The 139,386-nt window shown below is 39.3% G+C and overlaps 2 protein-coding genes across 2 annotated transcripts; one reads left to right on the top strand and one right to left on the bottom strand.

Annotated features, from left to right (window-relative positions):
* Window positions 1–50,301: 50,301 nt before the first annotated feature.
* Window positions 50,302–73,572, bottom strand: NTS (neurotensin). The gene is made up of 4 exons (XM_038756776.1): window positions 73,410–73,572; window positions 71,201–71,262; window positions 61,283–61,507; window positions 50,302–50,668 (listed from the first exon to the last, which is right to left on the bottom strand). The coding sequence occupies exons 1-4, from the start codon at window positions 73,477–73,479 to the stop codon at window positions 50,519–50,521; spliced, it is 507 nt and encodes a 168-aa protein (XP_038612704.1). The 5' UTR covers window positions 73,480–73,572; the 3' UTR covers window positions 50,302–50,518.
* A 22,356-nt stretch (window positions 73,573–95,928) lies between these two features.
* Window positions 95,929–126,583, top strand: RASSF9 (Ras association domain family member 9). The gene is made up of 2 exons (XM_038756699.1): window positions 95,929–96,016; window positions 124,855–126,583. The coding sequence occupies exons 1-2, from the start codon at window positions 95,970–95,972 to the stop codon at window positions 126,101–126,103; spliced, it is 1,296 nt and encodes a 431-aa protein (XP_038612627.1). The 5' UTR covers window positions 95,929–95,969; the 3' UTR covers window positions 126,104–126,583.
* The last annotated feature ends 12,803 nt before the right edge of the window (window positions 126,584–139,386 follow it).

Raw genomic sequence — 139,386 nt, 5'->3', positions numbered from 1 at the left:
GGTTATAAAAATGATAACAAGGCTTCATGCCAAGTTATCTTTTTTGAGCTATTGTTCCAGAATTTCCTTTCTCTGTTATTTTGTACTCAGCAATGAAAAATGTTTGTTAAATATTTTGTCACTTAAAATAATTTATTTTATACAATTTTTCCAAGATATTTATTTGCTTTTTCATTAACTGCGTATCCCGTTTGTGGAGAACCTAAATCTAACTCTCATTATGTGCTTTTGCCAGGATTCATGGGAAGCAAAATGTATGATTTTTTTGGTCAGCTTTGAAGTTAAATCATCAAAATGGGATACACTTCTCACTAAATTGTGAGTTTTTTAAAATAAGCAACTGCAATTCCAAATCTTTCCCCATGTAAACAAGCAACTATACATGTGGGAGAGTGCACAGTGAAGGGATTCTCTGCATTTTAGCAAAAATAGGACATGTTATCTCTGCTTCTCTCCTAGGAATGTCTAGCAAATTACACCATACATCAAAAATGATACTCTATGGGAGTCTTTCATGGTAGTTGACTGGGGCAGAGTGAAAACTAGGATACTACTGCATATAGACACACACCCTGTGACTCAAAAGAAGGCAAATGAAACCTGAGTTGCAACTGATCATTTTTATTCATCATTGTAATGGAGCAATCTTGAGCTACAGGGGGACTTTCTGTATTGAGTGTGAACTTCATTGATATTAGATATTGATATTCTTAAGTCCTCTTGCTCCTAACCAAACTCAATTTTATTATTTTAATGAGGTCCTTATGTGGCAATAAATGGCAGGTAAGCCCAATCTTATATCCTCTATTGCCATCTATTTGTAATTGAAGTGTCTGTCTCTTCTGATAGATTATACCCACTCAAGACTTGCAAAGATTTTATTCAAAAGAACTATCTCAACTATGATCACTTCTAGTCCCCTTCTGCTCTAGTTTTCAAAACTCTATCACTAGACCACTTAATTTAAAATTGTGTTTCTGTGTAACCCAGTCCATGAGCCCTAGCCTCCTTCTGATAGCCACATTTCATGTACTTAGATAGCCTACTAAAATCCATCCCCTGCATATATCTCTTCCAGAAAAGCAGTGCAGCATAATTTAAAATGGGTTGACTGGTTACATTTAATAATTTTATCTTCCGTTAAATTTTAAATATGGTCTATAGGAGTATGAATAAAATGTTCAATAACAGTAATAATAATACCAAAAATAATGGCATTTGAGTCCTTACCATGTGCCACGTATTGTATAAAGCCCTGGGGTAGATACAAGAAATGACATCTGTATCTATCTGTAGAAGCAGCATGGCTTAGTGGGTGGAACATGGGGCTGCGAGTCAGAAGGACCTGGGATTTAATTCTAGCTCCACCATATGTCTGTTGTTTGACCTTGGACAAGTCACTTAGTTTCTCTGTGCCTCAGTTACCTCATCTCTCAAATGGGGATAAGAGTATGAGCCCCATGTTGGACAGGGACTCTGTCCAACCTGATTAACTTTTATCTACCTCAGCACTTAGAACACTGCTTTGCATATAGTAAAGGCTTAACAAGTATCATTTTTATTATTATAATTAATATCAGTACAAAAGACCCACATTTCAAATGCATATTGAACACCACTGGCTTCTGATGCTCTACTGGCCTTTACCTTTGTGTCTAGTACTTGATTCACTTTTCATCTGCCTGACTGGAAGACAGCTGGTTTACTTCATTTGGGATTTAATTGGTTTTTCAGGAATTGTCAGGTCAGTGTATTGCCTAAGTGGCCCTCATTGCCAAGAACTGCCTTTGGTTCCATTTTACTGATAAGCATTGTGCCTACTGAGGGTTTCTCTTAAGCATTTTGCAAAGGTTGCTAGTCTCCCGTCCCAAAGGGCTGAAAGAAACTGTGATCTATATGTGAATTCACATCCATAGGACCATCACTGGAATTAAGCGGTACCTGATTATTGGGTTTAGAACATTTAATTGCATTCATAGAAGCCATAGAATGCCCTGCCAAGCCATCCCATCTGACAAGCTAATCTTTGGCACTAAGTAAATTCCCCAAGCAGAAATCTTTGCTTATAGAGGTCTCTCCACTTATTGAAGGCACTTTTATTTCAGAACAAATTTGTTTCAGGACAACTTTCAACTGGTGAGATCTTACTAAGTAAAAAACCCAGAAGAGCATGTCTTTACGGCCAAAATTCATATTTCTAAGGAGTGGAAATCTTATACTCAATGCAAGAGATACTTGATTATATTCTAATTAAAATAACTAGAACGAACAATGCCATTCAGATAAGTTCATTTCTCAAGTCCTGCTTTAGGTTATGGTTTGTAGTTGGTGTTCATGCAAAAATCCTATACATGGAAATACATTTTAGTTTTGTTTTTCTATTGATTTTTAATGGAAGAAAAAATACTTCTTTTCCCTTACTAGCAATAAATATTCTGTTACATTTGATCCTGTACTTGCTTTTACAGTGTGTTTTATACTTCTGTAAATAGGTGAACAAATCTCTTCCTTCGACCTGACTTCTTCTTTTTGACGTCAGTGGAATCATAGTCCAAGATTCTTAAACACACAAAGAACATTCACTTTTGAAGTTGAAATGAACTCAAAATATGTAGAGATGCTAACATTTAGAGTTCTCCTGGAACTAAAAACAATTTACGGACAATTAAGCTCAAATGCTAAATGAGAATTTATAGGAATCAAATTATTAACTAAGCCTTGCTTAAATAACTTTGTAAAATACAGTTGTTAGAATGCCATCAATTTGCATTAATGAATGAAATCCACAGACAATCCCAAAAAGTTGTTTTATCTAATCATTTTCAAACATATCCTACCAAGTATTTTACCAGGGAGGATAAAATGAAATCAGATGTATCTCTTGCCTACTTACCTAGAGCATAATGATCATGAATTTGCTATGCAGCAGACATGAGAAAGACAAAGAAAATGTTTGTTAATTCCAAATTGAATAACCTTAGAATAACTGAAAGGTGATGTTAAAGTGCTATATCTTTTCTCCATACCCTCTAGGGAAGAACAACAACTTTGTTCAATAACTCATATAATATTTCTTATCCAATATCAAACAATTTTGCTTTTTGGTAATTTAGGATAAATCCCATTTTCCCTTCATTAAATCTATAGATCTGTTCTTCACCACACACTATATAGTCATCTTAAAATATATAAACAGAATGATTAGGATGCCTTTCCTTTTTCTCTTTACAGCGTTAGTTAATTTCAGTTTTTTTATTCCTTCACATCCTGTTTTCCAACCAATGGTCATCTTGGGTGTTTTTTTTTTTTTTTAGCATACCTGCTCTTTCTCCAAATTCCCTTGATAATAATAATAATAATAATGGCATTTGTTAGGCACTTACTATGTGCAAAGCACTATTCTAAGCACTGGGGAGGTTACAAGGTGATCAGGTTGTCCCACGGGGGGCTCACAGTCTTAATCCCCATTTTACAGATGAGGTAACAGGCCCAGAGAAGTTGAGTGACTTGCCCAAAGTCACACAGCTGACAACTGGCAGAGGTGGGGTTTGAACCCACGACCTCTGACTCCAAAGCCTGTGCTCTTTCCATTGAGCCACGCTGCTTCTCTTCTTGATGTTGTGGATCTTATTACTGAATATGTTGTGGATCTTATTACTGAATATGTTGAAAGACTTTGTTGTTTTTTTTAAGAACTTTAAGCTTATTCATCTTAGGTCTTCCATTCCCAGAGATACATTGGTGACATGTACAATCTAAATCATGGTCCCATTTTTGATGTATTTACCCCAAACCAATATTTCTTATGTTGTGCTCTTGCCTTTTGGTTTTACTTCCCAAATGTATTACGTATGCTTTCCTATTTAATAGAATTTAGAAGTTTCAGGATTGATTACTATCCCTCCAGATCTATATCATCAACCTTTGAAGTCCATATATCTCTTTGCATAAATCATTCCTACATGATTGGAACAAGATTAGAGTCATATTATGAATATTGTACTAATAATTAACATGTGCTTCTAATACGAGAAACATACGAAACTGAAAAAGACTGGAATTTCCAAAATAGCTAACTAAATGTATTTAGCAGTGCTTTTATTAATAATAACAATAATAATAATAATAACAGTATTTGTTAAGCACTTAGTATGCTCCAAGCACTGTTCTAAACACTGGGGTAGATACAAGCTAATCAGATTGTCCCACATGGTGCTCAGAGTTTTAATCCGCATTTTACAGATGAGGAAACTGAGGCATAGAGAAGTGAAGTGACTTGCCCAGGGTCACACAGCTGACAAATGGCAGAGCCAGGATTAGAACCCAGGTTCTTTCACTCCCAAGTCCGTGCTCTTGCCACATTTAGTTACTAGCCTATCTAGTTCAGCCAATTTCCGTAGACCAAGGTATTTACGGAAGAACAAGAGAAATAAAGCAGTATTTTCTTCAAGTTCATGAACTTTGCCAAATGGAAATGAGAATTATAGCTTTCTTAAATCTCTACTCTCAGCAGAAGTAAAAGCTTCCTAGCTGAATAATTCTTTGAGAAAGGAAAGGTGTTCTAAGTTCTGTAAACTCCAAATTTTAATTTCAGCTCTCCTGGCTATTCAAACCCCAATTTGCCAGATCTTAATAATGTTGTAAAGTCTGTAATCCAATAGGTTTATAACAAGATTTGATTTACGATGTTATTTAGCATCTAGGAACCTAATTTTCTAGTCAGTTATAAAGTGTGCATTATACAAATACACACATGCGCGCACACACACACACACACAACATAAGTTATTTTTTAATATATTGGCCATCATCATTGATTTTAAGGGACACTATGGGCCTGGGTATTAGAGAACCTGGGTTTGAATCCTGGCTCTGCCGTTTGTCTGCTGTTTGACCTTGGACAAGTCACTCAGCTTCTCTGTGCTTCAGTTACCTCTTTTGTAAAAATGGGTATTAAGGTGGTAAGCCCAGTGTAGGACATAGATTGTGTCTAGCATGGTTATCTTGTGTCTACCCCAGCCGGACACAGAGTGAGTGCTTAATAAATACAACAAAAAAATAAATCTGGCATTTTATAGTTCAAAAGATGACCAAAATTGAATTGAACAAAATATTGTCACAAAGGAATTGAATAAATTCTGTTTTCATTCTAAGTCTGAAATCACATGTGGTCATGTTAATTATATAATCATGCGGTTGGGTGTTATTTAGTCCAAAACTCTTCCTTCAGGTAATATCAGAACTATTCAGAAAGAGGCCTATTTATTACTTTCGCATTTAAAGAGCTCCAGGAAAACCTTATGTAATTGGACTTGCTCAACCCACTGCATTGTCTCACAACTATCTAAATTCCTCTTGCAGAATGTTTCATCTACTTCTTCATGTTTATTGTTTAAAAAAGTTTAAAATGCTGCCTGTGAATGTGTGTGTAAGTACTACTATTGGTTCTCCAATGGGCAAGCCACTTAACTTCTATGTGCCTCAGTTACCTCATCTGTAAAATGGGGATGAAGACTGGATGGGACAACCTGATGACCTTGTATTTACCCCAGCACTTTGAACAGTGCTTGGCAGATAGTAAGTTCTCAACAAATATAATAATAATAATAATAACAATAAAAAGTTGCTTAGTTGCTTAGACTAATTTTTCAATTTCCAATGAAATGGCAATTATCATTTGTATTTGTACTCTGACTATTCAGTAGCCAACAAAAATGGAATGCTATTATATTTCTAGATTTTTACCAATGAAAATGGAATATATTGAGACTATCAACAAAATTAGACATAATTGAAATTTTACACAAGTCTATGCGTGAGCCAATTCTGGTCTAAAGCATTTTTTTCACTTTTTTTTTTCAAATTTAAATACTTGATATTAATGAACTACATTTACGAAAGTACAGTTTAAACTTCAGACCACAATCTGTATTGAAAAAGGTTATTTTCTTGCCATTAATATGAATGTTAATGAATACTCCTGGTGTATTCCCTGATTTTTTTTTTAATACAATATGCTTTATAACTAAGTCCTTAAAATGATTTCCTCAATGAGCTAGATTTTCACTCTTCCTTAGTCACTTTCTAGTACAGTAAGTCAGGCACTTAAGGAAGAGGATTAACCATTTCAGTGCACTAGGGTGTCATTTAGGTGCGTTGGAAATAAATGGAGTAGATATAAATAGTTCTTTAGTTGCCTGGAAGGGGTAATAAGTTTACCTAAGTGCTTAATTTGCTACAGTACCAGGGACTAACTTCAGGACTGGAGAGGCCAATATAAAATGTCTATGTTTTGACCTTCAAGCCTGCATTGGGGTAATTGGCTGTCTATACATTATATCTATTTGTATTCTTTATACTGCGTATACTGTGAAAAGTATTCTTCAGTATGGTGCTAACTGAATGTGTTGTTTTTAAATCCATAAAAATGGAAAACGCTGTTATTATTCACCAGTATTATCCTGTCTTAGAATCAAATTAATGATTTTAAAGGTACCTTATTTTTCATACTGGAAAAATATGAAAATGAACATACTGTAATTAAAGCAAGAAGCATACTTTGTGACTTCCATTTCGCTTAATGGATAACTAGTCTTGTAATACCAATTTTGAAAACAAAACTCAGATGATTAACAAGCTAGGAAATATGACAAGAGTTTTTGTCTGAATTACAGGAAAATGCCACATTGATAATCATGCAAACTCTTAAGTGAACTCAATAGATAACAATGACAATTAATTACACCCAAATGAAGTCTCACAAAATGAGTGAATCACCTGTTACTGTTGGTTCCATTAGGTGAAACTTTGTTCTGTGTGTTCTTTGGGAGGTAATTTAAAATTTTCTGTTTTCAACTTTAAAACTGAATTTCTCATCAGTACATTTTGTCATATACTCACTGGTGATAGTATAGAAAAGAAAAGCAAGTACCAGTACAAAAACACTGAGGCATTGCTTTTGAGATTAACGCTTTCAGGAAAGTACCATGGCTAGTTGATTTTCAATTATCTCAACACTTGCATCTTTGCAAATACCACTTTAGAGGTGGCAATTTCAAAATGATACCCAGGATTGTCATGCCACCTTTGCAGAATTTTGAGAGTCCATCATATTAAGTAGCACAGAATTCAATACTGGAAATTATGCTCTTCTGAAGTGATGCCAAAACAATGAGAAAGCAGAAGCAACATAATTAGAAAACATATTTTTAATGGTGAAACATATTTGGAAATAATGTGCTAAAAGTTTGTGTAAATAAAGCTGTTTCAACATCTCTCTCTTCTCTACGAGTAAATCATACCTTTGGGTAGGTACAGTGTATTTCTTTCCGGTGTATTCTGTAATTGGAACTCCTGAAATGTTTCCATGTTAACAATATATGGTAGATATATAGTTAATGCTAATTTCATGCAGGAGTTACGAATCTACTTGAAATAGTTTGTTGTGGGCTATGCCCTTTAGGATATTTTGTTGTTGTTTTCAACTAGCATGTGCTGTTGCATAGCACAACTGTCCCTCAAAGAAGAATTTTTGATTTTTCTCAAAAAAATACTTTTTGATATACCGTACCTTTTGGGTGACAAAAATAAAATTGATTTGTGAAATGAGTAACATAATGCATACTTCTCAAAATCTATAAAAAAATTCCTACCAATAGTCTATCGATCCATCACAATCTTATCATTCAAAACCATCATACTTATTTGAGTTTAGCAACCACATCCTGAAGCAAAGTTACTCTCCTAGCACTGAAGCTACGATCAACTCAGTGCAACAGTGCTGGGTGGCGGTTTTGAAGAGAATGGCTGACAGTAGGATAATGCAAGCAGCGGCTGAACAGTGAGTTAATGGGGCAAAATGATTCACGTACACAATATGACATCCCAGCTGAAAGATGGGAGACAACTGTGATAGATAGACAAGTGCGGCACCCTGAAATCGAAAGGTATGACAGAAAGAGATGAGAAGAAGCTTCAAAAGGATCATGAGGAAAAGAAACAAATGCAAATGTCGCCCTAAGCTGTGGGTTCATAGAGCATAGTGTGATAATGGCTCTTCATTAAACACTGTCCTTTACAACCAAATATGCTCTCACATCCAAAATGATGACCGCTGTATCCACGCAGATGTGCTCTATCAGAAAAAGTTTGCCTAATTCTTCAATAATGTTCTATTTAAACCAGTGAATGGAAACATATTAAATAACTGCCTTTTCTTTGCTATTTCACTAGATTGTAAGCTCCCGGAGGGGAGAGATCATGTCTATCAACTCTATTATACTTGACCTATACTCTGTAAGTGCTCAATGAATACAAATGATTAATTATTCCCTCATGCTGTTATGCAAAACAAGCCTCTCTTAGAGTTTACTTAGTATTGGAACTGAGACCAAGCAGGTGCTTGACATCTTTGACAGTTGTTTCTGAACTGTATTTTGTGACTGCGAGCCTGTTGTTGGGTAGGGACTGTCTCTGTCTGTTGCCGAATTGTACTTTCCAAGCATTTAGTACAGTGCTCTGCACATAGTAAGCGCTCAATTAATACGACTGAATGAATGGTATACTTTTCTGGACACAGAAGAGATGCTATTATACATAAAATATAAAGCATGTCTTATAAACTAAAGAAAGCAACTTTAATTTGTCCAATTAATTAAATTTGTCTTCTCATCACCTGGATCATTTTAAAAGCCATGTATTTTATACTGTCTGTTTTCACCCACCTACTATTTAAAGGAGTCTGTCTCCCCCTCTAAACTGTAAGCTTGTTGCAGGCGGGGAACGTGCCTGTTTATTGTTATATTATACTCTCCCACGTGCTTAGTACAGTGCTCTGCACACAGTAAGCGCCAATAAATACAACTGGCCGGCTGACTGACATGTTCTTGAAGGTAAAAGCATTTGCATATATTTTATAAAGTCTGTGGTTTATAAACCTCCAGGAGGACCCTAAAGTAGACCAGCTCTGTGCAGAGATGGGCATCCTTCACATACTCTCAAATCCTCTGGGAAAAGCAATCTAATTAATGCCCTCTTCTCACTGGATATATGTATATATATATATGTATATATCTGTATATATGTATATATGGTTGTACATATTTATTACTCTATTTATTTATTTATTTATTTTACTTGTACATTTCTATCCTATTTATTTTATTTTGTTGGTATGTGTGGTTCTGTTCTCTGTCTCCCCCTTTTAGACTGTGAGCCCACTGTTGGGTAGGGACTGTCTCTATGTTTTGCCAATTTGTACTTCCCAAGCGCTTAGTACAGTGCTCTGCACATAGTAAGTGCTCAATAAATACGATTGATTGATTGATTGATTGGAGGATTGCTATTCCTGCAGTTCCAGCAGAAATGCTTGTCCCTCCTCCGTTATATTGTTGGCCACCCAAGAACCCTGCCAGACTCCCTATTGTGGCTTGGCATTCCCAAGCCAGTCGAGACCTTAATAGGACCCTAGATGTCCCACAAACATGCTGGAGTGTTTTGTTATTTTTTGGAGAAACTTTATTGAGGGTCAGGGGTATCTTCAGAATTTTCCAGCTGTACTTAATCAAAGAACTGGATTGGATTCCAGAAGCAAGCATGTGAGACGATACAAACCTGAACCACGCCAAACCTGGGGTATTCCCCATGGCCTCTGCTCTTGAGATTTCTAGGTCCAGAGATGGAAGAAGCATGCATCTTTGGAATTGTAGTCTAAAGAAATGTTGAGTTAGGCAGTTTAAAGGCATTCCTATACAAGCCTGCACACATCAGCTACTCTCTTCTCGTCCCCTCCCTGGCTTCTTCCATTCAATCGTATTTATTGAGCACTTACTGTATGCAGAGCACTGTACTAAGCGCTTGGAAAGTACAATTCAGCAACAAAGAAAGACAACCCCTACCCGCAACAGGCTCACAGTCTAGAAAGAGTCATAATCATGGTAAGATTATTGATAATAATGATAATGACCTTTGTAAAGAGTTTACCATGGAACAAGAACTTACTACATGTTAAGAGAAACAGCATGGCCTAATGGCTAGAGCATGGATGTGAGAGTCAGAAGGACCTGGGTTCTATAATAATAATAATAATGACATTTATGAAGCGCTTACTATGTGCAAAGCACTGTTCTAAGCCCTGGGGGGGTACAAGGTAATCAGGTTATCCCATGGGGGGCTCACAGGCTTCATCCCCATTTTACAGATTAGGGAACTGAGGCCAATAGAAGTGAAGTGACTTGCTCAAAGTCACACAGCTGACAATTGGCAGAGCCGGGATTTGAACCCCTGACTCCAAAGCCCGGGCTATTTCCACTGAGCCATGCTGCTAATCCTGGCCTTGCTATTTGCCTGCTGAGTGCCCTTGGGCCCGTTGTTGGGTAGAGACCATTGCTCTGTGTTGCCAACTTGTGCTTCCCAAGCGCTTAGTACAGTGCCCTGCACACAGTAAGTACTCAATAAACACGATTGAATGAATGAATGAATGAAAAAGAGGATAAGATATCTGTGCTCTCTTATCCTTAAACTCTCAGTCCCAGGTGCGAAAGGGACTGTACCTGATTTGAGACTGTGACCCCCATGTGGGACCGGGACTGGGTCCAACCAGATTTGCTTGTGTCCACCCCAGTGCTTAGTACAGTGCCTGGCACATAGTAAATGCTTAATAATAATCAATGTCATTATCATTACTAATATTATCTGTTCTAAGGGCAGGATACAGAGTACTCAGGTCAGACACAGTCCCTGACTCACTCAGGCCCCACAGTCTAAGGAGGAGGGAAAACGGGTATTGAATCCCAATTTTAGAGATGAGGAAACTCAGGCACAATTAAGTGACTTGCCTAAGGTCACCCAGAAGACAATCCTACTCACCATCGTAAGAGTGATTGAGGTGTGCACTGTGCATGGAGAACCCACACGGGGATGTAGTAGATAATGGTTGAATTCAGCCGAGTAAACTGTGAAGTATCGTCAAAGAAAATGATATCAACAATGAAATCCTATCTGTGTGTGAGGACTGGTTTGAAATTCTTCTGCTTGACCTACACTAAATTGTGGTACTTCATAATGACAGCTGTGTTCTTTTTTAAGCACTTATTATGTACCACCTGTTGGGGCAGATAAACACAATCAAATAATAATGATAATTACAGTATTTGTTCAGCACTTAACTAGGTGCCAGGCACTGTACTCAATGCTGGGGTGGACACAAGCAAATTGGGTTGGAAGCAGTTCCAAATCAGTCTCAAATCAGGCACATTCCCTTTCCCACCTGGGGCTTAAAGTTTAAGGAAGAGAGAGCACAGATATCTTACATCCCCACACCCCATCCCCCTTTTCTTTAATAGATGAGAAAAAACTGTGGCCCAGAGAAATTAAGCCAGAGTAGCAGCACGGCTCAGTGGAAAGAGTGTGGGCTTGGGAGTTAGAGGTCATGGGTTCTAATCCCGGCTCTGCCGCTTATCAGCTATGTGACTTTGGGCAAGTCACTTCACTTCTCTGGGCTTCAGTTACCTCATCTGTAAAATGGGGATTAAGATTGTGAGCCCCATGTGGGACAACCTGATTATCTTGTATCTTCCCCAGTGCTTAGAACAGTGCTTGGCACATAGTAAGCACTTAACAAATACCAAAATTATTATTATTAAGAGATTTTTCCACGAGTCACATAGCAGACAAGACACGGAGCTGGGATTCAAAAGCATATTGCTTGACTCCCAGTCCTTGCCATTTCCACTGAGCAATTTCCCCATGTTTTCTAACTTTACTGAAGCCTCTGAAGTGCTTATTGCAGTGCTATGTACACAAAATAAGTGCTCAATAAGTACTACTATAAAGTAGTATTTTTTAATATTTATTTTTAGCTTTAGAGAAGCAGCATGGCTTAGTGGAAAGAGCACAGGCCTGGAGTTAGAGGACCTGAGTTTTAGCCCTTGCTCTACCATGTGTCTGCTGTGTGACTTTGGGCAAGTCACTTAACTTCTCTGTGACTCAGTTCCTTCATCTGCAAAATGGGAATTCAATACCTAGTCTCCTTCCTACTTGAACTGTGAGGCTCACGTATCTACTCTAGCACTTACTATAGTGCTTGGCACATAATATGAGCATAACAAATACCACAATTATTATTATCATTATTATTATTATTATTACTACTCATCGATCCATTCCTTTTTACTCCCCCAAGCACTTGATAAAGTGCTCGGCACACAGTGGACCCTCAAGTACTAATGAATAAATGAAAGAACATAAAGGTTATACTTTTCTGCACAGTCTCATTTGTCACTTAATAGCATATTTTACTATCTTCAAGTGTGCCTCTTCTCCTGATCTTCTAGACCTGTTCCCTCTTGGAGATCAATCAGGCTGGTCTGCTTACTGCCACTTTCTATCTCTAAACTGCTAATGTCACATTCTACCAACTCTATTGTACTGTACTCTCCTAAACACTGGGTGCAGTGCTCCACAAAAGTAAGTGCTCAGTAAATAGCATTGATTGATCAATTAATCAACAAAGTAATAGTATTTATTGAGTATTTATTGTGTGCAGAGCCCTGGGAGAGTACAGTAGTAGAGTGGGGACGTGTTCCCTCCCCACATTCATTCGTTCATTCATTCATTCTATCATATTTATTGAGCACTTACTGTGTGCAGAGTACTGTACTAAGCGCTTGGGAAGTGCAAGTTGGCAACATATAGAGATGGTCCCTACCCAAAGGTGGGCTCACAGTCTAGAATGGGCTAACAATCTAGAGGAAGCTATGTACTTTTAATAAGCCTTTGAAAGAGTGAAGAGTGATTGTCTATCAGATAATGAAGAGTCAGAATGGGGGCAAAGGGGGTGGCGGAATTGATTGACTGATTATTGGAGATTTGTGCTTCACCATATTTTAAAACTGTTTTTCTGGTTCTCTCTCCTATCACTGTCCAACTTCAGCTCACAATGCAACTACTTAATTCTGCTGTATGATTCAGTCTTTTCCTATGTTCCACCCAGCAAAACTGTGTGGAAATGAAAACTGCTTCAGTGCTAATCACTCACTGTTGATGATCCTCTCCTGACCTTTGATATGAATGACCTGTCTTTGAAAGGGGATTTTTTTTCTTTTTAAAACTATATTTTAAAATAATTCAATTCCTTCCTTTTTTTAGGTATGCAGCACTTTAACTTATTACTTGTTACAGGTTTGGGAAAACTGATGAAGAGAACATTGGTATTTTGAGAATTTATGGTAGGACTTCAACTATTTTCACATTCAGGAATTTAAAGTACTTGTTTGGGTATTAAAGATTCTTAAGAGATCATGATGTTTGTAAAAGCAGAAGCAATGACATCCCACACTTCCCAAACTTTTTATTCACTCTCTCTAGCCAGTAGGAAAGTCTGATCCCTTTGCACTTAAAATATAAAAAATAAGTTGAAAATAATTTCATTATTTTGTCATTTAGTTTCATAGGAATGAATATAGTCATTTAGGTAATAAACTTCACCAGGGTGGGATACTTTTCTTTTGTAAGTGGACATTTCCAATTAATATCAATAAATTTTGAATTAATTTCTTCATATATCAAATTCTATAGAAATTATGAGAATTTATCAAATATCCATAGTCAGTAAGAACAAGAGAAGCTAAGCTTGACTATATGGTTTTGATATTTAACACAAGTTTTCCAAGACTTTTGGTATTTTAAAATAGATTTATTACAACTTTGACCACGTTTTTCCTGTGATGAATACTTGTTAATTGAAAAAACTCTAAACTTAGCAAAAAAATTGCATTTTCCTAGAAAAAAACCTTTTTTTAGTATAATAAATGGCATGAATATGATTTTTCTAGCTCTTGTAAGGAAACAACATTTTGAGAGTTCGGGGTCCTACTTTAAATTCAGCTTTAACATTTAGTCGGAATTCATTAAACATTTAAATGACACTGTAAGTCTCATTCTCAATGCATACTTGCTTTGGGTGTTAATGTGTGTCACTTTCTATATGTTCTGTAAATTTCTAGCCTCCACTTTCCTCTCCTTTTGAAGTATCATCTGTTTTCATAATTAATCAAATAATAGTATTATTTGTATTACTGTAGGCAGAGCACTGTATTAAGAATTTGGGTTGGTCCAATAGAATTAGTGGATGCGATTCTGCACTCAAGAAATTGATAATCTAACAGGCAAAAGGAAGTATTATTTCTTTGGAAATGTGACTAAATCCAGCTAAATTAGCCTAAATAAACTTCTACCTTCAAGTATTGTCACTGTCAGGTTGTTTAACAGGAATGAGAAAAGTGTTAGTTTTGACACTCTACAGCATCACGGACAATATTGCATATTGCCAACATGATTAGCATGGAAATGCCATTAAATAATAGTTTCTATTGTGTCCTAAAGAACACCAGGTGGGAGGTAATTCACTATCGTTATTAGAATTCTCTGCAGAGACAGTGCACAAAAAAATGTGTTTTACAAATAGTCAAGATGGGTCTATTTGTGAGAGATACAATTGTTCCAGGAATTCTGAATACTTACTTTTCACAAATTATCTTTGAAGGACATTATTCTCTACACAAAGATGTTATTTTGTAAGACAATGTCCCTCAGAAGTATAAAAAAATCTAAAATATGAACACTGCTTTTCTTAGTTCAACTTTACCAAACTAAGGTCGAGTGATAATGTGTCTCTAAGTTGTTTAAATCTTACAAGGAAGACACAGCATGATTTGGACAATAACAAGAAAGACTAAGTTATATGAGCTTAACACTTCCTCACTGAGATCTCTAGAAGGACTTGATCATGTCCCTCCACACATTATATGAATGAGAAAATGATCCCTTAACCACTTGTCTGTAAATTTCTCTCTAGTGTGTAAGCTTTCTGTGAGCAGAGATCATGTCTACCAGCTCTATTGTACTGTACTCCCCCAAGCATGTTCTGTACAGTAAGTCCTTAATAAATTCCATCCATTGTGTACAGTGTAAATTGTTCCCTGGATTGTTCAAAATGTGGTGCATATCCAGTGTTGAAAGTAAAAGCACTTTCTAATTAGAATCAATCAATCAATCAATCAATCATATTTATTGAGCACTTACTATGTGCAGAGCACTGTATTAAGCGCTTGGGAAGTACAAATTGGCAATATATAGAGACAGTCCCTACCCAACATTGGGCTCACAGTCTAAAAGGGGGAGACAGAGAACAAAACCAAACATACCAACAAAATAAAATAAATATATAAAAAAATCTAAAATATGAACACTGCTTTTCTTAGTTCAACTTTACCAAACTAAGGTTGAGTGATAATGTGTCTCTAAGTTGTTTAAATCTTACAGGGAAGACATAACATGATTTGGACAATAACAAGAAAGACTAAGTTATATGAGATTAACACTTCCTGGCTTCCGCTATCCTCACCATCCTGCAGATGAGTGAACTTTCAGAATTGGTGTAAGGGGAGAGTAGGGGGTTCAGTGAAGAGCATTATTTCATTGGGGCTGTAGCAGACTGGTTGGCCAGTTATCCATTGAAAAAGACTCCAAATGCATATTCCAGAGCCTTGGATAGAGTGAAATGAGAGGGATAGGGCTGTGGCTGGAACCATCAATCATTTGGGGACTTCTTATATTCAAGTTCTGGCTGCCTCTAGCTGACTTTTAGACTGTGAGCCCCCTGTTGGGTAGGGACTGTCTCTATATGTTGCCAACTTGTACTTCCCAAGCGCTTAGTACAGTGCTCTGCACACAGTAAGGGCTCAATAAATACGATTGATTGATTGATTGACTTCCAGCACTGGGTATATCAACCATGTGTCCTATGTGGATGATTGAGACATTGCAATTTTAATTCTGCAGAGGATGCTCTGATTCATCATTTGATCACCTTGAATTTACTGAGGGCTGACTGTGAGCACTTAGGAGAATACAATACAACAGAGTTAGCAGGAAGGTTTCCTGCCCACAAGGAGTTGTTTGTTTGTTTTTACTTTCTGGAGACTCATTTTGTTCTCCATAGTTGCCAGGAAATAATTCAACTCCATCAAGTACAAATTTTATGAAAAGTATGTTCCAAATAGAAATAAGTTCTCCACTTAGAGCCACCATTCAGCACCAAGATTATTTTGTTCACCCCTCATTACAGTAGCTATTCTCAGTAGGGATATGTGCCTGGAACTTTCCAAGAGCACAGTAAGAGACTATATCTGATTGATGATGTGTCTAGTATTTCTGTACTCGCCACTAATAGCATAGTAGTGGATAAGAATGATAAAATAAGAATGTGAGAGAAAAAAAGCATAGAATATTTCCTGGTGACCTCAAGAAAAAATTAATGCAAACTTTTGAGTCTTTGCATTGTTTATTTTTTTTCAGAAGTTTGGATATAAAACTCCACTTTATTCTGTAAAATTTAATAGATTCATAAAGTGTTTATCATAAAATGAGTATGGACCCTCCCTTTCAAGGCAGAGAAAGCAGTTTGGACAAGAAAGAAAATCCTTCCAGAGAAGATTCCAGAATCTCAAGGTCAGAAACTATTCTACTGCAGTTTAAGACTTTTTTTTCATCATTGAAACATATATGATGATTATTTACCATGTTATATGGTCTATTGTATCTATGCCTAGAACGTTATTTTCCCTCTTCCATTAATTCATTTCTTCCCCAAAATATTATTCTGAATTTGTCTTAATTTAACTACATTGCATTTATTTCTGGCCTGGTAAACCACTAATTTGAGATAATTTCATCCCCAAGGTAGGATTTGGGACTTAATTATTGAGTTTGGAGGCATATCAATCAAATTAATTGGATGATTGCAAAAATGTCAATGCAGTATGTTCTCTGGAGATGCAACCCTTTATCACTAGAGCAGATTAGATTAATTTGACAGAACTTGTCTTTATTAAGTCATGCTGGTTGTCAACTCTTCTAGGCAGTGGCAAAGTAATTTTGTAATTTTTTCTGTGTTTTTATGAGCATATAAGTTTAGAGAGCAAGAGTACTAGTTTTATAGAAAACTGAAACTGTTATATTCAAAAAGAATAGTGAATTTTGGAGGATGTAAATCCAGTCAGTGTAACCTTGAAATACAAAAAAAACAATCAAAGAACCCAATATGGTTTCTAGATCTTGTTTAACAGAGAGCAAACAGCATAAAATTCTGGAGCTAACCTTCTTTCTTCAAAAATAAATATCATTCCAAGTAAATTCAGACTTGCAATGATTTTTTTAAATGCTCTGGTTTGTTTTGAAAGTAGAATACACATTTAAAATGACCTAATAGCTACAGTTCTCAAGAATGAAAATAACATTAGCTTAACATTGAGATTCAATTCAGTAAGAGTTTAAGAAAATTTGAACACAAAAAACAATGATATTAGCAAAGCTGCTTTGCCCTAAGGTATTGTAAATTTTCATTATTTTTCATGGAACACAAGACTGTTGTTCCATATGGCACCTTGGAACACTGCTTTGGTGAATGTTCTGTTTGCAACAATTTCCTATCACATTATATTTGTTACAGCCTCTTTCCTGTTCTGTGTTTCTGTTGTTCTTATTTTATTCCAACACCTTATTGTCATTGTTGATGTGTTAGTGGCAAATCATCATTAAAAACCAACTAAAATCCAACCATCTTCAAATCCTGAAATGCTTAATTGTCCAGCTTTCCTATAACAAAAAATTGCAAAAAGTTAAACTAGAATTCTCTGTTCCCTTTGTGACTTTTTGACTACTTTTGCTTCCATTTGGGCTCAAGCATATCTGTTTCTAAATGACTGAACCTTGTTGCTTTGATTTAAGCCATTTGTCATCGCATCACATTGCTAAGTGTGAATTCGCACTAATTGTTGAATTCACGAAGTTGCTTAAGATCTCTTTTATATCCTCTGGTGGGTGGACATTCAGCAGTTGGGAATCAGTATTAAACAGCTCTTAAAAGCCAGCACCTAGGATTTATGATGGCATTTGCAGAGTATTGAACTGGAAAACTTTTCCAGAGGACAGAAAGCATATTCTAACACTGCTATCCTCAAGGAAAGATGCATAAAATAGATTGCCTGACTCTTTCAGTGATAGAAATGTTTTACAAAATACATTATGTCTAAGCTCTCCATCCATAGTACTATAAAGTAACCTTACATTTTAGTGTACTTCATAGTCATCATCAGTGTCATCAACACAATTTATTGGATGCTTACTCTGTTCAGGACAGTGTACTAGGTACTTGGAAACATGCAATGGAAGGAAGAGATGTGGTTTCTCCCCTAAAATAAAGTGAAATGGAGGAGATGAAAAAGCACAAGTTGCCCAACATATGATAAGTACAAGAATAACAGCATGCTATTTTTAAAAAATGGTATTTAAGTGTTTACTATGTGTCAGGCACTGTACTAAGTGCTGGAGTATATGCAAGATAATCAGGTTGGACGTAGTCCATGTCCCACAGTGGGAATCACCATTTTAATCCCCATTTTACAGATCAGAGAACTGGGGCACAGAGAAGTTAAGTGACTTGCCCAAGGTTAAACAGCAGACAAGTAGAAGAGCCAAGTTTAGAACTCCAGTCTTCTGTCTACCAAGCCCATGCTTTCTCTACTAGGCCATGCTGCTTCAATTGAATCATGCTAAAACAAATAATTATTAAATGAAAATAGGCAATAAATTAATAGATAACGTAACAATGATCATAGTGCTTGTTAAGTGCATATTATGTGGCAAGCACTGTTCCAAGCGCTGGGATAGATTTAAGTGAAACACAGTTCCTGCCCTATATTGAGCCAAACAAATGAAAAAGATTATAACAAAGGCAGCTATTGGAAATTGCAGAAGAATCTTTCATGGAAGAAATGAATTTTAGGAGGTCTTAGAAGGTAAGAAGCGACATAGTTGGAAAATTGGGACGTAGTTGGAAAATTTGAGTATTGTAGATGCGAGCAAGTTCCTGATTGATATTAACTTGGAACAAGTGGAATGCATGAGCTGATTAATAAATACTATTTATTTATTTATTTAGAGCTCAATAAATCCAATTAAATGAATAAATGAGCTGGAGAAAATCAGACAAGATAATGGATAGGTAAAATGGAGACAGTGGATTCATTCATTCATTCAATCGTATTTATTGAGTGCTTACTGTGTGCATGAAGATCTTGTGAATGAATAGTTCGGGGCTTTAGTTTCATGAAAGAGGACATGTTGTGACTGAGGGTTTTGAGGAGGGAGAATTGTGCTCTGAACATTTAAAAAGATGATACATGCAGCTGTATTTAGGATAGATTGGAAAAGAAAGGTACTTAAACCCAAAAGTGCTCCATTTGGAAGTAATGTCAGCTTGAACCAGAGCAGTGATAGTAAGTAAAGGTAATAAGATGTGAGTGGTAGGTAATAAAGGGAAACTCAATGAAATATTACAGAAAAACTGGCAGGATTTAGTTATAGAAAGCTTCTGGGATGGGAAAGTGGGGAAAAAGGTGGGGAGAGCCATGTTGTTGATGAGGAATAGGGTTGCATTCCCTTAAGAGCAAATATGAGGTGTGCAATTTTGACTGCATTTAAGGTTACCCAGGAGACGTCCTGGAAGTAGGAGGAGATAATACATTTGTAAAACAGGTAGAAAGACAGAGCTGTAGATGGATTTGTGATGACAGTTGAAAGCATCTGAGCAGTTGAGTTTCCTGAGAAATGAGTGAAGAGGACTCAGAACTGGCTCTGTAGCACTGTTTGTTAAAAGGTAAGAAACAGAAGAAAATCCAGCAAAATAACTTAGAAAAGGCAGTCAGTCAAAGGTACTGAAAAATACACAGGGAAATACTACTACGGATGAAACTGGGTGTCTAGGAAGAAGTACGGGTCAAGAGTGCTGAAAGCAGAACAGAGGGTCACAGAGCAGAGACCAGAAATTTGTCAGAATGAGGTCTTTGGCAGATTGGAGAGTAGGGTCTCAGTAAAGAGTGAAATCTAGATTACAGGGAATTGAGAAACATGGAAGAGAGGAAATGGAAGCAGCAAGTATATACTGCTGTTAACATCAAAAATTGCTGGAGAATACAAAAGTCTTGCCCTTATGACGGCATCCTTTTAAGATGGATGAATTCTGTCTTGATGTTAATTATAATATACAATGGAATGGGTGTCAGATGAATTCTCATGAGAGGGAAGTCATGCCAGCAATAGAGTCGTGTGGCCATGCATAAGGGAGATAAATAGAACCAAGCTTCAATTTATTAGGTTTGTTTTACTGTTGCTGAATATTCTTCTACCAGTAGCAGCAAAGCAATGTAGAGCCTACTCAAAGTAGCGGAAAATGGAAATATCTAGATGATTAAGTAGAGTGTCAACCAGAGATTCTGAGGCACTAGACCAAAAACTATATAGCGAGACTGAATAGAATTAGGAAATTTCTTGCTCTATGTTTTGTGATGTTCTCTGTGAGAGAATCGCATTCCTCCTTATAACATATTTATTTTTCTCTCTAGTGCTAGGGCAGGAAAAGTTAGCATTTCATTTCTTCACTTTTTTTTTTACTCTCCCACATTAAAAGAAAATCAAGCACAAAATGTAAAGGATATTAAAAATTAACCTTTAAAATGATCATTTGAGTATTTTGAGCTAAAACCATAAATACTTATTTTCTGTTTCCTGGGACTAAGCTTAGATCTAGGTCTAGCTTAATATTTTCAGGCTGCATAAAGTAATAGTTCATGTTCTTCATAAATGATATATAAAGCAAAGAGCTAAACCTAAGCACTTTGACAGATTAGCATGTTAAGTTTTTTACAATGCATATAATGAATATACCTAAAAAGCTTGGCTGAACATAGCTAATGGTCATGTGCTGAACACCTAAGACCACAATAAGTTGAACTAGTGGGAGCAGGAAAAGTCCTCAGCTTTTCCAGTTTAGGAACAGCTAGGACAAGGACTTAAGCAGATCTGAAATGTAATTAAGGAACACTAGCAAAATGGCCCCAGTACCTACACAGGTCTAAAGATAGTTTTTTTATTGCAAGAGAAGCTTTTTCAAGTCCTCTGGCATTTTGTTCTTGAAACACTAAGAGATTGTTTCTTGGGATAAAAGATAAAGGATGTTTTATGAACTTGAAATAGCTTGAAGACTTTCAGTCCCAAATGAAAATGGCTTCAATTATAAGAAAAGCGTTTGGTGTGAAACTAAGTCATGAAGCAAGTTGACTTGCAAACTAAAGGTGAAAACAAAGGTGACATAAAAACAAACATTTTCTTGTGCACTGATACGACATAGTGTCATTATCTAAGGGAAATATAAAACTAGTTTTATCCTTACTTTCAATGAAAATAAAGATTAAACATTAAGTTGTCATGGTCCCTTCCCTGTTTTGACTTTTAAAGATAAAGAGATGCACACAAAACCTAAATAATGGCATACATTGCTATATCATATTATGGCTCAAAGATCTGAAAGACAGATCGGTCATTCAATTACACTGAACACTGAGTGTATAAACTGAACTGAAACATTCTAAATACTCATTTACAAATGAATCAAGGGATCACAAAATGACTTCTTGGCCACAGCTTGATGCTAACCTTCAGAAAAGTGAAGATACACTTATTGAGAGTTACAGAACAACTTCACAACAGAAAATGGAAATCTATCTTAACAAGCATATTCAAAGATTGACCCAACTATAGACTTTACCATTGTGTATAGTGCAGTTGAAAATATTGATGAATTATAAATAATCTTTATACCACCAGGCACACTCAAGCCTGTCCCCTCTGGTGCTTATGGGCTTGCTGTTGGCACAACCTGGTGCTGATTTGGAGTAGACTTCATTAACAGAGCACTTATCAAATGACATTATAATAATAATAATGGTAATTATAGCAATTATAATCAAATTTAAATGCTTATTATGTGCCAAGCACTGTGCTGCAAGGTACATACAAGATAATCCCATCAGATGCAGTCCCTATCCCACAGTATAAATAAAAGGGAAAACAGGTACTGAATCCCCACTTTACAGGAATCAGGCACTGAGAGGTTAAGTGACTTGCCCAAGGATACAAGGCCCACAGGTGGTGGAACAGGGATTAATAATAATAATGGCATTTATTAAGCACTTACTATGTGCAAAGCACTGTTCTAAGTGCTGGGGAGGATACAAGGTGATCAGGTTGTCCCAAAAGGGGCTCACAGTCAATCCTCATTTTACAGATGAGGGAACTGAGGCCCAGAGAAGTTAAGTGACTTGCCTAAAGTCACACAGCTGACCACTGGTGGAGCCGGGATTTGAACCAGTGACCTCTGGCTCCAAAGCCCCGGCTCTTTCCACTGAGCCACGCTGCTTAGGTCCTCTGATGCTCAGGCCTGTGATCTTTCCACTAGGCCATCTTGCTTCTCATCTTCACACCCACTCTCCTCTCAAAATTAGCCTGATTTAAGTTAGCCGCTTCTCAAGTGCAACATACCAGGATGGTCAATCTCCCTCTCCCGTTTAATATTCAGTGCTCATTGTCAGAGAATAAGCTTCACTGAGCCCTTCGAGGTATCCCCCTTCCCCCCTTTCCTGTTTAGGTCACATTTTTTGCCCATCTTTTAAAAAGCAGCTGCCATCTATGGTCATTCTCATTCATTCATTCATTCAATTGGATTTATTGAGCGCTTACTGTGTGCAGAGCACTGTACACATCTCGCACCTGGTACAGGTTAACAGGAACGTACCTTCAGTGCCAAAAGACTGACCTCTTCCAAGGACCTCCTGTGTATGATTCTGACTTGTCAGTTGGTGTTGAGTAAGTCACATAGGTGATTGAACAACTTACACTATATTATCAGTCAAGGGCACTACTCACTGAGCAACTATTACGTGCAGATTATTTTCCTAAGATCTTTGGAGCCTACAAAATAAGGAGAAGATAGAACAGCTGCCATCTGGCAAAGTGAAACTGTACATATGCAAGCAAGGAGAGCAAAACAAACATTGTTAAATTCAGTGTTAAGCAGTATGTCACAGCAGCAGACCAATAGGAGAAGATTACCCTTGTCAGGTCAGCAAGCAGCCATATCAGTAATTTATTTTTGTAACTGTTGGCATGGCTAGATGGCAAACTCTTTGAGGGCAGGGATAAGATCTTCTGTTTCTATTACACTTTCCCAAGGTGTTAGCACAGTGTTCTGCACACTATTGATACTCCAAAAATGTTGTGTTGTAGCACTCAAGAAAGGATTGCTGCAAAAATCCTCCTCAAATAGAGGCTTCAAGACTTCTGAATACAAAGAGACTGATTCATCAAAGCAATGAGCTCTTCTTCCATTGACAAACACATCATCAGCAGACCCTTCACATGCACAAAATGTGAAATAATTTGTCTGCTGTGCATCTCTTTTCAGCCACACTTATCCAGAGTGATAGAATCTTTCCGTTTTTAGCATGTTTTAAATTTGAAATCCATGAAACAAATAGCTGAAAAAACTGAGCCTGGTTCATGCTTCCAGATTTCCAACCATCCTAGAGAAACAGCTAGCGATCCTTTTCTTTATAATCTCCAAACAAGAACTTTCACAACCATCCTAACTAGCATGTTCTTGTGTCTTATTTATATACCCTGGCCCAATATTACGCACATTAGAGTCTTTTTGGTTATACCATCTGCCTCTTCATTTTATGTGGCACATTTCCACCTAACACACTCTTTGACACATGATGATCCAGTATTTATGAAGAATAAAGATTCAGCCTGCTCTTTATTTCAGTGCTATATTTTAACTTTTTAAAAGATAGTGCATAATGTAACCAAATTTAGCACTGAATCCCTGAACAACACTGCCGTTTTTGGCACCCTGAAAGTAGTGACTCAAAGGGGAAGCTATTTCACTCTCATGCTTTTTTAACAACAGATCTGGCTCTACTTGCTTCTAGACTGTGAGCCATTTCACTCTCATGCTTTTTTAATAACAGATCTTGCTCTTCTTGCTTCTAGACTGTGAGCCCATTGTTGGGTAGGAACCATCTCTATGTGTTGCCGATTTGTACTTCCCAAGTGCTTAGTACAGTACTCTGAGCACAGTAAGCACTCAATAAATATGACTGCATGAATTGAATGAATGAAATGCTGGTAGAATGTTTCATTAAGAAATAGCAACTTGATCTACTTCTTCAGAGCAGATAGGAGAATGACAGAAAAATGTTCAGTTTTCTGACCTCTTCAACATGCTACCATTCTACATACTAGCAAATTACCCCAAATTTCATATTGCACTTGAGTGTTGAAAACCAGATTGCTACAAGAAAAATAGTGATCTCATTATCTTTGTGACCTATAGAAAATATTTACCTGGCTTATCAAAAATTGACCTCATGTTCATGTCAGATATTTTGTCCCAAGATACTGACATGCTTAAAAAAAAAAAATCTGAGCTGTCAAAGAGTGTCCTGAAGAATCATGGCAGAAAGTCAAATGGAATAGCAAAAATTCTTATGGATTTTCTATTAAAGATCTTTCTTTTCCCAGTAATCCTTTAGTATACCAGAAAAGTATACCAGGTTTTATAAGGCTGTTTTAATCCAAATTTCCTTCCAAGTCTTTTTGAACCCCTTAGTACATATCATTTATTTTACAAAATAACCTAGTTTTTTGGAAGTTTATTCAATGCGCTGATAAATCCTAGTCCTACTTTTGCAAATTCGATCAATTGAATTCTTCCTAGCTAGGGTCAACCAGGACTGAGAGATATTAGATGGAGGGTTCTAACAAAACATAATAATCAGAAAGTCCACAAAATATTACAATCCTACTCTCCAGAAATGATCTTGATAGAATATTCAAAATATGTCTGGATGGTCAGAGCAATTATCTAAATTTAATTAATGCACGATACACTCCTTTCTGTTCTCCACTGTTTCTACACTTAGGAAATGGTCAGAAATTGTGCAGCTTGGAAAATTATTTTCCTACAACCCAGTATGTTAACTCTGTCTCGTTCTGTTTCTCGGAGAAGGAGCAGGGTCAGAGATACAAGGAGATATCACCCCCGCTACTCACTTGAGAAGATGGGCTAACCTGCCATTGGCCTGATTAACCTTTCATGGAGGTTGCTCAGGTTATTCTATTTCTCTTTCAATATTTGCCATTTTAAAGGCAATTCATCACAGATATTTAAGGAAAGTCATCAGAAAAAGTGTCTATTTCAGTTCTCTGTATTAATTCCCTTATAAAAACACATTCAAGCTTGAATTTTCAAACAGAGTAGGAATTGTTATGATAAGAATTGTGTATTTTTCAGTAAGTACTGACAAGATGCAGAATGCTATGCAGGAAGTAGATACAAGATAATCAGCTAAAACATATCCCTGTCCCACCATCTAAGAGGAAGAAAGAGCAGGAAGATTATTTGATTTTTAAAGATGAAGAAACTGGGGTAGATAGAGTTAAATAACTTTCCCAAGGGCAAACAGGAGACCCCTGAGAGAACTTGAGGGCTAGAACTTGTTAGTATCTGAATATATGCTCCAATTTCATGTTGTTTTCATTTGTAATTGGTTATGTTTTTTCTACTCACCAATTTTCCATTTTATTATCTGTTTTAAATGGCAGTAACATTTCCTTTTCCATTCATTTCTTTTTCTTAATTTTCTATTAATTAGCCTTCTTAAGCTATCTTAGAAACAGTAGCCCAGATTTTTACAAAATTATAAAGCTATTTTTCAAACTGGGGACACAGTGGTCAATCTATCCCTATGTATATATATTATTATTATAGGATTATATATAGGATATGTAATATATACATATAAGATTTGTTAAGCATTTATTATGGACCAGCCATTGTACTAAGCAATGGGATAGATACAAGATGATCAGGTTAGACATAGTCCATGCCCCATGTAGTGCCTACAGTCATAATCTCCATTTTACAGATGAGAAAACAGAGGCACAGAGAAATTAAGTGACTTGTCCAAGGTCACACAGCAGGCAAATGGTGGGACTGGGATTAAAACCCTCGTTCTTCTGACTTTCCTGTGCTTTAATCCAAAAAAGATGTGTAATGCAAAGTGGGAATTAAATACCTGTTCTCTCTCCCCCATCTAATTTAAGCCCTGAAGACAGGGACTGTTTCTTCTCTGAGTGTATTTTATCTACTCTACTGCTTGGAACATATTACTATTATTGTGAATATATGTGTTATGGTATATTTGTAAGTACAAAAGTAAATAATATGTCTGTTATTGGTCTTCCAGGAATATCATCATCATCATCATCAATCGTATTTATTGAGCGCTTACTATGTGCAGAGTACTGTACTAAGCGCTTGGGAAGTACAAATTGGCAACATATAGAGACAGTCCATACCCAACAGTGGGCTCACAGTCTAAAAGTGGGCTCACAGTCTAAAAGTTTTATAGCAATTAATAAATATGAAAACAATGTGGCTGTCTATATGTTGATAGAAGAGACATGAAAGCAAAACAATCTTCCAGTCTGGAAATGCTGAAATACAGATAGCTTTCCCAGTATGTGAAAATAATTTAGCATCACTCAAATGTTTAACAGTAATTAATCAGGCTTCCATGATTAATATAATTTCTTCATCTATCTCTGGCCTATCTACAAGGTAGAAACCTCAATTCAGATTTTAAGCAATCAGTTTTTTATTACTAATCACAATAATCCTAGTACTGATGTGTTGGCTGTTTTTGTTGAAGAGTCCATTTTTCTCATTATCTAAGTTTGAAATTGGCTGATCTTTAATAGCTCAACCTTAAAAGTGGTGCTGTTTTGCTCTAAGAACTAATGGATTTCCTTCTAACATATTAGAACCACTTGCTATAGCCATTGTGTGGATCAGTATCAGAGTTTAATTTTTAATATGTACAGTATATATGCATGTGTAAATGCTACTTATGAAATTCATAATTTGATTTGATTTTTTCTGTATTCTGTTTCACATATGTTTGTAAAAGCAAAGTCTTGCATCTGCAAAGCTCTCCAAAATCCTGTGGAAATGTATTTATTATTTTGCTATACTTGTTTGTAATCTGTTTTCTATTAGGGTCAAAAGTCAGGTGCTGAGGAATTTTGTGACTATTTAACAGTACTGACAGTGGATGTAAATGTTGTGTATAATTTTTATAGATTGTTTGGTGCTCTGATACTTGTAATTGTCTAAACAGGAGAAACTCTAGTATTTAAGGTGTTTTTGAATGAGTTCAGTGGAAAATTCTTAAGAATTAAATTGCGATGAAAGTATCTCCCAAGGTAATGCTGTCCTTACATTTTTAAACATATGCACAAAACATGCAACACTTGAACATTTAAACTTTTCTGAAATAGTCCCTATTTGAAATGAGATTCAAAGGAAGCATTGACGGTTGAAACCACCAACAAAATGGATTAAATGCTATGAAACAGAAAAAAATATACTTCTATTGGAAAAGAACCAATTACAGCAACAAAAGAAATTAGGTCCTGAAAATATCCTCAGATATTTGTGATGTTTTTCTATGGTGATATCTGGATGAGGAGCAGCATCTACTGGCCAAAAATATTTCTTTGACTATTTGTGAAATCTAATAAAGGTGGCTCCTATTGTTTTCCTAACCTTTATTAGCTCATGTTTCACTAGATTACCCATCTTTTTATTGAACATTTAGAGTTATTAGGAAAAAAATATTGAAAAAAGCTGAGCAGCATATTTTTGCAAAGGAAACTTATTCTCTATACTGTAAACTCACTATGGGCAGGGAACGTCTCTGCTAATTCTGTTGTATTGTACTCTCCTAAGCGCTTAGAACAGTGGTCTGCTCATAGGAAGTACTCAATAAATACTACTGATTGAATGATTGACTATAAAGAATCAGCAAACTTGTGGTACAATGGAAATATGTTTGATAACTTCACTGAATTCAAATTGGTACTCTCTGACCATAATTGTGGCATTTGTTAAGCAGTTACTGTGTGCCAAGCACTGTACCAAGTGATTGAATAAAGAGAAGATAATTAGTTTGGACTAGTTTCTGTCCCACATAGGACCCAGAGATTAAAGAGGAAGCAGAAGAAGTGTTTAATGCCCATTTTACAAATGAGGAAATTGAGGTGTAGAAAAGTTAAGTGACTTGCCCATAGTCACACAATATGTAAGTGGCAGAATTGAGATTAGAACTCAGGTCTCCTCACTCTCAGGCCAGTGCTCTTTCCACTAAGCAATATGGCCTCTGTTTCCAATGAAGTTTAAAGCCTAATTCCAACCCCGACAAAATTTGAAGATTAGAGGATGATGGAGAGCCAGCAAAGGACACAGTGAGAAGTAATCAGAAAGGTAGGATGCAAATCAGGAAAATACCATGTAGGTTAAATCAGGTTTTTAGAAGAAAATGTTGGTGAAAAATATCAGTGGAAGTGGTCAAGGAGAGTTGAACATAGTAGAGCCTATTAGACATATGCTAAAAGAGACTCGGTAAAGATAATAAATCCAGATTACAGGGCATTAAGAAGTGAGGTTTTAAAGGGGAAGGTAGTGGACAGATAAGTATGGATCGAGGAATTTGAAGAGGAGTATCCAGTCAATAATTAAAGCTTTTTAAAGGCAGAAGGGAAGTCAAAAAAGAAGCAGAAATTGAAGATTGCATTAAGTAAGAATAGTAGGATATGAGCAAATATTTCAAAACATAAGGAAGCCTCAATGGAGGGGTTAGATTTAAAAGTAGGTGGGAGACATTCTCTGCAGAGGCATTTGGGAAGAGCAAGGAAATCATTGGAGACATGACTGCCAAGGGAGATAGTTTCTCATTTAGAAAAGGAGAGAGACCTTGGAGCAAAGAGCTCCCAGGACCAGGGCTAGGAAAATAAAGAGAAATTCAGACATAGTTGAGTCCAAGATGATGTACACCCTGGCACAAACAGACACAGACAAACCCACAGCCAAATGCTTAGACATTTGTATTTATTTCATTTTGTTAATATGTTTGGTTTTGTTCTCTGTCTCCCCCTTCTAGACTGTGAGCCCACTGTTGGGTAGGGACCGTCTCTATATGTTGCCAACTTGTACTTCCCAAGCTCTTAATACAGTGCTCTGCACACAGTAAGCCCTCAATAAATACGATTGATTGATTGATTTGTAGCCAAAGATGGATGTGTAGACATGCATAAACACACATAGACATATGTATATGAGTGTTTGTGTAGTTCAGGAGTTGAGAACCAAGGCTTACAGGCTTGATCTGGCTTCTCAAGATAACACATTTGTCCTATATAAAAACCTACTCTCTAGTTGAACTGGCTGAACCATGAGAGCAGCACTATGAATCATTACTGAAATTTTGGGGGGCAAAAAATAATTTGTTCACCTGCCCTGGTGAATCAGAAAGGGACCAATCTATCAGCCAATTAAACAATCAAGTAGTTGTATTTACTGGAAGTTTATGTGCTTGAGAAAGTTAAATGCAACAGAGTTGGTAGGCCTGATCCCTGCACATAAAAAGATTACAATCTAAAGAGGGGCATAGACTTTGAAATAGTTTGAGATTGGTGAAATAGAGTATAAGAATACTTACATAAGTGCAATGGGCTGGGGTGAGTATCAAAGAACTTAAGGGGTAAACAGCCAAGTTCATAGTCAATGCGAGAAGAAGGTAGCCAGGGGAAATAAAAGGCTTAGTCTGGAAAGACCTCTTGGAGAAGATGTCATTTTAAGATGGTTTAGAAGGTAAGGAGAGTAGTGGTCTTTCAGAGCTGAAGGGGCAGGCTGTTCCAAGCTCAAGGAAGACATGAGCAAGGGTTTGTGGTGGGATAGATGAGATAGTACTAAGACTCATGGTGATGATGGTATTTGTTAAGTGCTTACTATGTGCCAAGCTCTGTTCTAAGAGCTGGGGTAGATACACAGTAGGTTGTCCTACGTGGGGCTCACAGTCTTAATCCAGATTTTACAGATGAGGTACCTGAGGCACAGAGAAGTTAAGTGACTTGCCCAAAGTCACACAGCTGACAAGTGGCAGAGCCAGGATTAGAACTCACGACTGCTGACTCCCAAGCCCGTGCTCTTTCCATTAAGCCATAGTATTAGCTTACAGTGTTAAGCGCTTAGTACAGTGGTATGCACTTAGTACAGTGCTAAGCGCTTAGTACAGTGCTCTGCACACAGTAAGTGCTCAATAAATACGATCGAATGAATGAATGAATGAAGAGCAGAGTCTGTGCGTTGGGCTTAGTAGAAAATCAGGGAGGTTAGTTAAGTGAGAGAGAGCTAATTGAGGTTCTTAAAGTCAAAGATAAGGAGTTTCTCTTTAATGCAGAGGTATGTGGGCAGCGATTGGAGGTTTTTGAGGAGTGAGAAGATAGGGACCGAACAATTTTTCAGGAAAATGACCCAAGCAACAGAGTGAAATATGGACTGGATAGGGGAATAGAGAGGATGCAGGGAAGTCAGTGAGTAGACTGATGCAGTAGTCAAGGATGGAAATGATGATGCTTGGATCAGCATGACAGCAGTTTGGATGGACAGGAAAGAGTAAATTCCATAGATGTTGTGAAGGTGAACTGAGAAGATTTGGTGACATATTGGATATATAGGTTGAATGAGAAGGATGAGTTAAGTATAATGCCAAGGTTACAGACTTGTGAGACAGAAAGACTAAGGGTATTATGAAAGACATAGGGAGGACAGGGTTTGGGTGGGAGAATTAGATCTGTTTGGACATGTTAAGTTCAAGGTGTCAGTGGAAAATCATGGTAGAGATGTTCTGAAGGCAGGAGGAAACATGAGGCTGCAGAGAAGGAGATCGGGACTGGAGATGTAGATTTGGGAATCATCCATGCAGAGACAGTAGTTGAAGTCACGGGAGCAAATTAATTCTCCAAGGGAGTGTGTATAGGTGGAGAACAGAAGGGAATCCAGAACTGAGCCTTGAGGAATCCCCATAGAAAGAGGGTGGAAGGCAGAGGAGGAGCCTGCAAAAAAATACCCAGCATGATCTAGTAAGAACCTGGGAATCCGAGCACCTGGGTTCTAATTTCAATTACTTGCTTTGTGACACAGAGAAGCTAAGTGACTTGCCCAAAGTCACAAAGCCGACAGTTGGCAGAGTCTGGAATTGAACCCATAACTCTAACTCCAAAGCTCGTGCCCTTTCCACTGAGCCACAGAGTCTTGGAGTCAGAAGGTCATGGGTTCCAATACCGGCTCCACCACTTATCTGCTCTGTGACCTTGGGCAAGTCATTTCACTTCTCTGAGTCTCAGTTGCTTCATCTGGAAAATGGGGATGAAGACTGTGAGCCCACATTGGACAGGGGCTGTAATCAACCCATTTTACTTGTATCCACCCTAGTGTGTAGTACAGTGTCTGGCACATAGTGAGAGCTTAAAAAATGTCACAATAATTAATCAAGCAGAGTGGCCTAGTGGATAGAAATAGGCTTGGGAGTCAGAAAGACTTGAGCTCTAATCCCAGCTCTGACACCTGTCTGCTGTGTGTCCTTAGGCAAGTCACCTAACTTCTCTGTGTCTCAGTTACTTCGTCTGTAAAATGGGAATTAAGAGAGTAAACCCCATGTAAGACAGGGACTGCGTCCAATCTGATTTGCTTGTAATAATAATGATGGCATTTATTAAGTGCTTACTATGTGCAAAGCACTGTTCTAAGCGCTGGGGAATTTACAAGGTAATCAGGTTGTCCCACGTGGGGCTCACAGCCTTAATCCCCATTTTACAGAGGAGGTAACTGAGGCCCAGAGAAGTGAAGTGACTTGCCTAAAGTCACACAGCTGACAAGTGGCAGAGCTGGGATTTGAACCGATGACCTCTGACTTCAAAGCCTGGGATCTTTCCTCTGAGCCACTCTGCTTGTACCCATCCCAGGGCTTAGTAAAGTGTCTGGCACTTAGCAAGTCCTTAAGAAATGCCCAGTTAATATTATTATGTGCAAAGCTCTGTACTAAGCACATGCAAATGTACAATACAATAGAATTAGCAGTCAAGTTGACTGCTCATAACAAGTTTACCATCTAGAGTTTACATCATCACTTTTTCCCATTATCCACCAAATCCCTGTTCCCTCATCCAGTGCTTAGAACAATCCAGTGCTTAGAACAGTGCTTGACACATAGTAAGTGCTTAACAAATACCATAATTATTATTATTATCTACCCAAGCTGCCATGAGCCTGTACCTCTCCTCCTCTAGCCACTAACTCCTACTACTTTTTTTTGTTTTGTTCTGTAAGTAGCGAGGCTTAGTGGAAAGAGCACTGGCTTGGGAGTCAGAGGTTGTGGGTTCTAATCTCAACTCTGCTACATCAGCTGTGTGACTTTGGGCAAATCACTTAACTTCTCTGTGCTCGGTTACCTCATCTATAAAATGGAGATTAAGACTGTAAACCCCACGTAGGGCAACCTGATTACCTAGTATCTACCCCAGCGCTTAGAACAGTACTTGGCACATGGTAAGCACTTAACAAATGCCATCATTATGATTATTACTTTGGGAGCATCTGTCCTCCTCTCATTTATTTTACTGTTTTCCTGTAAATCTCTCCTTTTGTGACTGTCCCTCCCTACACTTTTATTTTCAGACTGCGAGAACCTTGAGGCAGGGATTAGAAGGCGTTGTTGAAAGTCTAAAATAGTCAATAGTAGTTGCCCTTGAAGAAGTTAACGAGGGAGGAATAATAGTATTAGAAAGGCCAGGCTTACTGCACGATAAGGTAAATTTTCAATGGCAAAGGACATTCACAAATTTGGAATTCCAACAGGAATCCTCAGTCTGGATTTTGGATTTCCACCAGGATACCCCAGCTGCACAAGGGTATAAAGCAGAGTGTGGAATATTCCAGCCCTGGGATTTCACAGGTGGAGAGCAATGAAGAGGCAAGGGGGAAAGGCTTAATGAAGTATTAAAGGTGTGACCCTTTATTGTTAAATAGAGAAAAAGCCCAGATGCAGGACAGAGCTAAAGTTAGCAGAGATTGGTAGCCCAGGAGTCAACGGGTTCATCGACGTGATTGTTGTTTCTTCAAGGTGATGGATATTTCAAAACATTTGCTTTAATTACTAATTGCTTTTCTAGATGGCTTTCAGTATATTGTTCCTAGTGATTACTCCAGAAAAATGCTACAAAAATTTAGAGTGGCCAATAGTACTGATTGCGAAATTAAAGGCTAAATTCTTCAGTTCTATATTCCACATTTAGCCACCAGATGATGCTGTAACTCAAAAAATAAAACTTTCTATAACGATAAAAAATTAGCTTTGTCATTTGACATTTGATGATGCTGTAACTCAAAAAATAAAACTTTCTGTAGCTGAAATGATAAAAAAGATTACCTTTGACATTTGAAGTCTATGAAAATAATTAATGGAAATATTAATTAATTACTAGCATGAATACACCAACCTTCCATTCTTTACATGTTACACACTTCAAAGAAATGAGAAAAAAATGTGTAGTCTATTTGATCAGAATGTAGAATATTTTTAAGAAAACTGCAGGAAATATTATGCAATACAAATATTAAGTTTTTATCACCTGTTGAACTCCCCTCTTAGGATCGCATCTGGAGAGTTTCCAGTACCCTACCAGTCTGGGCTATAGGAGGAAGAGTCAAGCAGAGGCATACCCATTCCAATCCTAGCTTGGGCAGTGTGGAAGACAATCTACTACAAGTCAAAACTCATCTGTGCTGGGCAGCAACAGCATAGAAAAGAGTCAAGGGAAGAGACTCAAGTTTACTGCGCAGAAGAAGGTAATGGAAAATGACCTCTGTATTTTCACCAAGAAAACTCTATGGATACACTTCCAGAACAATTGCAGATTGAGGTGGGGTGGTCTGGGAGAGATGGAGTTGTGATGGAGTTGTGATGGGTCAGAGATGACTTGACAGGATAAGACAAGATCTATTGAACATTTGATTTTTTAAATTACTGGGATATTTGCTACATGTGGGAATGTCAATTGCAATCAATGTATTGTAGGATTCTTTACATTTCCAGACTGTGAGCCCGTTGTTGGGTAGGGACCATCTCTATATGTTGCCAACTTGTACTTCCCAAGTGCTTAGTACAGTGCTCTGCACACAGTAAGCACTCATTAAATACAATTGAATGACTATCCATTTTAAAGACATTAAGTCTATAATTCTTAGAATGTATTTGTCCGTGACATCAAGCAAAAATCTTCAGAGAGGACCACATGAAGCAGAATAGGCCATCAAACTCTAATGCCACATCATAATTGATGTTGAATGGTTTGTCCATCATATAGCTTGGGATCTGTGTAAGAGCAGTGTGTATGGAGAAGAAAGGGTGGATTCCAGAGATGCTATAGAGGCAGAAATGACAGGATTTTGTGACAGGCTGAATCTGTGAATTGAGTGAGAGATATGAGTCAAGGATAATGCCAAGGTTACATGCTGGTGAAACAAGGAAGATGGTGATGTTTATAATGACAGGGAAATTATTGGGAAAAGACAATTTGTGTGGGAAGATGAAGAGTTCTGTTTGGAACATGTTTAACTTTGAGGAGTTGCAGGATAACCAAGTAGAGGTGTTTTGAAGGCAGAAGGAAGAAATATGAGTCTGCAGAGAAGGACATAGGGGCTAGAGAGGTAGATTTGGAAATCATCCACGTAGAGATTGTAATTGAAGCCATGGGAGTAAATGAGTGCTCCAAGAGAGTGGGTGTAGGTGAAGACTAGAAAGGGAAGAGCTGAGTCTTGAGGGATTTGCCCAGTTGGGTGGCAGGAGCAGAGAGAGGCTTCCCTGGAGGCCACTCGTTTTGCCTCAATTTTCCTGGATCTGGAAGCCTGGAGCTTGCCTTCTCCTCCCCAGCTTTGCCCCCAGAAAGGAAGAAATCTGCAGCCAGCAAGGAATCTGCTTGATATTTCCCAAGGGATTGTTTGTAAGCAATGCAAGATCTCAAGTAGGCTCCCCTAAATTCTTCACATCCCTTGAAGGGAACACATTCCAACAACTCTCATCCAACCCTTGTCCCTCCAGAAACTACCCATTTAAGTCCGATTTTTATGGAGCTAGATGTTTGATCCTAAGTAAATATGACTCAGCTCAAATTCACCCCCCCCCCCCCCCGCCCCCACCACGGTTGTTTTCCCTAACAAAATGTTCCAATCTTTTCCTGCTTTCCTTCCCACTTTTTTCAGTTTAGATCGGACTTTGTTCTTATCTGCTTCAACAAAAGGTATTGAAATTCTGCCAGGTTCATAAGGGAAGAAAACACCTCCCTCCTCCTCCAAACCTCCATGCCTCCAGTAGCATCTCCTGAAACTGATCTTTTCCTCCTGACTCCATGCCCTGCCCTCTCTCCTCCCGGGAGGCCCGGCCAACCCCAGCGATCATAATCCAGACTGCTTACCTTCCCCCGACCTCCTACAGTTTCTGATGTTCCTTTTCCCAGAGTTTTGGCTTTTGAAAGTTCAACGGGAAAGAGCAAAGGATTGGTAGTCAGAAGACCTTGAAGACTGAGCAAGCCTGCTGCCATGAGAAGCAGTAGTATGATACTACTTCTAGAAATAAACCTTGTTTTTCTATAGTGCTTTCATTCCAAAGCACTCTTATATATATGTTGCCAACTTGTACTTCCCAAGGGCTTAGTACAGTGCTCTGCACACATTAAGTGCTCAATAAATACAATTGAATGAATTAATTAATTAACTCATTTTTTCCACCACAACAACCCTCCAAATTAGGTAGGAATAACACACATTATTATTGTCATTTTGCAGAAGAGGAAACTGCGGTACAGAGAAGTCAAGTGACTTGCCCACACTCACACAGCAGGGGCTGGCATAATTTGGAAGCAGTGTGGCTCAGTGGAAAGAGCACGGGCTTTGGAGTCAGTGGTCGTGGGTTCAAATCCCGGCTCTGCCAATTGTCAGCTGTGTGACCTTGGGCAAGTCACTTCACTTCTCTGGGCCTCAGTTCCCTCATCTGTAAAATGGGGGTTGAATGTGAGCCCCCCGCGGGACAACCTGATCACCTTGTAACTCCCCAGCGCTTAGAACAGTGCTCCGCACATAGTAAGTGCTTAATAAATGCCATCATCATTATTATTATTATTCAACTTCCAGACTGGCTCTCTGCCACTCCATCATGCTTTTTCCCCTTCTGGTTGAGCTCCCCTAAGTCTCTGCCAACTGCTCAAATTCCTTCTGGGTCCTATGTTCACTCTTTCATCCTTCCCAGGCTTCTCCAAAGAGGAATTTTCTTATTTTCTTTCAAAAACTAATCCCTGTAATGGTGCCTCTGACTCCTTTTCCTCTCGCCTTCCCAAAACCACTTACTCCAACCCTTCTTCTTATCTAACACCAACTTCAGCTGTACACTCCAGAGACATTGCTTTCTCTCTTTCAACCCCTATTTTTGGTCTGTCACAAAACTTGATGTTTCTTTCTCCACAAGATTTCCAGCAACCCTCTTCTCCACCTAATCTGCCACCATGACATTCCAGCTACTTTGCACTGACCTCGCTGCTTCCAATATGTTCTCTTTCCAGTCCATACTTCACTCTGCTGCCTGGATCACTTTTCTATAATAATGTTTTACAGAGAAGCAGCGTGGCTCAGTGGAAAGAGCATGGGCTTTGGAGTCAGAGGTCATGGGTTCAAATCCTGGCTCCACCAATTGTCAGCTGTGTGATTTTGGGCAAGTCACCTAACTTCTCTGGACCTCAGTTACCTCATCTGTAAAATGGGAATTAAGACTGTGAGCCCCCCCGTGGGACAACCTGATCACCTTGTAACCTCCCCAGCGCTTAGAACAGTGCTTTGCACAGAGTAAGCGCTTAATAAATGCCATTATTATTATTATTATTATTATTATTATTAAGTGACTTCCAAAGTCACACAGCTTACAAGTAGCAGAGTCTTGTACCTTTTCTAGTCCTTAGTTTAGGTTTTGACATATAGTAAGCACTTAACATTTAGTACTTGAGTACTTATTTGTTCCAAGGAAACATTAAATATTTCTGTGCCTTGACGATTGACTCATTTATTTGAAATGCTATTTTGTTGAATTTTTTATTTTTTAAGAGGATTGTTTTAAGGGTAAGTTCTGTTAGTCTGTTTTTTTTTCTTATTTTTAACACCTTTAAGCAGCTGTATTTCCAAAAATTAACGTATTAATTACTTTAAAATCTATGGCACAAGATCTCATTCATCTGCTGCAGTGATTTATTTTCAGTTTTATGGGTATTGAGGAGAAAAACTTGCATTGTAGCTTTGGAAATGTGAGACTTTATTATTGTGGCTGTGTGTGATCCCCCATGAGAAAGTCTGGGAAATGTTGCCTGCCTATTGGACATTATTAGGATTTTATGAGCCAGAAAAGTCTCTCTCTTTCTCTCTCTCTCCCTCTCAATTCCCTACTCCCTTTCCTGTTCTCAGCTCCTCCCCTAGTCTCTTACCCCTCAGCAATGATCCCGTGTAAGATTAGAATAATCTACAAGGATTTAGTTTTACTCCTACAACCTCTTTTCATCAAGGAAGTGCAAAGAATACATGACAGTGTATGAGGACCAAATTTAAAGAATGTCCAGAAAAAGAAATCCCAAGTCCACTGTTCCATAATGGCACAAAATGGGGAAAAATACTTCCAAACAATTGAAATGTGGATTTAAATTAGGTCTTTTTAATGCTGTTTATGCTGTGTGTGCTGAATATGATTCACTGAGACAGTACAGAAGGATTTATTAACTTGCTGATAGTCTTCTCCCACACACTGCTAGTGGGCCAAAGCCTGCCCTCAGGAAGGCTATTGACCCTAATTCCATCACCAAACACTTAGTGTTCTCCCAAACACTTAGTACAGTGTTTTGCATACAGTAAACAATAAATGCAATAGAATGAACAAATGGATGAACACGACAGTCAAATTAGAATTCATTTTGCTTGTACCTTTGCTTGTATATATGTCCTGTATATATGTATATATGTTTGTACATATTTATTACTCTATTTATTTATTTTACTTGTACATATCTATTCTATTTTATTTTGTTAGTATGTTTGGTTTTGTTCTCTGTCTCCCCCTTTTTAGACTGTGAGCCCACTGCTGGGTAGGGACTGTCTCTATATGTTGCCAACTTGTACTTCCCAAGCACTTAGTACAGTGCTCTGCACACAGTAAGTGCTCAATAAATACGATTGATTGATTGATTGATTGATTGTACCTCTGATTACCCTTTCAATCTCCAAGAACTTAACAAACTTATAAAATGGCTTAATCTTTCTTTTTCATCTTTCTTATGTTTCGTTTTCTCATTCTTCACCGTCTTCTGCGCCCTTTGTAATTTGGCCTCCATGGGTTGCTAGCTTGTAAATCAGAAATGTGGATATGAAGAATATAGTTTTTCCCTGATGTTGAACAACTTACCATATGCGTTATTCTAGCCACCTACCAAGAACAGGGGGACATGAGAGATTTATTTGAAACACAAAAATTGAAAAATAATGAACATGCCCTAAAATCCCCAAAGAACTATGTTCCCACAAAGTCAATGTATCCCTTACTTTGTTTTGGGTAGAGCCGTTATTTTTTTTTCCTACTGTTTTTCCGAAAATATTTTTCAGTCCTTTGACAGCCATATTATTCAAATTTCAGGTAATATGAAGAAATTCACAGCAGAACAAAATTGAATGTCTCTAAAATGTTCTGCTACAGGCAACTTTCCCTTGATAAAAATTAGTGAAGAGCAATATGTGAGTCACAGTCTGCTGTATAGCCAGTAAATGGCAGGCGTGTTTCTACTGGAGAGAAGTGTTAAAGCTCCTTAAATGAACAGGAATCGGTTTTACAAGTACCACACTGTGGGTGTTTTAACACTCATTGAATTTAAATCTATTGCACATGAAGCATTTCTCTTGTAAATGTCAGATGGCTTGTTTTTCATTAGATTGTGTCATGGTAAATGCAGCGATATATTATGTTGCTTCACACCCCACTAGAAATTGCCAATGATAAGAGATTTAAAAAATATTTTTCATTCAAATACTTTACTGTTCCTAAGAACATGTTGAGAATTCAGAAGTCTTGTTTATGATCAGTTGCACACAACTCACATTAATGGATATTATCTCATGCACTGCAAAGGCTTAAAGTATTTCAGATTAAATTAGCCCAAAATTTGACATTCAATGGTTTTTCAAGGCCCTTGGAAGAGTGTTAAGATTTCCATCCCCTTATTTTAAGAAAATGAAAAAGTTGCTATTTTGCATTTTCAGAAATAGGTTTTCAGTACTTTCCAACAAATGAATGCCAAATCCAAATAATTTTGCCTTTGGATTAGGTGTTTATGGTATTAGCCCTTATACATAGGAAGTGACAAAATGTACAACAGTGTGTGTCATCAATTGTGGACGTCTGATTCTGGATCAGAAGATTGAGGGTTCATGTCCCTTCGCGGTGGCAATTTTCTTTTAGACTGTGAGCCCACTGTTGGGTAGGGACTGTCTCTATATGTTGCCAACTTGTACTTCCCAAGCACTTAGTACAGTGCTCTGCACACAGTAAGCGCTCAATAAATACGATTGATGATGATGATTGTTGTTATAGGCTGATGACTACAATTTTCTCCATAGGCTTCTCACCCTGGCCAAGTGTTTAAGCCTCCAGGCCAAGACGCTTCTTTTTAAAGTGGGTCAATTTTCTCTGAATACTACTGGAAAGTTTTGTCTGCACCTAACCTCCCCAGTGCTTAGAACAGTGCTTTGCACATAGTAAGCGCTTAATAAATGCCAGTATTATTATTATTATTATTGCCTAGATATTGGAGATTAGCATAATGGATTAGAGGTAATTTCTGTTTGAGGTGCTGTGTTTTACAATCAACAAAAAATACACATTTTACAAAAACTTGAATTTAAAAAGTGGAAATATAAAATGAAAAGATAATCAGAAAACTGGGAAGCAGGATTTGGTAATAGAACATAGCCTATCAATCAATTAATGGAATTTATTGAGTGCTCACTATGTGCAGTCCACTCTACTAAGCACTTCAGAGAGTACAATACAACAATTAGCAGGCACAATCCCTGCCCATAACAAACTTAGTCTAGAGGGGGAGGTGGTAATTTATAAGTATTGTAAGTAAGTAATTTATAATACATAATTTAAAAATATATACATAAATTCTATGGGGCTGAGGGTGGGGGTGATAATCAAGCTGAGAAGCAGTGTCGCTCAGTGGAAAGAGCCCGGGCTTTGGAGTCAGAGGTCATGGGTTCAAATCCCGGCTCCGCCACTTGTTAGCCGTGTGACTTTGGGCAGGTCACTTAATTTCTCTGTGCCTCAATTCCCTCATCTGTAAAGTGGGGATTAAGACTCTGAGCCCACCATGGGACAACCTGATCACCTTGTAACCTCCCCAGTGCTTAGAACAGTGCTTTGCACATAGTAAGCGCTTAATAAATGCCATTATTATTAAGTGTCCAAATGTCACAGATTCAAGTCCAAACCATACTAACAAATGTATATATTTATATATATACATATATGTGTGTGTGTGTATATATATGTGCATATATATATAGAAAGAGATACCAACCAACCTATACTAATGAAAATACTAAACTCAAAATACTTTTCATATGGTGATTTGTAGACATACTATGATAACTAAGTCTAGATGTCTCATACCCCCTCAAAAAAAAAAAGGAACACAAAAAAACCCAATTATAAAAGCAAACTTCTGAACCAAATGGGAGCCATCTGCTCCTGTGTTTTAGCCTTGAGTAGGTTACCCATCTCCTCAGCACGTCCACAAGATTGAAAGGTAGCTCTTAGGTCTTTTTCCCAGCACTTTTTTTTTATGATATTTGTGAAGCCCTTACTATATGACAGGCACTTTGCTAAGCACTGAAGTAGGCACAAGATAATCAATTTGGATGCAGTTCCTGTCTCACCTAGGGCTCACAGTCCTAATGCCATTTTACCTCTTACAGATGAGGTAACCGAGACATAGATAAATTAAATGATTTGCAGAAAGTCACACAGCAGACAAGTAGCTGAACTTGGATTAGCTCCTCTGTCTTCTAGGACCACGCTCTTTAGTAGGCACAAGATAATCAATTTGGATACGGTTCCTGTCTCACATAGGGCTCACAGTCCTAATGCCATTTTAACTCTTACAGATGAGGTAACTGATATAGAGAAATTAAATGATTTGCACAAGGTCACACAGCAGACAAGTAGCTGAACTTGGATTAGCTCCTCTGTCTTCTAGGACCATGCTCTTTAGTATTGTGTGTTTGTTTGTTTTGCTTTTATGGCATTTGTTAAGCACTTACCATGTGTCAGGCACCATTCTAAGTGCTAGAGTAGATACAAGCTAATCATGTTGGACACAGCCCAAATCCCACATGGGGCTCACAGCCTTAATATCTATTTACAGATGAGGTAACCAAGGCACAGAGAAATGAGGTGACTAATCCTGCCTCCACCACTTGTCAGCTGTGGGACTGTGGGCAAGTCATTTAGCTTCTCTGCGCCTCAGTGACCTTATCTGTAATATGGGGATTAATCAATCAATCAATCAGTTGTATTTATTGAGCGCTTACTGCGTGCAGAGCACTGTACTAAGCACTTGGGAAGTACAAGTTGGCAACATATAGAGACAGTCCCTACCCAACAGTGGGCTCACAGTCTAGAAGGGGGAGACAGAAAACAAAACCAAACATACTAACAAAATAAAATAAATAGAATAGATACGTACAAGTAAAATAAATAAATAGAGTAATAAATATGTACAAACATATATACATATATACAGGTGCTGTGGGGAAGGGAAGGAGGTAAGATGGGGGAATGAAGAGGGGGACGAGGTGGAGAGGAAGGAAGGGGCTCAGTCTGGGAAGGCCTCCTGGAGGAGGTGAGCTCTCAGTAGGGCCTTGAAGGGAGGAAGAGAGCTAGCTTGGCGGATGGGCAGAGGGAGGGTATTCCAGGCCCAGGAGATGACGTTGGCTGGGGGCCAATGGCGGGACAGGCAAGAATGAGGCACAGTGAGGAGATTAGTGGCAGAGGAGCGGAGGGTGAGGGCTGGACTGTCGAAGGAGAGAAGAAAGGTGAGGTAGGAAGGGGCGAGGTGATGGACAGCCTTGAAGCCGATTAAGACTGTGAGCCCCACATGGGACAACCTGATCAACCTGTATCTACCCCAGCACTTAGAACAGTGCTCCCCCTTCTTGACTGTGAGCCCACTATTGGGTAGGGACTGTGCTTTGTACAGTGCTCTGCACACAGTAAGTGCTCAATAAATATGATTGAATGAATTGAATGAATGCTTGGCACATAGTAAGTGCTTAACAAATACCATCATTATTATCATTATTATTATTATTGCCCACGGTCACAGAGTAGACAAGTGGTAGAGGTAGGATTAGAACCCAGGTTCTTCTGACTGCCAAGTCCATACTCTATCCACCATCCTGCAGTCACCATGAGGAAGGAAGTCCAAGAAATGTCTCCAGAGCTCAAGCCAACCAAGGGTCAGCTTCACAGAGCCATTTTTAGGAACAGCTGTCATCAGTCATTTAGTGGGTATGTAGACCAATCTAGAGGGAGGCAAGACATAATAAGCTTAGAATAAACACACTCTCATCTTTACTGACCTGTTATTGTTTTTACAGATCTTCCGTTTGCTGCATCTTAAAAGCCAGACTGAAAATATTTTTGCCTTTAATAAATGTGTAGGTGTTCATTTCATCTTTTTTTTTAAATAGTCGCTGGTTTTCTCTCCTGAAGACTCAGACAGAGATGAACGTGAGTTCCTATGTGAGAGGAACTGACATCTAGTGGAAAGGCTGCTGGCAAATTAGCTTGCTCTTCTGAACCCAGGGAGAAAATGGGCGAATAACAGGAAGATTTTTCAAGATGACTGCTCATCCCTGACTCATTGTTTTCTCCAGTTCTCGTGTTTGTTATGAAACTACTCAACACAAGCCTGGTAATAAGAGCCCTTCTGAACGATTCACCTACTCCTCATTGTTGTTACTAGTAGGTATCTGGTCAAAGTTAGCCCATCAGTTAATTGATCAATAATATTTACTGAGCCTTCACTCTGTGAAGAGCACTATACTAAGCTCTTGAAAGTATTCAATAGTGTTAGGTAGACATGATCTCTGCCCTAAAGAAGCTTACAATTTGGAAACCTAGCAACATTTAATTTCAACCTGCCAATCGAAGAATCATCTAATTTCATATGTATATGCGCATGTACATATGTAGCCTGAGGTGTACTCTAAACCACCCAATTATGCAATGATAGAATTTATGAAAATTGTGTTGACAGCAAAATCAGATCATTCAGGCCAAAAAAAATCCACTTTGGCTTAAATTGCCCTGACATGCTCTCTTTGTTGTTAAAATTAAGGAGATATTTGCCCAGGATCTCCTATACAATGTGTAGAATATTGATGTGCTTGCCTTATTTAGCTTATGAAGCAGCGTGGCTCAGTGGGAAAGAGCCCGGGCGTTGGAGCCAGAGGTCATGGGTTCGAATCCCGGCTCCGCCACGTCTGCTGTGTGACCTTGGGCAAGTCACTTCACTTCTCTGGGCCTCAGTTCCCCCATCTGTAAAATGGGGATTACGACTGTGAGCCCCACGTGGGACAACTTGATCACCTTGTATCTCCCCCCAGCGCTTAGAACAGTGCTCTGCACATAGTAAGCACTTAACAAATGCCATCATCATTATTATTATTATTATTATGAGAAGCAGAGTGGCTTAGTAGAAAGAGCATGGGCTTGGGAGTCAGAGGTCGTGGGTTCTAATCCCGGCTCCGCCACTCACCAGCTGTGTGACTTTGGGCAGGTCACTTAACCTCTCTGTGCCTCAGTTACTTCATCTGTAAAATGGGGATTAAGACTGTGAGCCCCACGCAGGACAACCTGATTATCTTGTATCCCCCCAAGGTCTTAGAACAGTCCTTGGCACATAGTAAGTGCTTAACAGATACCATTATTATTATTATTATTATTGAACATTATTGTGATATTTTCCAATGCTTATTCTGAACCAAGCACTGTAATATGCATTGAGGTAGATACAATATAAGCAGATGGGACAGAACAGGTATCTTATCCCTATTTTTACAGATGAATCTGAGGCACAGGGAAGATAAGTGACTTAACAAAGGTCACAAAGCGGGTGGGTGGCAGAACCAAAATTAGAACACAAGTCTCTTGACCTTCAGGTCCTTGCTCTTTCCTTGAGGCTATGCTGCTTCAGAAGAAAAGTGGATAAGGTGGTTAAGGTGGTTTTCTAGACTGTGAGCCCACTGTTGGGTAGGGACTGTGAGCCAACTTGTACTTCCCAAGCGCTTAGTACAGTGCTCTTCACACAGTAAGCGCTCGATAAATACGATTGATTGATTGATTGATTTTGATACTCAACAGCTTACTCAAATCTTGACTCTATAAGGAGTGAAGAGCAAAGTAAAAAATAACACGTATTTTCCAGTCTACAGTTGGCATTGGTATACGTACCATATGTGATGCTTTCTAGAACAGGCTTTTTGCTTTGGTACTAATGTGTTTTCTAGTCAGGGAATGAATTGCCGCGGTTGGATTGCCAAGCATTAGACCCAGGACTGTTCCTACCATTCCCCTAGGAAATCCCGAGGCTCAGTTCGTGGTCTGCTTTGACTGAGCAGCGGGGTTAAGGGGGCTGCCAGGAGGTGGGAAGGAGTGGAGTAATACATCTTGCAGCAGTACGACTCACGAATTATTAAATATCGAGAAAAGTTTGTTTTGTGGATGCTAAGATTGTTAGACGCTGTATAACTCTGAGTGATAAAGGAGATGAAAATGACTCCCTCAATCGCTGTTTTGGTTATTCTTATTATGTTTATCTTCCTTGGGCCATATGATCATAGCTTTCTGTATTCAATCTTTCTTCTTGGGCCCATTAGCACCTTCCCACTCCCCCTTTTAGATTGTGAGTTCCCTGAGAGCCAGACATGAAATCTTCTTCATTCTTTACTGTGTTCAACCCCAGCACTTTGTACAGTGCATTGCACACAATAGACAACAAAATAATTGCCATACAAGTCCTTATAAGATTTTAAAGACCTCTATGGATAAATTAAACATACTCTCTAAAGCCTAATATCTAGGGAGAAATGAACATGTTTACACTTTAGATCTAGATGGGAGAAAATAAATGCAGGTTTAGAAAAATAAGATTGTGAAACCATTTTGAAGTATTATTAGCACTGCATGAGTAGAAGTGCTTTTCAACACTACTTATTTTTTCTATTTTTGAAATAAATAATTGGTTTGATTAACAAGTGTAAGGTTAGGAGTCTTTGTGTGTATTTTAACTTGGTGCTGAAAGGAAGGAATAGTGCATCAGTGTGATCTCCACTTTTACAATGTGGTTAATATTTTCTTTAGTAAAGTAAATTTTCTTTCAAAGGCACTTTTGTCATTAAATACAATGCACCATACATGTGTTATGTTTGTTATGCAAATAAATGAAATGAATAGAATTTAATATTGTTGCATGCATCATTTGCAGATTTAAAAAAGGAGAGCTGAAATTTTACTAACTTCAATATGATAATTGTAAGAATAAATTTTGAATCTGAATGTTAAGGAATAATGTGCAAATTCATAAATTCATACAGACACAATGCAAGGCAATTAAAAGTAGATATACCTGTGAAATAATAGAGCAAACACATTTCTGTGTGATCTATTGAAGTCATCAGCTCTTTTTTTCCGGTCAATTACATGCAAAGGAAATGGGAAAAGCACCATGTAATACTGTCTTCCCTCCTGACACTCTACGTAATAATAATAATAATAATAATAATAACAACAATAAGAATAATAATGATAACATTTGTTAAGTGCTTACTATGTGCAAAGCACTGTTCTAAGTGCTGGGAGTATACAAGGTGATCAGGTTGTCTCACATGGGGCTCACAATCTTAATCCCCATTTTACAGATGAGGCTCAGAGAAGTTAAGTGACTTGCCCAAGGTCACACAGTAGATATGTGGCAGAGTGGGATTCGAACCCATGACCTCTGACTCCCAAGTCTGGGCTCTTTCCACTGAGCCATGATGCTTCTCTACATACCATGCTGGGAATAAAAGCTGCTCACATAAGCTCTCAGGCCATGAGCTGGTCTCTAGACTATAAAATCAATGTGGGCAGGGAATGTATCTACTTTGTTGTACTCTTCCAAGCACTTAGTAAAGTGCTCTGCACACAATAACTGCTTAATTCATTCATTCATTCAATCGTATTTACTGAGCGCTTCCTGTGTGCAGAGTACTGTACTAAGTGCTTGGGAAGTACAAGTTGGCAACCTATAGAGACGGTCCCTACCCAACAGGGGGCTCACAGTCTAGAAATAAATTAATTAATTAATTAATACCATTGATTGATTTTGATTCCACAGCTTCCAAGAAAAGCACGGTGATAACCTTTCCTCCCGCCACCAAAAGTCCCAGATCTCGGCATGCTCTCTGCACTCCAGGATGGGGATAAAAACTACTCCCACACAATCTCAGACCTCTCCACCCCTGCCAGAGAAAGCACCGCTTAAGTCCGCCTTCCTTCCCGCCATCGAGGATTCCTGCTCCTGGCTTTCTCTAACGTGCTCACAGATTCCTCCATCTCTGCTTAGTCTTGGAGGCTGTTCTGTCAGTTTTGCTTTTGTTGTTTGCTTTTTAAAGTCTCATCACTCCTGTTGTAACTATCTCCAGTCCCTTCTTCCCACTCAACCTTTTAATCTGTGAGTCCCAGGAGGGCCTGGGACCAAGTTCAATTCTCCCAGGGCTTAGTTCAGTGCACTTAATAAATACTATTCCTACTACTACTATAGATCTAAGTGCATAGGCAACCTACAAGTCAGAGGGAGTAGGGGAAATGAAAATTCAGTAGAGGAAAGCCTCTTGGAGGAGATGTGATTTGAAAAGTGTTTTGAAGGTGGGGAAAGAAGTGGTCTCTTGGATATGAAAGAGGTGGGAGTTTCACAGGGAGGACACGGGCAAGGAGTCAGCAGCAAAGAATAATAATAATAATATTGGTATTTGTTAAGCGCTTTCTATGTGCCAAGCACTGTTCTAAGCACTGGAGGGGGGGAATGCAAGGTAATCAAGTTTGTCCTACGTGGGGCTCACAGCCTTAATCCCCATTTTAACAGATGAGAGAACTGAGGCACAGAGAAGTGAAGTGATCTTGCCCAAAGTCACACAGCTGACAAGTGGCAGAGCTGGGATTGGAACCCATGACCTCTGACTCCCAAGCCTGGGCTCTTACCACTGAGCCATGCTGCAAAGACAAAATTGAGGTTGGCGATAGAGGAGTGAAGCATGTGGACTTGGTTGTAGTTGAAAATCATGGAGGTAGGATAAGAGGGGGTGAGCAAATTGAGTGCTTTAAAGTCGATGGTAAGGAGTTTCTGTTTGATGTAGATGTGGATTAGAAGCTCCTGAGGAATGGAGACATTTGGACTAGACAATTTTTAGAAAATGATCTGGGTAGCAGAGTGAAGTAATACCTGCAATGGGGAGAAACAAAAGTCAGGGAGGTCAGCAGGGAAGCTGATGCCATAGTTAAGGCAGGATATGATAAGTTCTTGGATCAGTGTAGTAGCAGTTTGCATGAAGAAGAAAGGGAGGAATTTTGTGATGTGAAGGTAGAGTCCATAGGATTTGGTGACAGATAGAATATGAAGGTTAAATAAGAGAGATGAGTTGAAGATAATGCCAAGGTTACAGGCTGGTGGGACAGAGAACCTAGTGGTGTTGTCTGCAGTAGTGAGAAGATGATGAGTTAACGTTTGGATATGTTGTTTGAGATGTTGGAGGGACATCCAGGTAGAGTTGTCCTGGAGTCAGGAGGAAATATGAGACTGGGGAGAAGGAGAGAAGTCAGGGCTAGAGAGATAGAATTGGGAATCATCTTCCAGAAATTGTAGTTGAAGCCATGGGAGTGAATGAGTTCTCCTACCACTCAAATCTGGCCTAGGCATGGTGAATATTCAGCAGGCAGATTTGCCCAGCATGGCTCAGTGGAAAAAGCATGGGCTTTGGAGTCAGAAGTCATGGGTTCAAATCCCGGCTCCCCCACTTGTCAGCTGTGTGACTTTGGGCAAGTCACTTCACTTCTCTGTGTTTCATTTCCCTCATCTGTAAAATGAGGATTAAGACTATGAGCCTCCCGTGGGACAACCTGATCACTTTGTAACCTCCCCAGTTCTTAGAACAGTGCTTTGCACATAGTAAGTGCTTAATAAATGCCATTATTATTGTTATTATTATCATTATTATTATTATTATCCTGCCAGGGGAATAATAAGGGGAAGGGATGAGGGAATATATTGTAAACCCGCATTTTAATTGGAATAATCCAAAAACACAAAAGTTATCTGGAATCCATTCATTATTAAGCGGGATGTAGATTAGCAAACTGTGATTCCCATGTGAACATTTATGGGGTGTGGATTGTGTTCAATCTGCTTATGCTGTGTCAACCCCTTGTTTTGTCTTATGCTGTTATCATCTTTGACCCATAGCGACTCCATGGACACATTTCTCCCAGAACGCCCCACCTCCATCTGCAATCGTTCTGGTAGTGTATCCATAGAGTTTTCTTGGTAAAAATATGGAAGCAGTTGACCATTGCCTTCTTCCGTGCAATAAACTTGAGTCTCCAGCCTCGACTCTCATTATGGGCAGGGACTGTACCTATTTGTTGTTGCACTGTACTCTCCCAAGTGCTTAGTACAGTGCTTCACAGAAAGTAAGCGCTAAATAAATACGATTGAATGAATGAATGCCGCTGCTGCCAGCATAGATGAGCATTTAGTGAATTGTTCCCAAGTGCTTAGTACAGTGTTCTGCACATAGTAAGCGCTCAATAAATACTATTGATTGATTGTTGAGCTCATGTTAAATGCATAACAAAAATCATAGTTATTATTACCCTGAGGTCCCTCATGCTGATAGTAGTCTATGGAATTAGTGTTTGATAACTTGAAAGTCTAAAGTGGTATGAGTTAATGAATTCATTCATTCAATAATATTTATTGAGCGCTCACTGTGTGCAGAGTACTGAACTAAACGCTTGGTCTTGACATTAGAGTTCCAGAAGTGGCACCTTAGTGAGACTAGTGGGAAGAAAGCTTCATTCATTCAATATTTATTGAGCACTTACTGTGTGCAAAGCACTTGGAAGAGTACAATATAACAATAAGCAGATCTAAAACCCTTTGTTCCTTTAGTGTGGTATCTGTAACTGAGTGTCCCATGAATTTCAGAGTCAAATAAGGAAACTTCTGTCAGATTTCCTTTCAAAAATACAAGTGGGGAATCATGGCCTACAACCAAATCAAGTGCTCAATTTAGGTATTACTATTCATCTTTTATAATGTGAACCCTCCACATCCAACTGAGCCACTCAGAGGAAAGTAGCACAAGGCAGATTCAAATCTCCAAAGCATTAATCATACAAAAGAGTAAAGAGCTATATGTCAAACAATGTTTAAATGACAGTCTATCCTTTGCTATCTATGGTTCTGGAAGTACATTTTCTCTCCTTGACTACTGGCTATGTTTTTTTCAGAATGTAGAAGGAACAGCTCTTTCCTAAAAAATGAACAAGAATTAACACATTTGTCAGTAACCTTCAAATTCTCATTCCCACCTCATATCCTGATAGCTATTGCTGCTATTACTAATGTTAATAATAATTACAATAATATTTGGCACGTGCATATTATGTGCCAAGCACTGTTCTAAATACAAGATAATCACGTTGGACACAGTCCCTGTCCCACAGTAGGCTCAGAGTCCTAGTGTGAGGGAGGACTCTTGGAAATACACACATTTGATATATAAATATATCAGGCAGGGTTGAAACACTCCTTTTCAAGGCCATTCAAAAATGATGTGCTTCACTTATTAACTTATTCACTCAATGCTCTACCTGAGGAAGAAATAGATGGGGCTTCAGAATGACACTTGGTGAAATTTACTGTATCATATGAGCTTCTTGTGAGTGGGGAACATACCTACCAACTCTGTTGTATTCTAGCCAGTTTTTGGGTAGGGATTGTCTCTGCTGCTGAAATGTATTTTCCAAGCACTTAGTACATTGCCCTGCACACAGTAAGCTCTCAGTAAATATGATTGAATGAATGAATACTCTCCCAACCATTTAGTATAGTGCTCTGCACACAGTAATCTCTCAGTAAATGTCATTGATTAATTGATGTAAAATATGTTTGATTTAGATAATCCAAAGTGTTTGGCAAAAATCATAAAGCACAAACTAATGCTATCATTTTGTAAACCCCAGTTTGGCACACAAGACATCATGCTTGGAAATTAGATTTATTATAATTTTTAGACCAATATCTTTGATTTGGAAAATGACATTCAAAAAAACCACATTTGCAGTAAAAGACAAAATTAGGTAGTCCTGTTCATGACCTGCTATATATTTCTCACATAAACCAGATTTTATATTTAATCAAAAGAACCATTAAGCACAATTACTAATAAACTAAAATATGCCTTTTGCTTGCTCAGTCAGTAATAAGAGCTTCTTTTAAGTATGTAAGGTCTTCTGGCTTTATTTGAATGTAGTTGTCGTTTCAGAATGTAAGGAGATTTTCTCTTCACAATGTCCTCTTTCTCGTGGTTTGAATTTCTAGGATCCAGTACATCCTCCTGCAGTAACTGAAAGAAACAGATGGAGTGTTAGTGGGATTTTTGTTTCCTTCAACTGAAATTTTCAATGTGCCAAAGCATATTTAATGATGACCCACATTACACATGTTTCAGAAAACTTTGAATAGGTTAATTGAAATAATCATCTAAAGCAGTACTATATTCATGAGAGACCAGAGTAGTACCATGTTTATCTCCCAACTCTATTGCACTGCACTCTCTCAGGTTCTTAGTTCACTGCTCTGCACACATGAAGTGTTCAATAAATACCACTTATTGATTGATTGATGGGGAGGTTCTGGCTCTAGGTCGTCATCATTTTGAAGTATTCCAGTTTGAAACATGCTGTAGGGCAAAGTCCAGGCTGTCCAACTCTGTTGTACTGTCCTCCACTAAGTACTTAGCACGGTGCACTGCACACAGTAAGCATACAATAAATATACAAAATAGACTCCACTTTTCTTGGAAGGAGTCTGGGAACGAACTAATTTCTAGAAGGTAACGGCTGATTACAATTCATTGCTTTTATCCCATTTAGAATCCATCAAACAATGGTATTTAGTAAGCACTTATTATGTGCATAACACTATACTATGCACTTGGGAGAGGACTAGCAGAAACAAGCTTAAACTTAAAGTGGCTGCAGACATTATCCAGCAAACCAGAGATAGTTATGGGATGTGTATCATTGGGAGGATATTCCCAGGGTGAAGTTAATAAAAATTGGTGGCATGGCCCTAGAAGAAGAGGCAATAGTGTAATAATACAGAGAGTGCGGTGCAATAGAGTTGGGAGATAAACATGGTACTACTCTGGTCTCTCATGAATGTAGTACTGCTTTAGATTATTGTCTCAATTAACCGATTCCAAGTTTTCTGAAACATGTGTAATGTGGGTCATCATGAAATATGTTTTGGCACATTGGCCAAGTGATCCAGAGCCTGAATATTTTCTGGTTGGTCCAATCCTGTCTGTGGAACATTCATTTGATTCACTGTTTCCTGGCCCAATTAGCCAGGATTACATACCAGTGAGCTCAAAGAGTGCTCTGTAATTCTGTGGAAAAACTCATGAAATTTAACACCTTTTCTGTGAATTCAGGATGGTGGAATATCCCTGCAGAATAAATATAATTCAAACCCCTGAATCTTCAGCAATTACTCTATTGGATGGATTCATTCAGATCCTTCTGTTATCCAGGAATGGTTCCCTTATGTGGATTGGACATCTTATGAATTGGCTGGAAATATATATTTACTACAATACCCATCTAGTTATAAAATATACAAAATCAGATTAGACTATTAATATCCAACTTTTTCCTAATATATTGCATTTAGATTTCTAAGTGAAATGCTTTCTGCTGAAACTGAGGAGCCCAAACTACTGAAGCTAATAAGGTCCAAAATATTTTCCAAACTCCAGAATCCCTGGACTGGCTTCAACATCTTTTCATGTAAGTAAAAACAGTGGGATTTTAAAACTCTATCTCACAGTGGCTACTTAGATGAGACATATATTGGCAGAAATGTTGCCAGTTCACACATATCTAAAGGGCCTTTGAAGTAGGTGTCAGCTCTCAGGCATTAGTTCTGTAATGGCCTTCGATGTTAAATAAAATGTGCTCAGATTGCAATGTATAAGAAAATGAAAGAAATTAAATGATTAGCCTTTTAAGATAAAGCACAAAGATCAAATAAAATATAAAAGAATTAAGGTTCAGATGAAGTTCCGCAGGAGTTGTGGTTCATGACAACAGTATTGCAGGATGAAATATGATGGGATTAATATTATTTAAAATGTGCTATCGACTTTCCCTAATGTAAAAGACATTTTTTGAAGTCAGCTCTTTCCGGGGCATGAGACATACCCATTTAATGGCGATTTCCTTTCTACAGAATTTAATGTTCTTGGTAGTCTTATGGGATGAGAGTTCATTGCTTTATAATTGCACAGAAAGTTTAAGTTTTTCATTGATTATATTTTTAATTTGGGGGAATTAGCAAATTGATATGCAGTCATAATTCATTTAAAAAGTGAATAAATATCAGTGATGATGGGACAGAGAAATATGATGAGAAGCAGCATGGTGTAGTAAATACAGCACGGGCCTCAGAGTCAAGGTCATGGGTTCGAAACCCGGCTCCACCACCTGTCTAGTGTGTGACCTTGGGCAAGTCACTTCACTTCTTAGCGCTATATGTTTGAGTGGAAAAAAATGTCCTTTAAAAAGTGTTCTGATGATATTCAATTGCAACATCAATAAGGGAAACAGCTGAATTTTCTGCTTCTATAGTACCTTCCATAAGGTAGGTCTAAAATCGTCCTCTGGTCATAATGGATCTTCAAATATCAGTGAGTATTACATGTTTGATTCAAGAATATAGTTAAGAAACTATTATCATTTAAAATTTCATATAATAAGGCTATTGAAAGTTTGCAGTAACTTTTGGTTACCTATTGTCATTATGCATGGAGCAATGAACTTAATGTAAATTATCATCCATGTTGAGAAATGATCTTTCATTAAATCCTATCACTAAGGAATTTGTTTCAACCTGCAGCTTTTCATTTGAAAATAGAAAAAGGAGTTACTTTCAGAAAATCTGGTTCCCTAATCTTTAGTTTCTGGGTGTAAGGTCTATAATTACTAGTGCCATAATTTGAATGTCATCATCATTTTATTTTAAAATTTCAATAACAGTTAAATGTCAAGAGCTTTCATCTTTTGAGCATTTGTTTGCTCCTGTTTCTTTTACGTTCTTCTTCATCTTTTTGGCATTTCTCAGAAAAAAAGCATGCAGGGTTTTTTTTCCCATATCTCAATATTTTGCAATATCAAGCATATGAATTTTATTTCTAGTGAAATTCACTAGAAGTTTGGATTTTTTTTAAAAAGTTTCTAGAACCAGTTCACTTAGGTTAAAATAGTTTGATGGCTTTTCTTACAAGTGAAATGAACATCGGGCAATTCAACTTTTCTCCTTGGAAGTTTCATTGTATTATGTGTTAATGTAAAAATCAGAAGCCTTATTTTGCCCGTCCTAAGTACTCCCAAGTATTGAGGAGCAGCGTGTCTCAGTGGAGAAGAGCACGCGCTTTGGAGTCAGAGGTCATGGGTTCGAATCCCGGCTCTGCCACATGTCTGCTGTGTGACCTTGGGCAAGTCACTTAACTTCTCTGAGCCTCAGTTCCCTCATCTGTAAAATGGGGATTAAGACTGTGAGCCCCACGTGGGACAACCTGATCACCTTGTATCCCCCCAGCGCTTAGAACAGTGCTCTGCACATAGTAAGTGCTTAACAAATGCCATTATTATTATTATTATTATTTTTATTATTATTATTATTACTCTGGACAGTAGTTAATAGGAAATGCTAATTAACAACAGCACATCCAGAGCAATTCATTCATTCATTCATTCAATCGTATTTATTGAGCGCTTTCTGTGTGCAGAGCACTGTACTAAGCGCTTGCACTGTACTAAGCAATATGAGCTAGTCAGTCAACAAGAACACAAAACATTTCCAAAAAATGTTGATTTAAAAATTAATTTTTCCCTGATAGAACTTTCAAGGAAATGGACTCCTTTATTTGAAATATCACCCTCTAGTACTTATATTAGTACAATAGTACTAATTGATATTAGTTTTTCAATATTTCAATACAATAGTACTACATAGCAGCAAACGGACATGAAGTTGGCCCGTAAGCGGCGGGGAGCCAGGAGGAGCAGAAGTCCTTTGTTGCAGCTTTCGCACCCAGGACCCCAGCGCGTAGCCCGGTGAGTGGGCCTGGGATGGGAGGGAGGTCTCGGGGAAGGATGGGTGCTCAATAAATGGAGAAGTACCGTGGCTCAGTGGAAAGAGCCCGGGCTGGAGAGTCAGAGGTTGTGGGTTCTAATCCCGGCTCTGCCCCTTATCAGCTGTGTCTCCTTGGGCAAGTCACTTAGCTGCTCTGGGCCCTAGTACAGTGAAAGCGCTTAGTACAGTGCTGTGCATACAGTGAGCGCTCAATAAATAGCAAAGCAGAGTGGGTCAGTGGAAAGAGCCCGAGCTGCGGAGTCAGAGGTCGTGGGTTCTAATCCTGGCTCTGCCCCTTATCAGCTCTGTGTCCTTGGGCAAGTCACTTAGCTGCTCTGGCCTTCAGTACAGTATAAGCGCTTAGTACAGTGCTCTGCTCATAGTAAGCGCTGGCTTAGTGGCGAGAGCCTGGGCTGAAGAGTCAGAGGTCATGGGTTCTAATCCTGGCTCTGCCCTTATCAGATGTGTATCCTTGGGCCAGTCACTTAGCTGCTCTGGGCCTTAGTACAGTGCAAGCACTTAGTACAGTGCTCTGCACACAGTAGGCACTCAATAAATAGAGAAGCAGCATGGCTCAGTGGAAAGAGCCTGAGCTGCAGAGTCAGAGATCGTGGGTTCTAATCCTGCCTCTGCCCCCTATTAGCTGTGTGTCCTTGGGCAAGTCACTTAGCTGCTCTGGGCCTTAGTACAGTGCAAGCGCATAGCACAGTGCTGTGCACACAGTGAGTGCTCAGTAAATAGCAAAGTAGAGTGGGTCAGTGGAAAGAGCTCGGGCTGGAGAGTCAGAGGTCATGGGTTCTAATCCCAGCTCTGCCCCTTATCAGCTGTGTCTCCTTGGGCCAGTCACTTAGCTGCTCTGGGCCTTAGTACAGTGCAAGTGTTTAGTACAGTGCTCTGCACACAGTAAGCACTCAATAAATAGAGAAGCAGCATGGCTCAGTGGAAAGAGCCTGAGCTGGGGAGTCAGAGGTCTTGGGTTCTAATCCTGGCTCTGCCCCTTATTAGCTGTGTGTCCTTGGGCCAGTCACTTAGCTGCTCTGGGCCTTAGTACAGTGCAAGCGCTCAGTACAGTGCTCTGCACACAGTGATCGCTCAATAAATAGGGAAGCAGCGTGGCTCAGTGACGAGAGCCCGGGCTGAGGAGTCAGAGGTCACGGGTTCTAATCCCGGCTCTGCTGCTTAGCGGCTGTGTCTCCTTGGGCCAGTCACTTAGCTGCTCTGGGCCTTAGTACAGTGCAAGCGCTCAGTATAGTACTCTGCACACAGTGATGGCTCAATAAATAGAGAAGCAGCGGGGCCCAGTGGCGAGAGCCCGGGATGAGGAGTCAGAGGTTGTGGGTTCTAATCTCACCCCTGCCCCTTAGCAGCTGTATGTCAGCCAGTCACTTAGCTGCTCTGAGGCTTAGTACAGTGCAAGCGCTTAGTACAGTGCTCTGCACACAGTAAGCGCTGACTTAGTGGCAAGAGCCCAGGTTGAGGAGTCAGAGGTCGTGGGTTCTAATCCCAGCTCTGCTCCTTAGCGGCTGTGTGTCCTTGGGCCAGTCACTTAGCTGCTCTGGGCTTTAGTACAGTGCAAGCGCTTAGTACAGTGCTCAGCACACAGTGAGCGCTCAATAAATAGAGAAGCAGAGTGGCTCAGTGGAAAGAGCCCAGGCTGGGGAGTCAGAGGTCGTGGGTTCTAATCCCGCCTCTGCCCCTTATTAGCTGTGTCTCCTTGGGCCAGTCACTTAGCTGCTCTGGCCTTTAGTACAGCTTAAGCGTTTAGTACAGTGCTCTGCTCATAGTAAGTGCTGGCTTAGTGGCGACAGCCTGGGCTGAGGAGTCAGAGGTCGTGGGTTCTAATCCCAGGTCTGCCCCTAAGCGGCTGTGTGTCATTGGGCCAGTCACTTAGCTGCTCTGGGCCTTAGTAGAGTGCAAGCGCTTAGTACAGTGCTCAGCACACAGTGAGCGCTCAATAAATAGAGAAGCAGAGTAGCTCAGTGGAAAGAGCCTGGGCTGAGGAGTCAGAGTTCGTGGTTTCTAATCCCGCCTCTACCCCTTATCAGCTGTGTGTTCTTGGGCAAGTCACTTAGCTGCTGTGGCCTTCAGTATAGTACAAGTGCTTAGCGCAGTGCTCTGCTCATAGTAAGCGCTGCCTTAGTGGCAACAGCCTGGGATGGGGAGTCAGAAGTTGTGGGTTCTAATCCCGCCTCTGCCCCTTATCAGCTGTGTGTCCTTGGGCCAGTCACTTAGCTGCTCTGGGCCTTAGTAGTACAGTGCAAGCGCTTAGTACAGTGCTCTGCACACAGTGATCGCTCAATAAATAGAGAAGTAGCATGGCTCAATGGAAAGAGCCCAGAATGGAGAGTCAGAGGTCGTGGGTTCTAATCCCGCCTCTGCCCCTTATTGGCTGTGTGTCCTTGGGCCAGTCACTTAGCTGCTCTGGACCTTAGTACAGTGCAAGTGCTTAGTACAGTGCTGTGCACACAATGAGCACTCAATAACTGTCTCTATATGTTGCCAATTTGTACTTCCCAAGTGCTTAGTACAGTGCTCTGCACATAGTAAGCGCTCAATAAATACGATTGATGATGATGATGATGAATAAATAGAGAAGCAGTGTTGCTCCGTGGTGAGAGCCGGGGCTGAGAAGTCAGAGGTCGTGTGTTCTAATCCTGCCTCTGCCCCTTATCGGCTGTGTGTCCTTGGAACAGTCACTTAACTGCTCTGGGCTTTAGTACAGTACAAGCGCTTACTACAGTGCTCTGCTCTTAGTAAGCCCTGGCTTTTAGTGGCGAGAGCCCGAGCTGGGGAGTCAGAAGCTGTGGGTTCTAATTCCGCCTCTGCCCCTTATCAGCTGTGTGTCCTTGGGCCAGTCACTTAGCTGCTCTGGGCCTTGGTATAGTGCAAGCGCTTAGTACAGTGCTCTGCACACGGTAAGCACTCAACAAATAGAGAAGCAGTGGGGCTCAGTGGCAAGAGCCCAAGCTGGGGAGTCAGAGGTTGTGGGTTCTAATCCCAGCTCTGCCCCTTATCGGCTGTGTGTCCTTGGGCCAGTCACTTAGCTGCTCTGAGCCTTAGTACAGTGCAAGCGCTTAGTACAGTGTTCTGCACACAGTAAGCGCTGGCTTAGTGGCAAGAGCCAGGGCTGGGGAGTCAGAGGTCGTGGGTTCTAATCCTGGCACTGCCTCTTATTAGCTGTGTGTCCTCAGGCAAGTCAGTTAGCTGCTCTGGGCCTTAGTACAGTGCAAGCGCTTAGTCCACTGCTCTGCACACAGTAAACGCTCAATAAATACGATTGAATGAATGAATGAATACTAACGATGGCTTTTATTAAGCGCTTACTATATGCAAACCACTGGTCTAAGTGTGGAGGAGTTACAAGGTGATCAGGTTGTCCCCCGGGGGGGCTCACAGTCTTCATCCCCGTTTTACAGATGAGGGAACTGAGGCACAGGGAAGTGAAGTGACTTGCCCAGAGTCACACAGCTGACAGATGGCAGAGCCGGGATTTGAACCCATGACCTCTGACTCCAAAGCCCGGGCTCTTTCCACTGAGCCACGCTGCTTCAGATGAAAGGGCCTCATGGCCTCATCTGTAAAATGGGGATGAAGACTGGGAGCCCCACGTGGAACAGCCTGATCACCTTGTATCCCAGCGCTTTGAACAGTACTTTGAACATAGTAAGCGCTTAACAAATGCCATCATTATTATTATTATCCACCCCCCAGCCCCCCCATCAATCAGTCCTATCTACTGAGCACTTCCCAGGTGTGGAGCACTGGACTGAGCGCTGGGAAAGCTCGCCCTGCCACATCTCTCCCGCCGCAAAACTGAAAGAAGAAAATCAATCTTCTTCAAAGGTGGGCGGAGGAAGGGAAACATTAGATGGGCACTTCACCTTGTAACCTCCCCAGCACTTAGAACAGTGCTTTGCACATAGTAAGCGCTTAATAAAGGCCATCATTATTATTATTATTTAGCAGTGTCAGGGTGTTGGCTTGTTAGCCCGTTGTTGGGTGGGGACTGTCTCTATATGTTGACAATTTGTACTTCCCAAGCGCTTAGTACAGTGCTCTGCACACAGTAAGCACTCAACCTCCTCCAGGAGGCCTTCCCAGACTGAGCCCCCTTTTTCTTCTTCTCCCCCCCCGCCCTACCTACTTCCCCTCCCCACAGCACTTGCATATATTTATACAGATTTATTACTCTTTATTTTACTTGTACATATTGACTATTCTCTAGCTAGCTATAATTCTATTTGTTCTGACGATGTTGACACCTGTCTAAATGTTTTGTTTTGTTGTCTGTCTCCCCCTTCTATTTTGTGAGCCCGTTGTTGGGTAGGGACCGTCTCTATATGTTGCCAAGTTGTACTTCCCAAGCGCTTAGTACAGTGCTCTGCACACAGTAAGGGCTCCATAAATATGATGGAATGAATGAATGAATGAATGCAAGATCAATCTTCTTGGAATGATACGAATTTAGAGCTTTTTTTTTTACAATTCTCATGAAAATACAAATGCCCAGTGAATAAACTGACCCTAGATTCCATTAATCAGCATAGTTCCGAATTTTGAGGGCCAAACCATAACATTTCCCAAGACTTTCTGTACAGATGCTGCGGAATTGAAACTTCGTAACAGCCGCTCTTGCTCACTTTAAGGCTTTAGTTTTCTCACATAGGTTGTAGCGTGCCCGGCTCTTGCTAGAGAAGCAGCGTGGCTCAGTGGAAAGAGCACGGGCTTTGGAGTCAGAGGTCATGGGTTCGAATTCCGACTCCACCACATGACTGCTGTGTGACCTTGGGCGAGTCACTTAACTTCTCTGAGACTCAATTACCTCATCTGTAAAATGGGGATTAAGATTGTGAGCCCCATGTGGGGCAACTTGATCACCTTGTATCAATCAATCAATCGTATTTATTGAGCGCTTACTGTGTGCAGAGCACTGTACTAAGCGCTTAAATATACAGAACAGTGCTCTGCACATAATAAGCGCTTAACAAATGCCATCATTATTAGCATTATTATTCCACACCATTCTGGAATATATAGTATGAATGTCCTACAAATACAGAAGACTTCCTGCATTTATCTAGACTGTGAGCCCACTGTTGGGTAGGGACTGTCTCTATATGTTGCAACTTGTACTTACCAAGCACTTAGTACAGTGCTCTGCACACAGTAAGTGCTCAATAAATATGATTGATTGATTATCAAAACTCTGGAATCCTCAATAAAGGGTGAATAGGGAAGCCTATTGTTGGGTAGGGATTGTCTCCATTTAATAATAATAATAATAATAATAATGGCATTTATTAAGCGCTTACTATGTGCAAGGCACTGTTCTAAGCGCTGGGGAGGTTACAAGGTGACCAAGTGGTCCCAAGGGGGCTCCCAGTCTTCATCCCCATTTTACAGATGAGGTAACTGAGGCCCAGAGCAGTGAAGTGACTTGCCCAAAGTCACACAGCTGACAAGTGGCAGAGGAGGGATTTGAACCCGTGACCTCTGACTTCAAAGCCCGGGCTCTTTCCACTGAGCCACGCTGGTTCCCCATTTGTTGCTGAATTGTACTTTCCGAGCACTTAGTACAATGTTCTGCACACAGTAAGTGATCAATAAATACAATTCAGTGAATGAATGAAAGAAGCAGAAATTGGGCATGCCCTGGTTTTCAACAGAAAATAACATGGCCAGCCAGGCAATGAAAAAATAAAGCTATTAAAAGTTTGAAAGCTACAAAGTGGTCTAAATACTGACCATACTTAAAACATTTAAAACTTACTCAACTGATTATTAAAAGATATTCAATTCTTTATATTCAACAAGGAGTCTACTATAAGAAGAATGATTATTATTTCTATTTGTATCGAAAACATTAAGTAACTCTGTAAATATGTCTTATTTCGATTCTGAACAATTTGGTTCCTAGAAATTAAAACACAAAATGAAATATATGAACTGATATGATCATTAAAATGACACGAATTATCAGACATTTGCAAAATAATTAAGACGAAAATTACATATAAAATGGCATATTTAAAAGCATATCTTCATATGTTATGATGTGTTATAGGAAAATGTTTTAAATACATTTATTAAATTGAAATAATTATTCATTCAACGTTGGTTCATACTTCCTAGGCTCCAGGGAACGGTTTAGACTATTGAGTGTCACTGGGATTCTGAGTCACGTATGATCATCAATAAATCCTGGCTAAATTCTTACGGTGCGTTAAAGAAGTCAGCTGGTTTGATTTGGTTTGACACTCAAATTCTCTACTCCCCGAGAGCGATATCAGATTGATAAACTAACTAATAAGCCAAATTTAGTTTTTATTGGTAGTTGAGATCCACAATCACTTGAAATACATTTTGCAGAGTTTAGATGTGATTGACGTTTTTATGTGTCTGATTTTTCCAAATCTAATTGGTCTTTCTGTTTTTAATTTGTTCATTTCTAGTTTACCAAACATTACTTTATGGTTCTAAGGAAAAAAATACGAGTCCTAAGTGCATAGGATCTCTTGAACATCAAAAAACAACAACACTCTTCTTAAACATTTCTATGAGTGAGTTTAAAAGCATATGGATTAAATTTATCTTCTATACATGCTGTTTTAAAATTTTTGAGGAAAACCCTTCTGGTAAACTCCAAATATTTGAAAAACTGACTTAGAATGTCACAGATTTCCCGATCTCAACACATTTCTCAGCATGGTGGTTCAGTCATTTGCAATATTTGTAATTTTTCCCATAAATCTAATTATCAGGAAAAAAAACACAATACGGCTAAGAACAACATAACAATAAATTATATTTTTTGCTTTACCTCCCAGTGCTGAAAGGCTCTGCTGTGGCAGATTTTTTGCAGCTGATATACGGTTAACATTGCTTCCAAGCTAAATCCATCTAAAGCAGTGGGAAATTGCCTTCTTGTAATAAGTTCTTCTTCACCGGTCTCTCCTGTTTCTTCGGCTTGGCTGTTTAAGTTATTGATAAGACTGCAAACATTTAGCAGGGTCATTTTCCAGTAAGGAAGCCTTGCTTTGCTAATCTGAAAGATATAAAAGAATGCACAAAACTGAAGATTTGTTTTGGAAGATATATTTTGGCAATAGACATATGTCTAAACACTAAAATTGGTTGATCAATGTCTATTAATCATATCTGATTCAATTTTTTTTAAGCATTGATGCCACTTAGTTACTCAAATGCCAAATTGCCATATACAAGCAAGCCTCTCCGCTGTTATTTAACTAGGGAAGCAAATGAAACCCTGGGAGGTATTAAGAATCAAAAATTAAAAAAAAATGATTAAGAAAGAACAGCGATCTTAAATTTGTAATCATCCTAGAAGTGAGAATAAGTGCATAATAGTATGCCCACAAATCAGTTGTGACCATTAAATGAAAAGAAATTAAGCAATTTTAGTATTCCCCCATTAAGGTTTCGTGCCAAAAAGATTAAATTTGGCAGCTTTAGCTGTCTGTTTCTTTTAGCAGATGATGAAGTGGTATAACTAGAAAAGAAAATGACTGAATGGAAATAACATAAGAAATTCAAATATGGGGAAAACTATAAAGAAATTCAAAATTTGGAATACTTGTTCCTTCCATTAGAACATTCAAGCTCAACTACAAAAGGATCAAGCTGAAACTGATGAAGGGAAGGACTTCGTGGCCATGACTAGTTTGGGAAATTAAAGAAACATTTCCACGCAGGTCATTTAGGGCTGCCAAATTCTACCCTTGAGAAGGAAAGATCCCATCAGCTATACTGCATTGTACAGAGGTGGGAATTTTATCATTCAAATTTAAGGTAATTATTTAACATATAATGGTAGAATCTATAAAACCAGCTCATTATGGGCAGGGAATGTGCCTGCTAATTCTGTTGTATTGTACTCTCCCAAGTGCTTAGTATGGTGCTCTGCACATCGTGAACACTCATTTATTGATTGATTGGGGTAGAACAACCTTACGTCCTTATTGATTTTGTTTAACCAAATAACCCATGCACTGAGGAAATCATCTGACTCCTCTGATTTACTTTTTGGTAGTCCAGGGCTATCTCTACTCACTCTATTGGACTTTCCTGAATGCATAGTACAGAGCTGTGCAGAAAATAGGTGCTCAATAAATAATATTGTTTGATTGATTTAAAACAATCCTGTTGTTAGTGTCTCCTTCAACAAAGAATGCGGAATAACTATTCGATAGATCTATTTTCACTTCTACTGTCCAAAGAAATTCTGTTTTCTAACAACATGCCCTTTATTAGGAGGAATTTTTAGTAAGTTTGTGTTTTTTGAATCTTGGTGATTATTTCAGATGACAGTAATAATAATTATGGTATTTGTTAAGCGTTTACTATGTGCCAAGCACAGTTCTAAGTGCTGGGGTAAGTACATGGTAAACAGGTTGTCCCACGTGGGGCTCACAGTCTTAATCCTCAATTTACACATGAGGTAACTGAGGCACAGAGAAGTTAAGTAACTTGCCCAAAGTCACACAGCTGATAAATGGTAGAACCGGAATTAGAACCCATGACCTCTAACTCCCAAACCCATGCTCTTTTCACTAAGCCACGCTGATTCCATATACAATTGGAGGTAAATAAAAAACGTGTACCACCCTAACAAAGTAGATTTAATTTCTTCCCTTCCACCTGAAACAAGAAGAAAAGGCTCATCTGGTGTTTTATTCATATGATATTAGTAGGCTGTCCTCATATTTGAAAGATGGGAGTTATTCACAAGGAATTTAATCTTTTTGAGGAATGTCTAAATTAATTACTAACAGCTGCACCAAAAGAAACAAAAAATAGACTTTAATTTTGGTCTAATTTGGCATAATTTAAAAATATTTTGGACTGTTACAGTCATCTGCCTAAAATCATGTGATAATTCTATCATTCTAAAATATAAATATAATTTTACCCAAACATAAATTAAGAACGTTTAGTGTATTTTCTGATGGAATGTTGCCAAACGGAAATATTTTACTGCTTCAAAGCAAATGGGAGGATACCATCTGTCACTATTAGTAAAGATTACACTGCTCATGAGTGATGAGCTCAATTCTCCCTTGCAAGGCCCTCAAGGGTGCAGGGTTGTAACACTATATTGCACCAATGCAATCGCAAGAGCTATTAAGGATGAGAAAGCACCTTCCACTTTTTTTTTCCTCATTTAAAAGTGGGTATACACTTGATTCAATTTTTTTATTGTATTTGTTAAGCACTTAGTATGTGCCAAGCACTGTACTAAACACTGGGGTAGATACAAAACAGTTTTTGGGAAAGGCAGTCTGCCCTGTGCCCTATAACTCTTTTCTCCTCTTCACTCTCTACCAACTTGGCCTTTGAATCCCATTAGATAGGTAAGCTGCACATGATGGAAGTCAGTCAGTTGTATTTATTGAGTGCTCACTGTTTGCAGAACACTGTACTAAGCACTTGGAAAAATACAATATAACAATAAATGGACACATTCCCTGCTCACAATGAGCTTACAGTCTAGAGGGGAAGGCAGGCATTAATATTAATAAAATACAGATATGTACATAAGTGCTGTGGGGCTGGAAGTGAGGATGAATGAAAGAAGCATGCCACGGAGACGCAGAAGGAAGTGGGGAAAGAAGAAGGGAGGACTTAGGAAAGGCCTCTTGAAGGAGATGTGCCTTCAATAAGGCTTTGAAGTGGGGGAGCGTAATTGTAGGTTATAAGTAGCATGGCTCAGTGATTGAGGCACGGGATTGGGAATCAGAGGGACCTGGGTTCTAACACCACCTCTACCACGTTTTTGCTATGTGACCTTGGGCAGATAAGTCACTTAACTTCTCTGGGCCTCTCTAAAATGGGAATTAAGAGTGTGAGCCCCATAAGGGACAGGGAATGTGTCCAACCTGTTTAACCTGTGTCCTCTCCACTGCTTAGAGCAGTGCTTGGCGTTCATTCAGCCATATTCATTGAGCACTTTCTGTATGCAGAGCACTGTACTAAACACTTGGAAGAGTACAATACAACAATACAACAATAAACAGACACATCCCCTGATCAAGTACACCATGATCCCAGCTGCACAACCTACGTGGGCCCCTGCCCCAAGTGTGGTCTGCAGACTAATGGAGTGTGGATGTGCAGTAAGAATTGTGTCATGTTATAGCAAGCACCCCAAATAAGCTTTAAATAACAAATAATGCCTAGACCATAGGTTTCCAAACTTAGATGGAAAATCCATTAATAGATAATTGAAAATGGAACTTCAATAATAATGGCATCCATCTTGGTTGCTGGTTTGAAGGCAATGTGTATTGATGCTGATATGCACAGATGTTTCTTCTGACACTGCATCGTACTTTATGAATATATATGTGAAGAACATTCTCTAAGCAAAATGAATAATGAAAATTCTTGTTTTGAAAGACCTGAGTGTAAATACTGAAGTTCATCCTCTAGAACTTCATCCCTGTTGTGGACAGGGAATGTCTGTTATATTGTTGTGTTTTACCTCCCAAGCGTTTAGTATAGTGCCATGCACTAAATACTCAATAAACATGACTGATTAATTGACTTTGGTGTTAATCTTTCCTGGATCCTTTCAATTACCCTTTCATCACTGTCATTATAATCTCAGAAAGAGGCAATGTTCTCTGATTGTTTCAACCATAGGACAAAAATATTGATGCACTGTAGGAGCAGAACTCATTTAATAGTAGGTCAGCCCTGGCTCTAAAAATTTGCCTTTAATGCCAAAAATGAAACCTGAAGCCTTTTTTCTCAAATGTCATAGTTTCTGTATAGTCATGACCTGAAAAGTAGGTCAAGAATGTCAATTACTGAAGTTACTCAGAATGTTTGAAAGAAAAAAAGCCTTTAAAATTAAACATCAGTCACTGTGAAGAACTGTGCATAAAAAAACACATCAAATGAATCAATCTATTTCTGTAAATCAGTCCTAATCCAGAGATACACATTCACCAGCCACTTGTGATGAAATTCAATTTAATTTCTTGTAGATAAGAAGTTGAAACATGAATATGATTGTGTGAGTCGGATCCATAGCATCTTGATTTAAAGAAGTAACGAATGTACCATCTCTGGATATTGAAAATAAATCATGCAGATGAGTTCTCAAAGATCATCACATGAACCTGATTAATTGTTCATGATCATAGCTTTCTGAGTTAAATTTTGACCTGAATATTTGGAATTTAAATATGTAAATCTGGAATAACATTTCTAGGAAGTGGCCATGGCCCTGAATATTTGGAACTTTGAGTACGTATGGAATGGTGGGCATATGTAGAAAGAAATATTTTGAGGAGCATGAATTAGAGTGCAACAATTAGATTCATTGTGGCCATGATAAGTCTCCCGTTCAGTAGACAAAAATGCATTTTCTCTATTAAATCTCAAAACCAGATTTTCTAATATATTACAATCCATCTGGATTTCATACAAATCACCATTTGAGGGGGGATGAGCATAATGCAAATCTGCTTTCCCTATCATAGTCATAAATTCTTCCACTCCCGTCACTTATTTAATTTGATTCTCTTTTCAAAGTTGGAGTGGTTGATAAACTGGCCCTGGGCATCATTCTTTCTTGCTAATATCCCTGTTACAGGGATAGTTGCTTAGGGAGATGGGGGAGTTGGATCATCTCTAGTCCAAGGGTAGCGTAGCAATTAGTTCAAGATACCCTTCAGGTTTGGAATTGTTGCCAATCCGTGGTAACCTGGAATTGGAGGGGATCTCTCCCTACATCCTACCAATCCATCCTAATCAGATCAGGATTTCCATGTGGAAAGCCTGCCTCCCCTACATGCAAAGATTGGGAACCACCTCAGGGGTCTGCTGGGATGGGGGACAATGTGGGACAACTAGTAATGCTTGAAGCCTGGAGCAAATCTCCTGTTCCCTGTCTCCTTGGCCAATACAGGGCTTAATCTAGTGGGAAGCCTGGGGTCATTGGCCCCATCGACTCTTCGCTCACCACCACCCTGCCTAGGTCAGATTGAGTCCATAATCATGATAGTTTGACTCCAACTTCCTTCTTATTACTCATTTTGTTTGATGTACCCACTAGGAAAAATCCAAAGCAGGGTACATTTCATCAGCCTGTGGTTGACACAGCATTTCAAAACCTTTGTTATATGAAATATGTATTTTTCAGGAACCTTCTTGATCAATTCTTTGCTCTTTTCTAGAGCACCTGTCAACTTCATCCAAACTCTTCCACTTCCTAAAAATTCCCTCTCCCAGGAGTCATTCCTAAATAAAATTTTACCTTTCTGCTTATGGCATTTCATTGATCTCTGTAGCACTTAGGAATATATCTGTTTACTTGGTCCATTGAATTAATCTTCTCTCTCATTCTTTGGTCTATTATATAACACACTGATCCAAGTACTTATTAATCCCATCTTAACTACTGCATCGGCCTCCTCACTGACCCCATTGCCTACTCTCTCTCCCCACTCCAGTCCATACGTCACTCCATTGCCTGGATAGTTTTTCTAAAATAAGTTCAGTCCCTGTTTCCCTTCTGCTCCTTGTGGGCGGGGATTGTGTCTAGCTTTTCTTGATTGTATTCTCTTCTTCCAAGAGTTTAGTACAGTGTTCTGCATACAGTAAGCACTCAATCACTACTATTGATTGATTGATTGATTATACTGAGTAGCTTCCACTTCATGTCTGTTTGCCCTTCAAGAATGGGACTGTGTCTTTTGCTACAGGGTTCCAAGTGGGCCTTCATTAAATGCCATTGATAATGATATCCCCCAATTGTAAATCAGCTAAAATTGTAAAAACAATGGTGACTAAAATATGTTTGTTCATGAAAAAAAACTTCTCTTGACATTACTGAGAAGTAAAATCAAATTATAAATATTGGTGTAGCTGTACGTATTCCTTGAAACATATTTGCCTACTAAATAAGTATCTTTCACAGCCCACTAGACTGTGAGCTCATTGTTGGCAGGGATTGTCACTCTTTATTGCTGTATTGAACTTTCCCAAGCACTTAGTAGAGTGCTCTACACACAGTTAGCACTCAATAAATGCGATTGATTTAATGAATAAATTTAAAAAACTTCATTGGTGCTGTTCAATTCTAAATTGGTTTGCACTTTTCTTGCAAATTGAAATAGTTTATTTTAAGGAGGTAAATCAAAGAAATTGCTGTTCCTGTCTTATAAAAGCCTCCCATCATCTGATTCACACTAGAATCCAAATGCCTCTCAATAACTTTGCTTAAGCAAATGTTGATATGGATTTAACCCAATAACCTAGAAAACTATTTGAAAAATTTTGACATAGAACTATGGCAATAATTGTAGTATTTGTTAAGTGCATACTACGTCAGTAACACTTTTCTAAGCTCAGGGGTAGATACGAGACAATTAGGTCAAGCACAGTACCTGTTCTCTATGGGGTTTGTAGACTAAGTAGATGGGAAGACAGGTATTTAATTCCCATTTCACAGATGAAGTAACCGAGGCCCAGATAATTAAGTGACTTGTCCAAAGACACATAGCAGGCATATGTTGGAGAAAGTTTAGAACCCAGGTTCCTTTTTTTATAGCATTTGTTAAGTGCTTACTATGTGCCAGGCATTGTACTAATCTTGTGCTGGGGTAAATACAAGATAATCAGGTTGGACACAGTCCGTGTCCCAAACGCGGTTTACAGTATTAATCCCTATTTTACAGATGAAGTAATTGAGGCCCAGAGAAGTTACATGACTTGCCCAAGGTCACACAGCAGAAAGGTGGCAGAGCTGGGATTGGAAACCAAGTCCTTTTGACTCTTCAGCCCATGTTCTTTCCACTAGGCCATGCTGTTTTTCCATAATATCTTACAGTTCTCCCTACCATCTGGAAATTGCTATGCAAGGCCAGTTTTTTCACATTAGTCTGTTTTGGAAAAAGTGTCCTTAGAAAGCTGGATTTCAAAACTCCTAGTCCTAGAGAGACAGTGTATTGAAAGAGTCATGTGATTACGCCAGGTGAAATTTTCATGGATGCCTTGCAAAAAGGCCTAGTTAAAATTGTAATATTGATGAAAAATTCCACTTAAAAAACTTCCTCTTTTTGTCCTCGATTAACTGTTTCATCAAATTTCTTGTTTGTTGATGTTGATGCATTTTAGCATCCAGTCTCCCCACCATTGTGCTCCATGGCTTGGATGAAGTTTCTGTGTTTCTAGGACCTGGAGGGGAATGTAAGAGCTCTGTTGCAAGTAGGGGATATCAAGGACCCCCAGGAGAAGTATGTTAGGGCAAACTCAGCACAGATCCACTAAATGGCACCTATGACATCATCACATTGTGTTTTCCCTTCCCCACCCTGTGTGACATCACACGCATCAAAAATATCTGGTGTTCCCGATTGCTAGCAATGGTCACCCCAGGACTTGGGTTTTGCAGATATTACCTCCAGACTGAATAGAATTGGTAGACCTTGCAATTTGGCTAGAACAGATATGTTGTGGTTCCCTAGTTTGCAAAATAGGAATCCTTAAAATCATAACCTGTCAGTGGACCATGAGAGGATTCTCTCCTTTCATTTTGGTTCAAGAGAGCACTATCTCTGTGATCTTAGTCATAGAGTTCCCCTTGCCTCCCTCTCTTTTCCTTGGAATTCTCCCCTCCCATCAGGATTATAGCTAGAAGAAGATTAGAGCAGCCAGCAGGAGCTGTTGCAAATCGTGCAAAGTGCACTCTCCTGGCCTCAAGGCAGTTGACCACTGTTTTTTCTCTGTTGTTAAAATTTCTTTTCAGGGACTTTCCTCCCAGAAACTTTTAACTCAAAAAATAAGACTGAAAATAACTAGGGCAGTTCACGGCTGCCCAGAAGCAATTAAGTGAAGTTTAATTGATTCTCAGTTGATGATTTTCCAGGGTTCTGCTGGAGGAAGAGACTACTTTTCTCTGTGAATCTTACAGAAGGAGAGCAGAAGAAAGGAGGGAAAGAGAAGGACAAAGGCAGAAAGACAGAAACAAAAATGGAGGCAGAGAGGTGTGGGGGGAAAAGGGCTAGAAGGCATGGTGCTTTGAGGACAGCTAAATTAGCTTTTCTTCCAATGATCAGGGACAGATGAGGCCTAGTGGATAAAACGTGGGCCTGGAAATCAGGAGGACCTGGGTTCTAATCTCCGCTCCATCACTTATTTGCTGTGTGACCTTGGGAAAGTCACTTCACTTCTCTGTGTCTCAGTTGAGTCTCTTTCTTTCATCTGTAAAATGGGGATTAAGACTGTGAACCCTAAGTGGAACAGGGACCAAGTCCAGCCTGATTAACTTGTATCTTCCCCAGTATTTAGTACAGTGTCAAGCACTTTCTATGTACACTTAGAAAGTGTGTAACAAAAACCATTAAAAAAATAGCTGGATATGAATGACTGCTGAAAGGAACAAACAGAAGTATTTACTATCACTATTACTCCTACTACTACCTGTGCTTTTTGTTAAGCATATACTCTGCAAGCACTGGGGTAGAGATCAGTTAATCAGATTGGACATAGTCCCTGTCCTACTTAAGGCTCACAGTTTAAGTAGGAGTGAAAGCAGGCATTGACTCCCCATTTTACCAATGAAGAAACTGAGGCAAGTAGAAATTGTCATGTGCGCAAGGTCACACAGCAGGAAGTGGTAGATTCAGAATTAGAACTCAGGTCCTAACTCCCAGGCCTGTGCTCTTTTCACTGAGCATGCTACTTCCCAAGTATTAAATATATTATATTCTTCCGAAGGTGTTTTCTAAAACAAGAGGCAACTTGGAACTCAGAAGTAAAGCTGTTCCTGGCTTCATAAACACAAAGAACATACATCTGTATATATGTAAGTCAAATAGACTTTCTCTTTGTTATATCAAAGAAGTTTTGACATCATTATTTTAGTGATGTGCCACAGCAGGAGACTGTGGACTGTTTAGGTGAATCAGTGATATTATCCTGTACCAGATAGAGTGGATGTGAGCTTCACATACCTGAAGGCCAGAAGGGTTCTCCAGAACAGGGACAGGCTGTAGCCATTGGCCATATTAATCAATCGATCAGTGATATTTTTTGAACGCTTGCTATATGTAGAGCACTGTACTAAGTGCTTGAGAAAACGCAATACAACAGAGTTGGCAGAGACGGCCCCACCCGGCATCTCCAAACAGGGAATATTCTAGGATATTCTCAGATTTCATGAAAAGAACCAAAATGCTACAGAATGATTGTCACTAATTATATTAGTTAACTTGCATAGTTAATATCAAGTTTCATATCAAAATCACATAAAGCAATATATTCTCCTTCCCTTACAGGTCCGTTAGCTTTTCCTTCTAAATTAATTTGAGGTCCATATAGCTTTCATCAGACACAAGATGATTAGGAATGTATTCTCCTTAAATATGCATACACCTCATAAAATAGAAAGTTATATTTAATTAAAATAGTCACAATTATGAGTGATAGGCACTTTACTTCTTCTGTAAAAAAAAAAAATGACCTTGAATGAGTCATTTAACTTATCTGTGCCTCAGTTCTCTCATCTGCAAAATGGGATTCAACACATATTCTCCCTCTTACATAGACTGTGAGCCTCATGTAGGACCTGATTATCTTGTATCTACTCAAGGGCTCAGTACAGTGTTAGCCACATAATACATGCCCAGCAAGTGCCACAACAAATATAATTATTATATGATGACTTCAAATGCTCTACAACAGTTGACTGAAAAAGAGAGAAAAATACCTTCGATGTATACATATTGGTCAATAAATCTGCTTCTAACGCTTTCATTTCCTCTTCGGAATCTACGTGAAAATAAAAACATATGTTTGGCATATCATCACATAGAAAGCCATTACATTTTAGTATATAGCTTTTAGATTCATTGTGAAAAGAATATTTTGATATAATGGTCTTATAAGATGTAAGACATACCAAGTTACCTGTATGGGAAAAGAAATTATAGGTTTCTTTTCTGATAATAGCCATATTGTCCGATAAAACTGCTGATCAATATGTGGTGATTCAACAAATTGATTACAGCTTGATTTGTAACTGTTTCACTAAATGATTTCACTAATCTATGAATTTCCAGACCGTTTTCCAATATTTCTGAAAAGTAAGGGAGCTTTTCTGCAATCCTGGCAGTGTTTAATCATTACCCAGCATGCTATTAGCAACACTGTAATAGCTTCTTTAAAATTAGTTTTTCATGTAGAATGAGATGCTAAGAGTTGTTTCAGGGAAAAAAAAAGAACCATAAGGTGGATATTTATCTGGGAATTTGAACACATTTAAAGAATAGTGTAAAAAAATACATGAAATATTATAACACCCTCTGAAGTAATGTGATCCAACATTGAACAAAATAAAATGTTAAAAATGTGCACATTTAAAATTGAAATTATAATTAGAGTATGATCATTCAAGTGACATAATAAAGACCATTCAAACTAACAAGTAATACATTTGAAATTAATTTCTACATTAAGATATCGGCTCCTGCTTTTCACTAATGACTATATAAAAGAAAGAAAACATAAATGTACCTATATTGCTCATTTGAATAAATAAATGTGATCTATAACAGAAACATAGAAATAACTTGTTTCTCACAAATTACAATCTAATTGAACAGAATAGAACTTAGCTGTAAACCTTTTATTAACACAATTTACTACTAGTAGGACTGAGATTTTGCTAGAAAACCTGTACTACTAGTCCTTAAGGAATTATTTATTTTTCTAAAGAAAGGAAAGCGTTAAAGTGTCTAAGAGACTTGAATGATTGAAGTTAATAGATGAAACTTCAGCTGATAGCATGGCTTAAGACTCAGTAGTGAAGTGTTGAATTAATAAACAGGCTTTTAAAAATATGGATTAAAGGAGCCCTCATTGTGTATGTATATATGAAAGAATATCATGTTTTAATATTACATCCAAGATGTTTTGAATTATCCCTTTAAAAACCTTACTGGTTTACACTTAAAGGTTTCATTTATTAAATTTTCTAAATATTCCAGGAATTCAGTGCCTAAATATTAGCACTGCACATAGTAAGCGCTCAATAAATACGATTGATTGATATTAGCCTTATTTTAATAATTGCCTTACATGGTCAAAAACATTGATGAGTAGTATACTCAGGAAAATATTTCTTTGCTTTTCTTTCAACATTGCTTACACTTTTAAAATTCTATCTTTATCTAAAAACAAAAATAGAACTTATTACTCTATTGAATTCTGAGGGCAATCCATGTGGAGACATAGAGAGAGGTATTTGCATTTCTTTTTCTAATAGACTGGTCTGATGTTTTAGCCATACAATCTCTCTTCTGAGAGGAATGACTTTTCTTTAAATTAAAATTCACAAACTGGAGATATTTTCAATTTTATATATGAATCAACCTTTCTATGCTTCTAAATTTTAAATAACATTTCATAATACCGTAAGTTTCACTCTTTCCCTCATGTTTGCAGAAACATGTTTTTTTTTTTTCCTTATATGATGATTGGTACTTATTTGAAAATATTTCTAGCTGGGAATAAGGATGGCAGCTAGTGAAAGCAATCAGCTGAGTGTATAAAAGGAAGATTCTGAAATGAAACAGTCTAATGATGGGTCCCTGTTTCATGAGCTCTCTATTTCAGAAGCTATGCTCTAATCTTATTTTCTTAGTTCTAATCCTAAAGGAGGATGTGCTGTATTTCATTTGCACAGCCTCTTTCAGACTTTGCAAATTTACAATTACGAAATCTCTCCATTTGAGATTCCACATAGATGGAGAAAAAAATCACCACACTGCATTAAAAATCTCACTAGAACGAGTTAACAAGAAAACCACCCTGGATATTTCTCTCTGCAAATGTAAATAATAAAGATAGAAATATTGCTGGCAAGGACAAAATATCTCTCCTCCCTTAAAGGAGTTATAAAGAGCTGCTGAGTTTACCTGAGCACAGACTCCAAGAGGTGAAAGCCAGAAGCATCATGCATGCCAGTTGAATTTTCATTGTGGTCATCTTTTTTCTGCCTCCTAGAGAGTAAAGTCCATATATTTTTGAAAGAAGAGCCGAGTGTTTCTATCTCTTCCTGTTGCCTTCCACTGACTTCGTGAGTGACTGAACCATGAATGGAGCTCTGGACCATTCCCTAACTATATAAGCAGTTGGATGATGTCACAAGTGTACAGTGATTATCTGTCGTGAAATACCCTCCCTCGATTCCTCCTTCTCTTCACACTTCCCCCACCCCTTCACATAGTCCCCCGTCCTCCTCTTCTCCCTCCTCCTCCTCTACATCTGAACCTCAAGTGAAAGTGACGCTATTCACTAATTGTGTTCCGCACTACTCCAGATTTCTGACGCACACAGAGAGCCATTCAGAAATATTTCCATGCTAAGGGAATTTGGGATTGGGGGCTGATTTATTCATCCTGCATTTTCCTCTGTAATTGTCCCTTCTAAAAAGTTTTCAGTTCTATCCATATGTGGGATAACTCTCTCAACTTCTGATCCGAAGACTCTGGTTTTGGAGGAGACTGGGCTACAATGTGAAGTATTTTTCATGTCAGTGAATTTTTCTTGGGAAAAATCTAGTCGTAGGGATGGGCAATCATACCTGATGCTCCAGTGCTCTCGGTGTATAAAGATTTCCCATTGACAAATTTTAGCAGCAGGCTTGGGGAAGCAGGAGGAAGGTGAGAAATGGACAGATTCAGAGATGGAACAAAATAGGCAGGAGGCAGAGGAAGTAGGAGGGAAGGAGAGGGAGAAATGTCAGTCAGTCTGTCAGTCATATTTATTGAGGGCTTACTGTGTGCAAAGCACTGTACTAAGCATTTGGGAGAGTATAATGTAGGAGACTCATTTCCTGCCCACAACAAGCTTACAGTCTAGAAGGAAATAAGGAAAATGAATCTGTACTAAACAGGTATTTTGTGTCTTCAAATGGGTGGATTTCTGTTTTTCAGGTTCTTATTCCTTCTATGGGCCACTAAAATAGAGGCCATATTCACAGCTTTTTCCTGAGAAATACTTTTTTGCAAGATAGAAATATCTTCATTAGGTGTATCTGAGGGGGAGCTAGAATACTAATGGTTTTACTTGTATCTTAACGGCACTGGCATAATCAGACTCCCAGAGAAGCTACTGAGAAGGTACAGTTTCTTGCAATTGATACTAGAATGGGCTGGAACAGACAAAACCAATTTATACTGGGTTTAATTCTTCCGTGTGCTGCTGGGTTGGCTTGGATTCTTTGTAATTACCTGCTGCCCCTTGTCTGAAGCCATATACCTGAATTTGGGAGACTATCTGATTGCCTTCAGGTGGCAAAAAGTGGTAAAGGAAAAATATAGAAATTCTCTTTTAACTTGGGGAGATCAAGGATGCTGGAGGTAGCTTGGATGTGGACTAATGGTTTGTGCATCTGCCAATGTTGATTTTGTTTGCACAGCTCCATCTTTAATAATAATAATGATGATGGCATTTCTTAAGCACTTACTATGTGCCAAACACTGTTCTAAGAACTAATGCTAGTTGTATGTTAAGAGGCTTTTCCTATTGCAACTGGGGGCAAAATTAATATTTTCTATTGAATCTTCTTTCCCCAAATAGGGTCTTTAATAATAATAATAATAATAATGGTATTTGTTAAGCACTTACTATGTGCAAAGCACCGTTCTAAGCACTGGGGGCATAGAAGGTGATCGAGTTGTCTCACGTGGAGCTCACAATCTTAATCCCCATTTTACAGATGAGGTAACTGAGGCACAGAGAAGTTAAGTGACTTGTCCAAAGTCATACAGCTGACAAATGGCAGAGCCGGGATTTGAACCCATGACCTCTGACTCCAAAGCCCATGCTCTTTCCACTGAGCAATGCTGCTTCTCTTTACTGGCCAGACCTGCTCATTGGATGGCACATATCATGGTACTTATGGAACATTATATCTTTGGGGTAAACTAATAGTAACTTCATTCATTCACTTGCATTTATTGAGAGCTTACTATATGCAGAGCACTGTACTAAGCACTTGGGAGAGTACACTATAACAATAAACGGACATTTTCTCTTGTCCACAATGAGCTTTCAGTATAGAGTGGGAGACAGACATTGCTATAAATAAATACATTACGGATATGCACATAATAATAATAATAATAATAATGGCATTTATTAAGTGCTTAGCATGTGCAAAGCACTGTTCTAAGCACTGGAGAGGTTACAAGGTGATCAGGTTGCCCCATGTAGGGCTCACAGTCTTAATCCCCATTTTACAGATGAGGTAATTGAGGCACACAGAAGTTAAGTGACTTGCCCGAAGTCACACAGCTGACAATTGGCAGAGCCTGGATTTGAACCCATGACCTCTGACTCTAAAGCCCATGCTCTTTCCACTGAGCCTGGGGCTTGGAGGGGGAATGAAGAAAGGGTGCAAGTCAGGTCAGTAAAAACAATAATACTTGTGCGTTATGTTAAGTGCTTTACTCTGTGTCAAGCACTGTTCTAAGCACTGGGGTAGATACCAGGTAATCAGCTTTGACATAGTCCCTGTCCTACAGGAGGTTCCCAATCTAAGTAGGCAGAAGAACAGGTATTGCATCCCCATTTTACAGAGGAGGATACTGAGACACAGATAAATTTAGTGACTTGTCCAAGGTCACACAGCAGACAAGTGACAGTGCTAGAATTAAAACTCAGATCCTCTGACTCCCAGTGCTTTGCACATAGTAAGCGCTTAACAAATGCCATTATTATTATTATTATTATTATTTTACTTTAGGCCATACTGCTTCTCAATTGTACTTCTGTTCAGTTGTATCATTCTTTCATTCAGTTGTATTTATCGAGTGCTTACTGCATGCAGAGCACTGTACTAAGTGCTTGGAAAGTATAATTCGGCAACAGAGACAATCACTACCCAGCAACGGGCTCGCAGTCTCAGCATGTATCCCAAATCCTTCCTTGACTCCTCTTTTGCCTTATAATAATAATAATGGCATTTGTTAAACGCTTACTATGTGCAAAGCACTGTTCTAAGAGCTGGGGGGAATACAAGGTGATCAGGTTGTCCCACGCGGGGCTCACAGTCTTCATCTCCATTTTACAGATGAAGGAACTGAGGCCCAGAGAAGTGAAGTGACTTGTCCAAAGTTACACAGCTGACAATTGGCAGAGCCGGGACTTGAACCCATGACCTCTGACTCCCAACCCCGGGCTCTTTCCACTGAGCCACGCTGCTTCTCCTTTGTAGGTTCATCCTTTGGGTTGGTCCTAGACATTCCTGCTAATCCTCCTTCTTTCCTCAATTCTTGAATTCCTTCCTTTCCTATTCACATTATGAAATTGGAAATGAACTTCTCTTAAGGTGACATCCAATATGCACAACTTCTACCAAGATTTCTTCTAAATGAGAGGTATTTCTGAGTTCTAATGGCAAACTTTCACTGTCTGAATTCCTAGAAAAAAAATCGGCATGTGATTGGAAGTGAACTTGCCTCCTCCCGTAGTCAAAGGCTGTCATTTGTGGGTTGCGTAGCAAAGAAGAAATATGTATTTTAAAGTTATAATAATAATAATAATAATAATGGCATTTGTTAAGCGCTTACTATGTGCAGAGCACTGTTCTAAGCGCTGGGGGTGGATACAAGGTGATCAAGTTGTCCCACATGGGGCTCACGGTCTTAATCCCCATTCTACAGATGAGGTAACTGAGGCTAAGAGAAGTTAAGTGACTTGCCCAAGGTCACACAGCAGACATGTGGCAGAGCGGAGATTCGAACCCATGACCTCTGACTCCAAAGCCCGTGCTCTTCTCCCCTGAGCCACGCTGCTCCAGCTTGGGACTTGGGACTTTCTTGTAGCCAAAAAATATTTGGGGATTTCATTGATATAGTAATATTTGGGACCAGTTAAAGAAGAAGTAATTTTACTTGTCTAAAAAATATTTATTTTTAAAACATGAAGTTTGATTCTAAAATACAGCACAGACATTTCTCTTCCTCTTTTTGACGAAAAATACTTCATGTCTAAAATTTAACACATTTGCTTTAATGAGCAGTGAAAATGCATTTATTACATAAAGGAAAGGACCTCAACATCAAAATATTTTATTGATTACCACTTTCTCCTGGGAACAGATAAGGAATAAAATATGAAAAGTAATGCAGCAGATTATATTTAAAGCCGGCATGGGTTTAGTCTACGAAGATCTCTAATCTAAGCACTTCTGCAATATTATCTTTGCTTCCATTAGAGGGCAGGATGGAAGTTTCAAAAATATTCTCTCTTCCTGTAACTAATACAGAGGTTGGATGCATTTTGATACTCATGTGTTGTGAAGTAATCGTATTTGAGTATTTTGCAAAACAAAAAAAAGGGTATGTAGTTGCTAACACAGTTTAAATTCATACATTTATCTATCCCTGGGTTTTTTTACGTTTCCAAAAATGCAAATATGTTTCCCATTATCTTCTCTTGAATGTATTTTTTCCACTGTGGAAAGCATACCATATGCTTTGTGTACAAAATGCCACTACGAGTTCTAATGTACTGCAGGGGTGTATTTATGATTTCTCATTGCTTAAGGAAGGAAAGAAATAAAAGAAAATAGGATGGTGAAACTAAGCATTCTGTTCTGACAGGAAAGTATTTTAAATTGCTAATGAAGCTTTACTCAGTTTTACTAGCTACACTAGCAGTTAGCAGTTTAGCGATTTGCAATATGATTCTACCCATATACAGAATGATAATATAGGAAAGAACCACAAATAGATTCATTAGATGTTGTTGAAAAGAAAAGAAAAAGGGCACAATCCTGTTTATACATCCAACATGAAGCTGATACATATATCAGCTACTATGCTATTATTTAGGTTTATATATATAAATATATACATATATTTATATATATATATAATCTAAATCTAAATCTAAATATATACATATATATATACATATATATATATATATATATATATAAATCTAAATAGTAGCACAGTATGCAGAAACTGCAATATTCCTGTCTTGCTATATAGCATCAGCATGTCTCTATTGGGAATTGGGGTCCAATTTCAAGTTTTCCCATGTAAGCAAAATGTGGATAATTGTACGAGACATACAAAGAAACAACAGAAATGGTTTAGGCTGAATAGCATAACCTATGAGGAATACCAAAAGTAACTGGGATTAATCCACTATAGAGGGAAAGTTGAAGAAGATTTTCAAAGCATCTTCGATGATATAAAGGGATTTTGTGGTGGTGACTGACATGTAATGTTCCACTCAAATTCTATAGTTTCACTGCTTTAGTAGAAACAGAATAGAACTGGGTTAGCAGGAGGGATATAGATGGAATACTAGAAGGAATTCTTTTTCTTAACTAATAAGGATTGTAAACTTCTAAAATACTCGGGAAGTTGTTTTAAAACAACAGATGCTAATTATATACAATACAATCTTTTTAAAAAATTATTTTATAATGAAGATGTTTTTGCTATAGGTAAGCTTATTTTATAGGGTTGGGTGGGGGTTGGTGGAGGGTGGGGCGGTGGTGTGTTACCAGTCCTGGCAGGTAGAAGGTCAATTTCACCCTACAATTATCTGTTCTTTCGGATGCCATCTGGAAGTCAGAGCAATAAAATGCTTTCAGAGCCTCCTGAACAAATATCTGTTTGCTCAACTGGAATCCCTTCTCTTCCACTTGATAAGACAGCATGCAATATTTACACCCTAAGCTGTCCTGAGTATAATAGCGATAATGAAAATTATATTGGGGAAATTTAATTGGAAAGTTGGTGTTTTGTCTTTGAAATTGAATTTTGGGGGCATTTATGTAATTAAGAATCACATTTTAATAATGATGGCATTTGTTAAGCACTTACTATGTGAGAGAATTATCTCTTACTTTCATACCAGAACAGTAGCGTGAGAATGTTCAATTTTATCTGTTCACAATGAATAGTGACTATCAAATTGCCAATGAAAATGGTAATAAAAGTTTTGTTAGGATTGGATGATTTGGAGTTAAGAAAAGTATTTTGTGCCTCATTTTTATTTTTTCAGGCTTTTAAGATTCCTGTAATCCAGCTTCTCTCTCTTTAAAAAAAAATATGGTACTTATTAAGAGCTTACTATGTGCCTGACACGGTACCAAGAGCTGGGTAAATAACAAGATAATCAGGTAGGTTACAATCCATATCCCATATGAGAATGTCTTAATTACCATTTTACAGATGAGGTAACAGAAGCACAGAGAAGCTAAGTGACTTGCCCAGGGTCACACAGCAGACAAGTGGCGGAGGCGGGATTAGAACTCATGTTGTTCTGGCTCCCAGGCTTTATCTATTAGGCCATGAAATTTCTCCTACTGGAATCTGCTAAAGGACAATGCCGGAGGGAAGGGATGCTGAGGCCTCCTGCTCCTCACCCACACAACAGAGGCCTAGGATAGCATGAGAAGGAAGGATCTCTGACCACCCCAAGCCCCCTCTGCAAGTCAGGGACTAAGGCCAAACCAAGGGGGGGACCAAGCCCACTCTCAGTCCCCCCCTTCAAGCCAGAGACTTATGACGGAGCAAAGGAAAGGGTCACCCTCCTCCCTTCCCCACCCACTAGAGCCCTGGGACTGTCCCGGATGCAATCAATCAATTGATCGTATTTATTGTGTCCTTAGTAATACTAATAATAATTGTGGTATTTTTTAAGCATTTACTATGTGCCAAGCTCTGTACTAAGCGCTGGGGTAGATAGGAGATAAGCAGATTGGACACAGTCCTGTCCCACATAGGGCTCCCAGTCTCAACCCCCATTTTACAGATGAGGTGACTGGAGCACAGAGAAGTGACTTGCCCAAGGTAGCACAGCAGATCAATCAATCAATCAATCATATTTATTGAGCGCTTATTGTGTGCAGAGCACTGTACTAAGCTCTTGGGAAGTACAAGTTGGCAACATACAGAGACAGTCCCTACCCAACAGTGGGCTCACGGTCTAGAAGGGGGAGACAGAGAACAAAACCAAACATATTAACAAAATAAAATAAATAGAATAGATATGTACAAGTAAAATAAACAAAAGGAGTAATAAATATGTACAAACATATATACATATATACAGGTGCTGTGGGAGGGGAAGGAGGTAAGACGGGGGGGATGGAGAGGGGAACGAGGGGGAGAGGAAGGAGGGGGCTCAGTCTGGGAAGGCCTCCTGGAGGAGGTGAGCAGATAAGTGGCAGGGCGGGGATTAGGTCCTTCTGACTTCCAGCCCTGTGGTCTCTCCACTAGGCCACGCAGAGCACTGTGCTAAGCGCTTGGAAGAGTACAGTATAATAATATTACAGACATATTCCCTGCCCCTAGCAGGCTCACAGTCTAGAGAAAGAGATCCTGGCCCCCTGCCACACCCCCTCAGTGAACTGGGGGCCTAGCGCTGCATCAGGGGAGGGGACCACCCTGGCCCCCGGAGTGCACTGAGCAGAAAACAGCATGTTAACATTAGCTGCTGATTCACAACTAAGGACTTGTTAGGGCTCGTAAATTCACTCTGGATAGCTACTACACTGACAGGCTAATATTTCCCCATTAGCAGCTAATGACGTGTTAACATGTGCCCATTCACCCTGGGGATTTCCCTAGCCTGGGAGCTGCTGGGAGAGTCCCCATCTACTAGAGGAATTAGAGGTCCCTGGGCTCTCTGGATCAGCCCCTATCCCATGTCTCCCAGTCCCTTCATTCTGGTCTTCCCACCCCACTCATTCCCCTCCCTACTCCTTATCCCACTCCATCCCTGTTATCCTATCCCAGGGCCTTCCCTCATCCCCCTCCCCCAACACCAGCCCCTGCTGGCTCCCTCCCAATCGGATCTTTCCTTTCCCTCTCTGTCTCTACACCCAGCACGGTTACCCCACAGCCTCAACCGTGTGTGGCCTTTGGGACCGCTGCTACATCGTGGGAAAGCTTCCCTTTATCCTTGACCTATTCATGACATAGTCACCGCTCTGCCTCTCCATGACTGAGACCTGACTTACCCCAGATGACACTGTCTTCCCTGCTGCTGTTGCAGTGGGATGATAAATGATGATGATGGTATTTGTTAAGTGCTTGCTATTTTACTATTTGCCAAGCACTGTTCTAAAGCACTGGGGTAGATACAGGTAATCAGGTTGCCCCACATGAGGCTCACAGTCTCAATCCTCATTTTACAGATGAGGTTATTGAGGCACAGAGAAGTTAAATGGCTTGCCCAAGGTCACACAGTAGACAAGTGGCAGAGCTGGGATTAGAACCTACGTCATCTGACTCCTAAACCCATGCTCTTTCCACTAAGCCATGCTGCTTCTCCAAGTGGGAGATGGGAAGGAATCAACTTCTCCCACTCCCCAAAACTCACTGGGAAAAGTAAAAGGGTGAGCTTCTTTCTCACTCCCTAATGCCACTTTCACACCATTCGTTCATTCAGCTGTATTTATTGAGCGTTTTTTTGTGTGCAGGGCACAAGAGAAGAGGAAAGGAGGGCTTATTCAGGGAAGGCCTCCTGGTGAAGAGTTGCCTTCAATAAGATGTTGAAGATGGGGAGAATAATTGCAGGTCAGATATAAGGAGGGAGGGCATCCCAGGCCAGAGGCAGGATGTGGGGGTAGGTCGGTTGTGAGATAGACGAGATCGAGGTACAGTGAGAAGGTTAGCATTAGAGGAGTTAAGTGTGCTGGCTGGGTTGTAGTAGGAGAGTAATAATAGTAATAATTATGATATTTGTTAAGCGCTTACTATGTGCTAGGCATTGTACATGAGAAGCAGTGTGGCTCAGTGGAAAGAGCCCGGGTTTGGGAGTCAGAGGTTGTGGGTTCTAATCCCAACTCCACCACTTGTCAGCTGTGTGACTTTGGGCAAGTCACTTCACTTCTCAGGGCCTCAGTTCCCTCATCTGGAAAATGGGGATTGAGACTGTGAGCCCCACGTGTGACAACCTGATTACCCTGTCCCTACTCCAGCGCTTAGAACAGTGCTCGGCACATAGTAAGAGCTTAACAAATACCATCATTATTATTATTATTATTACTAAGAACAGTGAGGTGAGGTAAGAGGGGTCAAGGTGACCAAGTGCTTTAAAGACAATGGAGGGAAGTTTCTGCTTGATGTAGAGGGGGATAGGGAACCACTGGGGTTTCTTGAGGAGTGGGGAAACATGGTCTGAACATTTTTGTAGAAAACTGATCCGGGCAGCAGAGTGATGTCAGGACTGGAATGGGGAGAGACAGGAGGCAGGGAGGTCAGCAAGGAAGCTAATACAGTAATCAAGGTGGGCTAGGATTCCCAATGCTCTTTCCAGCTGTTACAGATGTTTAACTCCCTCCGCAAGCCTCCTGTCGCCACATCCTTCAGTGACCTGGCCACATACTTTATTGACAAAATTGAAATCATCAGAGGTGATCTCCCTAACATTTTCCCTGTTCCACTCCAGTTCCTCCCTCTCCTGCACTCTCTTTGATTCTCCCAATATTCCCAGCAATATCTCAAGGATATATCTCTTGCCTCCTCTCAAAATCTACCCTCTCTGCCTGTGCCTCTCACCCCATCCCTTTGTACATTTCCATCTTCTTCCCTCCCTGACTGGCATCTTCAACTTTTAATTTTTCCAATGCCATCTGTTCAAACACATTCATGTATCCACTAACCAAAAGAAAAAAAAAATCCTCCCCTAATCCCTGAGCTCCTCACAGTTATCACCCCATCTTCCTTCTACAAATCCTCTCCAAACTCCTGAGTTGTTTACACCCTCAGTCTCCTTTTTCTTTCATCCAATTCTCTCCTTGATCCCTTCCAAACTGATTTCCACCCCCCTTCACTTGTAAGGAACAGCCATCTCGAAGATCACCAATGACCTTCTTCTTGCCAAATTTAATGGCCTCTATCATCTAATCCTCTTAGACCTCTCAGCTGCCTTCAACACTGTGTACTACCCACTTCTTGAAATGTTATCCAACCTCGGCTTCACTGACACTCTCCTACCCTGGTTCTCCTTCTTTCTCTTGGACTGGTCCTTCTCAGTTTCTTTTGCAGGCTCTTCCCTCTGCCTCTCACCCTCTGAGAGTGGGGGTCCCTCAAGGCTTGATTCTGGGTCCCATTCTATCCTCCATCTACACCCATTCCCTGAGAACTCATGAGCTCTCACGGCTTTAACTATCACATTTACACAGATGAAGATCCGCCCTTCCCTCTCCATCCAAACCGCTACCTTACTGGTTCAATCTCTCATCCTATCCCGACTGGATTACTGCATCAGCCTCCTTTCTGATCTCCCATCCTCCTGTCTCTCTTTGCTTCAGTCTATACTTCACTCTGCTGCCTGGATTATTTTTGTACAGAAATGCTCTGGGAATATCACTCCCCTCCTCAAAAATCTCCAGTGGTTGCCTGTCAACCTATGAATCAGGCAAAAACTCCTCACTCTCAGCTTCAAGGCTCTCCATCATATCACCCCCTCCTACCTCACCTCCCTTCTCTCCTTCTACAGCCCAGCCCGCAGCCCGGCCCACATCCTTTCCCTGGCCTGGAATGCTCTCCCTCCACACATCTGCCAAACTAGCTTTCTTTCTCCCTTCAAAGCCCTACTGAGAGCTCACCTCCTCCAAGAGGCCTTCCCTCACTGAGCCCCCCTTTTCCTCTCCTCCTCCCCTCCCCATCGCCCTCCCACCCCTTCCCCCTCCCCAAAGCACTTGTATATATTTGTACATATTTATTAATTTATTTATTTTACTTGTACATATTTACTACTCTATTTTATTAATGATGTGCATATAGATATAATTCCATTTATTCTGATGGGTTTGACACCTGTCTACTTGTTTTATTTTGTTGTCAGTCTCCCCCTTCTAGACTTTGAGCCCATTTTTGGGTAGGGACCGTCTCTCTATGTTGCTGACTTCCCAAACACTTAGTACAGTGCTCTCCACACAGTAAGCACTCAATAAATACAACTGAATGAATGATTCCCCAATTTATTTCTCCAGCCCTGACATCTCTCCTTCTCTGCAGTTAACATTCTCTGTTGCTTTCACAACACCTCTTAACATGTCCAAAACAGAACTTATTTTGTCATCTAAACTCTATCCTCCCCTGACTTTCCCTTCAATGTAGACAATATCACTGGCCTCCCTATTTCACAAGTCCAAACCTTGATGTTATCCTCAACCCATCTCTCTCATACAAGCCACATATAGAATCTGTCACCAAATCCTGTCACTTCAACCCCCTTAGCTATTTGCTTACTATGTGGAATGATGTTTGGTTTCACATTTTCTTTGTACACTAGGTAAGTAATAAGTAATAGGTAATAGATTAGTAATAGTGATGTGGGATTCAGTGTTGTGTAGACATACTATTAAACTTCACTTTAGTTATGTAAATTGATAGAAAAAGTTTAATACAGATGAATATGGCAAATAAAGAAAATTGATCATAAAATAATACAAGCAAGGATCAAAATGCATTTTCAAAATAGGGATTTAAATGCAGTGAAACATTTTGTTCAAACAAAAGCTAAGAGCAAATCATGTGAGTGAAACATACATGGGGGTTATCTTGCAAGGCATCGGTCCTCTCCAAAATCGTCCAACTCTTCTGAAGTGACACCTCCACTAAGAAAACTTCTCCGATTTAATCTATCATCTTCCTCCTAGTCGGTAGGGAATGAATGCCTTTACTAAGTCTGTGGTATTGTACTCACCCAGCACTTACTACAGAGCTATGTACTCAGTAAGCACTCAATAAAAAATTATGATTGATTGATTCGCATCTTCTATCCCCAATTTGGCACTTCTTCATCATCTAAACACTTGGATCCTCTTTTTCTCCCTGGCTCTCCATAACACTTACATAGATTTCTTCACATTCAATTGCTCTTTCCTACCTGTAATTAATCTGTCTTTCCCGTTCTCAAGCACTTAGTATATACACCCTATAATAATAATAATAATGGTATTTGTTCAGTGCTTACTATGTGCAAAACACTGTTCTAAGCGGTGGGGAGGTTACAAAGTGATCGGGTTGTCCCACGGGGGGCTCACAGTTTTAATCCCCATTTTGCAGATGAGGGAACTGAGGCTCAGAGAAGTTAAGTGACTTGCCCAAAGTCACACAGCTGACAGTTGGCGGAGCTGGGATTTGAACGCATTACCTCTGATTCCAAAGCCCGTGCTGTTTCCACTGAGCCACACTGCTTCTCTAATCAATTTTCTTGATTTGCCATATTGCTCTGTATTAATTTTTTTTCTGTCATCACTAGATACCAATAACTACTACTGATGGATTGATTGAATTTCTGGCATCTTTCATATTATTCACATTATTTCTGACTTGCCACGTGATTGTCATGGAGTTTATAAAATGATTAATTGATGTTTTATATTTTTCATGATATACTCAAGTTTTATAATTTCAGCATTATGTTTTTCTCCCTATTAGCTTTGAAAACTAAATATTGCATTTGTCCCTTTATAACATTAGAGTTCTGTTTCACTTTTCCATGTATTCTCCGAGGGGGCTGGTAATGGTCTTGTGATAATTTATGCAAAAACAATATCCTCAAATATCCCAGGGCCCATTGAAACCTTCAGATTTAAGGGAAAAAAAATTACTTGAATCATTTAATAGAATTCTAAAAGAATTATTTTATGTAACAAGACAGATGTTCCTGTATGCACCGGATGGATTGATTTGTGAACTATATATATATATATAATTTATATTCTATTATAAATTTAATAGAACTGCCCATGAGTTTATTCATTTTGAAGCTGCACTGTTTATACCAAAATTCTTATTTAGTTGCCTCACCTCTTCCTAATTTACACATAATAACATCCACAGCAACTAAACAAAAAGCTCTGGAATTACATTTAGAACAATTATCTTTCAGCCAGCTCTTTGAATAATACCTTCTACGCAGCTATAAACCTCAAACACCTATTACGGCTTGAGGTCTGGTGCACCCACTGAAACTGATTATATCAGTTTCCAAAGGCTAGTCATATAATCACTTAAGAATACTCAGGGGGTAAGAATATGGAATTTTTTACCACCTAAATTTGTACAAGCATTAAATATCAGCAGGTTCTACAGGGGTTTGGGTAAATATTTGGAGAGGAGTTCATAATAGGTTACTAGAGAGGAAATTGAGATATGTAGAGCAAAATGGTTAGGGATCTAAGATTAATACATCCCTAAACATTTGAATGGATTTTAGGAATCAACCATGAATTGTATGTTTCCTCCCAGCATCTCATTCATTCATTCAGTTGTATTTATTGAGCACTTACTGTGTGCAGAGCACTGTACTAAGTGCTTGGGAAGTACAAGCTGGCAACATATAGAGACGGTCCCAACAATGGGCTCACAGTCTGTCAAAGACAGAGTAGTGGACTGAATGGACCACAAAAGTTTCAACGGCGATATTTATGTACTTACCACCTCAGAAGAGCATCCAGCTGTTCTTTCTTAGGGAGTCTTGGATGCTGAAGTGAAATTGGAGCAAGGAAATGTTAACAGACATGACCATCACAACTAAAGGCAGTCTTTGTGAGGGTGTAGTGTGTTGGGACTATGGCTGCCACTGGGACCTTTTCAGCCACACATTTGAGGGAGGATTTCACTGTCCGTGCAATCTTCGAGTAAGTGCAGTTCATATGGTCAGAAATTCTGTAATGCAGAGGTTGTGTTAATAAAAAACCTCCAGTTAAGGAGATTTTTCTGGGATAGTTTGATGAGTCACCTCCTCCAGGAGGCCTTCCCAGACTGAGCCCCTTCCTTCCTCTCCCCCTCGTCCCCCTCTCCATCCCCCCTTCTTACCTCCTTCCCTTCCCCTCAGCACCTGTATATATGTATATATGTTTGTACATATTTATTACTCTATTTATTTATTTTACCTGTACATATCTATTCTATTTATTTTATTTTGTTAGTATGTTTGGTTTTGTTCTCTGTCTTCCCCTTTTAGACTGTGAGCCCACTGTTGGGTAGGGACTGTCTCTATATGTTGCCAGTTTGTACTTCCCAAGCGCTTAGTACAGTGCTCTGCACATAGTAAGCGCTCAATAAATATGATTGATGATGATGATGATGAGTCCTCCCATTAGAAATGACTAATGAGCCTCTACCATAAGACTTCACTCAAAGCTCTGCATGATTCTTAAGCCGTTGGATACTCACTCCAGCCCCACAGCACTTAGGTAATAATAACAATAATAATGGCATTTATTAAGCGCTTACTATGTGCAATGCACTGTTCTAAGCGCTGGGGAGGTTACAAGGTGATCAGGTTGTCCCACGCGGGGCTCACAGTCTTCATCCCCATTTTACAGATGAGGTAACTGAGGCACAGAGAAGTTCAATGACTTGCCCAAAGTCACACAGCTGACAATTGGCAGAGCAGGGATTTGAACCCATGACCTCTGACTCCAAAGCCTGTGCTCTTTCCAATGAGCTACACTGCTTCTCTGAGCAGTGGACGTACACAACCTCTACTATTTACCTTAACTCTAACTTATTTTAATTTCTGTCTTCCCCTGTAGACTGTGAGCTCCTAGTGGTCAAAGAGCATGGGCCAGTTAGACAGAGGACCTGGATTCTAAACCCAACTCTGTTCATGGCTGCGTGACCAAGGGCAAGTCATTCATTCATTCAATTGTATTTATTGAGCACTTACTGTGTGCAGAGCATTCTACTGAGCACTTGGGAGAGTACATTATGACAATGAACAGATACATTCCTAGCCCACAATGAGCTTACAGTCTAGAGGGACCTCTCTGTGCCTCAGTTATCTCATCTGTAAAGTAGGAATTAAATCCTACTCCCTCCTACTTAGACTATGAGCCCCAATGGGACAGGGACTGTATCTAGCCTGATTAACCTGTATCTACCCCAGCGCTTAGAACAGGACTTGACACATAGTAAATTCTTATCAAATGCCATCACAATACTACTTGGATTGTGAGCCAGCCCTAAGTGGGGCAGAGACTCTCTTCAACCTGATTAACTTGTATTGTATCAACCCAATGCTTACAGCAATACGTGACACTAAGTGCTTAAGAAATGCCACAATAACAATGATGAGCCCCAGTAGAAATTAAAAACAGATTCTTAGTTTTCCTTATATGCTGGAAGCTGCTAAACCTGGTCATCCACCGTACAGCTAAAAAGTCCACATAAGGTGCCATCTTAGAGCAACTCATCTCCTGTTCCATATTCTTGACATTTAATTTATGGCTAAAACAATGTATCTGTGATTCATATGGGTGAGTTCTGTGCTGAAGCTCCGCCCTCCTGACCCATTTAATACACACTGGTTCTTCTGAAACTTGTAGTATCAGGGCTTAGAGCTTTGTGAGATATTAACCTTATTCTGAAAAGTTAACATATGCCCCACCTGCAGTACAACCTTAACATTCACAGGGTCAGAAATCACACATACTAGACACACAATTTGAAAGACATTTACTTAGCTTGTGCATATTGAGCAAATACTACTGCAACAAATGGAATTAGTTATAATAATAATAATAATGGCATTTATTAAGTGCTTACTATGTGCAAAGCACTGTTCTAAGTGCTGGGGAGGTTACAAGGTGATCAGGTTGTCCCATGGTGGGGCTCACAGTCTTAATCCCCGTTTTCCAGATGAGGCAACTGAGGCACAGAGAAGCAAAGTGACTTGCCCAAAGTCACACAGCTGACAAGTGGTGGAGCTGGGATTTGAACCTGTGAGTTCTGACTCCAAAGCCCATGCCCTTTCCACTGAGTCACACTGCTGGAAATCTGTACCAAGTCTTCCACGTTGTGATTTGGATAATGCTGACCACATACTAGTTAGAACCTCAAAAATATCTATTAAGTAAGTTTGGGGCATGCTTTCTGTGTCAGTAAATGAATCTAGAGAAAAGTCAGAATTATTGAATATATTATTATACCAAAAATGAATTACTGGTTTGGACAATTGAAATAACGATTTTAATTTTAAGATTGTATCACAGGCCATTAGGGTTTCCTGATCTAGGCTTATATTAAATAAACATGATTTCCTGACAACTAGATTTATAGCTGGTGATGCCTATCTCAAATCTTCTACTTTTCTTAATATGCATCTATGTGATTTGCATGTACCTACATAGCATATCCTCATCACAAACCCCTAGCCTCCTACATTTCTCTGGGTGAAACCGCTGTGGCTGCCTTTCTCTTTTTTTGTCTCTCTTTCTCTCCTTTTTTTGGAGCATGAAACATTTGTGCTTATGTATGTACAGTTATAGAGTTGGCTAGATACGATGAGGACATTTCACTCTTTCAGTGCTGACAAGATTCTAGACAGAATTTTTCGGGTCAAACCTTAGCTACCTTAATACTACTGTGGACTCAGACCAAAACACAGCATAGCATATATATTTTCAGCGTGACTGCAGAAGCTTTGAGAGATTAACAGACTTCATTTGGTGATGATGGGAAATTAAGGTACATACCAACCTTCTAAATGACTTGTGAAGCCTGTACCTATTAAAGAAGACACATGCAGCTTCTTGAGAAGTTTTACTAGTTCTCTCATAAACCATTCTTAACATCAAATGCAGGATAGGGTTACTAATAACGACACTTTAGATTGCAGTTAGCTCCACAAATTAAGGCAACACTCACAGCAACCCAGTTTTCCTAGACAGTGCATGAGAATGGCTCAAAAAGATGTTTATATGGTGAATTGTAAAGGTGGTCACAGGCATGGAGAAGGCAGGATAAGTGAGTTAGCTCCTCACTCCTACTTACAGTCTCTGCAATGGCCTCAGGTTCCCCAAGGCTGGAGGTGGATTTCCCCTTGCAGAAATCCAGTAGGAATGGTGTGATTGCAGTATGGAAGACAAAGGGAATGCACTGGGAAAAAACAAGGGGAAAAGTAGAATGTGTGGGGCACACAAACACAGTGGGAAAATACTGTAGCAAATGATGGGGACCAAAGTGCAGAGACAAATCCCTCCTATTTATTTCTGGCCAAGTAGAGGAACAGAGAAGCATAGTGGCCTAATGGATAGAGCTTGGGAGGTAGAAAAGCCAGGGTACAGATCCTGGCTCTGCCTCTTCTCTGCTATGTGACCTTGGGAAAGTCACTTCACTTCTCAGTTTCTCTGTTACCGCTTCTAGACTGTGAGCCCGCTGTTGGGTAGGGACCGTCTCTATATGTTGCCAACTTGTACTTCCCAAGAGCTTAGTACAGTGCTCTGCACACAGTAAGCGCTCAATAAATATGACTGAATGAATGAATAAATGAATGAATGTCAAGGACTGTGTCCAAGCTGGGAAAGCCCCGTGTGGGCAGGGATTGTCTCGCTTTATTGCTGAATTATACTTTCCAAGCACTTATTCAGTACTCTGCACACAGTAAGCACTGAATAAATATGATTTATTGAATGAATGAATGTAACTCCCCAGGTGTTTAGTACAGTGCCTGGCACATAGTCAATCATATTTATTGAGTGCTTACTATGGGCAGAGCACTGTACTAAGTTCCTGGGGGAGTACAATATAACAATATAACAGATACATTACCTGACCACAATGAGCTTACAGTCTAGACAGGGAGACAGAAATGGATACAGAGAAGCAGCATGGCTCAGTGGCTTTGGAGTCGGAGGTTATGGGTTCAAATCCTGACTCCGCCAATTGTCAGCTGTGTGACTTTAGGCAAGTCACTTAACTTCTCTAGGCCTCTGTTCCCTCTTCTGTAAAATGGGGATTAAGACTGTGAGCCCCACGTTGGACAACCTGATCACCTTTATCCCCCCAGCCCTTAGAACAGTGCTTTGCACATAGTAAGTGCTTAACAAATACCATTATTATTATTATTATTATATAAGCAAATGAATCACAGATAATATGTAAGTTCTGTGAGGCTGGGAAGGGACATGAATAAAGGAAGCATGTCATGGTGACAGAGAAGAGAGTGGGACGAGGGGAAATGAAGGCTTAGTCATGGAAGGCCTCTTGGAGGAGATGTGCCATCAATAAGGCTTTAAAGGTCGAAGAGAGTACTTGTCGGTCAGATATGAGGAGGGAGGGCATCCTGGGCCAGAAACAGGTCGTGGACCAGAGGTCAGCAGCGAGATAGATGAAATCGAGGTACATTAAGAAGGTTAGCATTAGAGAAGCCAAATGTCTAGGCTGGCTTGTAGTAGGAAAGTGGAGAAGTGAGGTAGGAGGGGGCAGTGAATGAGTGCTTTCAATCCAATGGTGAAGAGTTTCTGTTTGACGTGGAGGTGGAGGGAGGTTCTTGAGGAGTGGAGAAATGTTAACTGAATGTTTTTGTAGAAAAATGATCTGGTCAGCAGTGTGAAGTATGTACTGGTGTGGGGCGAGGCAGGAGGCTGGAAGGTAAGCAGGGAGGCTGATACAGTAATCAAGGTGGGATAGAGTGATTAGATTAAAATGGTAGCAGTTTAGATGGAGAGGATAGGGTGGATTTTAGTGATGTTCTGAAGGTCAAACAGACGGGATTTAGTTATGGATGGAATATGTGGATTTAATGAGAAAGATGAGTTCATTCATTCATTCAGTCGTATTTATTGAGCGCTTACTGTGTGCAGAGCACTGTACCAAGTGCTTGGGAAGTACAAGTTGGCAACATAAGGATAGCACCAAGATTATGGGCTTGTGAGAAAGGAAGGAAGGAAGGTGGTGCCATCTACTATGATAGGAATTCAGGGGAAGGAGAAGACAACACCCTGAGTCACCTACTGATCCCCTTTACTGCTGTCTGACTTGTTGGACTCTGACGCTTGTCTTCTCAATGCAGAAGCAGCGTGGCACAGTGGCTAGAGCACATGCTTGGGAGTCAGAAGGTCATGGGTTCTAATCCTGGTTCTGCCACTTGTCTGCTGTGTGACCTTGGGCAAGTTCCTTTTCTTCTCCATGCCTTATTTACCTCATTTGAAAAATGAGGATTAAGACAGTGAGCCCCACCTGGGACGGGGACTGTGTCCAACTCAATTTGATTGTACCAACCCCGGCGCTTAGATCAGTGCCTGGTACAGAGTAAATGATTAACAAATATCATAATTGAGGAACAGCATACAATAGTGGAGAGAACACAGACTTGGGAGTCGTGGGTTCAAATCTCAGATCTGCCACTTTTCTGCTGTGTGACCTTGGGCAAATCACTTCACTTCTACGGGCCTCAGTTACGTCATCTGTAAAATGGGGATTGAGACCGTGAGCCCCTCCTGGGACAGGGACTGTGTCCAACTTGATTTGCTTGTGTCCATCCCAACACTTAGTACAGTCTCTGACACATAGTAAGAGTTTAACAAATACCATAATTATTATCATTATTACTAGTGCTAGTACTAAGTCATTATCTACTGTTGAATTGAAGGGCTTTAATTCCTCAATTAAAGTCAATTAGGGATGCTTCAAAGGGAAGGAGAGGGAAATGCACAAGTCAGTGTAAACTTTGCAGAATTATCTCACTGGAAAAGAGTGCCACAAAACCGGTATTGAAAGTCAATGGTGTTTTCATGAAAATGGGCTAAAACAGCATTGTATTAAATAGGGGATGACTGCATATGCATTCATATAGGATCTTCATGAATTCGTAGAAGCTATTACTTTGCTGTGGCACTAAATTATTCAACTTTGTATTTTGCTAGTCGTTGCTCTCTAAAAAAATCAATCAATCAATGGTATTTATTGAGCACTTGCTTGGGACAGTACAATACAACAGAATTGGTATAAGCATATGAGGTGGGAGGATGGGAAGACTTGATTGAACCAAGGTTAAACAGTTTTAGTTAATATTCTACAACTATTATAATGAATATCTACAACAAAATATGAATATACAAAGACTGGTTTTTTAAGAAGTTTCTATTAGAATGATTCATGCATTTCCCTGACACCCATTCAGAATGTATTCAAATCTTACTTTTTTAAATGAAATTTAAACTAGATGAAATACCAGTCCATATAACTAAACCAGAGATAAAAATAATAATAAAAAAGAACAGCTTGACTACTTCAGATTCAGAATTGTAATAGTTGCACCATTTGTCATTAGAATGGATTCATTTGCAAACAACTGATTAATTTGATGGTTAAGTAAGTGTGCAAACCCTTTTTCTTCATATGAAAAATGAAGGAAAGAAACTGAACAGTATTACAGGGGTGTCTATTGTAATGTGCTGCATGCATTCGCCTTATCTAAGTAAAAGAGGCGGAAAAAGCCAATTTATTTAATTTCCCTTTGAGTGAGAACAGGTCTCACTGGCTGAAAGAAATGTTCTTTTCAAAAATTTCCCTTAGAAATTGGTTATTCCTCAGGAGACTGGAGAATTCTTCCCGTTCATAATATAGAAAAAGTACTAAATTAGTGTTAAGAGCTTCTAGGGGGCATGAGATACTGAGAATAGAGTGGATTAATGGCATCACTGAGCAGCATTAGGGAATGTGAGATTTGTGCCACATTTTTTCCTTTTTTTTCCTTTTCTGTTTTTCAAATTCCCAGAGAAGGTGTGAGTAACTCTGCCTGGGATCTGGGATGTAGCTGAATTAACAATCAATCAATCAATCAATTGATTAATTGAGAGAAGCAGCCTGGCTCACTGGGAAGAGAGTCTTTGGAGTCAGAGGTCAGGGGTTCTAATCTCGGCTCTGCCAGTTGTCAGCTGTGTGACTTTGGGCAAGTCACTTGACTTCTCTGTGCCTCAGTTACCTCATCTGTAAAATGGGGATTAAGACTGTGAGCCCCCCTGTGGGACAACTTGATCACCTTGTAACCTATCTAGTGCTTAGAACAGTGCTTTGTACATAGTAAGCACTTAATAAATGCCATTATTATTAATTAATAGTACAGATTAAGTACTTAGTGTGCACAGCCCTATACTAAGTTTTCCGGAGAATACAATGGAGTTGTTAACAATGAGCTGTTTAACAACAACAATAATAATTCTAACAACAATAACAATTGTATCCATTAAGTGTTCACTATGTGTACTAAGTACTGGGGTAGATATCAGATAATCAAGTCCCACAAGGAGCTCACAGTCTAAGTAGAAGGGAAAACAGGTATTGGATCCCCATTTTATAGATAAAGAATCTCAGGCACAGAGAAGTTAAGGACTTGCTCAAAATTGCCATCAATTGGCAGAGCCAGTATTAGAACCCATGTTTTCTAACTCCTAGGCCTGTGTTCTCTCCTCTAAGCCACATTCCTTTTCAGCACCCTTAGAGTTTATTAGGGGTGCAAAATTAAGGTGGAAGTTCTTGGCTGGGGGCGGCTGGAACACAGATAGGAGAGGTTCGGTTGAAACATTTCCAGGCTCTAGGCTCTCCCTTCCTCCTTTCTCTGGCAGTTGGGGGATAAATCTTTCCAGCACGGCTAGTGCGTTCGCAAAAAAATCAGGAAACAGGATTGGACTGATATCTTTTTCACCCCTTCCCCATCTCTGCCTTAGAGGTGCCTCAGGTAGCTCAGATGATGGATAATGTGATCCAAAATTGTCTTTCCTCTCAAACCCTTCATGTTGCCCATCAGTCTCTCCAGACTGGGCAGAAATGGGAATGGATTGACCCTTTCAAGGTCCCTGAGAGAAAGGAAGTTTTTAAAGGCTTTACAGGCAAAGCCTGTTGTGAGAGAGGACGTGCCAATTCTAAATCCAATCCTCAACCCCTCTTCTCTGGCTTGATCCCAAGCTGGGCCTGAGCTGGTCAGGTTGGCATCCACCTGGGTTTTGAGCAAATGGCTTCACTGAAAGGGAAACAGCTGGCCTATCCATCAATAGCAAGTCCTGCCACCACCTTTGGTCTAGCATCTCATAAAGAGGGAAAATTTAAGATGGTTTCCCCTTCCTTGGCAACTAGGTGTCAGAAACCCAGTAGCAACAGCTACTTTCCCATCCCACCCTTGGGCTATGATGATCAGCTTGTTTAACCAACCAAGGGTGATGTTGAAGGGGGAGAAGGGGGTTCTTGGCTTTAATTCTTTAATCCTTCATTTTTAATACTTTAATGGGTGTTCCCCTTGTAGAGCAGGAGGAAAGCATTTCCAACCTAAATAAAATCCCCTTTCCATGGTGTATTACCATGCCCCTGGGGTTGGCAGGTCTTAAAGTTTAGTAAGTCTGTAAATAACTTCAAAACACAATAGATGTGTGCTCTCTCTCTCTCTCTCTCTCTCTCTCTCTCTCTCTCTCTCTCTCTCTCTCTCTCTCTTTTCTTTTCCTGCTCATAAACTCCTTCTTTGAGACTGAAGCTGGGCAGGACTCCAGAGCGGCAGTAGCAGCAACAACAAGCCAGGAGTTCAAAGTTAGCAGCAGTTACTCAACTTCCAGCAGCTCATTTCATCCAGACCCATTAGTGAGCCTGAAACTAAGAGGAGCTAAGCAGAGAGAAGGAGCAGCAACTTTGACGACATCCACCTCCCACCACTCACCAAAACAGATTGTTTGAGGATTGTTCATGGGGTAACCTTCCTAAGTGACCATGGCACCTTTTGGAAGAAACCTGTTAAAGGCTCGGAATAAAAACAGGTGGGAGAGAGAGAGAAAGAGAGAGACAGAGAGAGAGAGAGAGAGAGTTTGTGTGTGTATGTGTGTGCGTGTGTGTAAGTTTTCTGTTTTGTTTTGCAGTTTGACTTTTCAAAGAAAAATGTTGCAGGAGAATGTGAAGCTTCAGGCACCCGTGATTTGAAAAATCGCAAGCACCTCCATCCAGGGTTTATTATTCATTCAGTTATGGTAGAGGTGATCAAAAGTGACCTGAACAAAATAATTAAAAGGAAGGGAGTGATTATGTTTTCTTCCTTTTGTGTTTTTTCTGTCTACCCTGGTTGTCCTTTAGCTGTCCCCCTTTTCTAGTGCATTCCAGAGCAGCATTTGCAATAGAAAGTAAATCTTGAAGCTGCCCAGGCAGGAAGTAAATATAGTTCAGGAGCTCAGAGGAGAGAGTGAGATTCAAATGCAAATGTACCAGGACTCAGAATTGTTAATTAGAGCAAAAACTGCACCACCCCTATGCAGTCTGCAAACAAAGAACATTTGGATCTCCAATAGCAGAGCCCCTCCTTCTCTCCCATAATGAAAAAGTTCTATCTGAAACCGGTGTATTCCTAAAGTAGATTTCATTCTGCATGTAAACTGATTCTTCAACTTTTCAGAGGTTTAAATGTCTGTATGAGCAGGGTCTTGAAGCTTATAGAGGCATCATCTGGATTTCCTGGTCATTTTATATTCCACGATTGCAAATTCACTTCAGTAATTCAGGGCTTCTTATTTTAAGGTAGAAATAGTTGGCAGAACTTGGAACACAAAGTTATGTTTCAGTGTCTACTAAAGTGTATTTCTTAGTTCGCTTCTAAGTTTTCAACTCTATAGTTTTGAATGCTCACGGGTTTTACTCTTGTGGCATGCGGGATATATTTAGTCATGCTTGTTTGTACATGCTAGACTTAGTATAAGTTATAAGCTCACAATTACATGAGATGATAGTGTGATTATTTTTAAAGACTAGAATATTACAGACGTTGAAATTTTTAATGTAAAATGTCATCCATGTATATCTCATGTACATACCCTGATGCTCTCACTATCTCATTATTGGAATTCCCTTTTAAATCTCAAAGCCAAAAGCTTTGTTATTTTCCAGTCTCCTGGTATTGTACGCATAGACTTCCCAATAATGAAATGAAGTACTATCTGAACTTCAACAAATACAATAATGTGGTTTGGACATTGTTTAATCATGATAATGTTGTCATTATTATTAATTTAGTACATTGCTTTACTCATGGTAATTTGTATGAATCAATGGAGAGACATCTTCCTTAATGAAAAAGCAGAACACATGTGCTATCATAAAATATCAGAATTATAAAGAGTATATTGACAAATAATAGCCTGCTCAGAATTTCAGTAAGGTAGATAGTGTTTTGAACTTCCCAGAATTTTTTTTCTTATGCTTGATGTACTAGGAATTTTTCACTATTTCAATATTTTTATGTTAGGAACCAAACAGCAATCAAATAAACCTACCTATTTGTAGCTCAATGATCCTTGTTCACAAGAGAATATTTTTCACCCAAATTACATCAGCCAACTAATTGTTTCATCAACTAATGGTGAAAGTCTGTTAATTCACGTCAATTGCAAAAAACTGGTGAGTAGAGTAGTCTAAGTGTTTTTAGGGGAGAATCTGCATCAATCAAGCAATCACTAAAACAATGAATAAGAAATGAATCATTTAAAAGATTCAGAGCTTCCTTGCTTCTCTTTGTTAGTCTTTAATATGCTGGAGTTTCATTTTGAACACAGTACTGGCAGAGATGAAATTTAATGGCGGTGACAGGGAGGGCATACGGAAACTGCTGAACTGGTAAAAAAAAGACAAGTGATTCCCTTTAAGATTTTTTTACATTACTTTTGAATAGATAACCACAGCATGTTTGTGCCATAAATTTTTTTTAGTAAAATAAAAATATAAAAATTCATATATTTTTAACTGAGATGGCAAATAATCCATATGTGGCACAGGGATTTAGCTATAAAGACAATTTAGTTTTCTCCAGGAGTCTTTGAGAAGTCCCTTCATATCTTTGATTACAGGTGATTATAGGTCAAGTGAATTAGGTTAGTTGAACATGTTTTCGTGGTTGTAGAAACTAATATTCAAAGCCACATCAAAGTACTCAAGGGTAAATTTATTCATGGTACACATCAAGGGTAAATTACATTCCATTTACATGAAATATAAGTTCTGTTAGAAATGTGATTTGTCTTCACAAAATTAATATAATGAGTGTAGTGGCCCTGATTAGAGAATATATACTTCAGTTTGTTTTAGACAGAACACTGGGTTCTTTCAAACACATTTTAAAAAGACGAATTTAAGCACATATTTACTTAGTTTCACATTTATCTCAATGTCAAAATATAGTTAAACCAAACTTTATCATAACCGGCAACTAGAAAGCTAATAGGCTCTTTGTAGATACATTGTATCTACATAGGCCACATCATTTATCATTAATCTATTCATTGAAATCTTTCTATTTTCTCAACTTTCCTACGTAACCAACTTAGTTTCTCTCAAGAAGCTATTTATTACTAGAGAAGGCCAACATTAAAATGAGAAAATACCTGATCTGGTTGGGAAACTTAGAAGGGTAAAAGCAACACGAAGATAAGGAAAAGGAGGATATGCTGAGAAAGTACCACGTCTTATTTATTCATTATTATCAAAAAAACTTGTACTTGATCAAACATAATAACGTGACAACTATTTGAAGAATCTTGTGGGGTATCATTTAAGTCTGTCATTAATGAATAGAGCTACTGTTCTACAAAGCACCAGTTAAACTGATACTTAAAGTACTAAACATTTGAGAGAAATTGAATTACTCTCATTCTGCCAGGTAGGTAATCTTTCCTCTGGTTGAAACACCTTAGAAAAGCAGGTTGAAAAAAACATTCTTGGCAAAGTATAAATATTGCCACATCTCATGACATGATGCAGTTGATAGAGCAGTTTAGTTTAGATAGTCATAAGGTTCATGTGCTTTTAAACAAAAGGAGTGAGGTATTTTTACACTGTTTTAATAATTCACACTATTGAATTATTTAATGAATTTGAATCAAAAGATTGCAAGATAATTGAACAATGACAGTTTAACTGGATGCTGTTTGCTAAAGTTGAACCAGTTCAGTATGCCAACCGAAATAATTTGCAGCAACTCAGCTCTATCCATGTTTCTACATCTAAATTTTATCTTTCAACCAGATTCTTGAAATTTAGAAGACTGCAGTAAAAACATTTTTACTTTGGCTATAGTAAATTAAATTTTCACTGCCAAGACCCTGAACTGGTATTCATCTCACTAATGGAAATACTTTGGAAGAGATGAAGGCTGTGAGAAGGAGCATGGCCTAATGGATCTCTATCCATGGCCCTGGGAGTCAGAAGGTCATGGGTTCTAATCCAGGCTCTGCCACTTATCTGCTGTGTGATCGTGGGCAAGTCACTTCACTTCTCTGGGCCTCAGTTACCTCATTTGTAATATGGGACTGAGGCTGTGAGCCCCACATGGAGCAGGGACTGAGTCCAACTTGATTTGCTTGTATCCATCCCAGCGCTTAGAGAAGTGCCTGGCACAAAGTAAGTGCTTAACAAATGCCATGATTATTAGGATAGTTTTAATTTCTGACCAACCCAGTAGCAGGAAAATACAATTACTTCCTTCAGAGGGAACATTCTAACCAACTTTTCTTCCTACCTGTTTCCTGTTCTACGAAAAACACTGAGAAAATAACTGTTATAGAACTTTCTTAGCATTTATATCACTCTTGTTCTGGGAAGTGAATCTGCAGTTTAAATCGGTTTTAATAATAATTGAAATGCAGATGTTGGAAAACCAGTCCTCCGATATTTCCGCTTAAATGCAACACGGGAATGTACCAGTGTCTTCAATTAATTACCCCAATCCTACGGAGCTGTTGAATCCTGAAACCAGATTCATTATTGAAATGCTACAGAGCTGCCTTGGGTTGAAACTAGAGTCATTTTAGGTAATCGTCACCACTCAGAAGCTCCTGATTTGGCTCTTCTGTGTTCCTTCCACTGGGATTTCAGGTGACTCAGAAGAGTCATGAGATCGGTTTGATAGGAAGACAGTTTATTCCAAATCACCAGCTGTGCTCAACCTTCTTAGGACCTCACCAGATGCACACTGGACACCCATCCCGAGAAGTCATCCTGCAAGGTTTCAGGTGAACAAGGCCCGAACTTCCAATGTGTGGAAGTGTTGCCACAATCAGCAGCATCTCTGGGCAGAAGATACAGAAAATCTACCCCAACTTTTATCTTTTTCAATTTAGGTTGATAGTTCTGGCAATTATACAGATTAGTACAGTGCTCTGCACACAGTAAGTGCTCAGTAAATAAGACTGAGTGAATGAATTAGAATTTCACTGTAAAATTTTATTTAAAAATTAGTTTTGCATGTTGACGGTGTTTTAAAATCAATAAGAAATCAAAGCATAAAGAATGGAATCTTAGCACGATGAAATGGTGCTCTCTTTTAATGAATGGCATTTCTGAACCCAGTGAAAAAATGGGAAGCATGACAATATGATGCACAACTCTCCAACTGAGAATCGGAGAGCAAAATGGCAACTGTCCATGACGGCTGCCCCTGCATGTTTTCAGTGAGGTTTTTCACTGTTATGCTCTGTTCTTGGACCCTTCTTTTCACTTCTTAGGTTCTTGCCTTTTCAACATATCAAGAGGAGGAATTCAAGCAAAATATTTTTGCAATTTAAAGTTACCTCCTGAGTTCAGATCCCAAAATGGGAAAAATCCAATATTCTGTCTCATATTCTTAAGGATATGTCGTGTTAACAACCACCTGAGTATTTTTTTTGTCTTCAATTACCTATTAACTACAAAGAACTTTCTTAATATCATTATTTTGCACTTTTTCTAGAAAAATAATCCTGGAAAAACAAAAGGGTTTTTTTAATCTTGTTTTGGTTTGGGTTTTTTGTAGTTGTTTGGGTTTGTTTGCTCTGTTGTTGTTAGGTTTGGTTTGGTTTTCCGGTTTGGTTTGGTTTTCTGAAGAGTTAATTAGTGTCTTTGGAGTAGGTAGTAATTTCACTGCTGAAGAGAACACAGAGGACTGATAGCCAGAAGACAAAGTTTTCATATTGGTTATTAAAACTTGCAATACATACCTAAGCAATAGGTAGTTTTGTGATTACTCTGTGTAAGGAAATAGAGTATTAAGTGATGGTGATTTAATTCTGTTTTGAAATCCAAGTATGTGGGTGGCAAATGTCAGCATTTTCAGGAGTTATCTGTATTTATTCATATTAGAATTAACTCCATTTCTAAACACAGCGCTTCATGTGGACTATTTCAAGTGTGGGCACATAATTTTTATGACTTCATATTTATCACAATCTATACTGTAAGCAGTATAGTAGATTTTCCCAAATTCATAAGCACAGCACACATGTTGGACTAATTAAAGCCTACCTTGATGTTTGGAGAGACACATCTTTAATAGCTATTCAAATAAACTGTAGGGCAGAACCTGTAGTTTTCAAGATTTTTACATTTGTTTCTGAAAATAGGTACATAGCTTCAATATCCCAAATTTTGATGATCCTTTGAAATTTTGGCCTTTTTTTTTATCCCCAAGAAGCAGAGCAACCATAACGTGAAGCGCAAGGCAAGACACCTAATGCAAAGGTGTGTGGAGAATAGCCATTAAAAAGTGAAAGTTCTTGCCGATTTAGTTTTTCGCCCAGTCATTCCTGCAATTACTCAGGCTAAGTGGCTGAAAGCTTTAGTTTTGGGCCACAATAGTCCTGCAGAGTCCCTGTTTGTTGGGACATCGGGTACTGCACATTTGAACTGATCAACTCTAACTTTGTGGCATCCTAGACTAAGGCAAATGCTTCATTTCGTGAAAAATCAAATTTGATCAGAAATGCACCCTTTTCATTCTGAGGATATGGATGAATGGAGTTTTTTTGTGGGTTTGCGGTGTGCAATCTATCAGTGGTATTTGCAGAGGCATCACTTTCAGAGAGTAATGAAAGTTCCCCTCCTGGCTTCCAAAGGGAATGTTTCCTAAGCCCAGAAACCACGTGGAGCAAAGACTTGTTCTGATGATTTTGACACCTGTCTACATGTTTTGTTTCGTTGTCTGTCTCCCCCTTCTAAACTGTGAGTCCGTTGTTGGGTAGGAACCGTCTCTATATGTTGCCGACTTTTACTTCCCAAGTGCTTAGTACAGTGCTCTGCACACAGTAAGCGCTCAATAAATACGACTGAATGAATGTATGAATCTGGGTCCAGAACCTACCAGAAGTCAATCAGTCAATGGTATTTATTAAGCGCTTAATGTATGCAGAGCACTGAACTAAGAGCTTGGAAGAGGACAACACAATACTATAACAGATGCATTTCCTGCCCACAACGAGCTTACAGTCTAGAAGATTGAATGCCACACTGATGCCCAGCCCCAGACCCCTACGCACTGACAGAACTGAGCCAGATGGTTGGAATACAGTTCATTTAGGTCATGGATGGACTGGCGCCATCCCGTCTCATCCTTCCCATGACCCTCCTGCCCCTGCCCATCTCTTGGATGCCCTCTCACCCCTTGGCCGACAGGCAGTCCCATTCCAGCTCCTTCCCCCAGCTGGTGAAGGAGCCCCCCAGCCACACAACCCCCCACCCATGATGACCTGGAAGGGCCCACCATCCCCAGGCATCATAACGTTGACCTCCACTGACTCTGCTCCTGCACCCAGGGTCTTTGCTTGGCTCCTGTTAGTCATTCATTCATTCACTCATATTTGCAGCATGGCTCAGTTGGAAAGAGCATGGGCTTTGGAGTCAGAAGTCATGGGTTCAAATCCCGGCTCCACCAATTGTCAGCTGTGTGACTTTGGGCAAGTCTCTGTGCCTCAGTTACCTCATCTGTAAAATGGGGATGATTTGAGCACCACTGTGAACCTCCCATGGGACAGCCTGATCACCTTGTAACCTCCCCAGCGCTTAGAACAGTGCTTTGCACATAGTAAGTGCTTAATAAATGCCATTATTATTATTATTATTAGGTACTTACTGTGTGCAGAGCACTGTACAGTCATCCCCAGTCACTGCCCAGTTACCACAGGAGAACTCTGCCTAGGATGATCAGTTGCCCTGTTTCATACTGGATGGTTTGGTTTTCAGCTGGTCTGTGCCCTCTATGGAATGGGTAAAAAAAAAAAATAGTGGTATTTGTTAAGTTCTGTGTGCAAGGTATTGTCCAAAGATCATGGGTGGATAGAAGCAAGTAGAGTGTCAGTCACGTATGTGTCTGGAATTTTAACTTAGACCATGGCTCAGGATCCACCAGTGAGTTTGGGACCTGGGAGAGGAGCATGAAGGCTCTGAGGCAAGGTTGGGGGTGGGTCGGTCAGGGGTTCCCCCAACTGCAAGAAGTAGTGTGGTCTAATGGATAAAGTATGGGCCTGGGAGTTAGAAGGACCTAGGGTCCAATTCCTCCTCCGCCCCTTGTTTACTATGTGACCTTGAATAAGTAACTTCACTTCTCTGAGAAGAACGTGGAAAATGGAGATGAAAACTGTGAGTCCCACGTGGGACATGGATTATGTCCAACCTAAGTATCTTGTATCTGCTGCAGGACTTCGTACAATGCCTGGCACACAGTAAGTGCTTAAAAATAATTAAAAAAACACTGAGAAGTACTCTACATTGAGGAGGTATTTATGTAGTTTCATAACTTGATGTGTTTGATGTAATCACGGTACACGGCTTGCCTGTCATAAGCACGTGACAGACATCCTTTGGTATTTACGAAACCCATCAATGCCACTCTACTCCAGGCCCTTGACAAAATGGACACCCTGCTTGGTCTCAGACTTATTTCTGGGCTCCAGTGCCAAGTCCAGAATTCCAGAGCCAGGGAGGGGAATAGTGGTCTATTGGGAAGAGCATGACTAAGTGGAAATGAATTTAGGAGGCCTTTCCAGACTGAGCCCCCTCCTTCCTCTCCCTCTTCTCCCCGTCTCCATCCCCCTACCTTACCTCCCTCCCTTCCCCACAGCACCTGTATATATGTATATATGTTTGTACGTATTTATTACTCTATTTATTTATTTTACTTGTACATATCTATTCTGTTTATTTTATTTTGTTAATATGTTTTGTTTTGTTCCCTGTCTCCCCCTTCTAGACTGTGAGCCCACTGTTGGGTATGGACCGTCTCTATATGTTGCCAACTTGTAATTCCCAAGTCCTTAGTACAATGCTCTGCACACAGTAAGCGCACAATAAATACAATAGATTGATTGACTGATTGGAAAGATCACAGGTCTAGGAGTCAGAAGACCTGCATCTGCCACTTACTTGCTGTATAACAAGGTGTTCACTTTCATGTGCCTTGGTTTCCTCATCTGTAAAATGAAAATAAGGTACCTGTTCTCCTCTCTATACTGAGAGCTCCACGTAGGACCAGGATTGTGAATGACCTGATTACCTTGTATCTTCCCCAGTGCTTGATATAATGTTTGGCACATATTAAGTACTCAATAAATACCACCATAATTGTTCATATTATTATGAATGTATTAATAATTATTAACGGCACTGAGTTCCACAAGACTTGGGTAGTTACAGCCAAATGGCATGTATAATGACTGTTGCCATAATCCTGACTCTATTTCTGTCCACATCCAGGTTCAAGGGACGGGGCATATTAACTATTGCTGATTGTCATTATTATTATTATTGTTATTATTATTATCTTACCCCCAAAGTTGGGGGACTAAAGCTAATGGTTCCTATAAACTGTAAGCTTGTTGTGGGAAGGGAATGTGTCTACCAATTCTGTTATTTTGTGCTTTCCAAATCGTTTAGTATAGTGCTCAGCACACAGTAAGCAACTCAGTGCATATGATGGATGGATGAATTGATTGATTTTGCCTCCATGGTGCCAGTGCTGTGGGGCAATGGAGCTGATTAGGTTGTGTTTTAGTAACATATATTTAGATATAAAAATAATTATATTTTTCACTTCAATCATTTTGGGAGGACTTTTTATTTGGTATCTTATCAAACATACATAGGCATAACCTCATTTCAATAGTAAGAACAGTACTGTGGTTAAATCTCCCATGCATGATGTTCTCCATTTTAATAGTCTTTTAAACCTGTCTTTATAGAGTGCTTATTGAGGGAGTGGGTAAAAATCCAACCCTAATAAGGCACTTGGAAGTCAAAAGGCAAGGGAGGGCCTGTTCTAAGCATGGGAAGAAGCACGAAAGAAGAGTAGGTGCAGGAAACAAAGGAAACATCATCATCAAATAAAGTTTATTAAGCAGCCACAGATGACAGGCTTAGACAAGACAAGGGAATATGACAAACTGTAGAAAAGAGATATAGAAGTGGGCAGGGTGATGTGAGTCCCAATTGTCTCTGACGTGGGAGTATTGTGGAACAGAAATCTGAAAAACAAGGAACAGTGCAGTGTGAACATTCTGAGTAGATTGATTAATCGAACCATTCTGAATTATGGTTAAAGAATAGGGATCAGAAATGGGGAATGATATTCTCTTTCCAAGTGTTTCTTCATTTTTAACACTGAATCAAATGCTAACTTCCACATGTCTATTTTATAATCTATCTATAGAGAGATGTATAGATGTTTCTCCTTCTAGACTGTAAGCCCACTGTTGGGTAGGGATTGTCTCTGTTGCCAAATCGTACTTTCCAAGCATTTAGTACAGTGCTCTGCACACAGTGAACACTCAATAAATATAAATGAATGAATATAAAATCAAATTGTAAAACTTTTTTGGATTAATTTTTTAAACAAATTGGCTGCTATCTATTTGACTCGATGGCTAATTACTACATATTTTCAGTTTTGTTTCAGATATATGTATGCATATCTATCCTTCATACTCAAGGACATCACTGATGGTGAAATTCACTTGTGAATGCAAGTGTGACTGAAAAGGACAGCTAGTGCAGAACTTATGTCAACTGCAGGCTCTAGTCTGTAAGCTCATTGTAGTCAGGGAATGTCTCCGTTTTTTGTTATATTGTGCTCTCCCAAGTGCTTAGTATGGTGCTTTGCACACAGTAAGTGCTCAATAAATACGACTGAATGAATAAATGCTGCACACAGAAAGGCTGTCTACCTCCACATTGTCATATTTGTTGTTTGCAACACCTTAAACTAAACAGTTTTAGTTTTACTTTTTGCCTTGTCTCATGATCTTTAGGAATTTGGGGATTTTCTGCTCTAAAAGAACCACCTCTTTCTTGGTTGCTGTGTGCACTTGTGGTTGTTTTGGGGTAGATATAGTTTCTGACATGACATTTGTCTCTCTGGAATAAACATCCTTAAAGACAGTACTAAATGATGGAATAATTGTGGAGAGTAGGCCAAAGGGTATATAAATATAGTGCACTCACAGAGAGAACATCACCGCTTGAGTAGTACTACCTATTAGAGATCAGATTCTGTAGGAAGGTAAGGATCTTGCAATCTTCAATGCCACAGTGGATAAAGGTATCTGAAAAGTTAGTGCTTTGTAATACCAAAAGTAGACTGTAACGGCATATATATGTTAGCGATTGACAAGTGAAACAAACATTTGGAAAAATGAGTTTAAAATATGATTTTAAGTGGAAAAGATTTTTTTTTATTATACAGTGAGAAATGCTTTCCCAGGAAGTACTTACAAGATATTTACATTAAAATATATGCGGGACCTTTGTTGCATGACAGAGTTCTAAGAATACCTAAGTTTAAGTTTATGGATATATCTTAAATCTATATTTCATAATTATATAAGCAGAATTTTATATTCACATATGTATTTTGAGAATGTAATTAGGTGAGGATAATGGAATTGAATGTTGTTCCAATGAAACAGCTATAAAATATAACCATGTTAATTGCAACTCAGGTTTTATTTATAAAGATGGACTTGTTTAAAAAAATAAAACCAATACTCACTTACACTATATAATCATCATTCTAGAATCCTTCAGAATCCTTGATCTTTAACCAAGACACCCACTGAAAATTGGCAGAACAGTTCAAGAAAGTAAAATTGCAGTCATAATTTTACATGCCATTTTTCACAGATTTGAAACATTTAGGATATAATGAAAATCATTCAGGTCAATTGAATTCTTTTGTTAATATAGCCAGAATACAGATAGAAATAATTTAATGTTACATTACAAAAAAAGTACTTGTTTTATATCAAAGCACAATAGAATAATGAATACATCAGTGTTATTTATTGAATGCCTACTCTTTGCAGAGTACTCTATTAAGCGCTTGGGACAGTGCAATAGTTAAAAGACACAAGGAGCTTGCAGTCTAGTAGGGAAGTCAGACACAATGTAATTTGAAGATAAGGGGAATATGAAATGTATATGTGGATGAGTATGTGCTTAAATAATAGGGCATGTAAAACAGTGTATAAAGGAGTGCTACAGTTGGTTGAAGTGTACAAATGCGTAGGCTTTGTAGTAGTAGTAGTATTTATTGAGTGAATAATATGTGCAAAGCACAGTTCTAAGCACTGGGGCAGAAATACGCAGGTGAAATATACACAAGCTAATGGTAAGGGAGGGGAAAGGGGGCTAAAGGGGAGGTAGAAATTTGGGGGAATTTGACCTGGAGAGAAGAAAAATTAATCTCCTGCAGAAGATGTGCTATCCAAAGGGCTTTGAAAATGGGAAAGCTGTCATCTGTTTGATTTGAGAGGAAGGGGGGTCCAGGCTGGAGGAAGAATGTGAGCAAGAGTTGTAGGAAGGAGATCCCAGGAAGAGCTACAGTGAGTAGATTAGCTTTGGAAGAACAGAAAGTGCAAACTTGAGTATGGTGGAGAAGTAAGAAAGGGAGAGCTTGTGGAGTACTTTGAGTGCATGGTCAAAAGTTTGTGCCAGATACAGAGGACTGGGTAACCACTTGAGGGTCGAAGACATGTGCAGATGCATTTAGAAAAATGAACCCAGCATCCAAGTATAATGTGGACTGGAGAAAGGGGGGAACTAGGGACATGCTTGAGGACATTGGTTTAGTGGTCAAACTGAGGTATAAATGCCTGAGTCAGGGAGGTGGCCATTTGATGAAACAGGAAGAGGACGATCAGGGAAATGTGTGAAGAAAAAATCACACAGAATTTAAACAGAGTGAGAAGTAAGGGATAATGCCAAGGTTGTAGGCTTCAGCAACAGGTAATAGGTTTTGCTGGGAAATGTGATGGAAATGTTAGGTGAAAGAGAACACTTGGAAGAAAGATGAAAAATTTAGTTTAAAGCATATTAATCCCAAAGTTTCCGCAGGAGATGTCCTGGAGGCAAGAGCAAATGTGAGATTTCAGATGAAGTGTGAAGTCTGAGTTAAAGAGATAGATGTGGGTGTCGTCCACATAGATGTGCTTCACTCTCAGCTTTAAGGCTGTCCATCACCTCACCCCCTCCTACCTCACCTCCCTTCTCTCCTTCTACAGCCCATCCTGCACCCTCCACTTCTCTGTGCTAACCTTCTCACTGTGCCTTGTTCTTGCCTGTCCTGCTGTCGACCCCCGGCCCACGTCCTCTCCCTGACCTGGAATGCCCTCCCTCTGCACATCCACCAAGCTAGCTCTCTTCCTCCCTTCAAAGCCCACTGAGAGCTCACCTCCTCCAGGAGGCCTTCCCAGACTGAGCCCCTTTTTCCTCTCCTCCTCCCCAACACCCCCGCCCTTCCTCCTTCCCCTCCCCACAGCACTTGTATATATTTGTACAGATTTATTACTGTATTTACCTGTACATATTTACTATTCTATCTATTTTGTTAATGATGCGCATATAGCTATAATCCTATTTATTCTGACGATTTTGACAACTATCTACATGTTTTGTTTTGTTGTCTGCTTCCCCCTCTAGACTGTGAGCCTGTTGTTGGGTAAGGACCATCTCTATATGTTAACGACTTGTACTTCCCAAGTGCTTAGTTCAGTGCTCTGCACACAGTAAGCACTCAATAAAGACGATTGAATGAATGCATGAATGAATGAATGTGGGTAGCTGAAGCCATAGGAGTGGATAAGCTCCTTTGAGGAATAAGTGTAACATCTTGAAGGACACCCTTAGTGAAGAGCCACCAAAAATCACTGAGAACCGTCAACTGGAGAGGTAGGAAGAATGATACACCAGATGATCTGAAACCAGATTTCAGAAGATAAAGAAGTGTCTTGGTGTAAGGGAAATGGAGGCTGCAGGGTCATATAAGAGAAGCAGCATGGCTCAGTGGAAAGACCACAAGCTTGGGAGTCAGAGGTCAGGGGTTCTAATTCCGACTCCACCACTTGTCTGCTCTGTGACTTTAGGCAAGTCGCTTAATTTATCTGTGCCTCATTTCCCTCATCTGTAGAATGGGGATTAAGACTGTGAGCCCCATGTGGGACAACCTGATTACCTTGTATCCCCCCCAGCGCTTAGAACAGTGCTTGTCACATAGTAAGTGCTTAACAAACGCCACCATTATTATTATTATTTTGAGGAGTTTGGAGTAGAATAGGATTAGGGAGGTTGGATGAAGGTGTGTGAGCCTGCAGTGGACTCTGGAATTTTTTGTTTAATGAAGCATGGGAGAGATATGATCAGGTTTGAAAGCAGAGAGAAAGGAGTCATCAGAAAGTGAGTGGTTGAAGATGGAAGTCAGGGAAGGTAGATTATGTGCAGTTGTTTTTAGGAAATGAGGTCATATAGGGTAGAAGGCCCTTGTTGAGGATGTGGATTTTGAAAGCTAGTGGACGATCTCTTGAGGCTGCTGGGAAGGATAAAAGAGGAATTATGGTGGGAAGGAATTGCAGAAGTGAGGGACTGGGCATTAGGAAGCTCTCATCTTTTGGTTTCAGTCTTGCTGAAAAATGGTGGACAACTTCATCAGGGTCAAGAGAAAAGGAGCTAGGGACACCAGACAGGCAGGAAAGTCAGATAATTAAATCCCATGGTATTGGCACAGCTCTTACTAGTTGGATAATTGTGAAATCGGATAATACTTGGGGATTAGAAATGCCGTTTAAACGTTACCACCTAGCAGTTAAGAACATTAGGATACTCATTTTCCATGGTATGGAAATTAGAGTGCTAGGTCATCCTAGTTAATTCTGGCATTTGGCCAGGTGCCTAGAGCAAGGTCGAAGAAAAATTGAGGTACAAAGATTGTCGTCTATACATACATGGATAGAGTGGCTTCCCTTGTCTTGAAAACTGATTTCTAAGTCTAAATACGCATAAACATTGAAGTCATATTTTGATGTTTACAGCTGATCACAAGTATATTGAAAAAACAATTTCATGGACATTTTATGAGAAAAACATGGTTTTATTTATGGTCCTATTGGCTTTGTTCAAGAAACTTTCTTAAGAGTAATGTAATGATGAATGTGTTTCATTTCTTTTCCCCTATATCTGAAGAGCCGGGAGGAATAAAACCAATTGATGGAATATGGACCTCCTCATGACTACATTCCATAAAAGTAGCAGAAGCACAATTATTTTAGAAAAGATATACATTTTTCTTCATGATCACTGCTTAACTTTCACCTTTTACTTTTAGCATGAATATACTGACTTTGAAACCTGGAATCTATATAATATTCACATAAATACAAACTGTATCTTTCTTTTAGAATTAAACTTCTAGGCTTTAGCACCCGGGCTAATAATTTGAAAATCGATCTTTTACAAAAACGTAGTACATCTATTATAAATGCTCAGTGCTTCTTTAGGGACATGAAATTAGGGTATCAGCCTAGGAGTCAGAGGACTGGGTTTTAATCCAAGCTCTGCCATTTTCCTGCTGTGTGGCCTAGAACAACTCACTTAACTTCTCTGTGCCTCACTTTCCTCTTCTGTAAAATGAGGATTCAATTCCCATTCCTACTTAGACTGTGAGCCCTCTGTGAGACAGTGACTGGGATTATATCTGACTTAATTATTTTGTTTGTACCCCAGTGCTTAGAACAGGACTTGACACATAGTAAGCACTTAACAAATACCACAGTCATTAGCCGAAGACTTGGATTGCTATATTATAAACTGTTTCCAATAACCTTTCTTTGTATTATTTATAATAAACTGTGTAATTTCAAATGTAAGATAAAAAATGTCATTGCTTAAGTGCTCTGCACACAGTAAGCGCTCAATAAATACAATTGAATGAATGAATCAATGATGTGCTAATTGGAATAACAGATGAGAAAAGCTAAACTAGAGTCAGTAGATATGTTTAGGCAGGAAGATCTGAATTATCTTTAGGAGTCTTGGAAAATCTACTGAATTTTTGAAAAATCTAAACAATATAGAATACTAGATAAAAGGCTTAGAAAATCAAAATCATATTATTAAATAAAGATTGATCATTTTGTATAGTTTGGAGATTATACAATATATGTGATCAGACAATAATAGACAGTAGACTTAATATGTGATCAAATGCATTTCAGGTTGTGTAAAATTTACTGTCTACATTTAATAATGCATGGTCATAATTTTTAACTTAATTAGGCATGTGGAATGATTTCTCAAATGTGCTAAACAGGGAAATGTGTTGAAAAAAACAACTAACAATATTTTTCTAAAATGACCTGAGAACATAAGAGAGTGTGGATTTTTTTTTGAAAAAAGGTTCACTTAAAAAAACTCCATGTTTCAGTTTTAGATGGGAAGGAGCGTGGCTTAGTGGAAAGAACATGGGCTTCGGAGTCAGAGGACGTGGGTTCTAATCCCGCCTCTGTCACTTGTCTGCTGTGTGACCTTGGGCAAGCCGCTTAACTTTTCTGTGCCTCAATAACCTTATCTGTAAAATGGGGATTAAAACTGTGAGCCCCAAATGGGACAACCTGATTACACTGTATCTACCCAAGCCCTTAGAACAGTGCTTGGCACATAGTAAGTGCCTAATAAATACCATTATTATTATTAACACTTTTATCTATGGATTGCGTTGACATGCAGTATATTTTTTTCAAATTAATATCTGAGGGAAAAAGTTGTTAGAGAAATTGTAGTATCCCTAGTCTTCTGATTCAGTTCACTCAACCCCAATGTTCAGTTTCCATTCCGGACCACAGCTCCACCATATTCCTAATCTCACTCCACCTTGAATCTAGTATGCACACTTCTTCAGTCAAATCCCTTAAATCTACTAGTAAAGGGTCTGAGTGAGTTAATAATAGACTTCTTTGTGTATTTTTTAACTGCATATACACCTACAAGTATCCATAAACCTGGTTTATCCTGGATAAGCCTGGCAATGCAGGCAATTTAATAATGATCCAGAATTGGGACTTTCCTACATATACTATTCACCTTGCCCCCTTCAACTGCTTGCTGCTCTTGCCCTTAACTTTGTTTTTTGTTGCTGTCGCGGTTATTGTTTTAATGGTATTTGTTATGTGCTTACTATGTGCCAAACACAATTCTAAGCACTGGGGTAGATGCAAGTTAAATTGGCTTGACACAGTCCTTGTCCCATATGGAGCTCACAGTCTAGGAGGGAGAACAGAAGGACTGAGGCACAGAGAAGTTAAGTGGTTTGTCCAGGGTCAAACAGCAAGCAATTGGCAGAGCTAGGATTAGGTCCTCTGGCTCCCAGGCCCATTATCTTTCTAGTAGGTCATGCTGCGTGGCTCAGTGGAAAATGCACGGGCTTGGAAGTAAGAGGGCGTGAGTTCTAATCCTGGCTCTGCCGCTTGTCAGCTGTGTGACTTTGGGTAAGTCACTTAACTTTTCTGGGCCTCAATTCCCTCATCCATAAAATGGGGATTAAGACTGTGAGCCTCACGTGGGACAACCTGATCTCTCCATCCCCCCATCTCATCATCATCATCAATCGTATTTATTGAGGGCTTACTATGTGCAGAGCACTGTACTAAGCGCTTGGGAAGTACAAATTGGCAACATATAGAGACAGTCCCTACCCAACAGTGGGCTCACAGTCTCACCTCCTTCCCTTCCCCACAGCACCTGTATATATGTATATATGTTTGTACATATTTATTACTCTATTTATTTATTTATTTATTTTACTTGTACATATCTATTCTATTTATTTTATTTTGTTAGTATGTTTGATTTTGTTCTCTGTCTCCCCCTTTTAGACTGTGAGCCCACTGCTGGGTAGGGACGTCTCTATATGTTACCAACTTGTACTTCCCAAGCGCTTAGTACAGTGCTCTGCACACAGTAAGTGCTCAATAAATACGATTGATGATGATGATGATGATGATGATGATTACCTTGTCTCTACCCCAGTGCTTTGAACAGTGCTTGGCACATAGTAAGAGCTTTACAAATGCAATCATTATTATTCAACTTCCACATCTGGGCTGGAATAGGTCCTATAGCATTTTGGGACTTATAGCTTTAGATTCTGTTTTAGATTCTGAAAATAATTCAAGTCCAAGTTCCATAGCACTGGCTTGCTAATATAAACCTGTGACATTCGTGAAGCTGTTCAACTACTGTGAATTGAGAGATCAATTAATCAATCAATCAATCATATTTATTGAACACTCACTATGTGCAGAGCACTGTACTAAGTTCTTGGCACAATACAATACAACAGAACTGGCAGACTTGTTCCCTAAAAAGTTGTGCACATAAATTTGCAAAGGAGATAATTGTTATTGTTCAATGCATTCTTGAAACGCCACTCAAATCTTAGGAGCAGAAATTTCATTTTAATACCAATAGAGAGAAAGAGAGAGGAAAAATGGACCCAATAGTTTCTTAGTGATAGATGCTTCATTAAATGCCCAAACATATTAAAACATTCAGTGAACACACAAACATTTGGGGGACCATGATATTGTACATTCAAGAGAGAAATGCAAATACCATTAAAAAAACAAAAAAAGAAAAGAATGAGAGTGAAAGCTATATTCAGCCAAACCTTTCAGAATTTGATCGTTCTACAGAGATTATTGATTGGTCATTTCAGCATTATCTGAAGGCTCAAATCACTCAGAGGATTCTGGGAAATATCCTCTTTTTTATCCTGGAAAATATAATCGCTGAAATAATGTTTTCTCAGTATCCTTGGCTCCATTTCACTTCAGTCTCAATTTCAATGGGAGCCAGACCAAATTTTCAAAACCAGACCATGAAATGCTTGTGGACTTGAATTTTTTTTTGACTGTTATTTGTGTCAGGCATGGCACTAAGCACTGGTGTAGATACGGGTTGGGCCCAGTCCACGTGCTACATGAGGTTCACAGTTTAAAGTAATCCATTTTACAGATGAGGTAATTGAGGCACAGAGAAGTTAAATGACTCGCCCAATGTCTTACAGCAGACAAGTGTCAGTGCCGGTATCTAATATCTAGTATCTAATCTAAAACCCAGGCTTTCCGACTCCCAGGCATGAATTCTATCCATTAAGCTATACTGCCTCTCCTGCATTGCTTAAATCTACATATCTGCTCCACCTTTCATGGATGCCAAAGGGGAGGTGAAGTTACGCAAGTTTACAATCATGTCCCAATGTCCTTGTTTTCAACAAAAATAATAATTCGCTAAATAATAATTAGCGAAACCTTAAAACATAACGACACTGAAAACTTCGAGTATGTGTTTATCTATGCAGGATGGGTAAGTTATTTAGTCAAATTGACTGTTAACTAATTCAATGCTGAAATAAATATAATTTGGGTAGACCTAGTTGAGAATTTTATTCTAAAAAGTCATACTTTAACAATTCCTTGATCAGAACAATTTAAATGTTTTCAGTTTGAATTGGCGTGAAGATTTAGTATTGCCAATTGCAGAGTAACAAACAGTTTTCTTTGAACTAAAGAAGATATAGCGGCCAATATGGTCCTTTGAAATTGAAAAACAGAGTTAAAGCCTGGTAAAAGGATAATGATAACAGATAATGATTATGGTATTTGTTAAGCACTTACTATGTGCCACACACTGTTCTAAGCTGCAAGGTAATCAGGTTGGACACAGTCTCTGTCCCACATGGGGTTCACAGTCTTAATCCTCATTTTACAGATGAGGTAACCGAGGCCCTGAGAAGTTAGGTGACTTGTCCAGGGTCACACAGCAGACAAGTGAGCCCACTGTTGGGTAGGGACCGTCTCTATATGTTGCCAACTTGTACTTCCCAAGCGCTTAGTACAGTGCTCTGCACACAGTAAGCGCTCAATAAATGCGATTGAATGAATGAATGAATGAAGTGGCGAAGTCAGGATTAGAGTCCTCTGACTCCCAAGCTCTTGTTCTTGCCACTAGGCCGTTCTGTTTCTCTGTCACAAAATCAATTAGTAAACACTCTGTGAAGAATAAGATATTCCATCAGGGGTTATGAACCCATGGTCCAGGAGATGGATACGGCTCTTCTTGAGGTCAGATATGGATCTCAAGTAGAGGTGTCCACTCTGTGGGAGTTATCACTCTCATGAGCGTGATACAGTTCTCTTGTCCTAAAGCACTTTAGCAAGAAGTAGTCAGCCTGCCTCTCCTCTTTAAGTTGGAAAATGCTGAGGGGAAATCAAGATGGCGGGTTTACTACTTGTTCTCTTTATGCAAGACATGGCCCTTGCCCACTTAAGTCACTGATGTTTCTATCATCCTCAATAGACATCAGGGAAAAGCTGGAGCTGATCTTCTCATTCCCCCGAGGGCAGCCCTCTCCCCTTCTTGATGGAAACCTGCCACCAAGCCTACTAGTTGTCCATCTGGTTCCACCAACAGTCAATCAGTGGTATTGAGCACTTACTGTGTGCAGAGCACTGAACTAAGAGCTTGGGAGAGTAAATGCAACAGAGTTGGTAGACACATTCCCTGCCCACAAGGAATTTACAGTCTAGAGCAAACGTTACTAGCACGGAGATGGCCCAACCAAGCCAGGCAGAGGAGAGGACAACTCACCCACTGCTCACCCCCATGGGAGGAGGTGCAAGGGGTAAAAGCACTCACCATAGTCACCACACTCACTGATCCTGTAGATGGGGAAGTCTACATATCTGTAATTTATTTATTTATTTGTATCAATGTCTGTCTCCCCTCGTAGGCTGTAAGCTCATTGTGGGCAGGGAATGTGTCGGTTTATTGCTATATTTTACTCTCCCAAGCCCTTAGTGCAGTGCTTTGCCCACAGTAAGTGCTCAATAAATAATAATGATAATAATAATGGCATTTATTAAGCACTTACTATGTGCAAAGCACTGTTCTAAGCGCTGGGGGAGGCACAAGGTGATCAGGTTGTCCCACGGGGGGCTCACAGGCTTCATCCCCATATTACAGATGAGGGAACTGAGGCCCCGGAGAAGTGAAGTGATTTGCTCAAAGTCACACAGCTGACAATTGGCAGAGCCGGGATTTGAAGCCATGACCTTTGACTCCAAAGCCCGGGCTCTTTCCACTGAGCCACGCTGCTTCTCCAATAAATACCACCGAGTGGACTCACACATGCACTAAGTCCAGAGAAGGACAGTTAAGCTCTGTCTGTCTCCCTCTCTAGACCGTAAGCTCATTAGAGGCAGGGAACATGTCTGCTAATTCTATTATATTGTATTCTCCCAAGCTCTCAGTACAGTGCTCTGCACATAGTAAGTGCTCAATAAATGTCATTGATTGATTGATTGAGGAAAATAAGTGAAAATGTAATTTGCTTAATTCCACTCCTTCTGCTGCTGGCCTCCCACATACCTGCTAAGGTAGAGACTGTTGATCTGAGGTACAGGTAGTGTCAGTGAGAATTATGTGGTCCCTTTCTCTTCCCTGTTGAGGGGATGGAGGCATTCAATTCCAAGCGGTTGCTTCACTGGCTCCCTAAGCCTACAAACAAATCTGCTGTGATATGTTTTCACACTGCGGCTTCTTTTCTTCCCATTAAACTTACTCCACTTTGTTCGTGCACCTCCATGTCCCACTAAAACCCCACGCTACCTGCTCTTCCCCTCCAGCTGAGTGCCAGCAAAGGTGTTTCCTCTACAATTTGGATGAAGGCTAACACTTAAACAAGTCAGTTTTATGTGTAAATATGGTGCTTTGCAACAGTGACATCCTCCCACCCTAACAAAAGAAGAGAAGAGAAAACAAGAAGTGGTTGTTTTTCCTTTCCCTCAGTTATTTCCTCCCTCTCTTTTCCTTGGCCTCTCCTCTTCTCTCACCCCCCTTTATTATTTCATAACTATATCCTGATGAGGACATAAACTAAGGTAAAGTTAACATGTCTTTAATTTCTATGAGTGATTCTTTGTGCTCCAATTGCTCAAATTTAAATTTTGGGAGGGGATATTCTGCACAAAACTGTTGCAGGTCCTGTATTAGATTCATTCATTCATTCAATCGTATTTATTGAATGCTTACTGTGTGCAGAGCACTGTACTAAGCTCTAGATATTACTAGATAATAATGAACCTAGCTTTGTAAGAAAAGAGTATTCTTAGAATAAGCAAATGCAGTTCTATGTGACTATTATAAGCAGTAGGTATCACTTACCCGTAACTTGGCATTAATGCATATAGAGATTAATACATAGCTTACCTTCATAACCAAGGACAACACCATTGACAGTAGCTTACATCTGCTTAATAATAATAATAATGATGGTATTTGTTAAGCACTTACTATGTGCAAAGCACTGTTCTAAGCGCTGGGGAGGTAACAAGGTGATCAGGTTGTCCCACAGGGGACTCACAGTCTTAATTCCCATTTTACAGATTAGGTAACTGAGGCACAGAGAAGTTAAGTGACTTGTCCAAAGTCGCACAGTTGACAATTGGCGGAGCCGGGATTTGAACCCATGACCTCTGACTCCAAAGCCCGTGCTCTTTCCACTGAGCCACGCTGCTACAAGTGTGTCCGAGGAGAACAACTGGTGATAGTTATTAGACCCTTACTGGGTGCAGGGCACTGTTCAAAGTACAATACAATAATAATGATAATAATTATTATGGTAGTTGTTAAGAAGTTACGATGCGCCAAGCACTGTTCTAAGGTTGATTAGGTTGGACACATCCCTGTCCCACATGAGACTCCCACTCTTTATCCCCATTTACAGATGAGGGAACTGAGGTAAAAAGAAGTGAAGTGACTGGCCCAAGGTCACACAGCCGACATGTGGAGGAGGTAGTATCAGAACCTAGGTCCCTCTGGCTTCCAGCCCCATGCCCTATCCATTAAACCATGCTGCTTAGAAGCAGCAGTAGAATTGGTAAATATGATCCCTGCCTAAAAGGATCTTGTAGTCTAGAGGGGGAGAACAATGTGGGACACATAAGCACAAAAACCCCAAAATAAGACTTGCTGATTCATATTATGAGAAGTCCACTTCTGTTTATGCCGTGTCTCTGATCCAGAATTCTCATGAAGCTGCAGTTTGGGAGAAAGGACCAGTCGTCTCTAATTTGCAATGCCCCATGCTGGTCTGTTTCCATAGTTATTACCCAATATATAGTTGTGATGCCATATGGCTGAGTCGGCGATTTACTGTCGCCTTAAAATGTCTCTTCTATCCTACATGCTTTTGATTACCACACTGCAGCCCTCCACATTAGCCGTCTGGGTATTCTCCTCACGTGTCCCACCCATCATAGTGGTGTTGTAAAGGATGGACCAGCTTCAAATCATTCACAGAGACTTCAGAGCTGAGAGCCTGCATGAAGAATTGATTGTAATGCTAGTGGTTTTCATAACATCACTCGCCCTCTCCCTTTGTGTTTTCACTGTCACAGAGGGTGCAACAAGGAAGTAAGTGTGCAGAGATGTGAAATGCATACAATAATTCAGAGATGCAGCATGGTCTAGTAGATAGAGCATGGGCCTGGGAATCAGAAGGACCTGAGTTCTAATTCCAGTGTGGCTTATTCATTCATTCATTCAATCGTATTTATTGAGCGCTTACTGTGTGCGGAGCACTGTACTAAGCTCTTGGGAAGTACAAGTCGGCAACATATAGAGACGGTCCCTACCCAACAGCGAGCTCACAGTCTAGAAGAGCGGGCTCACAGTCTAGAAGAAATAATGAAATTATTGAATAATGAAATACAATTGAATGAAATTATGAAATAATCACAACAATAATGATGGTATTTGTTAAGCACTTACTATGTGCACTGTTCTAAGTGCTGGGGGGCATACAAGGTGATCAGGTTGTCCCACATGGGACTCACAGTCTTAATCCCCATTTTACAGATGAGGTAACTGAGGCCCGGAGAAGTTAAGTGACTTTCCCAAAGTCACACAGCTGACAAGTGGCGGAGTGGGGATTAGAACCCATGACCTCTGACTCTCAAGCCCATGCTCTTTCCACTGTGCCACACTGCTATGAAAGAGCATGGGCTTGTGAGTCAGAGGTCGTGTGTTCTAATCCTGACTGCCACTTAGCTGTGTGACTTTGGGCAAGTCACTTCACTTCTCTGTGCCTCAATTCCCTCATCTGTAAAATGGGGATTAAGACCGTGAGCCCACATAGGGACAACCTGATTACCTTGTATCAATCCCAGCACTTGGATGTCTGCCTTTTGGTCAGTCCTGTATATATATTTCTTGAATGACTATCTCAGACCTCAGGTGGTGCTCAAGAATCTTGTCCGGAAGGATCATAAAGTCATTCTAAAGCCAGAAGCCGAGTCCCTCCAGCATGACTGAAAAATAAGGACTGAACTATTCCCTGCTTTACCGTATTGGCAATGGGGAATGGATGGGACAGGGAATCTCCAGTTTGGACAAGACCAACTAAAGCTGCCAAGTGGCACTGCCATATTTTAGATGAGCTTTTCAGTCAGTCAAATTTGCTAAGCAAGTTCCCAGATCCCAAATCTTAAAGTCATTTGTAAGGTTAATGCAGACTAATCTGGGATTCAAGAAAGAACATTTTCATTGTGTCTTGCTGTGGCCTGAAACCAATTTTGGGAGCAGGTGATCAATGATCACTCAAATAATTGGAACAAGTGAATCTGGCTCATATTCATTCCCTTGTATTTGAAGAAAAAAACCCTTGAAGATGAAGTTCACCCAAGAGTAGTATGTGGTTGTAAAGGCTAATGTGTTATCTACAGTGCTGGGTACATGAGGCAGACACAAAAGTTGTTCTTTGTTGTGCTGTCTTTCTTAATGTTTCAGCTCCTGGTGATGGTGTCTTGGTTGCCTCCTTGTCTCTCTTTCCTTGTGAAGTTTTTGCTCCAAGAGAGTCACTCCCTTCTAGATGGCAGTTTGCCAGGCAGGTCTGTCTTCAGCAGCTGACTTCCAGTTTTCAGCTGCGATGCAGCACTGTCTGATGATTTGCTGGGGTTTTTTTTTTTTGCCTTTTCTGTAAAATGCTTCCTCTACCCTCCTTGCTTTCAGTTTCCCAATTTCAGCCCTCCATATGGCACCTGTTTGGGTATTCTTCCACCCCTCATTTCCTCACAGGTAATAATAATTATGGTACTTGCTAAGTGCCAAGCATTTTTCTAAGTGCTGGGATAGATACTAATTGATTAAGTGACATGTCTTTACATATTTGTAAGTTTGCAATGTTTTGCAGGGCCTCATCTTCAGTAATGTTGGGGTATTTAGTCAATTGTATTTATTGAGTAGTTACTCCATGCAGAGCACTGTACCAAGCACTTGTGAGAGAACAATATAACAGACATTCCCTTCCCACAAAGAGTTTATAGTGTAGAGGGGGAGATAGACATTAATACAAATAAATAAAATTTCAGATATGTTCATGAGTACTGTGAACCTGGAAGGGGAGGATGAATAAAGGGAACAAGTCAAGGAAATGGAAGAAAAGGAAAAGAGGGCTTAATCAGGGAAGGTCTCTTGGAGGAGTTGTGGCTTCAATAAGTGGGGGAGAATAATCGTCTTTTGGATATGAAGAGGGACAGTATTCCAGGCCAGAGGTAGAATGTTGGCCAGAGGTTGGCAGCAAGATAGATTGAGGTACAGTTGATGATGATGATGGCATTTGTTAAGCGCTTACTATGTGCAAAGCACTGTTCTAAGCGCTGGGGAGGTTACAAGGTGATCAGGTTGTCCCACAGGAGGCTCACAGTCTTCATCCCCATTTTCCAGATGAGGTAACTGAGGCCCAGAGAAGTTAAGTGACTCGCCAAAGTCACACGGCTGACAATTGGCAGAGCCGGGATTTGAACCCATGACCTCTGACTCCAAAGCCCGGCCTCTTTCCACTGAGGCACGCTGCTTCTACAGTTGAGAAGGTTAGCATTAGATGAGCTAACTTGTACTTCCCAAGCGCTTAGTACAGTGCTCTGCACACAGTAAGTGCTCAATAAATACAATTGAATGAATGAATGAATGAGCTAAGTGTGTGGGTTGGTTTGTAGTAGCAGATTAGCGAGGTGAGGCAGGAGGGGGCAAGGTGATTGGCACTTGGGAGAGTACTAAAGTGTTGCTATCTCTGCAGGATTAGCAGCGTGCCTTCATAGAAAGAACACAGATTTGGGAGTCAGAAGTCATGGGTTCTAATCATGGCTCTGCCTCTTGTCAGCTGTGTGACTTTGGGCAAGTCACTTAACTTCTCTGTGCCTCAGTTACCTTATCTGTAAAACGGGGATTAAGACTGTGAGTTCCACGTGAGACAACCTGACCACCTTGTATCTACCCCAGCGCTTAGAGCAGTGCTTGGCACATAATAACTGCTTAATAAATGCCATCATTGTTATTCCCTTCTCCTCTGGAGTAAAGCTGGAATCATGCTTTCTTTTCCAAGAAATTTTCACAGGGTGAATTAGGCTGTATAACTACACTGTGATATGTTGAAAGTCCTGGTTTGGTGATGGTCTGCAAAGCCTAAGACCTATTCCTCTTTTGAATCCACCACTTGGCATGTATCCCTTACTTATGTTATGTGACAAGTTTCAGTGAGCTTCTCTTTTGTCAGGATCCTGAAGTGCTGCTATAGGTACTTGACATATATGCCTCGTTTTGCAGTTAGCAGTCTCTTGCTCTTTGAATTATTTGGATTAAAGCAGTCCTGGTGGCTATGACTGGCTGTGCCCGGTTTTTTGAGGGTTGCTTGGTAGACAGTATCTTGCAGAAGTTTCCGTTCACTGTTACTTTGGAGATTGTGGTTGATTTCTTCTAGAACGACAGGCATCCACTAGGAAAATCAGATCTTGATCATCTATTTGGTGGATGTGCAGTTGACTGGGAAATGTCATGTAAGGGACATAGAGGTTGATCCTTGGTATTAGTTTCACTGAATATTCTCAACAGTGATGCTGGAAGAGAGGGCATGAACATTGACTGTGCAGACAGCAAATAAATGGGTGTGTGGCTGCCAGTATTTGAATAGATGCTTTGAAATATAGAATTAAAATTGAAAATACCTTTGATAAATTGAAAAAGTGATCAAAATGTTGTTTTGTAAAACAAATGAGTAGCAGTGGGAGGGCAGAAAATATCTCTAGGTCATTGTGGCTAATGAATGAGGCTGCAATAGATTATTGAAGTTTAGAAAGCATGCATGATAATACGTGTAGTAACATGGAACGCTGTTAAGAGAGCCACATGTGAAACACAGCATCCATCCGTTACGCTAAAGAAGGATGTGGAAACTCAGAAAGAGTTCAGAGGAGTAGAAGCAGAGATGATTAAGGGATTAGAAATTAAATTTTGTGAAGATCAATGGGATTATTCATCCTAGAGAAGAAATGATTGAAGTGTGCAGCTGTTCTCAATCTCTACTGGGGACAGAATAAGAGGAAATGGATTTAAACTGAAGAACTAAACATTTAGATTTCATGTGAGGAAAATTTTTTCTCATAATTGAGGGTTGTTGAACATTTAAATGGTCTCTTAAGGTTTCATGTTTCCTTTTCTGTAGGTCTTTAAAAATATGATAGATTTTCATCTGCCTGAAATTGTTTAGGGACATGAAGGAAAAGGAATAACTAGTTGCTTTCTTCCCTCTGTCTTTAGATAATAAGAATCAAACAAGCATTAAAGGGAGAAGAGAATATGGTCTCCCTTCTCTGACACTGCTAAGGAAATGCGGGTATTTTCCCTTCAGCCTTCCCATCAGGCCTTTTCCAAGGCTAATTCCTTGCCTTTCACTTTGGCTCTGAGATCCATATTTCTGATGGTGGCTAGCAACCCAGGAAGAAGTAAAACAATAATAATAATAATAATAATCATAATAATGATGATGGTATTTGTTAAGTGCTTACTATGTGCAAAGCACTGTTCTAAGCACTGGGGGAATACAAGGTGATCAGTTTGTCCCACATGGGGCTCACAGTCTTAATCCCCATTTTACAGATGAGGTAACTGAGGCACAGAGAAGTTAAGTGACTTGCCCATGTCACTGACTGTGTGCCCAAAGTCACACAGCTGACAAGTGGTGGAGCTGGGATTAGAACCCATGACCTCTGACTCCCAAGCCCGGGCTTTTTTCATTGAGCCACTCTGCTGCCTAGGATCTTTACCTTCACAGGATTGTCAGTCAGGCAATTAAGCCAGTAACTCTGGAAAGCTGGCAGAGAAACTTGAATAGGAATTTTGATTGTTTTCCTGTTACTTAAAACAAGTTTTAGATCTATTTTCACAACCTGTACTGCTTTCTGTAGTCCTCGTTTTAAATATGTCATTAAATTTTTTCCTAAAGCATTTTTTCTACTTTAAAACACGTACTCTCCTTGTTTTTTACCCTTGTTGGCATCAACAGTCAATAAACTATATATTTGGTGATGGTCTGCTTAGCCTGGGATCTTTTCTACTTTTGAATCCACCACATATCACATGTCTATAAAATTGCATCTTGTGACTTAGGTTTCTGTAAGCTTCTCTTTTGTCAGGATCCTGAGGTGCTTCAAGGAGTTCATCATGTACCAAGAAGCAGTTTGGCTTAGAGGAAAGAGCACGGGCTTGGGAGTCAGAGGTCATGGGTTCTAATCCTGGCTCCGCCACTTGTCAGCTGTGTGACTTTGTGCAAGTCACTTAACTTCTCTATGCCTCAGTTCCCTCATCTGTAAAAAGGGAATGAAGACTGTGACTCCCACGGGGGACAACCTTGTATCTACCCCAGCGCTTAAAATAGTGTTTGGCACATAGTAAGCACTTAACAAATACCATAATTAGTATTCTATGGTAACTTTAAGTTATCAATGAGCATGATAAAATGCTTTGGAATACTTAATGTAAAGTAGTTTTAAAAATATAATTTGAGATACTTTTTCTCCACACTCAAAAACAGTCCAGGGAAAAAAATCTGAATTCTTATGCCTCTCCAAATATATTTTTGTATTATTCATGTTTTGAATAGGATTCTTTCAGTTGGCTTGGCAAATCACAGTAATTGTTGCCTAAAATTAAAATGGAAATTTTAATAGTTAGCAAACAGACTTTCAACAGATTCCATTTCACTTTCTACTTCCTTTTAATATACAGTCCATTGAAATTGTGCTTCCACATAGTTGGAAGGAAAGAAATAAGGGATTAAGCATTCAGATACTCTTTCAGACTTTGAACAGGTGGAATATTAAATATTATATGGTAATCAATTAATGGCACTTTCCCATATGATTCTAAATGTACTAGTCCACTCACACTAGAAACTTGTGGCATTTTATTTCTACTTCTAAAATAGGGTGCTTAATTTAAAAGAAAAGTATGATTCATAAAAAAGAAAACTCAATTGTTTTCAACTGAAAAGATTGGTGATCATTTTTGAGACTGGGCAGTTAATTGTTTTTTTTTTTCTGCTATAAACCATTGTTATTTGCATATACATTGGGAATTGATAATTAGCCTGTATTTGTGATTTACAATGGCTGATCGTAATGAACACATGCTATTTTTTCCATTGTTTTTCTCACAGATCTCCAACCAGGGACGTGGATTCAGAAGAGAAGGAAATTGTAGTTTGGGTTTGTCAAGAAGAAAAGATTGTCTGTGGGCTAACCAAGCGAACTACTTCTGCGGAAGTGATCCAGGCTCTGCTTGAGGAGCATGAGACTGCATTTGGAGAGAAACGACTTTTATTTGGACAGCCTAATGAATACTGTATCATTGAAAAGTGGAGGGGTTCAGAAAGGGTTCTTCCTCCACTAACTAAAATATTGAGACTTTGGAAGGCTTGGGGAGAAGAGCAGCCCAATATGCACTTTGTTTTGGTCAAAGCAGATGCTTTTTTTCCCGTTCCATTATGGCGATCAGCTGAAGTTAAATTAGCAGAAAGCACAGAAAGACAGTGGGAACTCAGCCCAGCTAACTACATGAAGACTCTGCCTCCGGAGAAGCAAAAGAGAATTGTACGAAAGACTTTCAGGAAGCTAGCTAAAATTAAGCAAGGCACCGCCTCCCAAGACCGAGATACCATGGAAACATTAGTTCATCTGATCATTTCTCAGGACCATACGATTCATCAGCAAGTGAAGAGGATGAAGGAACTAGACTTAGAAATAGAAAAATGTGAAGCTAAATTCCATTCGGATCAGGGAAGAAATGATGGAGAAAATTGTGGTCAGGATTCTGATTTCAATGAAGCTGATGAGCAGATAGACTTCCAACAAGATCAAAATCAGGAGCTTGAATGCTCAAGTGATAATGATGGAATTTTACATATGGAAGAACGACTGAAATATTACCGACTACTTATTGAAAAGCTCTCTGCTGAAATAGAAAATGAAGTCAAAAGTGTTTGTGTAGACGTAAATGAAGATGCAGAGGGCTTATCCAAGGATGAACCTGAAAATTCAAATTTAGAAAGTGTCAAGTATGATTTGGAAAAGAGTATGAAAGCTGGATTAAAAATCCATTCTCATCTGAGTGGCATTCAGAAAGAGATTAAATATAATGACTCATTGCTTCAAAGGAAAGCAAAGGAATATGAACTCCTTTCAGAGGAATTTAATTCACTTCATTTAACAAACAAAGATGGCTGTCCACCTAATGAAGATAGAAGAAAATTTGCTGAGGGCCCTAAAAGCAGCACCATAGCATTTCATTCTACTCAGAGGGGTTTTAATTCATATATCAATGACACTGACTCTGACACTGGTATCAGCTCCACACATAGTCAAGACTCTGAAACTACTTTAGGGGATGTTGTGCTGTTATCTACATAGTTTAAATGGTTAAATTTACAACTGGGTTATAATCATTTCTATGACTCTGTTTAATGATAAAGGAAAAACTTACCAAAATCACATTCTGATATTTTAACACATCCATAAGGAAGAACTGAGTTGTTTGTTTGACCTAATAACAGATGAAAAGGAAAAAATAGTTTGTCAAGTTGACTTAATCACAAAAATAAGTCCTAATTGAACATCCATTACTCCTTGAAAAGTGTGTATTATGTACAGTAGACACGTGTGGATGGAATAATTCATGTGTAGGTGGAGAAATGTTAATCAATTTGATTTTAGTGCAGTTTGTATTTTAAGTGACTCTTTCAAAAAGTAAGATGTTCATCTTTGATAGTTCGAAAGTTTAAATGAGCATTTGACTATGACACGGGAAAACTTTCGAGCGTCAGAAGATATTTGGAATTTTAGTCTGAAATGCATGCAGAGACAGGTTATCTTATTTGCTAACTGCCTCTATCCGATTCTTTGTTCTGTTAATAATTGAACCTTGGATATTTCCATGGGGCTTCAGTCTTTAGATCTAAAGTGAAAGCTTATATTTGGAAGAGGTGAGAATCGGTGGTAATAGGGCAGGCATGAAGACCAAAGTGCATATATTTAGGGATGACTGAGGAAAGGGCAGGGAAAGAGCTGCCAGCTACATCAATGATTCCACAGACTTGTGCACTCAAGGCAAAGAGGGAAAAAAAAATCAAGGCTTTCTTATTCAACTTGCCTTGGCCCTGGCCTGCAGGGGTATTTCCCCTTAATCAAATGCAGGTCCACACCAAATTAAAGGAGAGAAATGCAGGGTGTGGGATTCTCTCCCTAATCTCTTGTCTAATCTCTGTAGGTCAATAGAAAGTGGACCAGAATTTATGGCACCAGGAAAGTTGGCTTAAACTTGTGATATTTCAGTAATTTTAATCTACAGGGTTTTTTTTTCTATCTCATAGATATCATGAGTTAAAAACAATTAAGTTCACAATTTGTTTAGTTAATAAAATATTTCAGGAATTAGAATGGCTGTTAGCTACTGTCCCTTGATATCACCATTCATTGCATTTACTAGAATGGTGCCTTTAATGCAGAAATTGGTCTAAAAAACAAAAGCTTAATGAATTTACAGTTCCATCCACATCTCCCTTTTCAAAATCTCGGATAATTCATCACCTCTGTTTCTTCCATCCATCTATTCACTCTACCCTCAGAGAAAACTCTTTTTTGTTAGGATTCCTTCCCATTTGGAGACTGCCTGAGTTTTTCTGAGGTGGCTTTTCAAAACAACTAAGACATTGCAAGGTCTTCAAGAACTATGACATTGTCAAGTTTTGTTGAAACCCTAAGGAAGTCATTTTAAGCAAGGTAGAAATGGGTAAGAATTACTTAAAATTGTCATTTGGAATGGTGAAAAAATTACTTTCTCTTTCAAACTGATAAATATGCAATTAAAGCTTTCCTTTAGGGAGTAATTAAAGTAATTATTCAATTGTTTACATTATTTAAATAGCCTTGGCATTCAGTACCGGGAACAAATCTATGACAAAATACACTAATCTGCTACTGTTTACTTTGTAGCATTTTGTATCAACTTCTGTATTTATATATATATCCTGAAATCATAAATGAGGCAATACACCTGTTCTTTACCATATGGAGCACCTTAATTTGTAAATAATTTTATAATTGCATTATACAGACTAGTAAATAATTTTTGAGCATACTCTAGTTAAATGGTTATGGTAAGCACCTAGTTTAGAAAAAATAAATGATTTGAGATGTTTATAAAAGGTCATCCTTTTGCTATAACACTATACCATTGTTTTTACATAGGAAGAATTGTGCTTATGTTTAACGTTCATAGAGCTATAGGCAAAAATAAAGTATAGTTTGTACTTTATAGTGGGTAGTTTTATCTTCTCTGTAGTAGTATGACAGCTTGAATTTGCTATTGTAAAACTGATAAACTATATTAGAGTCAGAAAAATAGAAAAGCATGGCTATAGTTTATATTTCAGAAGCTTGTATTTTTCCTCTAAATTATAGTATGGTAGAATTATGACTATGACACATATATTGTATACTAAATTAAACTCTCCTTGAAGTAACCAAATGAAATGGAGCTTTATAACGATTGACCACATCATTTATATCAATTTAAATTATTTTGTTTACCTTAGAGTTAGGGTGGGAGAGAGATAGATTGAGGAGTTAAAGTCTTCCAGTGTCTGAGATATTCCTCTTTCAAATCCCAAAATGCTGTCAGGTCTTACCTGAGCATGAACTCTGTTGACTCCAGCTTGAATGGTCAAGCTAGTCAATTCTCAAGCACTGAAGATATGAGTAAGTAGTCAACGATTGGTGCAGAAGTTGATGTTTCCAGTACCTGAACGTGTGCATTTGTCTTAGAATTTTTCAGAAGCAGATCAACAAAATTCCAGGACTATCCTGATTAAACTGGGACCTGTATACCTAACAGATATAAACAATACACTTAAACTTTATGGAGTATATTGTTTAGATTACAAAACTAGTGTCAGGGAAACTTTTTCATTGTATTGTTACTTTCTAAAAATGTAAAAAGCTCTCTTTTTTCTGTTTGCAGACCTAATATATTTCTACATTCAAGTATGCATCCTATCCTTGGATTCTAATCTTTTGCAATTATTTAAGTATCTTGCATCCTAAACATGTGGCTGAATTTCATGTGACTTAGAGGTGTAACTGAATTCATTTATATTTAAAATGCTTTTTCCTCCTATTCCTAAAGGCACATTTCTTGTTGATAAACCATACCCTTCTCCTTGTCTTGTTGACCCAGAAAATTTAGTGACAGATGAAAATTGTTATGATTTATTGAAATTGTAGAAGATACAGAATCATTAAAGGAATAATTCATTTTTATCTTTGTGTTGCTTTTCTTTCTGGGTTAAATCTCTAATGTGTAAAGAGGCATTTACATTGTTGGCATTTTATGACTTTCTTTAGAAATGTGAACTAATATAGGTTAATGTATTCCTCACTCTTTTGATGCTTCAGATAATGATCTTGGTGAGTAGTTCACTGAAATCATGTGTCTCTAGCTGTTTAATGCCACTGTTGATATTTGGTTCCCAGCCTTTATATTTTTTTTTTTTGACCAGGTGGAGGGGAAAGTGAATGTAAACGTGACCAGCAGAAACTTTGCCCACCCTCATCCCTGATTCCTGCCCTCAGCTAAAGGTGACATGGGATGATAGTGACATGGGATGATAGTTTGGAGAAACACCATCACCACCACTGCAACCAGTTAACACCACAGTTGGATTTTCCAAAGCATTTTCATGCAAATAATCTTATTTTAATCTCACAACACCCCTATTTTACTGTTAAATAATAATAATTATAATGGCATTTATTAAGCACTTACTATGTGCAAAGCACTGTTCTAAGCACTGAGGAAGTTACAACATGATCAGGTTGTCCCCCGGGGGGCTCACAGTTTTAATCCCCATTTTACTGATGAGGTAACTGAGGCTCAGAGAACTTAAGTGCCTTGCCCAAAGTCACACAGCTGACAATTGGCAGAGCTGGGATTTGAATCCATGACCTCTGATTCCAAAGCCTGGGCTCTTTCCACTGAGCCACGCTGCTTCTCATTAAATAAATTCAAGGATGAAATGTGAGAGCAGCAGATTCCAGAATCTTCTTATCTTTCTTGTTTATGCAAGGACAGTAAGACTAGCGTAAATCCCAAGCGCTTAGTAATAATAATAATAATAATAATGGCATTTATTAAGCGCTTACTATGTGCAAAGCACTGTTCTAAGCGCTGGGGAGTTTACAAAGTGATCAGGTTGTCCCACAGGAGGCTCACAGTCTTAATCCCCATTTTACAGATGAGGTAACTGAGGCCCGGAGAAGTTAAGTGACTTGCCCAAAGTCACACAGTACAGTGCTCTGCACACAGTAAACGCTCAATAAATACAATTGATTGAAATCCAAGCAGTTGACTATGGCCTTAAATTCTAGTGGACATGCTCCTTCTCTTGATGTGTGGTGAAGCTGCTTGGTTCAAGAGAATTGTCTCAGTTGTGGGACAATGGGAACCAATACCTCTTGGCTCAGAGAAAGTGTTTTTCAAAGAATAGAAATAGTGTATTAGGAGGAGTTCCATCCCATAACTCTCCTCTTATTCCTTCCCAGTCCCCTACTTATTCACCCTGCCTGAACCAAGATACAGCAATTGATAGCCCTGGATGATTATTATAGCAGCATGGGGGGAGTAAAGAGAAGAGTAAATTGTAGCAGAGCACTGTAAAATGGGTACTGACTATGAGCCCCATGTAAGACATGGACTGTGGTCACCCTGATTAGCTTGTATATATGCCAGTACTTAATACAGTTCCTGGCACATAGTAAGTGCTTGACAAAAATTGCCGGGGGATGCAAATTACAGCAGACAATTTCCTCTCCAGATCAGTCTCCCCCTTCTAGACTGTGAGCCCATTGTTCGGTAGGGACTGTCTCTATATGTTGCCAACTTGTACTTCCCAAGTGCTTAGTACAATTCCCTGCACACAGTAAGTGCTCAATACATATGATTGAATGAATGAATGAATGAACATCAAGGAAAAACTCTCATCCAGGTCATAAGTGACCAGTTATCAGTATAAATACCAATGATCGAATGAAGGAAGGAGGAAACACAAGCAATCATTATTGTCCAGATTCAAATGAGCAAGACTGCATTTACTTTTGCCCCAAACAGGTGTGTAGATCTGGAATCCATATTTATGAAAGTGTAGATATTTTGATCCTGGAACATGGGACCCATCTTTCTTCACATTTTCACAATGGAGGAGGACAAGCTTCTTAATGTTGACCCTTTAGGAAACATGCCCAACCTGATTACTTTGTACCTACCCAGTGTTTAGTACAGTGCCTGATACATAGTAAGGGCTTAACAAATACAATAAAATAGTGGGTATTTTGGAAGATCCTGTAAATCCAGAATTAGTATATTCTCCAGTGACTTATACAAGCACAATTTCAATTATACTGTAGTCTCAAGTATTTGTAGGAAGATTGACTTCTGGAAATAATACAAAAAACTGTGTTTAAGGTTCAGCAGAATTGTAAATATGGTTTCTTGTCCTTTATCACTTGTCTCTCCCCAGTGGGAGGTGGTAGCTTTGGGAATCCCAGGGAGGGAGAGGTAGAGACTGCTCATGCCTGCCCTTGATGCCCATAGTCTTCCTCCCCAACAACTCCAATGGGTCTCTCCCATGGGGTGACCGGACAATAAAGAAATAACCAGAGCCCCAGTCCAGCTTAGAAGCTTCTTCCCACCTTCAGCAGACCCTCAGGGAAATGGACGGATTGGCAGCTTTGTTGATTTGGCCAAGGACTGGTCAAAGGGGGTCTTCTCCACAGGTGGGGTCAAGGGGAAGTTTCCCTAGGTGCAATGCATTGCTAAAGGTTCTACTGATCAGTGAGAAATTGGTAACTTTCAATTATTTCTTGACTTTTTTCAACTGTCACTTTGTGACATGCTTATGACAGCTAACCAATTGAAAACTGACGTATTCTTGAAAGGAAGGAACTGATTTCCAGGTGATGTGGAATTTCAAATGATACAGCAGAGAAAAATCATGCTTTGAAGGAGCCAGCAAAATAAGTAAATAAATGAATAAATAAAAATATCAGATTGTGTGGGGAATAATCGGTTTTGATACTCATTATAGCATTTATTAAGCTAAGTTCTGGAGTACTGTGGACCCTAGACTGTAATTTTGTTGTGAGTTAGGGTAAATGTCTACCAACTCTGCATCGTACTACCCCCAAGAGCTTAGTACAGTACTCTGCACTCAGTAAGCATTCAATAAATACCATTGATGATTATGGTGATTATATATAGGATGAAAAATAATTCCAATGCTAGTTAATCAGAGCCATGTCAAGTGGAGTTATAGAAGAAGCACAGACTCTAGTTGTCATTCACATATTTTTTTTCTGAATACTACAAGAAAAGGGAGAAAGAAAAAAAGAACTTGATACAGTAGCCTTTCCCAAGTTTAATGATGTTATTATTTAGGCTGGGTGTCAATAAATAGCTAATTATCAAGCATTTACATACATTTTCTCTTATATGAATTAAAGAAAAGGAAACACTGATAATTTATGTTCCCTCTTTTCCCCCTCCTTTTATCAGAAAATGCTAAAATGCAAATGAGAATTTCAAATTCTTCTATTCAACCTTAAACTTGGAGACTGCAGAAATCAGGCCTTCCTTTACTAGCTGCACCTCTTTCAATGAACCACTAAGGAAGGTCACCTCCATTCACTTCATTTCATGCGGGTTTAAATTAAGAAGCTCTAGAAGGCGTGAAACTTTGGAGTCTTCTTGGAACTCTTAGCTGGAATCTTTTTATTTTATTGGAGGTAGCCAATTCAATTTGCCATGAAAAGATTTTGCTTCTAAGCCTCTTCTGTCTACATATGTTTCACAATATTTTATGTGAATACGGGAGGACCTTCTTGACCAATTTCTCTCAGAAATGGTGCATTTGTTCATTTTGTATTGAGGTATTTATAAGAGCTCATGACCTACATAAATTGGGGGACTTCCATATCATTAAAAGAGAAGCAGCATGGCTCAATGGAAAGAGCATTGGCTTGGGAGTCAGATGTCATGGGTTCTAATCCCAGCTTCCCCACATGTCTGCTGTGTGACCTTGGACAAGTCACTTCTCTGAGCCTCAATTACCTCATCTGTAAAATGGGGATTAAGACTGTGAGCCCCACGTGGGACAACGTGATCATAGTTTAGAACAGTGCTTTGCACATTGTAAGTGCTTAATAAATGCCATCATTACTATTATTATTATTAAAAAGAAATCCTGCTTAGCTAAAAGAAGAAAATACCTAAGAGAAAGAATTAGATCAAATATAATCCCACTATGGAGAAGAAAACTGTTCAGAAATGCATTATAGCACAATGCAGCATACTGGTGAGAGTATGCTAACAATATCATAAATATAATAGAACCAGCGAAACAATGGTAAGGAGGAAATATATCTATGAAATCACATAGGCAGAGATAAAAAGGATGGCTCTGGATGTTGAAAGAATGTTAGAAACAGATCAAGAAATGCAGGATCCTTGGTCAAAGGGACGTTTGGTGAAGAAAACCAAAAGGACTTAAATGTTTAGGTAACATTTAGCACAAATAAGTAGAGAGAAAAATAATATTCAAAGAGATGACATTCTGAAGAAAGGAAAAATATGGAAGAGTGAGGAACGAATAGGGTACAGAAAAAGGATATGGAAAAGAGGAGAAAAAGTGGCAGAGTCGGGATTTGAAACCATAACCTCTGACTCCAAAGCCAGTGCTCTTTCCACTGAGCCATGCTGCTTTCATAAACTGGAATGAAAGTCATATTAATGGGGAAGAGTATACCATTAAGAATATGGAAAAGAGGAGAAAAAGAGGAGGGAGAGATCCATAAAAAAGCCTTATTGGTCTTGTCAGAGCTTAGTGGTTTGTAAAGAATGTCTGTCTTAGTAAGAAATGTCTCATTAATATAAAATAGAAAAGAAGGAATTTCTGCAATGTGTTTTTGAAGAATTTACCTCGATGCTACATGATGCTCTTAAGGAAGTACATTATATTGTAATCAAGGCGGTGGGGGGTGGGAGAGATTCAGAGTTCCATCAATTTATCTGAGTTGCATAGTTTTATTCTAACACTATGAGGAATAAATAGAAGGTGACAATACCTAAAATAATGCAGCACAATGATGTAGTATCAACACCATGAAGGAAATACATAAAATGACTGTTTCAGATACATGTGCCATATTGGAAGATAAAATCTGGTGGCTCTAAAAACTTAATGAACTAATACCTAATACCTCATCTTATATATTTCCCCTTTTCTTTCAGGTATAGGTTTTATGGAAAATAAACTCTTTAAGCAAATATATCATGTGATTACTCTCTGAATGAAAATTCTACTTAATTGAAAGTAAATTTTTTTAGTGAATGGGATATTTAAGTTGAGAACAGACTATTAATAATTGTGGTATTTGGGAAATACTATATGCAAAGCATATAATATATAGAATGCTGGGCTATCCCTCGTAAGCCTCCTAGCCTAAGGAGAAGGGAAAACAAATCATGTATCCCATTTTTTAGATCAGTAAACTGAGGCAAAGAGAAGTTAAGTGACTTTTGCATTGTCACAAAGTAGGTAAGTGTTGGATTTGATCCCGACTTTCTTTCCTATGCCCGTGTTCTTTCCACTAGACCACCCTGCTTCTCCTAAAATAACTTTTTGTGATCTCCCATAAGTTTTCTAGTTTGTGAATTGCAACTTTTGCACCTAAAATGCCTTTGTACTTGAATGGCTATGTGGTTTAATATTTGGATAAATAAGCACATTTTTTGTAAGTCCTCTGTTGGTCTAGTGGAAAGTCTTCTACTCTGAATTCTGCCTTCAGGGACTATGCCATCATTGCTCATGGTTTATGACCAGAGAACAAATTAAGATGTTCTGTCAGAGGGACAGGCCTAGCAAGAATCCTAAAAGTCACTGGTTAACATAGGTGGAAAAACTCTTAAAGTAGGTTTTGGCCCCAGGGGATGTGGTCATTTCAGGAATAAATGAGTCCTGCATGCAAAAATACCTTTGTGTGACCTTTTCTAAGTGCTGCATCTCTCTCTGCATATGTGCTCCCACTAGGAACATGACTGCTAAGCAATATAAGAAGCACCATGGCCTAGTGAAAAAAGGATGGACTAGGGAGTGGGAAGAGCACAAATCTGATGGGAATCAGGAGACCTGGGTTCTAATCCCAGCTTTGTTACTTTCCTGCTGTGTGACCTCGGGCAACTCACTTGACCTCTCTGTACTTCAATTTCCTCATCTATAAAATCAGGACAAGTTACCTATTCCCTCTACCCCTTAGACTGTGAGTCTCATGTGGGACAGAGACTGGGACTGACCTGTTTATATTGCATCTACCCCAAGGCTTAACATATAGTAAATGCTAACAAAAACTATTATAGTTATGATTAGTAGTAGTAATAATAATAAATTCCCGTATTGATATTTAAAATGGTAACACGGTTCAGTTGAGAATGAGCATTTTTCTTCAAATAGATCTCGCTTGCATTCTTGGATACATCTGCAAGGTTTAGGCTGCCAAAGAAGTCTGGGTGATGTAAAAGTAGAAAGTGGACCTTAGGTAAAGCCATGCATCCTTATAGATAAAATTGTGGGTGACATCCTTGGTGCAATTGGATATACAAAAACCTTTCATAATAATAATAATGGCATTTATTAAGTGCTTACTATGTGCAAAGCACTGTTCTAAGCACTGGGGAGGTTACAAGGCGATGAGGTTGTCCCACGTGGGGCTCACAGTCTTCATCCCCATTTTACAGATGAGATAACTGAGGCAAAGAGAAGTTAAGTGACTTGCCCAAAGTCACACAGCTGACAAGTGGCGGAGTCGGGCTTTGAACCCATAACCTCTGACTCCAAAGCCCGTGCTCTTTCCACTGAGCCACACTGCTTTCATAAACTGGAATGAAAGTCATATTAATGGGGAAGATTATACCATTAAGGAGCTTGCTTTAAAAGAACACTGGGAAATAATTTAACTCAATTAGCAACTAGAACAGTAATTACTACATGGTACTGCCTTGAACTAAAGGACTTCATATACTGAAAAAAAGCTTGGAATTTAAATATAGACAGAAATGGGTACACCTGGAGGATTAGTCAACTGGAGATTGTAAAATGAAAACCTGAGAATTCAGGTTTTAATTACAACCTATCTTAATTATAACCAGTATAAAACAACAAATTGTTTTCCCTTCTAGGTTTATGTTCAGTTCAAGAAAGAAGGTTGTCTATCCATTATGCTTGCATTGAAACTGGTCATTCAACCCTAATTTTAATAAGAATTTCACTGGGAACACAGGTAATAAAACGTTTTATTGTTTCATCGTTTTTAAATGTTATTTGCACTGAAGCGACTGCAATTAATTGTGACTCATTATAACATTTTTGTTATTAGTTCCATCTGAAAATGACAGCAGTGAGATGAAATAGCTTATTTAAAGGGTGACCAAACTAAGTAGAAATGTTACAGTCCATTTTTCAGCTTCACTTTTCAGGGGAAAAAAAAAAAACCTAATGAATTCAGACAGCCCACATGAGACCTTTTTCGATTGCTGCTCTCCATCTGTTTCCGTGAAAATTATGAAACAACGCTCATCTGAATGGATGGGCTGTGTTAAGATTTCAGTTTTTTGACTGGAAAGTCACATTTCAAAGTTTCTTTATATAAAATGACTTGGTGGAAGAGAACAGTGTAAACACTGAAAGGCAAGCATGCTTCTGCATAGCAAATCATTTTTTGTTGTGTAAAACATTTAGAATTTGAGGATTAATTAGCTCTTTGAGTGTTGATAATTAGCTACCCCACACTATGCTTCAGAACTTTTCCTGAGTGAGTTACGTGTGTCTTTGAGTCAGTTAAAACTGATATGCAGTTCTAGGAGAGAGAACAAGTATTTATGCAGATATGAATTTGGGGGTGAATCCATCAGTCTAGATTTGCCTTTGTCTGTGACTATATATTATGATAAGTGAGCCCACTGTTGGGTAGGGACTGTCTCTATATGTTGCCAACTTGTACTTCCCAAGCGCTTAGTACAGTGCTCTGCACACAGTAAGCGCTCAATAAATACGATTGATGATGATGATGATGATAAGGAATGGTTTAAGCAGATATCCACCATCCTCGCTACCAGATCTGGCTGGAGCTTAGTGAGGGGCTTGGGCCATCAACTTGGTGAAAGTAGGATGTTGTGATAGCGTGAAATCATAAATACTATGGAACAGATTGAGTGCAGACATTGCGAAGCAGCATGGCTTAGTGGTAAGAGCACACGTTTAGGTGTCATTGGTCATGGGTTCTAATCCCACGTGGGGCTCATAGTCTTAGTCCCCATTTGACAGAAGAGGTAACTGAGGCACAGAGAAGTTAAGTGATTTGCCCAAAGTCAAACAGCTAAGTGGCAGAGCCGGGATTAGAACCCACAACTTCTTACTCCCAAGCCAGTGCTTTTTCCACTAAGCCATGCTGCTTAGGGAAGCTTTGCACGGGCAGAGGGGAGCCTTTCCCGGAGAGCAATGGACTGGGGAACTCTCTGACTTTTCTCCTACTCTCACCTAGCCACCCACCCCCCACCTCGGGCTATGCGTCGGACAAGATACACCTAGCATTTTAGAAGGGCAAATCTTCCTTCTACAGCCCAGCCCTCACCCTCCGCTTCTCTGCCGCTAACCTCTTCACTGTACCTCGATCTCGCCTGTCCCACCGGCGACCCCCGGCCCACGTCCTCCCCCTGGCCTGGAATGCCCTCCCTCCACACATCCGCCAAACTAGCTCTCTTCCTCCCTTCAAGGCCCAACTGAGAGCTCACCTCCTCCAAGAGACCTTCCCAGACTGAGCCCCCTTTTTCCTTTCCTCCTTCGCATCCCCCCCGCCCTAACTCCTTCCCCTCCTCACAGCACCTATATATATGTTTGTACAGATTTATTACTCTATTTTACTTGTACATATTTACTATTCTATTTATTTTGTTAATGATGTGCATTTAGCTTTAATTCTATTTGTTCTGATGACTTGACATCTGTCCACATGTTTTGTTTTGTTGTCTGTCTTCCCCTTTCTATTGTTGGTTAGGGACTGTCTCTATAAGTTCCCAACTTGTACTTCCCAAGAGCTTAGTACAGTGCTCCGCACACAGTAAGTGCTCAATAAATACAATTGAATGAATGAATGAATGAATGGGTCCTTGCTCCCTTTCTTAATCCTTTCCCAAGCACCCCCAACCCCTGTAGATTGAGAACTATTACTATTGTACTTATTATTATTATCATTATTGTACTTGTTAAGCCTTAGCATGTGGCAATCACTTTATTAAGTCCTGAGCTACGAGATAATCATGTTGGACACAGTCGCTGTCCAACACGAGGCTCACAGTATAAGTCTGAGGGAGGAGGGTTTAACCCTTGTTTTACAGATAATAATAATAATAATAATAATAATAATAATAATAATAGCATTTATTAAGCACTTACTATGTGCAAAGCTCTGTTCTAAGTGCTGGGGGGGATACAAGGTGAGCGGGTTGTCCCACGTCGGGCTCACAGTCTTAATCCCCATTTTACAGATGAGGTAACTGAGGCCCAGAGAAGCAAATTGATTTGTCCAGGCAAGTGGCTGAGCCAGGGATCACAGGCCTGAGCTCTTTCCACTAGACAACACTGCTTCTGTACCAGGATTTACTTAGTGCTCCCTCTGTGTAGAGCACAATACTAAGCACTTGAGAAGATACATTACCACAGAGGTTTTTTATGGTATTTATTAAGTGCTTACTGTGCTCCAAACACTGCTATAAGTGCTGAGGTAGGTGGCTCAATGGAAAGAGCACAGACTTTGGAGTCAGAGGTCATGGGTTCAAATCCCAGCTCTGCCAATTGTCAGCTGTGTGACTTTGGGCAAGTCAGTTCACTTCCCTGTGCCTCAGTTACCTCATCTGTAAAATGGGGATTAAGACTGTGAGCCCCCTGTGGGACAACCTGATCACCTTGTAACCTCCCCAATGCTTAGAACAGTGCTTTGCACATAGTAAGTGCTTAAAAAATGCCATTATTATTATTATTATTTCCTTAGTGCTTCCTCTGTGTAAAGCACAATACTAAGCACATGAAAAGATACATTACCACAGAGTTTTTTTTATGGTATTTATTAAGTGCTTACTGTGTGTCAAACTTGTAGCAGTCTCTAAGTGCTGAAGTAGGTAAAAATTAATTATGTAGAACACAGCCCCTGTACATCATCTCCATTTTATACTTGAGTCAATGGAGGCAAAGAGAAGTTAAGTGACTTGTCCAAGGTCACACAGAAAGCATTTGGCAAAATCAGGATTAGAAGGTCATTCTGACTTTCCAGGCCCATGCTCTCTCCACTAGGTCACTCTGCTTCTTCCAACAGAGTTGGTAGTCACATTCCCTGCCTACTATGAGCTTACAGTACAGAGACGTTTGAAGTTTATCTAGGGTAAGACATAATTTATCTAGGGTTTAAAGTGGTCTTGATTCCAGAAATATGTTCTTCCTGTTCTTGGAAATATCCCAGTTAAATTTAAATAACAAACTTTATTGTGTAATTCTTATTATTCCTTCCAAGATCCTTGTATTTTCACTCTAGGTCTA

This window comes from Tachyglossus aculeatus, chromosome 14, assembly GCF_015852505.1.
Source record: "Tachyglossus aculeatus isolate mTacAcu1 chromosome 14, mTacAcu1.pri, whole genome shotgun sequence".
Lineage (NCBI taxonomy): Eukaryota > Metazoa > Chordata > Mammalia > Monotremata > Tachyglossidae > Tachyglossus > Tachyglossus aculeatus.
This window is presented reverse-complemented; position numbering and strand designations above follow the sequence as displayed.

What these genes read in the sequence shown, in the direction of transcription:
- NTS (XM_038756776.1), bottom strand. Translation starts at nt 73,479, where the DNA reads ATGACCACAATGAAAATTCAACTGGCATGCATGATGCTTCTGGCTTTC. An exon ending in CTCTTGGAGTCTGTGCTCAG is followed by an intron (nt 71,263 to 73,409) that starts GTAAACTCAGCA and finishes ATTTTCACGTAG; the next exon opens with ATTCCGAAGAGGAAATGAAA. An exon ending in GAGCCTTTCAGCACTGGGAG is followed by an intron (nt 50,669 to 61,282) that starts GTAAAGCAAAAA and finishes TGTTTCTTTCAG; the next exon opens with TTACTGCAGGAGGATGTACT.
- RASSF9 (XM_038756699.1), top strand. Translation starts at nt 95,970, where the DNA reads ATGGCACCTTTTGGAAGAAACCTGTTAAAGGCTCGGAATAAAAACAG. An exon ending in AAGGCTCGGAATAAAAACAG is followed by an intron (nt 96,017 to 124,854) that starts GTGGGAGAGAGA and finishes TTTTTCTCACAG; the next exon opens with ATCTCCAACCAGGGACGTGG.